The sequence below is a fragment of the Nycticebus coucang genome, chromosome 17 (genome assembly GCF_027406575.1).
Source record: "Nycticebus coucang isolate mNycCou1 chromosome 17, mNycCou1.pri, whole genome shotgun sequence".
In the NCBI taxonomy this organism is placed as follows: Eukaryota; Metazoa; Chordata; class Mammalia; order Primates; family Lorisidae; genus Nycticebus; species Nycticebus coucang.
Window position 1 is genome coordinate 50299051 of NC_069796.1, and position 143488 is coordinate 50442538.

The 143488-nt window shown below is 48.4% G+C and overlaps 2 protein-coding genes across 3 annotated transcripts; both read right to left on the reverse strand.

Moving 5' to 3' along the window:
• Positions 1–250: 250 nt before the first annotated feature.
• On the reverse strand, positions 251–66286 carry CAMK2A (calcium/calmodulin dependent protein kinase II alpha). Of its 2 annotated transcripts, XM_053566327.1 has the most exons (19): positions 66010–66286; positions 50726–50820; positions 42904–42963; positions 35990–36044; positions 35243–35308; positions 35051–35123; positions 31786–31888; positions 30491–30574; positions 30251–30345; positions 28515–28637; positions 28059–28142; positions 26258–26300; positions 23471–23511; positions 18931–18963; positions 17909–17957; positions 10207–10282; positions 7560–7654; positions 3678–3906; positions 251–3411 (listed from the first exon to the last, which is right to left on the reverse strand). In XM_053566327.1, the coding sequence occupies exons 1-19, from the start codon at positions 66069–66071 to the stop codon at positions 3408–3410; spliced, it is 1470 nt and encodes a 489-aa protein (XP_053422302.1). In that variant the 5' UTR covers positions 66072–66286; the 3' UTR covers positions 251–3407. The 2 variants fall into 2 exon arrangements, with proteins under 2 accessions (XP_053422302.1, XP_053422303.1); XM_053566328.1 differs by lacking the exon at positions 18931–18963 and having other exon boundaries at positions 66010–66237.
• A 5803-nt stretch (positions 66287–72089) lies between these two features.
• ARSI (arylsulfatase family member I) lies at positions 72090–78315 on the reverse strand. The gene is made up of 2 exons (XM_053566690.1): positions 77692–78315; positions 72090–74298 (listed from the first exon to the last, which is right to left on the reverse strand). Exons 1-2 carry the CDS (start codon positions 78000–78002, stop codon positions 72891–72893), a joined length of 1719 nt encoding a protein of 572 aa, XP_053422665.1. The 5' UTR covers positions 78003–78315; the 3' UTR covers positions 72090–72890.
• Positions 78316–143488: the final 65173 nt, after the last annotated feature.

Sequence of the window (143488 nt, forward strand, 5' to 3'; positions counted from 1 at the left end):
CCCAGCCCCTTGCTCTTCTTGAGGGTATCCCCATGTGCCTGGAGGAAGCTGATCTCATCCCTGACTCTAAGGGTGGGGCACCGTGGTCCCGGCATAATCACATTGATTGGCTTAGCTTTGAGCATATGACTTATGTTGGCCCAATCAGAACGAAGACCAGGACTTTTATTTTGCAAGGGGGCAGATCTGGATCAGGAAGCAAAAACCTCCTGGGGCAGGGACTTGACCAAGGCAGGTAGACACCACTGAATGCACAGAAGTTTGTAGCTATTTATTGCACTGAAAACACCAAGAATAAAACAGACACCCCTTCTTCCCTTCCCTCCCCCCACCCCCAATAGCAGAAAGTTTGAGCAGTGGTCATTCAAGTTCACAGCCACATATTTAAAAAAAGAAAAGAAAAAGAACTGAAACAAAACCCCAAACAAATAGTAACAAAGAAACCAGCATGGGGAGTCTGGCAAACACATCCCCCCAAAGGGTCTCCCTTTGAAGGGAGACAGGAGGCCACGGGTCAGGATTTGCACCAGGGTGGGCACAAACCCAGGAGAATACTTTCCTGTAAACATATTTGCACACTGGAGCCTAGATTTGACTTGGGTTTGAATTTTTTTGCTTCTAATGGATGTTTGGAGGAGCATGGAGTTTGGTGAGGGTGGGCTCTGGGTGGCTTTTTCTGCCAGTCTCCCCTGCCTGCTGCCTCAGGATCACCCCTGGTGCCCTGTGATTTGCACCCGGTTGTTGCCAATCCACAGGCGTGGCCTTCCTGGTGGGGGCCATCTCAACCTGGGGTAAGGATGTGCCTCCACTTCTCCAGCACTTGGAGAGGGGCACAGTGGACAGGAGGCGTGTCAGCCAATGAAAGGCAGGACCTTGGGGTCCTCCAGCTCAATTTTCTCTGGTGGGGAAACCGAGGTCCAAAGAAGAGAAAGGACTTGCCCAAGGTCATACAGCAAGCCTGGTCAGAGCTGGGAATTGAAGCCTACCAACCCCCAAACCACTGCTCTTTCTCCCCTGCAGTCTACTGCTGATAAGCAGTTGACAGGCACCAAAAAGGGGGATGAAAGGCAGGTGGGGGATGGGATGGGGACTAGCCAGGTCCTGAAGTAAATGGGAGTCCAGCCAGTGGCTAACCCAGGTATATTTGGCTTCACATCACCATATGTCTGATCCTTCATTGGCTGGATAGGAACACTTAATCCTTCTAACAGATGAGGAAACTGATTTTAAAGAAGAGCTCAGACCTTGTTTCAGTAATCATAACATCCCCTGGTGAAGGCTACACCCTCTCCTTTGGCTGGGGATGGCTGTAGGGAACTGGCTGGTTACAAGGGGGTAAGGTGGTTTTGCAGCTAGCACAATGGGATCACCGGGCCTTCCTGGGATGCCCTCTGGGTCTAGGACAGGCCAAAAGCCTACCCTTGGGCCTGGGCACTGAAGTCTCTGCCAAGGACAAAGGCCAGTGATGGACCAGCTTGGAAGCCAGGAGGCCTAGGCAGCCTGTTTCCTGGTCTGTAGCCCCTACCAAGCCTGTTTCTCCCGTATCCGGGCAGCAGGACTTAAGAAAAGAGCCCAGCAGGCAACTTCTGATTGGGAGAAACTCAGAAAGTTCTGCGTCAAACATCCTCACCAGTTCTGCTCCAACCAAAAATACCTAGGAGGGTTGGGGGTACCAGAGCCTCCTCCAAATCCCTGGGGACGCGGCTCTTCCTCCCCTAAAATCCTCCAGAGGGGACAGTATCTCATGCTGGCAAAACACGGCCACACAGAGGCCAAAAGCACAGAGAGGCAGCAACATAATTCCGAGTCGGACACTGAGAATACAACCTCTATTTTTTTTTTTTTTTGTCCAAAACATGTAGGTTGGTTTTGTTGAGTGTTTTTCTTCTTTTCATTTTTTTTTCAACTTACTTACTGCATATAAAGTCATGCAAAGAAAACAGTGCAGACAGTAGATCCTAGCAGATGTGCCAAGGTATTCCACATCAGAGTCAATCCAGGGGGTAGAGGGAAAGAGGAAAAGAAACAGAGAGAGTGCAAACCCGAGGCTGCAGGTTGAGGCGTGAAGAGTAGAAATTCCCAGTGTTCTGCTTCGGCCATCAGATGCCAAGGAGAGAGAGGCAATGAAGACACATGCTCAAGGGCCCCCAGAGGTGGGCAGGGGGCGCTAGGGGTGGCACACAGATGTGGTGAGATGAAATCCTAGGGCGTGTGGTAGTCAGGACCCCAGTAAAAATCCCAGATAGTTCCATCCTGACAACCTCCCTTCCCCTCTCTGCCCTGACTTGCTGTTTCTTAGAGCTGGCATCTGATGCTTCCACAGTCCTGAAAGGAATGCCTGTGTCAGCTTACCTTGGGACCAAAATGGCAGAGAGGCCGTTCTCCCTGGGGCTGAGTCCACCTTGACCCCAGATAACCACAGGTGACAAGGTCCACCTCAGAGATGACCAAACAAAAAAATCTAGAACAGAAAAAAACTACCCCTCACCCCTCTTCCTATCCCCCTTCCCAACCCAACCCTTCTCACGATAATTTGAGAGGTCTAGTTATTACATAAATACTCATTAACGCGAAATTCATTTACGAAATACACAGAAGTTTGGCTATAAAAAGGCATGCGGTCCAAGTAGAAGTGATACCTAAACGTTGCTTTCCTTTGCCCCCCAAAACAATTAGATTCCCTCTCTGAGATAAGATGAAGCTGGAATTCTCCAGGGATTATGGAAGGGGAAGGTGGGCAGGTTAAGCTGGAGGTAAACTTCACCAGAAGGAAGCAGGAAACAAGTGGGGGCCCCTGAGAGGGTGGCGCCCCCTCACACCGAGGGAAGGCTCTGCAGACCTTGGCCAGGTTAGCGCAGGAGGGGAGAAGAGCTAGGGAAGCAGTTTGAAGCAGGAGGCTCCTGGCATCAGCTCCTCTCTCACCCTCGTTCTCGGGAAGGGGACCTGGGAGTTTCCTCTGCCCTTCCTGAGGACCCAGGAAGAGGTGTGATGGCAGAGAGAGAGGGTAGATGCCCCCTTCCTCCCCCTCCTTCCCACCTTCTTCCCACCACTGGTGAGCACACAGCTGGGCATTCTAGCCTACAGACAAGGCAAGGCCAGGCTGCCAGCAGCCGGGGGAGGTTGGGGCCGGCATCCCAGGCGCCCAGGCCTGGGGAAGCTCCACCCTGGCAGGTGCGAGAAAGCAAGAGTGAGAGGTAGGGGGTGGGAGATTTGGCCATTTGCTTTGAAGTTGTGATGGTTTTTGTGAACAAGCAGGTTTTCCTGATGCAGGTACAGAGGTGACAGTGGTGGGGTGACATGATGGGGGGAATTCCAGCCAAATCCAAGTAGGAGAACCAGCAGCCACATTCCTTAGACAAAGGGTAGATCTCCACGGCATAGCAACGCAGGGACCCCAGCCTGGTGCTTCAACTAAAAGACACAAATGTGGGTGCTTCTGAGGGCACTGGGGTTTTGATCAGGAAGCCAAGCCACCCACCACCTAAGATAGGCTGCAAGCTGACTCCTAGGGCTCTTGCCTTGCTCCTCCCCAACTGCAGACCAGTCCCTTTCCTGAGGTCTCCCCTCACCAGCTCCCCACCCTTTCAGAAGCTGAAGGCAGCAGCCGGCTTTCCCCATATAGGTTGACACCCCCCATTCCTCTAGATTACCCTCGGGGGTAGAAAGGAGGGACTTACTGGGGCAGGACGGAGGGCGCCCCAGATCTGTGAAAGTGGACGATCTGCCATTTGCCATCCCGGCGGTGCCAGACACGGGTCTCCTCGGACTGGGCAGTGCGTGGTATGCCACCAGCATCCAGGTACTGCGTGATGCGGATATAGGCAATGCAGGCTGACTCGTCACCCATCAGGTGGATGTGGGGATTCAGGATGGTGGTGTGCACAGGCTTGCTGTTCCGGGACCACACTGGAGGCGGGGGCGGAAGGGGCAGGGGATGCAACCGAGGTCTCCTACATCACTTCCTTCACTTTCTCAGCTCCCAGCAACCCTCTCAACAGAGGCTTCCCTGCCTGCCTCACTTGCAGGAGGGGACCTCTATGACAGGGCTCAGCGACCTGAGAGTCAAGGCAGGACTTTTAGATAACAGGGACATCACGTCCCAGCTTAGACACAATGGATTCCAGACATGCCACATTCTTCAAACATGGGGAAATGGTATTTTAGAATCAGATTTCTGGCCACACTGAAGGATAGGGCTGAGATGATTATAGAACCAGATGAGCCCAGACCAGAGTCTCAAACTCAGATCCTTCCAGGTGCCAGGCAGGTACATAAACGAGGGTGCTGAGCTGGGTGTAAGATGCTGAATGACAACTGACCCTTTGCCTCCGGTTAAGGAATGAGAGGGAATGATGAGGGCGCCCTGTCCACAGTTTCCCTGGTGGTTGCTATGTGCATGAGAGGGACCCATGCTGATTTCAAGAGAATCTGGAAATCTGGATTTTTACATGAAAACTCTTCATTTTTAATGAGTGGCATTTAATTCAAATTTAGAACATAGTGCGGGCCCCATGAAAGATACCTGCGGTCCAGAGATGGCCCATGGGCCCCCCATCTGCCACTGCTACTGTTGATATATAGTACTATGGAAACTTGGAGAATATTAGAATTGCAGGATCTGAGAACCTTGCAAATGTAAGGATGGTATTGGTGGTCCTGGAGCTTTCCCGAGTTAGGGGAGAAATGCATACCCCTTACAATCATGATAAGAACTGACAGTGCACATGACGCATGCTCCAACTATATGAAACAGGAGCACCACCACTAGTATTATTGATTATTGATTCTAGAAACTCCAATTTTTTCATCAATATAGAAAACAGAATCATAAAGAGATGATGCCCCAGGGAGGGCTGTAAAACAGTGATCAGGGACTTGGGCTTGAGAGGAAGGAATCTTTCCCTTAGTGTCACCCACATGGAGGTCTGAGTCAGTAGAGAGTTGATTTAAAACACAAGTTCCTCAACCCCGCCTTTATAGAGCCCAGTTCAAGAATCAAAAGTTGTCTTCTCTATCCCCACACCCTGATTCTGAGGCCCAGCCAGGTTTATGAGCCACTTCTGTCCTGAAGACTGTAAAGTGTCTTTTCACCTCTAAAATTGCAGAAAGCAGTCAATAGCATCCACCCCTTAGTATTACAATCACACTGTACCCAGGCTTGGCTAAAGGACGTAAAATCAGCAGATCTTAGATGTGTGGAATAACAGAGAACTCTGGGCTGTCAGAGATACAGAATATAGAGTTTTAGCATCATAGACTTGGGAGTGACCTCAGAAGTCAGAGGTCACCCTACAGAGGTACACAGAAGAGGCGCACAACTACAGAATTTAAGGAGGCCTCCATAAGGGTTCCTGATGGCATCCAGGGCTACAGACACACAGGACCATTTATTTCAATGTATCCATTTATCAGATATGGAAACTGAGGTCCAGAGAAACAATCTGACTTGTCTTAAGCTGGGCAAGCTCCTGAGGAAAATGTAGTAGACGCTGAAAGAAGTCCATCTCCAGGTGAACAATCTAGAACAATCCCAAGAGGCACAAATACCTTAGCATTGTTGAGGGGACTGGGATATTCTGTTATTAGTAAAAGCTGATAACAGGTTACAGTGTTAGGACCCTCAGGGGTCCTGAGGGGAATTTTTAAAGAAATACCCACTAATGTGGTGTCTTTCAAAGAAGTGAGAGGCATCTAATATCTGTTTTTGTGGATAGAGTGGAAGCCAGGGCCAGGTCTTCAGCAGGAAAAGATAGGCATCTAGAGGGTGGGACTTAGCCAAAGGCAGGCAATTACTCTGGGCATTGCTCTTGTGAGGTCTGCCTTTGAAGTCACCAGATGTTTAAGTCTGCAGTCCAGGGGACTGGTGCTAAGATGGGGTCTGCTATACCAAGGCAAGCCATGGACTGCTTGGCCTTCTGTGTTTGTTCACCTTTGCAACCCCGGGGCATTTGGAATTGGCCTGAGCCTGCTCTCTGTTCTGTTTTGGTGGTGGTAGTGGAGGAAACCAGAGGACAGGTAATGGTGGCCACAATGATCTGTGAGAGAGCTCCAGAATGAAGAACTCTCATTCTTCATATGCAATCTTCATTGCTAGCCTTGGAAAATCAGGGCTTGGTTTATTAAAGGAAGAGGTAGCTTTCTTCTTCACAGCTTTTTGGGGGTTTGCTTGAGCCTCTATATAAAATTCAGCCAGAGAGGGTAAAGGCCAGGCGGGCAGCATCAGCCCCAGCTGGGGGTTGCTAATGTGCAGACAGAGCAAGTGGTACAGGGAAGGGACGACGGGGGAGTCAGGTCAGGTGCAGGTTCTGCTGCCAGCTTTCTGGATTCCTTGGACAAATCATTTCCTCTCTTTGGGCCTCACTTTCCTCTTCTATGATGAAAATTTGGACTAAATCTGACTTCCTTGTTATTTTTAAAGTACCGCCTTTGTTATTTTTATCATATACAAATGCCACCTGTATTCACATCATTAAAATAGTTTCCTGAATTGATTCACTTTACTGATTTATATAAATTTATTTAAAAAACTTCTCTAGCATAATTATAAACAATATCATAGAATAACATTTTAATAATAAGGCCAGTGAAAAGAAAAGACATATAATCCTTGCTCCACACTCTTGCCTATAAGACATCTGAGCCTGAAATTTGCTCACTCTTTGATAAAGAAGGAAGTTAGAAGTGGCAAAGAAGCATTAGACAGGCTACCGCCTTGCTGAGCCTTTCCTCTTGGTGGAGCCAGAGTCCTAAAAGAGAATTAAAAAGGGACCAGCTTTCTCACTGTGTAAACTAATGCTGTTCCAACTGGTGCCCATCTACACCTGAAATCACTGTGTAGCCTCAGGGGTATATACACTTCACTTTGGGGGACCCTGGATCTGTCACCTCTTAGGTCCTTCCTTTCTGCACTGAGCTGTGTGATTCTAACCTGTGTCCCCTTTGTTTCATTCCTATCTGACCCCTGGCCTAGGGAGACACAGACACAGGCAGAAAGCATTCTAGGTCAGGCCCAGCCTCAACTCCCTGACAGCCTCTGGTTGCAAAGCTGCCAAGGTCTCTCCTGCAGAGGAGAGGCCTGGGAAGGACAGACATGCAGGACAGAGACCTAGACAACAAACAGGCAGGGCACAGCAGTGTGAGCTCACTGTATGCTCCTCTTTCCCAAACTGCCTAGCCATAGGGGACATTTGCATAACAACCTAGGAGCCAGCCTGTGACCAGCTGGCCTTTGGGAAGCCACCCTTATCTATAGAATGGGAGTAAAGGCCATCCCCAGGCCTCTCCCAGGGTCATGGGCAGGAGAGGCTTGGGAGGACTTGTCATGTGTATCCCTGGTCCCCCCTCATCCCCTCCTCAACCACAGGACAGACAGCTGGCAGTTGATGGGCCAGAGTTAGGAGAGGGAACCAAGAGGGTACCAACCCCTGTCCACACGGGATCTTCCTCTTCGCTGGCTCCTGAGCTGCCCCTGGGGCCCTGCCCGTCACCCTGCTGTGCCATCTGGCAGGACACAGAATGAGAGCAGACAACAGGCACCCCAGAGAGAAGAGATTGCTCACGGTTTTCAAAATAGAATCGATGGAAGTCCAGACCCTCGACCAGGTTCCCCAGGGCCTCGGGTTCAAAGGCTGTCATGCCGGGGTCACACATCTTCCTGGGAGAAAGAAGCCAGAGGAAAGAGGGGCTGGGGCAGCTTCTCAATGGACCCTTGGAGGGGGAGCCTGTGAAATAGGAATGATCACACCCACCTCGCAGATCAATGGGGCTAGTGGAGGAGAAGGGGCTTGCAAGCTGTGAAGTGTGGGACCCACTGCCATATAGAGCCATAGAGCTGTGTTCATGTCCTGACTACCACTTAATGGTTATGAGACTTCAAGCAAGTGGCTTAACCCCTTGAAGCAAGAGTATCCGGATGGCGGGGTGGGGTTGGGGGGTGCACTAAAGGTGCCGGCAAGGATGAAATTTAGCCTCTCTCTGCTCTCCAAATTTTACTCCCTGGCTCCAGGCAGTGGATCCAGAGCTGGCTTTTTCTAATTTGTCTTCCTGGGGGTCCTTTTCCTTCACCTAGTAATGTTTCTGCTCACCAAGTCAAGTATGTACCTAAGGGGGTGTGTTTTACTAATTTGAACAAAGGTGCCCTATTGCTAGCAACAGCACTGACTGTAAGCTCAGTGTTTTTTCTGAGGAAAATAGCATTAGGTGAGGTCGTATCTGGGGGAAGGAGCTTGAGTGTGACCGAGAAGGCAGTCTCATCGGAGGCTGTGCATCCTCAACTGGTTTCTCTCTTCCAAGTCTCAGTCCTTCCAGCGGACTCTGACAGCCAGGTGGGGGACAGGAACAAACTGTGCTTCTTATCTTTTATGGCACAATATGGACCTCTGTGACAAGAGCAATGTAACCAGGGACAGGAAATGCCCTAGGACATGTTCCTAGTCAGAGGTGGAATTGGAGATAACCAGAAGCGGGTGTCAGACCCAGCACTGTCTGAGCTGGACAAAGCCCTTGCAGGGCATGCTGTTCCTGCTCTGTCCTGTTGCCTGTTGGGTGATCTCTGATAACTCACCCCTCTACTCAAAACCTTGAGTTCTCTGGCCGGATTAAGCCAGGGAGTGGGGAACTGTGTCCAGAACAAATGTGATGCTCAGACCCTTCCAGCTCCAGCACCTTCTAGGGTGGGGATCTGAGCACTGAGTGTGCAGGGGACTGAACACCCCCACTGAAGAAGCCTCCCTCCTGGAAGCAGTTGGTGTTCCTGCTTCTTAGAAGGAAAGCACTCAGTGGCCATCTCCTCTAGCTACATCATACATGTGGGGAAACCAAGACTCAGTGAGATAAACGGACTTATTCAAGGTTACACAGGGACAGGTCATGAGAAGAGATCAGAAGCCAAAACAGGCTGCCAATGTCAGAGGAAATAACATCAAAGAGGTGGAAAGGGTTCCCCAGGACCCCTAGAAATGGCAGTGATGAGCTTAGGGGCCACAAGGGCCACCTCTCTTTCCCTTACTCCCTGCCTGTGTCCTTCCAGAGCCACCAGTATGATACGTCCCAACTAACCTCTTTCTGGAATTGGCTGCAAGCCCAGCTAAACAGCCTGCTTCTATGCAATATCTGGGTACATCCATGCACACACACACCTGTGCACACTCTGTGCACATGGTCAAAAACATGCACCCGTGTGTACAAGCACACGCATATGTCTATGTACTTGACAGCCTCAGATTCATGCAAGCTCCTTCCAAGCACCCTGTGCTCCAAAGGGGAGCAGTGAATTTCTACAGGCTTTTCTCCCCACCACTATTGAAAATCCTCCTATAATTAGAAGGTGCCTGGCCTGCAAAGCCTTTGAGAGCAAACTTTAGCTCCTGGAAAACCAGGAACAGCCTGCCCAATGAGCATACTCCAGCCAGGTTATTCCCAACTCACCTTAAACCCAGCAGGCAAGGATCACTCTGCTGTAGCTGGTGATCTTTGTCCACCAAAGTAAATGTGGGGTTTCCATACCCAGGTCAAGGTATGGAAGGCCTAAGCCAAGAACACTACTTGTTTGTTCTCCCTGAGGCTAGCTAAGGGCCTCTGAGGTCTGCTCTGGGGAAGACCAGGAAAGGTGTGAATGGCCAGCATGGGGGCCTCTGACTCAGCCTGTGCACACAGCTATCCCTCCAAGGGTGGGTCCAGGCACAGGCTGCCTTATTCCACCAGAAGATTTAAGATTCTGCTCTGAGGACTTCTTATACCTGCTCACTGAAGGCACACACTTATGGCTCCTGGTCTGCTTCTGCCCATCTGAGGTCAGAGGCTTGGGGAGGTCCAGAGTGAGGACTCAGACCCACTGGGCAGGACTAAGGGGAGCCTGCCTCCCTCTCCACCCTCCCAGGTCACCTCCTGGGGGACCCACTCTGTGAGGAGGACCACCCCCTCCTTCCTTGGGGAAGCAAAGGTGTTTTATTGGAGTGTTTCCTGGGGAACAAGGTGTGAGGAGGAGGGAGCATGGGAGGAGAGGGACTGAGATACAGAGAAGTGTAGTGAACAGAACGCTCGATATAAGCATAAAGTCCAAATGCGAAACAGAAGTATGAGCTCAGTCTGACTCATAGCACATGCAAGGTGAGTGGATGAGGATCAGAGACAAGGACCCCCCAGAGTTAACCACCAGCACCCCTGAACGAGCCAGGGCGACATGCAGAACAAGCCCAGCCGACTCACGTGTAGGACTCAAAATCTCCATTGCTTATGGCTTCAATCAGCTGCTCTGTCACTTTTATAATTTCCTGTTTCCGCACTATAAGTCAGAGGGGACACAGAAATAGCAATAATAATAAAATAGTAGCAAAAATGAAGCGCCAACTACCATTGTCTGAGTCCTTATCACGTGCCAGGCCCTGTGCGAGGATCTGAGGACCTCTTGTAAGATGGTCTCGTTTATCCTTGCATCATCCCTGGGAGATGGGTACCATCAGCCCCCTTTCCTAGGAGAAGAAACTAAAGCTAGACAGGTGAAAAAGATATGAAATTTCTCTCCATTACGAAGGGTAGAGCCAGTGTCTCAGTTGGCACCCATTGCTTCCAAAAATCACATATGGTGGGCGTTTTGTCTCTAGGCTCAATCTGAACCCAGGTCTTGACTCCAAAATATGCATCACCACCACCTTTGTTTGCCACATGAATCAAAACAGGATTGACTATTGCATCATCACTAATAGCCAGGAACCAAGGGCTCCCCCATGGCCAAACCTGGGGCTCACCCCTTTAGTTTGGGTAAGCTCTTTGCCCAATTTGGGTGCCTACAGGAATCAAGCCCTGAGCTGTCCAGAACTTTCTAGGCATAATGAATCCCATTTCCTGAGACCTGGCCCTCCTCTGTCAGCCACTAAAATACCACAAGCAGTTGGTCTTTCTGGTAGAGAGTTAGACATCAGTTTTCGCTTCTGTAAAATGGGGGCATCGCCAACTCTCATTCATTCAGAGTGGAACAAGTAGTGGAAAGTATCCAGGCTTTGGTTTCAGACAAACATTCCTCTAAATTCCAGCCCAGGTCCTTTTAAGCTGTGCAGCTATGGGCCACAGGTTGTATGCTGGTCCGTCAAGTAGCGTTGACAATATCCCCCTCCCAGGGTTGTTATGTGGACGAGGTGATGTGGTGGACACAAAGCCTGGCACGTAGTAGGCACACATCTAAGTGCTGGCTTTTGCTGCAATCCCCCTTTCCCCCACTAGGAGTCTTATCAACAAACACCTGGGAGGTAGTCCGGTCCTGTTTCACACATGAGGGGACTGAGCCTCAGCGGTAGAGGAATTGGAAGCCAGGTGTCCTGGCTCCCAGTAGAGCTAACTGAAGAAGGCACTCTTATTTCTCAAGAACAGGCCCTCTCTCCCTCCTCCCCTCGGCTGAAGCTCAGCTTCAAACCCTGTCAGCTCACTGGCCAACAGGAGCAGTCTCAAGAGAAGTAGAGGAACACATTCCCCGAGACCGAGCTCGATCCTCAGCATTCTCTACCAGGGAGCCCCAGCCCACCAACGCCCTGCCCAGCCCCTTTCTCATCAGCTGCCCATGCTGCCCTCGTCCACACTGGGAGTTCACCTCAGGCCTGGAGGACACAGAAACAGAGAACATCCATGCAGAAAGAAACCCTTGGAGGCCATGGACTCAGATTCCTTATCAAACTATTAGGGAAACTGAGGCTCAATGAGGGGCTGTGATTTGCCCAAGGACACGAGCATAGCAGGTCAGAGTCAGGCTCCCAGCCCATGGCCCCCACGCAGTTGGTTGGCCGTTATGCTTGTCTATCCCCAACTCAAATATGAGTTCACTGAGGCCAGGCCAGGGCTTCGCTCACCTGCTGCATCCCAGAGTCTGGACCAGGCCTGGTACCCACAGGTCTTTACTACTGAATGAATGAATGGAGAGTGTGCTTAGCCACACAGTCCCAAAGCCTCACGGCACAACTTCCCTTGCACATCACAGATGAGCAAACTGAAGGTGAGAGAAGCCGAATAACTTGCTCCAGCTCCAACCCCAATCAGAGTTTGCAGTTCCAAAGCCCCTCATACTCTTCCCACCATGCCTGGCACTACCCTTGGAACGTGGTGGGAGGTCAGTAGATGTTGTAGTTATCAGTCAATGTCAATTACCACAGTGAACAGCTAATTCTTTCTCTCCTGGCTCCAATCAGAATCACCCAGACTGAGAGTGAGGCCATCTTTAGGCCATGAGCGCCACTAGGTCACACAGGGCTTGCCTCCTCTCTCATTCTCTGAGCCTTTCTGGGGCTGGGACAGAGGTGGCACTCAGTACACATTGAGTGAATCAATCAATGAGTGGATGGTGCCAAATCAGAGTCTGGACTTCTCTTTTTGTCCTGTCCCCTGGAATTGCCCAAGTCACCTGGTAGCCACGGTCCCTAGGAAACTCAGAACTTGGTCTGCTAGTCAACTCTGCTAACCAACTCTTCCCTCCTTCTGGGAAGCTGGAGACAGAGTATGGGAAGAAACTCAGCTCTTCCATAGCCACCTCATTCTGGCCCGTCTCACACAGAATCAGGGGGATGACCCCTCCGTGGGCCATAGCCCATGTCCTCTCTCTGCGGACATCTAGATCCCTCCAGCTTGCCATTCTACCAGCCTTTGCCTAACGTCCTGCCTCCTGTGCTGCTTCTCACCACCATCTCAGAGAATCTAGCAAAGTGGTTGAGGATGTGCATTGGGGGGCCAGGCTCCCTCAGTTTGGATTCTAGCTCTGCCACTTAATAGCTGTATGATCTTGGGAAAGGGACATCCTTGTGCCTCAGTTTCCCCATAGAGATAATGGAATTACTAACTTACCTTGTAGAGTTGTTCTGAGGATTGAGTTAAAAATATACCCATAGAAATAGCTAACACATGTATGTCCTCACAGAGAGCCAGCTGCTATTCCAAGCCCTTTATATCAACCACTTATGTAATTAATGCTGCATCATGTAAAGCAGTTAAGGCATTGCTAGGCACTCCAGAAATGAGAGCTGTGATTATTATCATCTGGAAATCTCTGAGCCAGAAGTTCCTCCTGAGGACAGCCTTGAGTCCCTGACAGGGCAGGGCTGCTTCCCAGCAGCCTAATATGTGGTGGTTTGGTCTTGGTTGGCACCTTGGGGCTCGCAGCCTGCTGAGCAGACCGCAAGCAGGCCACAAGACTGCACTGTTGGACAGCTCTCGCTCTTGGTGCCACCTCCTTCCTTCAAGTTGAAATCTATTCCTCTGAAAGCCTCCAGTTATAGTTCCAGTCTTCTTTCTGCCTTCTGGGGCCCTGAAGTGAGCACCTGCTCCCCCAGGCTGTATGCCCACCCTGAAATCAGTCTTCTTAGGGCCTCTATGATGCAGTTTCCAGTTCCTGACTCAAACTGGCCATCTACTCCTTGAGTGTCCTTGAGCTGTCTGGATACCTCTCTAGGTAAGAACAAAGAATCTCAGATGCAGCCTGAGAATAAGAATAATGCAGGTCTGGGGTACCACTCTCTGTCTCCTCCCCAATTCTAAATACTATACCTCTATTAATGCAGCCTGAGAAAATGCCTGACTTGGCTGTGTCTCTAGCCACTCAGGACACCAAGTTTGCCAACAGTTGAAGCCTAGTGTGTAGGAGTCTACCTAGTTTGCTCTCTGGGACAGAAGATTCTGAGGGCCCAGTGCTTCTTGGGTCTGGAAAAGTCTATTCTAGTCCCGGGTCCTTTCTGAGCCCTCAGTGGCCCCATTGACATTTAAGGGATTCATTCAGCAGCTTCTCAGCTTTTTTTATCTGCCAGGTATTCACCCAGACAATCTGGGAATGTTCCCTACAGATGGGAAAGCTGAGACCCCAGAGAGGTTAAGATATTCTCTCAAGACCACACAGCATGCTGAGCCTGAAATGGGAGCAGCATTTCTGACTGTCATTCCCGGAATGTCTCTGCCCAGATTCTGAGGCAGCTCTTTAGCGGGAAAGGAAATTCATTTTTTATGGAGTTAACCAGAAGGAGATAGGGGAGTGGGGAGGAAACCTGGAAGAGCCCTGTGCAGCTCAGAGGGTGAGAGGCCTCTGCACCGAGCCAGGGGTGCTCTGAAATATTAATGTCTCTTTCTCTCCTCAGGGGAAAAATGTTCCCTGGAGGATGACATTTCTAATTAACTTTAATGTTAGGTCAGAGTCCACCCTACCAGCTGCTAGTCTCACTTAGTAAGAAGATTTAACAAATTAACACTAGCAAATGGTTCTCTAGAAACTTTCTCTGAGGTCTGAGAGGCTGGGGGAGGTACATGAGCTTCTCTCTCCTGCTGAACATGGGGAGAAGCTCCTGACTAGGCCAGCACCTCCTCTATCAGACATAGCCTCTGAGGCTTTTGTACATGTGAGGAAACTGAGGCAGAGTATGGGGTTCTGCCATTAATAACCCATATGCACATGCCCTTTCTCCTCACCAGGCCTCAGCTTTCTCTCTGTAAAAGGGATGCTGGTAACCCAAAATTCAAGACTTTGCATGCTGCTCCATCCTGATCCCTCTAAAGTAAAGGATAATGATTGCAAATGTGGGACCTCAGGGAAGCAGCATAAATCCATTACTCCAGGTGCAAAATGTCTTTGCCAGCTGCTAATTTACATGAATAGTACATACAAATTTTATACTCTATTCCAAATATTTCTGTCTGTCTAACATATAAATTTATCTTAAAATATCTTTGAGTAAAATTGATGCTCCTGGTTTCCTGTCATTCAAAGAACTCTAGTTTGAAAAAAGAAATGAAGATTTATTAAACCCTGATATTATGTGCCAGACACAGCACACACTTTATATGCATCCTCTGTTTCATCTGCACAGCAGTCCTCTGAGGTCAGTGCTATTGTCATCATTTCTTTTTTTTTTTTTTTTGAGACAGAGCCTCAAGCTGTCACCCTGGGTAGAGTGCCATGGCATCATAGCTCACAGAAACCTCCAACTCCTGGACTCAAGCGAGTCTCCTGTCTCCGCCTCCTAAGTAGCTGGGACTACAGGCGCCTACCACAGCGCCCGGCTGTTTTTTGGTTGCAGCCATCATTGTTGTTTGGCGGGCCCGGGCTGGATTCGAACAGCTCAGGTGTATGTGGCTGGCACCTTAGCCGCTTGAGCCACAAGCGCCAAGCCTCATTATCATTTCTTTACCATTTTTTTCTTTTGAGACAGAGACTTGTCACCCCAGGTAGAGTTCAGTGGCATCATCATATCTCACTGCAACCTCAAATTCCTGGGTTCTTGTGATCCTCCTATCTCAGCCTCCTGCATAGCTGGGACTACAGGCACTGCAAAACCATGCCCAGCTGATTTTTTCTATTTTTAGAACAGATGGGGTTTTGCTCTTGCTTAGGCTGGACTCAAACTCCTGACCTCAAGTAATCCTTCCACTTCAACCTCCCAGAGTGGGGTTACGATTGCAGGTATAAGCAGCACTATGCCCAGTCCCATTCTTTACTGTTAAGGAAACTGAAGCTCAGAGAGTTTGAGCAACTTGTCCAAGGTCAATAGCAAATGGACTCCAGTGGAGAAGAGCAGAGGCAAATCACCTCCAGGTCTCTGTTTGCTTGAGGGCTATGAGGCCATGTCCAGTCTCCTTGGAATCCCAGAGTCCAGCTCTTACCATTGGGCAGTGAGCCTCACATATGGGGGATATCTTAGAAGCACCATTTCTTTGTCTGACATAGACCTATGGAATCAGAATCCAGAGAGGCAGGGCCAGGAATGTAATTAGAAGGTCAGCTGTGGGACTAAGCATGCTGACTTGACTAGAACAGGGAATTCTTCTTCAAGATTATATATATATATATTATTTATTTATTTATTTTTCTGAGACAGAGTCTTACTATGTTGCCCATGGTAGAGTGCTGTGGCATCACAGCTCACAACAACTTCAAACTTTTGGGCTTAAGAGATTCTCTTGCTTCAGCCTCCCAGGTAGCTGGGACTACAGGCGCCCACTACAATGCCTGGCTATTTTTATGGTTGTAGTTGTCATTGTTATTTGGCAGGCCCAGGCTGGGTTTGAACCCGCCAGCTCTGGTGTATGTGATTGGCTCCCTAGCCGCTGAGCTATAGGCAGCAAGCCAAGATAATATATTTTAATGTTGTTATTTATTTTTTTTTGTTTGCTTTTTTATTTTAGAGATGGGGTTTCTCTATGTTGCTCAGGCTGGAGTGCAGTGGCTAGTCACAGTCGCCATCATAGCACTCCTGGCCTAACTGATCTTCCTGCCTCAGCCTCCCAAATAGCTAAATATAATGTATTCTTGAAGGTTGTCCCTGATGCTATCACAGAAGATGGATTTGCTCTATCAACAGGCTGTAGTGACAGAGTGCCTATCACCCCTCAAGTTGGGAATGGTCAGAAAGGGACACACACAGGGTGGGGCCCTTCCTGCAGGTGTTGTGCAGAGCCAGGAGGTAGTCATGATGTGTGGTGTGCCCAAACTGGTCAAAAGCCTGACTTGCAATTATTCAAAAATATTTATTACGTAATAAAATGCTTGTTTCCCCATTTTTATATTCCAAACAAAATATCTAAACTCCTAAAAACAAATGTCTAAACTGGTATGGCTGAGTTTCCTCTGGGTCAACAGTCTTATGCTGTATTTCAGAGACTCCCTGGCCATCTCCGACTCACTCCCAAGTGTGAAAACCCCAGATCTCCCTGTTCTGGAGAAGGAGGAGGGCCAGTTGCTAATGCATCGGGGATTTGGTGTCCCTGAGCAGAATTCAGCACTCCTTGCTCCTTCCTCCATGCTCCAAGTATAGTTCCCACATACCTTCAGAGCGGTGGCCCCCGGGTTCAAACCCTAACTACCCTCAGGAGCTATGGGACCTCAGGCCAGTGAACTCAACCTCTCTGACCTAAGCTGTGGAATGGGGTTTGTCACAGTACCCGGTTTATGGGGCTGTTGTGAGGCTTCAGTAAGTCAGTTCAGGTGAGAGCTGGGAACCAGGCTGGCGCACAGCAAGTATTCCGTACGTGGCAGCTTTATTGCTGTTCCTGTTGTGCCCTTTCACAATCCAATCCCAGCTGTCTGGGCCTTTGCTCCCTTATCCATCTGAGAGCTTTTCAGGACTTGCTACACACTAGCCACAGTAGCCCCGGCAGGCTCAGGGAGTCTCAGGCAGCATTTCCCATGCCCTAACCAGCTGAACTTCCTGAGTTTCTGCTGTCCCTTCCTTTACTATTGCTACTTCATGTTTTTAAAATCAACTCACTTTAAAAAAAAAACTCAAAAATACTTATCTCACAAGGACAATTTTTATCACTACTTTACACTTATGATTTGAACATGTGAAACTTTTCTTTCTTTCTTTTTTTTCTTTTCTTTCTTTCTCTTTTTTTTTGAGACAGAGTCTCACTCAGTTGTTCCAAGCTAGACTGGCATGGCGTCATAGCTCACAGCAACCTCAAACTCCTTGATTCAGGCGATTCTTCTGCCTTAGCCTCCCAACCACTAAGATTACAGGCGTCGGCCACAAGGCCAAACTAATTTTCCTCTCTTTTTTTTTTTTTTTTTTAATAAGAGACAGGGTCCCACTCTTGCTCAGGATGTTCTCAAATTCCTGAGTTTAAACAGTACACCTGCCTTGGTCTCCCAAAGTGTGCTTACAGGTGTGACCCAATATATCCAACCCTGTTAAACTTTTCTGTAGTACACATTAAGCTAAATCTATAACTGCTGAAATAAGGTAATCTATGCACCAGTAATGGTTCTAGCAGCCCACAGGGTGAATAATCCACCAGTTTATGAGCAGCCAAAGCGAAGTTCTTTGTAGAAGAGCAGCCACAAGGTGGGCCTGGGGCCCCATCCGGGCTGGGGACTGTCAATGAAGGGGTTTGTCCAGATGGAACCAGGCAGTTGCGGGGTCGAGACCCTGAAGGCAAGGCCCCTCCCTACCTTTGGTGTCTTCATCCTCAATGGTGGTGTTGGTGCTCTCAGAAGATTCCTGCCAAAAAAGAACAGAGGGGATGGTGAGGCCAGCGTGGCAAGCAGAACGAGGCATAGCCAGGCAGGGCTGCCCGGCTGCCTGATGTTGCGGCCTGCTTTCTGTCAGCCTCCCAGGAGCTGCCATCCAGATGCTGTACTGAAAACCTTGCCAAACTCTGCAGCCTAAGGAGAGGGAAGGCCCAATGGAGCAGGTGGCCAGGGGCCAGGGCAGGGATGAAGGGACGGCTGCAAGGAGAACCCTGGCCTTTCCAGAAGGGTTAAGAGGAGGTTCTCATGTCCTTTCTGCTCAAGGGGGCAAAGAGGGGGTGTGGAGGAGCAGAGAGACACCATAGCGGCCGCAGAATGGGGAAGGAACCCACACTGGCAGGAGAGGAAGAGAGAGAGAAGGAGGCCCAGTGTGAGAGGGTGGGCTTTTCAGAGGGGAGGAAAAACCACACAACTGAGTGAGACAGCAATGGAATCAGACGAAGAGGGACATGGGCCACCATGCCACCACTGGAGCCCCTAGACAGAGGCAGGGCTGCTGGCCCCTCTGCCACCGGTGGGCCTGGGTAGCCTAACACAGGCTCAGGAGGGGCCTCCATGGCACTACTACTATTACTACTACCAAGCCCACCCTTGCCGCAACTGGCACAAACCAAGCCTGAGATAAATTCCAGAGCAGAGGGGCAGGGAGAAGCGAGAAGCCAAGGGCTGGACGTGGGGTGAGGTTCAAATCCACCTTCATACCTGAGGGAGGCCTCAGGTCTGCTATTGGCCTGCTGGTCCAGGCCATGGAATTGGAAATGTCAACAGAAACACGCAAACAACACACACACAACACACAAATTGTCACACAAGGCACACGTACCAAGCACGCCCTGAGCACCCTCTCCCCGCCCCGGGTTCCCAGTGCAGCCTGCAGGAGGGAGGCAGGAGCAAGGGTTCGAGGCCCAGCATTTACCGGCGTATAGGAGACGGCAGACACTCACCATTAACTGAACGCTGGAACTGGACTTTCTTTTCTGGAAAAACAAGGAGAAGAGATGGGACAGGAAAAGACACAGCGTGAAAACGGCAGGGAGCAGAGGAACGACAGGGGAGGTGTGGAAGGAGGATGGACCTCGGGGTCATCCTCTGTGGTCCTTTGTCAGCTTGGCCTTGGGACAAGGAGCCAGTGCCACCAGTAACAGCTACCCTGGCAGGCCAGTCCTCTCCGCCTGAAGGTCAAAGTCCTCATGCGCAGCTGCCTGGTTCTACCACTCTAACAACTAAGCCCAAGGCCAAGCCTCCTTGGACCAGGGCTGCCCACTCCGGCTCGCTCTGAGGGTGGAAGCCAATCATGGCTCTCAGATGCCAGCTGCCTAAGGCCCCCAGCGCCCAGTGCTCTTGAAAGACTAAAGGGTGCTCAGGCCTGGGGAGGAGGCTCTGTGTCTCCTGCTAAGCTCCTCGTGCATCTCCAAGAGGCCCCCACGCCCCATACACTGCCCTAGTTGGAAAATTTGTCAAAAATATGTAGTACCAGGTCCTCTCTGAGGAGTCTGATAACTAGGTCTGGGGTGGGCCTGGGCATGTCCATTTTCAACAATAGCCCTAAGTAATTTCCAAGGAGAGCCAGGTGTGGAAGCCAGTCGTCTAAGTGGCCTTCGAAATCCTGCTCGCTTTCACAACTCCTCACGACTGGCTTTTTTAGCTGCCCTATGCTGACGGAGAAACTAAAGTGCAGCCAGAAGTGAAGCTGAGTCTGAACTTGAGTCTTTCAGCCCCGCCATTCTCAGCAGCCCCTGTATTGGCTATGGAACCAAGAGAAGGACAGGGACAAATGCAGATTTCCTTGTCCTTCCCTCAGCTCTCCAAGCCAGGAGTCTTAAAGACTCACATTCACAGAAGGTCACAGGTTGAGACTGACACTTGCATCATAGTGAGAAACTGAGGCCCAGAGAGGCACAGTGGCCTGCCCTAGGCCTCTCAGTAAGCCTTAGCAGGGCTGCGGCTGGAGCCCAGGCCTGCGTGCAGGGCTCCTTCCTCTGTCTGGGTCTTCAAGTGCCCAGGGCCTGACCCCTCTTTAGAGGCTCAGCCTGTCCCGGATGCCCTCACATCTGTAAAGCCATAAGACCCCTCTCCCTGCTGCACAACAGCGGAGTAAAGAAAGGGCCAGTGATGCCCTTAGGGCAGGCCTTTGCCATGGGAGGCACTGGCTATTCCTTGAGGGTCTTGGGTCTAATTCTGGGCTTTTTGACTCCCAGATCTAGTGAGCTTTTGTGTGCCAAGAACCTAAGACCCTCCATCCAGAGCCTCCACAGATGTGGCAGGTGGATCACTGCGCCTTCCAGTGCTATGTGCTCTCAGGAGCATAGATACTCACACACTAGTCTCTTCCCCAGCTGGGCTGGACAGTGTGACTCCCATAGCCAGCAGCCTGCAGCCAGCCTCGCCTCTCCTGTCCTCTCTCTCTCCCCTCCTCAGCCCTCTCCTCCTCTGTCCTCTCCTCACCTCCCCTTCCCTCTCCTCTCTCCTCTTTGCTCTCCTAGTGTTGGCCTCACTCCTGTACGTGTGGGGAAGGGGACAGACCCACAGAGCTCAGCTGTCAGCAGAAACCTGAGGAGCCGCACAGGGGCCAGGAGTTTCCGGGCGGGACACGAGGAGGGAACACAGAGCAGAGACTGCATCAGATTTGGACGCACAGTGACAGGATGGGACATGGGGGAGAGAGGTCATGACGGCACGGATGGGACACCAACAGGGGCAGTGAGTGGGGCTGAGGGGTGGAAGCTTCCAGCTCCTCCTCATGGAAGTCAGGGCCTGGGGCTGGCCGGAAGGGGGACATTGCTTCTTGGAGGTAGAAAGGATCAATTTTCCTGAGTCACAAATGATGATAATCCTGCATTGACCAGCACTTTAGATTTTGATTTAGAAGGACTTTCACCAAAAGTAGAGTTGCATCTCTCTGCACCACAGGCAGAAGCGTGGTACCAAGGTTAGCAAAGATGACAGAAACTGAGAATGGTCAAAATTGGTCTTGAAAAGCCCTTGAAGGCCCACTAGGGATATCGTATGTCATGTGGCTGCTTTCCCTGCAGCACGGGAGACAGCCATGCTTCTTCAGGTAAGCCCCAGCTGAAGCAGCGGTTTGTCTCTAGGGACTGAGTTGTGCGAAGAACAGGTATTTCCCCTATAGCGGAAGGTGTGTCAGGGAAAGGAACACATGTGTGGTTCCTCTCGCCAGTCCCCTGCAAACGACTGCCATGCTGCTCTGGTATAGATGACAGAACCAAAGGTCTGGGTTGCCCAGTGCGGTAACTGCAGGGCCGACTGGAACCTGTGGCCTCCTGCCTTGAGCTCCAGTTTCACTGGTACTGAAAACACAGCTGGATGACCTCCCCCTACAAGCTGCTCTCCTTCCCTACAGGAGGGAAGGATGCTGAGGATGGTCAAAATTGGCCTTTGAGTTTGTCTTCTTCCATACCTAGGCCACCCTGAGAAGTCCCCAAGGGTCCGTCCTATGCTGCAGGAAGTGGTGGCACTTTGCTTAGCCGTGCCCACTGGAAAGCCTGCAGGGAGCACCAGAGCCCCACCAGGCTACTAGCTGTTCTTGCCCTCTGACAGCTCCTGCCTCCTGGCCTTGCCCAAGAGCCTGACCAGAGTTTCTTCCCCAGACCCAGCCTGAGGGAGGCCCCTCCTGACCTGACAACTCAGGGGCTCTGCATCGGCCTTTGCCAGGGCTATACCCAAGAGCCCAGCACCAGGGCAGTCTCTCTCTCTGCCCTCTCCTCTTTCACCAACCTGGGCCACAGCCCACCAGTGCCTGTAGCCTCTGCTCCCACATCCCCCAAATCAGAGCCATGGAGCCCACTGCCCCCTTGCTCAGTGTCTCCACTCGGGGGTCAGGGAAGGCCCCAGCTGCTCCGAACCTGGCAGCCCGGACATTGCACATCCCTTCATTACCATTTCACATGGGCGGAGTAGTATGCAAGCCAAACTCACTGCCAGATTTCGTTTAAGGTTTGGGATAGGTGCCTCTTGACTTTATAAGTTGGGTTGGCTTTAGATTCATGGTTTTCAAATATTTTCTTGAACAAACTTTGTTTTTAAGAGAAGTCATACTTGAAAGTCTAATAGCATATATGTAAAATGAAGAAAAGATGGTAACAACTGACATCTAATGGGCATGCTTCACATGCCAGAGCCGTGCTGAGCTACCAATGCACGTCATGTTAATTCTCACAAGTAGCCCCAGGAGGTGGGACCCCTTTTAACCTCATTTTATGAAGGAGGAGAAAGACAAGTTTGGGGAATCTAAATGACCACCCCGATGGCTTCTGGTACACATGACAAGCCCAGAACACCACCCCAACTGCTGCTGGAATTGCCTCTCCAGAAGCTTTGGACTCCAAAGAGCTCAGTTTGAAAATCACTGACTTTGACTAATAACCAAATAATTGTGTATTACTCAAGCACCCAAGATGAGAAGGGAGAATGATTAAAATTCTGTTGATGTTTTTGTTCGTTTATAAGCTGAAATCTTAGAAATAATCAAATCCACATCCCACCCATTGTACCTAGGGGAAAATTCAAGCTGGGACCAGGTTAAGGGCCGAGGGAAGGCCCAATGCTGGCATTGGCCATCCAGCCCTGATCCCCTCCCATTCAACTCCTTGACAAACCAAAGCCAGTGGCCAGAGACCATACATGTTGCTGTGAACCAAGCCATGAAGCCACCAGCACACCTGGGAGGCTGTATTCACACAGCATCCCACACATTCCAATGTCCTGGGCACAGCCCAGCCTTGGGGCCCCAGATAGGCAAGGCTCTGAGCCCAGAAAAAGGCAAGGTCCCAAAGAGACGAGAAGATGGAGAGGCAGGGGAGGAGCTGCAGAGAGCAAGGACCAGGCCCCAGAGAGCAGAGGGAGAAGAGAGAAGAGAGGGGAAGGAAGGGCCACAAGGCCTGGAGGGAAGTAGCTCGGGCAGGCTTAGGGTGGGACGGGGCAGGCCAACGGGGCAGGAGGGGCTTCTTGGCACTGACCAGTGGGCCTTGGTGGGAAAGTGGGCACCTCTTGATCCTAAAGCCCAAAGGAACGGCTGTATGTCCTCCATGGGCTTTCTGGGGTAGACTAAAGAAGACTGTGGAGCAGGGACCCATTCCAGCCCACTCGCTCTCAGGAAGAGGAGGTCACCAATCACAGCCATTTCTGTCTCCTCCTCACATCCTCTTGCTCACTAGTTCTTCAGCCCTGGAGAACCACAGAAATCTCCTTCTTTCCTGCCCCTTTCTTTGTTCCAAGCCCAACCCCAGGGTGTCTGCTTCTCCTCCTCATCCAAGACGCGCTCCCCCATCTGCTCCCACCAGTCAAGAGGAGAAGGTGGGCACCAAAGCCCAGTTTTGTGCCCGGGACGGCCTGGCCACAGATGTGACCTGTGTCTTCCCAGGACACCATCAGCAAGGCCTGGGTCTTGCCCCAGTCCTGAAAACCAGTCCCTGTTGGTGGAAACGCTGCCAGAGTCGCACCCTGCCGAGCAGTCGGGGAACTTACCTTCACACCATCATTCTTCTTGTTTCCTCCACTCTTCCCTCCTGTGGAGGACAGAAAGTAGAGGGTTAGCAACACCAGGCAGGGCACCAGGGCCCACAGGGCGAGGAGCAGCAGCATCCACGGGCAGCCGGAGGGCAGACTGCGCAGGGGACAGAGCTGGCCCAGCAGGCCTGGGAGGAGATGGCCTCCTCTTCCTCCTCACTCCGTGGTGGCCCAGGACTGCCAGTGGCCCACTGGGTGGGCCTGTGCTCCCTGTTCTCAGCAATCCCAAGCGTAAGCCTCCAGCTTCATGGGTTGAGGGAGTTATCCAATGCGTCCAGGGACTGTGGAGTTGCTATTTCAGCCCGGGATTCCCTCTGGATCCCGATCACCACCATGCCAGTGGTGGCCAAGCCGGAGGCCTGGCTGCCCGGCCCTGGACTGGACACTCCCTCCCCACCCTGGCCCTCTCTAATTTTAGCCCCATGCTGCTGCGGAGGTCATGTGTCAGCCCTGCCTACTCACTCCAGACAGCTGCAGGCCACATTTTGCTGGTGACAAGAAGCAGATGCCCCCGCTGTGGCCCACCCTGGCCAGAGCACCCATCCATCCCTGCTTTCTCCTCAGGCAGCACAGGCCTCCCCAGCCTCAGACCGGCTGTGTCCCTTGTGGCAGGGATAAGCAACAGCTCTCAGGGAGTCCTCCGGCTGCTGTCATTTCCCTTTCCCTCCCTCCCTGCCTCCTGGCTGGAGCCATGGAAGTGGTGATCAGCCAGGAAATGGCCTGAAGGCCCAGGCCTGCCCAGCCTGCCATCCAGCTGCTTCAGACCTTAAGCAACTGCCTTAAACAAAACAGGATATCTACAAAGGGCTTAGTACAGCATTTGACCTGTATGCAGTAGGTGCTCAGTAAATGGTAGCCAGGATAAGACCTTCTGGTGGCCTTGAGAGGTGAGCTGGGAAGGGGCATCCCAGGGCCCCTGAGGGATGGGGCACTTGTCTGGACAGCTTGGCAACCAGCCTACATTGGCACCCATTACCCACTTGAGGTTCTCATCCAAAGCCCCCTACTTGCAAACCAAGGCAGGGGCTACTTCTAACCCCAAAGCTGAGAGGAATGGCTATCTATCCGCTGCAGGGTTTGTGGGTGGGACTAGGATGGACCAGGATGGGGGGAGGGCACCCAGGGCAGGGGGAGTGCTTGTTCTTGAGCCTCAAGGAGGGCGGCCCCTCTCAGCTGCAGCCCACTATCTCAGGACTAGGGTTCAGTGAGGACACAGAGTCTGATTTTCAAGACATGACAGAAAACTGTTTTTTTTCCTATGAAATCTCCTTATTTTTTAGTGCTAGAAACCCATTCCAAGAACTTTTAAAACTTTTTAAACACCTTTGGCTCCCCACCAAGGGGTTAGATACAACTCTGGGGCCACCATTTTGTGGCTCCAGACTAGAGTTCTCTACGGCGCTTCAGTTGTTAAAAAAAGACTGACTGACTGGGTAGCTCATCTTTCCATTTAAGGAATGGCTGGATCCTTGTCTGAGGAGAGGGTGGGAGGCAGTTCAATGTGATGGGAAAAGCCCAGTGACACCTCTGGGTCTCATTCTTCCAGCTGGTTCCCTGGGCTGCGGGACGACTCAGTGAAGCCAGGGATGCCCCCTTCTCAGAGCTGACCCTTTGCCATGGGCTGACCACGTGTCTGCAGAAGCTTCCTCAGCTTGGCCGCAGCCCCAGTCAGAGGGCCCCTGGGGTAAGCTCTGCTCTATCTGCTATCTATATCTGCTCTGTGCCCGCCAGCCTCCTGCACTTCCCAGAGAGAAGCCTCTGGCGGGCGCTGGCCCCAGTGCTCTCCAACATGCCAAGAGGAGCTTCTTGCTAAGCCCGGACAGTAATCCCTTCCCCTTCCCTCTTTGAGGCCACATGCCTCAGGTAATTGGGCACTCCCTGCCTTAACCAGCCTGCTTTGGCCAAGAGCCTGGGAGGCTCCTGCCCTGGCCTCCCTGGGAACCCAGCCTGGTTAAAGCACTTGCCAGCTTTTACATATGGAAGCAAAACTCGACTGGAATTCAAGTAGGTGGGAGGGGAAAGGAGAGGATGGGTAAATTGACACCTAATGTGTACATTGCACACTTTCTGGGTGAAGGGCCCACTTACAACTTTGACTTAAAATACACGAAAGCAAGCAATGTAACCAAAATGTATGTACCCCTGTAATATTCTAAAATGGAAAAGAAAAAACAAAACAAAACAAAACAAAACAAAACAGTAGCTGCTTTGGGGTTTGTCAAGTCTGTGTTGAATTCAGTCTCTGCCTCTTCCTAGCTGTGTGACCCTGAAGTGGGAATTGGGGGAAGTTCAGAGCTCACCTTCCTGAGCTTCTGTTTCCTCATCTAGAAAATAGGGTGGCAAGGTCTCCCTGCTGTCCTGTCATGAAGGTTACCTGAGCAGAAGCTTAGGACTGCTTAGCACAGGGTTCCAATAACAGTGTTATTCCCTGGGCCTGCCTCTATCCTGCCTAGACCCACGCCCCCAACATTCCCAGACAGGCCTACCTGTCTAAGAAACCCAGCATTGCTGCAAGGTAAGGGAGCCAGACCAAATCCCTAACCAGCCCTGATGGCCCTAGGCTTGCGGACATTTGACCTCTTTCCACTTCTGGGTACAGATTTGTGGCAGTTGAGCTATACCCCCCAGTCACGGAGTCCTCGGCAGCCCCCACTCTCCTTAGGCCCCCTATCTACAGGGCAACCAAATATCCAACAGGATGATGCCCCAGCCTTGTACTGGGGACTCTGAGGTCCCACCACCTACCAGAGAAGTTCCTGGTGGCCAGCATAGTAGTGAGAATGGCTCCCTGCAAAGACAAGAGGAGGACAGGGGGGGAAGAGGCCAGAGGGGAGGAGATGCAGAAGGGATGGAGAGGGTGTAGGGAATGAGAGGCAGGTGCTGCATTAGAAACAAGCCAAAGCCTCTGCCCAACCCACCATTGTGCCCTACCTATTCCCAGCCCAGAGCTCATCCCCTGCCTCGCTGGAGACGTTGGGGTGAGGTAGGCTTTAGCTGGCACAGCTCTTGGGATAAGGCCATCTAGAAGCAGATATTAATAGGTCCTGTAGCCTGGCTCAAGCTGATGGACTGAGGACACCTAATGACAAGGGTTCCTAAAGGCCATGAACTTCCTGTCTGGGCAAAGACCTTGCATCCCTCAGCCCTTCCACCTGTCAGCCCTTTGCTTGGGCTGTGATCACCTCCCTCCAGGACTAGCTCATGCCCCCACAGCCTCTGGGCTCAGACAACCTGGAGGATTCTCAATGTGGAAAACCCTTCTTTTGTCAACAGTGAGCTAGGAGATAAGGGGCTTCTGGTTCTGACACTATCTGATTTGGACTTGGCTTGAACACTCTGAATCTAATGGTGTATGATGTTAAGAATGGCGCCTGTGGCTCAGTGAGTAGGGCGCCGGCCCCATATGCCGAGGGTGGCGGGTTCAAACCCAGCCCCGGCCAAACTGCAACCAAAAAGTAGCCGGGCGTTGTGGCAGGCACCTGTAGTCCCAGCTGCTCGGGAGGCTGAGGCAAGAGAATCGCGTAAGCCCAAGAGCTAAGAGGTTGCTGTGAGCCGTGTGATGCCACGGCACTCTACCCGAGGGCGGTACAGTGAGACTCTGTCTCTACAAAAAAAAAAAAAAAAAAAAGAATCTCTGATTCCAACATGTTGAGACCTCCTCTGTGACACAGCTCCTACTGTAGGATAGAGATGACACTCAGTTCTCCTGGCATCATGTAGGCCCATGTCCCCATTCTGAGCCTTCATTCCAGGCCTGGAAGCAACAGAGGAGATTCCAAGGGAGCTGAGACCTCCACAATTGCTCCTCATTGTGCCCAGCAGGCTGATGGCTCCTCTGTCCCAACAGGACAGGGGGCCCTTGGCACCTGGCAAGGGGTATGCCAGGAGCTGCCATGGCCCTGAGATCACAAAGGACCTTCAAGAGGCCACAGCTCAGGGCCCACCTGGCCCCCAGTGGCTTCCTTGGGGCCATGATTGCTGTCTGAGTATCTCAGCTATTCCTCCCCAGTGCTGGGAAGCTGAGACCTCTGCCCCTCTGTGGTCTGTCCAGTCACATCTTACCCACGAAAGCTCTCCCTAGCCACTATGAACCACATGTGGCCCACCTAGGGGCCATGCTCACACTTCCAGACTTCTACACAGGCTGGTCACTCTGTCTGGAACATCTTCTCATTCTGATTATACTTGGCTAATGCGTGCTTATCCATCAGAGCTCAGCTTAAGTGCCACTGTCTCCAGACCTAGCATGGACTCCAGCTTAAGTGCCACTGGCTCCAGACCTAGCACTCCCACCGTCTTGGGGCTTGTGCAGGCACAGTGCTGAGCACTGCCCCCAAACCGTGGGCACTTGTCTATCTCCTCTGCTGGGGTCCCCTTCACTGCTCATTCCCAAAGCTCCTCCCACCCTTCAGCATGCAGTAGGTATTCAATAAATGCGCGTTGAATCTACAAAGGAAAGAACTCATGAGTGGGTCTCTTGGCCTCTGTGGAGACCCAGACTGAGCTACTCCCAAGTCTGGAGGTGTGGAGGGTGAGGACCTGTTACCTTCAATTTTCTCCTGGCGTTGAACTTCTTCAGGCAGTCCACGGTCTCCTGTCTGTGCATACAGGAGGCCACGGTGGAGCGGTGCTGGAGAAAGGTGGGAATAGGCCTGTGAGTAGAAGGCAGACCTACCCAAGGATAGTCCTCAGCAGGGTGTCTTAATGGAAATGTAATTGCATCTTGGGGAGGACGAGTCTTTGTTCTAGGGGACTTGCAGGGTTATTGGCAACCTGGCACCAGACATTCAATGCTAGGAGCATCCCCAGTCATGATGTCAACCTGGAACACCACTTGTTTCCATATTACCCCTGAGAATAACGGCAGAGTCAGAGTCTCTTGGTTTAAACCCTCTCAACCCTGTGCTGGGCATGAGGGGCTTGGGCAAGGCCAAGACTCTGAGGGCCTGGACCCTGAGGTCTGGAGGGGCTCCTGGGAGGGGACCTACTGGGGAAAGCTCACCGAGATCCAGGGGTGCTTAAGGGCCTCAGCAGCTGTGATGCGTTTGGATGGGTTGATGGTCAGCATCTTATTGATCAGATCCTTGGCTTCCGGGGTGACAGTGTCCCATTCCGGCGATGGGAACTGGAAGGGGCAGAGAGGCCAGGTTTGCCCAGCCTGACCCAGGCCACCCCTGCGATCCCCCAGCCCCTGACTGGCAGGGGAGCAGGCAGGGGTCCTGCTGCCCATCCACTTAGACATCCACAACCAGGAGGAGTTGGGGCTCCTCAATGAAGGGACCTTTCTGGACCAGGGCATTTTTCTCCTGACCCTGGACAAATCAGCACACGGCCAGAGGGAGAGGAGATCTCCCTGCTATTCTGAAGCTGTGCTTTATCTAGAGAGCAGCCGGCCAGTGGTTATAGCCCAGACTTCAGAATCAGAAGGCCTGGGTTCAAGTTTTGGCTCTGCCTCCCAGGCTGCATGACTTGGGGAGTCATATGACCCCTCCAGCTATTCTTTGAGATTTTGTGAGAATTAAATATAATGTAAAACATACGAGGCTCGGTGCCTGTAACTCAGTGGCTAGGGTGTCAACTACATGCACCGGGGCTGGCAGGTTCGAATCCAACCCAGGCCTGCCAAACAACATGACTACAACAACAACAAAAAAATAGCTGGGCATTGTGGTGGGCACCTGTAGTCTCAGCTACTTAGGAGGCTGAGGCAAGAGAATCGCTTAAGCCCAAGAGTTGGAGGTTGCCATGACCTGTGATGCCACAACACTCTACCAAGGACGACATAGTGAGACTCTGTCTCAAAAAAAAAAAAAATTATATCTATATATACACACATATGTATGTATAGATATATATATGTATATATAAAACATGTGACACCATTTAATCAGTCTTGTAGAAGAGTAGTATAGCTTGGTGGCTAGAGCCACACTGCCTGGGTTCAAATACCAGCTATACCATTTCTTAGATTTGTGATCTGGGAAGTTACTTCACCTCTTATACCTCAGTTTCCCAATCTATAAAATGGGGGTTTCCCACTGGGTCATAGATTGATATGAGGAGTAAATGTAGTAATATATAAGACATTCAGAAGAGTGCTACAGAGGTGTTAGCTATTATTAATGTTTATGTATATGGGCTCGGCACCTGTAGCTCGGTGGTTAAGGTGCCAGCCACATACACCAAGGCAGGCAGGTTCTAACTCCACCCAGGCCTGCTAAACAACGATGACAAGTACAACAACAAAAAAAAGCTGGGTGTTGTGGCAGGTGCCTGTAGTCTTAGCTACTTGGGAGGCTGAGACAAGAGAATCACTTAAACCCAAGAGTTAGAGGTTCCTGTGAGCTGTAACACCACATCACTCTACAGAGGGTGACATAGTGAGACTCTGTCTCAAAAAAAAAAAAAATTGTGTATATAAAAGAAGAAAAGACATAAAAGCTGGCTGGGGGCCTGCCCCTCCCCTACTCCCCATGCCACTTTGGTGCTGCTTCTACCTGCTAGGGCCCACAGGATAAATCCCATCACTTTGAGTCCCCAGTCATCAGGCACACTGTGGTCATTGCCTGGCCCTCACACTCCTTGCTCCCCTGTCCAGTACTAGACAGTGGCAGGGGACCTGATTGGGCCAGGAAGATGGGAAGCAGGCATTCTCATATCGTTGGCCTTACTGAGCATTGGCTCTCACTGGAAGGGTGCCAGAGGATGTTGGGGCCTGGAGGGAGGAGCAACACTCACATCATAGGCACCGGCTTTGATCTGCTGGTACAAGCGGTGCTGGTCCTCATCCCAGAATGGGGGGTACCCAACCAGCAGGATATATAGGATGACCCCTAGAAAGAGAGCCAGAGAACTTTCAACCACCTGGGGGGAGATGGGGGAAAGATGGGGAAAGTCACGGGAAAGGAGAGAGGAGAGAAAAGAGTCCCCAGAGGCAAGGGCAGCCAGGGTTACAAAAGGGGCTTTGGATGGACTCACCACAGGCCCATAGGTCCACAGGCTTCCCATACGGGTCCTTTCGCAGCACTTCTGGGGAGAGGTATCCAGGTGTCCCTGCAAACCCTGTTCCCAGACACATAGACAGGCAGACACATACACATAGGTCAGTACGTACAGAACCTAGAGCAAGATTCTGCTGGAAGAGGGGATGTGAGTTGCCCTAGACCTGGGGGAAAATAGCCCCTGCCCAGTAGATGCACTTGGACTCGCATCATGAAATCCCAGTGGGCCAAGGGCATAAGCTTGGCCTGATAAGCCAGCAAACCCTCTCAACGGGGTCAATAAGCACACAGCACAGCTGTCACCACTCCCCACTCCACAGTAATAGATTCCGGAGCTCCTCAAGGTGAAATGTACTTGCTATATAAGCTCCAGGCTGAGAGCTAAACCATGCCCACTCTGTACTCTCTTGCAAGAGCTGGTCATGAAATGTTAGGAGGCCTATCCTAGCTCTTGCTTTGCCCCTAAATCCTGCAGGTCTCTTTGCCTTCTAGGCTTCTGTTTCCTCATCTGTCAAAAAGATAATAGGGATTTCTATCTCAAATGCTTCCTGATGTTGTTGAGAGGATGAACCGAAATAATGAACACCCAAAGTATTCTAATAAGTAATCACAGGAATAGTTACTAGTTACTGAGTATGTATGCTAAGCATTGGGCTGAGCCCTTTACGTGCTGGTTCATTTAATCCTCACACTGCTCTTGAGGAACACACACTATTATTATCCTCATTTACAGATGAGGAAATGAAGCCTCAGACAGGTGAAATGACTTCCCCAAAGTCACACGCTTTGTAAATAGCAGAATTAGGATTTGAGCCCTGGGCTCTGATTCTTAACTACTGACCAATATCACCCATTCCAAAGTAGCCCCAGATAACTGAAAGGGACTCAATTATGTCAAAATCCCAAAGTGTACTGGATCATCTGACCCGGTTTTTTAAAATTCCTTGACCTTTTCCAAGTTTCTTAGCCTCTGTTTTCTCTCAGGATAAAAATCTCTAGCACCCAGGCTGTTGGGAGAACCCCATGAAAGCCCCTCAAGAACAGTGCGGGCATGGGTTCATATGAAGAAGCCATGCAACCGTTTTAGTAAAAACTGTGTCCTCTGTGCCTGGCCCCAGGGAGATAGAATGAGTGCTACCCACTGGCTCAGGGGGGAGGGGGTCTGCTCTCTGAGCCCCACCTGGCCCCATAGTCATCTCCAACCTCCCCTGCTTAGGCAGAGTCTTTCTAGAAGCCAACATGTAAACTCCCCTGCCAGCCCACACAACTCACCAAACCACGCCTGCTGCTCTCCTTCTACCTCTATGGCCAGGCCAAAGTCCGCCAGCTTCACTGCAGCACCTTTGAGCTTGGAAGCCAGCAACAGATTCTCCGGCTATCCAGGAAGAGAAAAGAGGGAGAAGGGGGAGGAAAGGGCCAACAGATAGTCAGCAGATTCAGAACCTCACCTCTGGGGCCTGGGCTTACAGGAAGAACGTCTGGACACTCCGAGGCCCCGGACCCCAAATCCAGCCCCAGCCACAGAATCCTGAGCTTCAGTCCCCAGAGAGAGGGCTATTTTGTGAGAGGGCCCCCATCTGTGACAACGGAAGGATGCTTTCTCCACCATTCAGCTGGGGCTGAGGTGAGGGTAGGTGCAGGGGTGGTGCTGGTATAGCCACCATTGCAATAAGAAAGAAACAGCAATATCTGCGGCACCCCTACCATGTGCCAGCCACTGGGCTATGTGTTCCATATGCATCATCTCACTTATTGTCTCAGCAACACTTTGGGGTAGGTGTCATGACACCCATTATTCACAGCAGCCTTCCTACCAAGCCCCACTTGTTCCTACCTCGGGGCCTCTGCACTTCACCTTCCTTGCCTGATTTGCTCTCCCCATGAACTCCTTAGGGCTAGTTTCTTCTCTTTGTCTGGCTCTCATTCTCATATCACCCCTTCAAAGAAGTCCTCCATGACTATTCTATAGAGAAGGAGGCCTCAGGTATCCTCTGTCTTAGCTCCTCCTTCTAGGTTTCATTGTAATTTGTAATGTTTCCCCTGCCTGTCTGTGCACTTGTTCATTGTCTGTCAGCCCTGTGGAATGTGAGTTCCTTATCTGTCCTGTTCAGCAATAGCTAGGATGTGTGTGTGTGGGGCACATAGCAAGCATTTAATAAGTATTTGTCATATGTATAAAGATGAAGGCTAGGCATGGAGGCTCATGCCTGTAATCCTAGCATTTGGAGAGGCTGAGTCAGGAGGCTATCTTGAAGCCAAGAGTTCAAGACCAGCCTGGGCAACATAGCAAGATTTTTGTCTTCTACAAAAAAAAAAAAAAAAACTTTTAAATATATAAAGATGAGGCTTAGAGAGGTTGAGTGACTTAACCAAGATCATACAGCTTATAAATGATAGAGCCAGGATCAAGGCAAAGGCTGACTCCATCTTAACCACTTGAAGCTGAAAGATGGTGGGTATACATAGGACCAGCAGCCAACCTATGGAAGGCCTTATACCTGGCCTCTGGCCATCGAGGCTACTGACTTTCACCAGCCCCCCAATTTCCTACTCTTTCTGCTGGCCTTCCTCTAGGTTGGGAATGCAGCCTCTTGTGGGGCTCAGGACAGAGGGATGCCAAGAGTGTGCTCTCCGCACTTGGATAGTCCTGGCTTCTAATCCTAGCACTGCCACGTCTATGCTATGAAATTTTGGCAAATTATTTCACTCTCTGAGCTTTAGTTTCCTCTCAGGAAAATGCCCACCTTATGGGGTAGTGCATGTTTAATTGAGATAATCATTGTAAAGTACTTCACAGTGGCCTACAGTAAGCACTTAATAGCCTTAGTATTCATATTTTCTGCCCGGGGATGGGCTCAGCATGCTTGGGCTCTTGGTTTCCCATCCTCCTCTGACCTCCATCTCCAATGAGACTTTCAAAGAGTCCCACCTCTCACCTCTCACTGTCCAAAGCTAGGATGGACCCAAACAAGTATTGCTCCCTCTGCCTGGCTTGTTAGGCCTCCTTTGTCCTCTGGGGACTGCATTCCCAACCTGTCCTGGGTCTAGGTGGCTGTCTTGCCCTGATTTGATGAATGTGTCACTAATTAGTGTATCCAGAGTGGCCTAAATTTGGGCTGTTTCTCCTCCTTCCTCCTCCCATTCAGGAGCTGTAGCTATAATGGGAACAGGCCCTCAGGGAAAGCCGCCCTAAGGTCTGGCCAGAGACCTCTTTGAGTGTAAACCTGACTATATGTCTAGACAGAGCCACAGAGAAATCATCTGGGGCTCAGGTGAGACACCATGGACTGCCTGTGACGTTCGGAGGTGGGTAGGGGTTCCATTCAGAGCACTGTGCCTCAAAGAGGGAACTGGACTGGTTAAGGCATGTCAGGGCACCCAGGACAGGGAGGGCCTGGGAACCACATTCTGGTGGGAATGACATATACAGCCTGCAGGAGACTTAGGAGCTGTAACAACACTGCCAAGTCTCTCTAGGGCTATTCCAATCTAGAGACTTATCTCTGGGTGGTTCCAAATGGCAGAACTGCGGCTCAGCGCAAAGCTCCCATAGCAGGAAAGATGGAAGGGGTATTCCCCAGTGGGTCAAAGGGCTACCCTGTGGAAAGCAAATGCAATGTTTCTGAAGGCCATAAAACAAAAGTTTGTGGGATACCTGGTAGGGTCACCCTGGGTGTGGCTGTGCAGAAGCAGGAGCTGGATAGAATGGCTTTTTGACACCAGACCCCCAAGGTCTGGACAGGCCTTGGACAACTGAATGGCATGCCCGTGGGCAAATCCGTTGGACTCTTCAGGCCTTAGTTTCCTGCTCTACAAAACAGGGATGAGATGAGCTACCAGCCGCTGATGCCTTGAGGCCCAGCAGAGGAGAACCACTAGGTCTGTGTTGACAGGGCGGGGCCTTGCAACTAGGTAGTGCCAGACTAGACTCCACACCTCCTGAGTCCTGTCCATCTCCTTCTTCAGATGCGAAGAGGGAGGACTCCAAGGGTCCAGAGTCCTATTTCCTTCTCTTCCAGCCTGCCAGAGACCCAGGAACAAAGGTAACAATGTGTCTGTATACCAGGCACTAGGCTATCTCCCTTGACATCCTCACAGCCCCCTTTCAAGTGTTGCTATGGCAACCCCATTGCTCACAGCGGGAGGGGGGGCGGGGAGGGGGAGGTCAAGATACTCTATACTGTGTGGCTAGAAAGTGACCTTTTTGGGCCTAGGCCCCTGCCTGCCTTCTTTCCCACCCTACCATTGCTGGTCTTGGTGGTCTAATTGCATCTCACCTGGCCTGACACAAAGCCTGTGGGCTGGGAGATGAGAGATCAGGGGCCCAAACCTAGCTGCTCTACCTTTCTGAGCTGTTTCCTCATCTGAACAGTGGGGAAAACATTCCTACCTACCCTGTTTCCAGCCTAACTCATGGACATTACAGGAGTTTGCCAGCAATATTCTGCTCTACTCTTCAGGAAGGAATCACAGAAGGACAGGGGTTCCTGGGGTGGGCAGGCTCCTGGGGTGAGCCACACCCACATGGGCTGCTCACCTTCAGGTCCCGGTGCACCACCCCCATCTGGTGGCAGTGCAGCACAGCCTCCAGGATCTGCTGGATACAGTGACTATGGAGAGAGAGAGAAAGGGGTCACAGCAGTGCAAGCACGGGCCTCCCCTGGGGAGCTGACAGTGGCTGAGAGTACCTGATCCCCGGGCACCATGGCTTGCAGTATCTGGCACTCACCTGGCATCTGCCTCGCTGTAATACTCCCGGGCCACGATGTCTTCAAACAGCTCCCCACCAGTGACCCTGGAGAGACGGTCATGAAATCACCATAGAGGCAGAAGCTAAGGATGGGGTCCAAGAACCTCAGGACCTCAGCCACAAAAGGAGGGGCCCCAGGGCATCTGGGGTGACCCTGTTACACCTTTCTGCTGACTGCCCTTCCCACTCCTTCTCCCATACTGGGCCCAGGCTGGAGTCCAGAGGTGGGGGACACTCAGAACACATCACTGAGTTCATTAGGAAGCCCACAGCCTCCCCCATTATCAACATCTCAAGGCTGTTTTACCTATGAGACCAGCTCCATGGCTAATTTTCACTGCCATCCCACGAACCCCTGAGGCCTATCATTTCATTACTGCTTTTCATCCAATTGACTATCTTTAAAAAAATTAAACATATTCCAAAAAGAAATTTTATATTGCCACTGCAAATGGAAAACCAGCATCACTGGCCACAAATAGAAGAGAAACAAAAATAAATACAGGATGAAAGCTAAAAGTGTTTGTTGGCGTTTCAGGAAAACCAACAACTTGCACTGCTTGGGTGGCAGGCCTACCACATTTGGGGAAACTGTGGATGCAAAGAAGGAATTCAGCCCAGTCTAGTGGCATCCGAGACCCTTCAGGCCAAGGGGACCAGTGAGGTCATCCCTGCTCAGGTTGCCCTTGATACCCCTGGCACACCCTAGGGTGGGGCCAAACTCACAGGTCAAAGATCAGGTAGTGGTGTCCCTCTTCTGAGATGCTGTCATGGAGTCGGACTGTGGGAGGGCCAAGGCAGTCGGTTACATCAGGACATGCTGCTCCCCACACCTCCCTCCTCTCATCCCTCCTAGAGCCAACGCCCCAGTCTTCCGGATAGTCAGTGAACACAAACTAGGTTCAGGGTACACAAACTGTATACCAGGCACTATGCTATCTCACTTGACATCCTCACAGCCCCCTTGCAAGGGTTGCTATGGTAACCCCATTATAAAGAAGCTACCATTGAGGCGGGGGGGGGGGGTGTCAAGATACTCCATACTGCATGGCTAGAAAGTGGCCTGTTTGGGCCTAGGCCCCTGCCTGCCTTACTTACTGCCCAGGCAAGTAAGAGCTCAACACATCAAGTGCACACAGACCGTGGGCATTACTGAAAGAAGCCTGAGATTAAAGGCTAATGATGCCTACCTTTGTCAGAGTTTGGTCCCCTCCCTTCTCCAACACTCAGTTTTGTTGCTTGGCAGGCTGGGGTCATTAGAAAGAGCTTGTGGCCCCCATTTCTGCCACATCCTAGCTGGGTGACCAGGTCTTTTAGAGCTTCTCTTTCTTTGTCTGGACAATGAGAATGAAACTCCTGGATTTGCAGGTTTGTTGGGAGAGTTCCAAGAGGCACACAGTTGGTGCTTACTCAGTGCTGGCCCTGAGCTAATAACCCTGCTCTGCTCCCAGGTCTGAGGAGATAACAGAGTGTGGGGGCTGGAGGCAGGAGTGACAAGGTCCCTGAGTTCTGGCATGCTGAAAAGCTGTCATCTCTTCACACCTCATTTACCAAGAAGGAGGCAAAGCTCCCAGGAGTCCAAACTCCCAGCATTACCCCCTGAGCTACTGAGAGGAAAGGCCTGAGGGTTTGAGGCTGACTCTGGGGGGCTGCACCCTGTCAGCTACCAGCAAGGTTCACATCCTTCCCTGCACCACAACCTAAAAATGTCCATGGAGTGGTGCTGGCTCAGTGAATTATGATCTATCTGCACAATTGAAAATGACACAGCTGTTAGAATAATGCGGCAGTTATGTATCCAAATTATGTTGTTTGGTGGAAAAGCCAAGTGCAAAACAGTATGCGTAGTACTTTTTAAAAAGGATGTATCTAAGTTTATATATGGCATAAGTCTCTCTGCAAGAATACAGAGAAGCAGGCATGGAGGGCGGGGTGCCTTTAGGGAGGAGAAGTGAGGGAGCTGGGTTATAGGGGGAGACGCGCTTGTCACTGCAAACGCTAATGCCATCTGAATTTGCCTTGTGCATGTATTTCTGACTCAGTAGTGAGTCCGCTGAATTGTTTATGACTCTCATCTGCCTCTTGCAAATTTTGGAGAGTGGACTGAGACGGGGATGTCACATACCCCAGAATGGGTGCCCTATAGTAGCAGGGGAATGAGGACTAGAGATGGAAGATGAAGGAGACACAAATTTAATGAAATTTTAAAACATTTTAAAATGATGATACACATTTATAAATAATAACTGAAAAATATTTTAAAGTAAAATCTTAAGAACACATATAATATACTGCTGCTTTTGGCTCAGTGCCCGTAGCTGAGTGAAGAGAGCTCCGGTCACATAGACCAAGGCTGGTGGGTTCAAGCCCAGCCCTGGGCCTGCTAAACAACAATGACAACTGCAACAAAAAAATAGCCAGGTGTTGTGGTGGGCACCTGTAGTACCAGCTACTGAGGAGGCTGAGGCAAGAGAATTGCTTAAGCCCAAGAGTTTGAGGTTGCTGTGAGCTATGATGCCACAGCACTCTACCAAGGGAGACATCGTGAGACTCTGTCTCAAAAAAAAAAAATAAAATATATATATATATATATAGCTGTTTTAATTTCTTATCTAGACTCTAGATTTTCATTAATGTTTTTCTGTACTTGGTTTCCTATATTGCTAACCATTCCTCTGTTCATTAACTTATTTTATGTTATTTAAGACAGAGTCTCAAGCTGTCGCCCTGAGTAGAGTGCCAAGGCGTCATAGCTCACAGCAACCTCCAACTCCTGGGCTCAAGCGATCCTCTTGCCTCAGTTTTTCTATTTTTAGTAGAGACGGGGGTCTTGCTCAGGCTGGTTTCAAACTCATGAGCTCAAGCAATCCACCTGCCTTGGCCTTCCAGAGTGCTAAGATTACAGGCATGAGCCACCGTGCCTGGCCTCATTAATTTATTTTAACTTTTTGCTGCATTTCAGAGTAAATACAGGCTTAATTTTTAAAATGTGTATGTGTATTTATTTTTGTGCGTAAAATCTGGCAATTTTACATCCATGCCCTGCCCAGACCCTTTGGTAAGTTTGTGCATCGATTCCCCAGCTGCTAGGAGTATTGGCTGCTAACAGCACCCAAATCCCTATCTCAGGTGCTGCTCCTAGGAAAGCTGACCTAAGATGATGTGTTTAGATGTACAACACTTGAGAGGTGCTTATATAACATATGGAAGCATATATCATAAAATGTTAGCTCTAGGTGGTGAGGTTGTAGGAGATGCTTTAAAAACCTTTTGTGTCCTCATCTACAATTAACTTGCATCCTTAGTATATCAGGGTAAATTTTTTTTTTTTTTTTTTTTTTTTGTAGAGACAGAGTCTCACTGTACCGCCCTCGGGTAGAGTGCCGTGGCGTCACACGGCTCACAGCAACCTCTTAACTCTTGGGCTTACGCGATTCTCTTGCCTCAGCCTCCTGAGCAGCTGGGACTACAGGCGCCTGCCACAACGCCCGGCTATTTTTTGGTTGCAGTTTGGCCGGGGCTGGGTTTGAACCCGCCACCCTCGGCATATGGGGCCGGCGCCCTACTCACTGAGCCACAGGCACCGCCCGGTAATTTTTTTTTTTTTTTTTTTTTAATTTTTATTTTATTTTATTTTTTTGAAACTGAGTCTCACTCTGTCATCCTGGGTAGAGTGCTGTAGCACCATAGCTCACAGCAACCACAAACCCTTGGGATCAAGTGATCCTCTTGCTTCAGTCTCCCAAGTAGGTGGGACCACAGGAGCCCACCACAATGCCCAGCTAATTTTAGAGACGGGGGTCTTACTCTTGCTCAGGTCTCGAACTCCTAAACTCAAGGAATCCACCAGGCTCAGCCTCTCAGAGTGCTAGGATTACAGGCGTGAGTAATATGCTCATCTTTCCTCTCCCTGTCTTCCTCCCAGTGATCTCTTGGAGAGTAGACACTTTCTGTCTATTCTGGAGGGCAGTGGTTTTTAATTTCCCTCTCCTGCATTGAGAAACTCTGAGAAGCCAAGCTGCAGCCAGGCTCATCTCAGAAAGGGCTTTGAAAGGATCCCTAGGAAGACTGGGGTCTCAGATCCACCTCTTATCAGAGGCCTCAGGCCCCTTAGAGAAGTTCCTCAGGGCTTAGGGAGATGTTCAGAATTGAGGGGCAGGTTTTCCCCAGAGCTGACTCTCACTCGGATGTTGCCTCTGTGCTGATTATAAAAGGCTGCCCCTCTGAGCAGCCAGATAAGGGGCCAGATTTGAGCCCCAATTTAGGCAGTGCACCACCTGTGCCACAGTACTGGTGTCAGCATTAGTCCCTGAGGGGAGGCAAATCACCTCCTCACCAGGAGACAAGGACTCTTTATTTCACTACTATTTTCATTCTCCAAGCTTCCCCTCCCATCCATCAAGGCCCCCCTGTGGAACAACGCCACCCAAAAGGAAAGGCCCACCCGCTACAGTAATAATCCTGCCTCCCGGTGGGGTGATTGGCATGTCTTTGCCGCATTGAATTATGCTGTCACTTTTGACTTTTTAAAATATTTTCATAGAGCAAACAAATCTGTAACCTTGTTTTCATTTATGTTTCTGGATTTGCGAATTTCCGACATTCCTGTAGTATTTTCATCAGTCACATTTTTTTTTCTTGGAGGTGGAAGAATAGTGCTTTTTCCTTATCTGCGTGTACCCCAGAGTGGTGTCTACTTGGGAAGGTAAGCAGAATGAGAACATGGGCCCTGGAGTCAGACTTGCAGGGTTTGCCTCCAAGATCTACCTCTTAGTAGTAGCGCAACTACGGGCAAATGCCCTAAGCTCTCTGAGCTTCCATTCCTAACACTACTACTAATTCCACTGGTCTGGGTAATTGATGTGACAATTCTTGTAAAGCATTTAGCCCTAGGGAAAGCTCAATAAATGAACACATTGTCACCTTCATCGCTGACCAACCACACTTCCCTTCCCCACTCTGAAAGATCTACTAAACTCTCAAGTTGTCCCTACAACAGCCCAAGTCCGCTGCACCCTGGGGTGGCCTTCTGGGATCTGCCCATCTGTGAGTGGTGATGGTTCAGAAAGCAGGGTATTATCCTGCCCCAGGCATGATCTGGGAGGTCAATGCTTTGTGCATGGCACAGTGGGACTGACCTGAGCTGAGGCAGGGACCTCCCTGACCTGGGCCCCTGGGTACTGCACTATGGCCACACAGAGGCAGCAACCAATAATCTTGTCTGGATTCGCCAAACAAGCTGATGAGGACTCAGTCTAGTTTCTCCAGGAATAGACTCACCTCTTAGGTTCTGTACTCACAGCTACACCTCTTTGCACTTCTTTGGGACAATTATAACTTACTCTGACTTGAGATTCTTGGAAGTTCAGGTAGGGGCACTCTCCAAGGACACTTTCAGCCCTGGCAATAGCTCAAGACTCTTCTGAGAGTTCCCCTCTACTGATTGCTCCTCTCTGCTCTCCAGTGCCCTGTGTGTCAGCCTCCCCATTCCCTACCCCATCCTCATTTCTCCTGCACATTCTCAGTGCCTAACACACACCCCAGTGCTTGGTTGGTCTACCATACACTTGAAATCGGGTGACTGAATGAAGGAAGGTGATGAAGATGGTAGCTACCATTTGTGAACTTTCACACATGCTAGGCCTTGGTGCTAAGTGCTTTACTTGCACTGTCACCTTCGACCCTCCCAACAGTCCACAAAGGTGGGACTGTATCCCCACTTCACAAAAGTGGATACTGAGGTTCAGAGAGGTTCATTGCCTGCCCAAGCTCAAACACCGAGTAAACAGCAGAGCTGAGATTGAAACCTGGTGCGTCTGACTGCAAAATCCATTCTCTTAACACCATGTAACGTATATGCTTCCAGTGATGACAAAAAATCTTGATGGCTCATAGAAACAACAGCCTTAAAAAGCTTCAGGCAAGAGGATGTCTTCAGGTAGAAGACTGTTCTCTAGCAGTGGTTCTCAACCTTCCTAATGCCATGGCCCTTTAATACAGTTCCTGTAGGTTGCGAAGGCTGTTCTATAGGAAGGTGTAGATTGAGGAAAAGGGGGCCAGTTTAATGATGATAAAGCATTTGCCTTGGGACTGTCATCATGATTTGCTCCATTGTATCATCACAATCCTGTGAGGTTAAGTATCGCTTCCATTTTCCAGATAAAACTTGTCTTCAGGATGGTTAAGCAACATGCCCAGGGTCACACAGCCATTAAACAACAAACCCAGGATTTGAGCTGTAGTCGTCAGCTCCAGAGCCTATAAAGGACCGTTCCCCATTATAGCTGGAAATGAGAGGGCAAGGGAGGCACAAGCAGGAGGAGGCAGGTTGACCTGACTCAGCCAAGGCTGTGCAGTAACACACACACTCCCTGCCTCCCTCCTCTGGAGCTGAGTCTTACAGAACCGCGGAATTTTACAATCAGAGATCACTCACAAACCCCTCTACCATGCAGTTGGGAAGCTGGAGGCCCAGGGTTGGCAGAAACTGACCAAGGCCACATGCAGAGGATGTTAGCAGGTCAGGGACTGGGTTCAACCCGGCTTCCTCCCTGCTAGCGCCTTGCTGCCTCTTCTCTGATACCGGGCCCTGAGGCTCTGGCTGCTGTTTGTGCAGGGAAGGGGAGGTGCCTTCTGGGTATAAATAGCAGATGGCGATGCTTCTCTCTGGCAGGAGACTTAACCCTTGGGGCCCTGGGCAGGGAGAGATGCTTCCCTCCCAAGTGAGAAGGTGTGGTGGCTGTCAGAATTAGAATGGTCCTTAGAGAGCCCTAGACCTTCCCTTCCAAGGGTGGTCTGTGGATCATCAGCCTTGGCAGCTCCTCAGAGAGTGTTAGAACTGCAAAACCTCAGACCATGGAGTCAGAGCCTACCTCTGCACAGATGCCTGAGTAATTAAAGAAGGAGAAGCTGTGCTCCAGACAGTTGTCTCTTTGTGAAGATGGAGTAAAGTGACCCAGAGAGGGTATTGTTCCTGCCCAACGTCACACAGCTAGTCCCTGACAGAATTAGATCTAAAAGTCACACTTTCTCCCAGCATGACTCTGGACCCCAAAAGGCCCACCAGTTGCACAGGGGTGAGGGAGGGGAGATCAGCAAGATGCTGTTTCAGGGCCCATCCCTGTGGGTGCTGCTGCCCACTGTGTCCCAGCCTCTCTCTGCAGCCTGTGCTCTGCCCACTGCTGGGGGCAGGCCAGATTGGAACTTGCCTCTGTGAGACAGGTGGGCAGCAGGTCTAGAGAGGTGGGCACATGCTGACTCAGCATGGGGGTGGGTTTGGGGAGTGGGCCATACCTGCCAAGGCCAAGCTTCCCCCTCCCCCCAACCCCACCCTGGCCGGCCTATTTTCATCTATCCCACAGCTTTAGGAGTTTTCCTGAAACAGCTTTTCCGAAGGAGGCTGCTGAAGGAGGCTGCCGGCAGTGTGGGATGGGAGGAAGGGCCCTTTCTTCACCTTCCCCCGAAACAGGCTGGCTCTGAGGAATGTGGAAACCATTAAAGACGCCCCCTTTCCCATCTCCACTGCCTCCATCCTGGAGAAGAGAGCAGCTGCTCTGCACCCCACCCCCACACGCCCACAGGCCAGGACCGGCAGGGAGCAGGCCCAGTCCCACCACACCCCCACTGGCCCCAGGGCTTACCGATGTTGGGGTGCTTCAGCAGGCGACAGATGCGGGCTTCTCGCTCCAGCTTCTGATGGTCTGAAATGGAGATGTTCAGGTGAGTCCGCGGTGAGGGAGGAACCACCACCCTCCATCTCACCCTCCTCACAGCCTGGTACTATCTCTGCCCTCCCAGAGTAGCCGTGGGAGCTGGAAAAGCTCACCTTTTGGCCAGGGCCTCTGAGCTCTCCCGGAAGGCAGGGGCATGCAGCGGAAAGAGGGAGAGGCCTGAGTTGCAGTCACTCAGGTATGTCTGTCCCCCTCTCCTTCCAGGGTTCTCAAAGGAGTGGCACCCCCCAATCCCCTTCTTGTGTAAGACCCAAGCCCCACGCAGCCCAGAACTCCCCCAGGTCAGGCTCCTGCTGCCACCCCCAGCCACACCGTGCTGGCAGGGTTTTTCTCCCCCTACTTTGGGAGAAAAACAATGGCAAATGCAGTTCTCTCAGCTTGGAACATTCCTTCTACCTCCCATCTGTCCGTTCACTGGCCTTCATTCACTCTTCCCCATCCTTAGATGCTTAGATGTCCACTGGCCCCTGGTGCTAGGTGGGCAGAGGTCCCTCGTCTATGCACTCAGGGCCCCCAGACAGATGTCTCATGAACATCTAGATCTTTGAGGGCAGGGTCTTGGTCTCTGTAGTGTCACCTACCTGAATGCCTGGCACTTAAGAGGTGCTCACAAAATAACTGAATGAAAAAACAAATGATTGAATGAATGCATCTTTCTAAAGGAGTGATTATTCCCTCCAAAAGACCTGAATTAATTCCCAGGACCCACTTCCTTTTTAGAGGTCTCTGGGACTAAGAGAACAGAAAGCTCCAAAGAATCTGCAGGGTAGAACTTGTGTGTGGCAGCTTTGGGGCTGACCCAGCTGCCTTTCAGGACTTCTATCCAAATCCCCTGGACAGGCCGGGGAGCAGGGTGGGGGGCCTACGTGCCTGGGAGAGAAGCTCTACTCAGGATCTGCCTCCTGTGGCCTCCGACCCTCAGGCTGCTGGGAACAGTCAGACCCATGATCCCACTCAGTATGCCCAACACTCCCGGGCTGCGGCATCACTGTCCCCATTTTATGGATGAGGAAATTGCAGCCTGAGCAACCCAAGGCATCAGGGGGTTGCATTTCTTGATCCCCTTTTTGCCCTTTCCTCACAATTCAGTAGTTAATGCCTTAATTTAAAATAACAAACAGTAAAAAAAGAAACCAGTAACAAGTGCAAAATATTTACTCTATGCCAGGCACTGTGCAGGGTGCTTTATATGCCTTTTAAGCCTCCACGATGAACCTTTGAGGGAGGTACTATCATTTTTCTGGCTTTACAGAGGAAGAAATAGAGGTTTGGAGAGGTTAAGTACCTGCCCAAAGTCACAGCCATGGTGAGTGGTGCAGCCACGCAGTCAGACCTTGGCTATACTGTTCTTCACGCAGCAATTCACAACTTCCACCTCCACCTGCATCCAGTTTCCCAATGGGAAAATCAAGGCCCACAGAAGGGAACCTGTGCAGACACTCAGAGGCAACCCAGGACTATAAGCTGGGTATCTGAAGGGCCCTTTCAGAGCAGGGGGGTTCCAGGGAGGGTGATGGGGATGGAGAAAGTCCCAGCCCTTGCCTCCAAGCACCCACTCCACTATAGTAATCACTGGTTATCTTCCAAGGGCTGCGGAAGCCAAGATCAATACTGAAAGGTGGCTTTTCCATAAGCAAAGCAATTAAGTCCAATTCTGTTTCTATAGGCTCAACTCCCTGCCGCCTGCTGAAGACCGGCTGCAAGCAAGGGAAGGGGAGGTAGGGCTGGGTGGGGGACATTCTTTTCCTCTGGCCCAAATCCTCCACGCCAGGGTTTTAGGCTCCTGGGAGGGGGCTTGGCCAGCTGGGGCCTCGGTAAGAAAGGCTGCCCCCTCCCTCTACTCCAAACCCTGGGCCCTACCTACCCCATTTCACCCACACACAGGGAAACCAGAACTCAGGCAGGTCAAGGTCGGCCCTGTCATAGCAGACAGGGGTCTTCTGGCCTAGGCTATTCATCCTAGGACCAGGGGCCTTACTCCAAAATTTCACATTTGCTCACTATAAAGTTACCCAGGAACAGAGTAAACTGACATGATTGAAAACAGAAAACATCGATCACACTTTATGTCTGGTTACTAGAACTCACTGCCGAAAATGCTCAGAACTGATTGTTTTTATGAATCTTTTCATCTTTTCTTTTTCTTTTCTTTCTTTCTTTCTTTTTTGAGACATAGTCTCACTCTGATGCCCTGGGCAGAGTGCTGTGGCGTTATAGCTCACAGCAACCTCAAACTCCTGGGTTGGAGCAATCCTCTTGCCTTAGCCTCTCAAGTAGCTGAGACTATAGGTACCTGCCGCAATGCCCAGTTAGTTTTCTGTTTTCAGTAGAGACAGGTCTTGCTCTTACTCAGGCTGATCTCTGAACTCCTGAGCTCAGGGTATCCACCTACCCTGGCCTTCCAAAGTGCTAGGATTACAGGCGTGAGCCACTGCACCCAGCCTAAATCTTTTCATCATTTTGTGCACGATACAATTACCCTGTGTTGTAACTTTTACTGTAAAAAGTATTAATTTGCTGAATGTAAACATATTAGTATACGCATATTTCTATAACCCTGTTTGCAATGTTCCCGTTTTCTCACATATAGAGAACTTCATGACACATAGGAACCATGTTTCTTTTGATCTCTGTATCCTTGCCCTATTACACAAATGGGGAAACTGAGGCCTGATGATAAAAGTTGAGCCCCTCCATCAAAATTACTAGTCATTTTGGCTGAGCCTTATTAAAACTCAGAGCCCCCAATTCTGGGACTCTGCCCCCACTCTCCACAATTGTCCACATAGCCAAGAAGTTCTCTTTCAAATATAAATTAAATCTCATCACTCCCTGGCTTCCAACTCTCCAGCAGATTCTCAATGTACTTATAATACAATCCAGACTCCTCACTACAGCCAGCAAGACCTTGCTGGGTCCCACCTCATCTCAGTCATGAAGCTCCAGCTACACTGGCCTCTTCTCTGGCCTCAGGTGCGTGGAGCCCCTTCCCACCTCTGGGCCTCTGCACCTGCTGTGCTCTCTTCCAGGAAGGCTCTTTCCCTGGGTCTTCGCAGGGCTGCTTCCTACTCATCCGGCCAGTCCCAGCACAATGTGGCCTCCTCGGGGAGCTGCCCTGGCTGCTTTTTTTGAGAGTGTCCCTCCTGCCTCACCATTTCCCCCTTATGCTGTCTTATTTTCTTTATAACACTTGCCCACACCAAAAACTACCCAGATGATTTATGTGTTTAGTGTTCTTTGCAGTCTCACTTCCTAGAAAACAGGCATAGCAAGAGCAAGACCTCAGTTGGTCACTGCCATGTCCCTAGGACCTGGCACAGAGCTGCTAAGCAGCTTGTCCAAGGCCCCCGAGGAAACAAGCAGTAGAGCTGGGATTTCAATCCATGTGCATAATTACTATACTATATTGGTTCCCATTGTAATAATTAATTAATTGCTGAATCAATCCATCCAGCTTGGCAAAGTTGCACGTGGTGAGAGGTCTGAGGGAAACCAGGAGGCTCTAGCCTCTTGCCTGGGTCCCTGGGAGGGCTACCCTAATGCCCACAGTGACATCTTAGGAAACTTCCCCCTCCCTCCCTTCTCTGATGTTTAGGTCACCTCCAGGGTGTAGGGGTTAAGGGCACATCCCTGCCCAGGGTTCAACAGGCAGAGGTGGGTAGACACTCGAGGTGAGGTCCCTGGGACCAGACAGTCCCTACAGGACAGCGCAGGGCCCAGGCAGATTGTAGGACTCAGCCTCCAGAAGGGACTGGGCTCCAGCAGGCAGGTGGGCACAGGATTCCAGAGGAGGCACATGCACCCGGGGGAGAAAAGAGACCTCAAGGCTGGGAACAGGAAATGTCCCCTTCCTGCACAAGGGATGAGCAGATCCTGAGAGGTTAGAGAAATAATCCCAAAGACCAAGAGTGCCAGACTGGGGGCAGGGAGAAGGATGGGAGAAATGGAAACCATGTGTCTCATGTCCCCTCAGAGGCTCAGGTGCAGGCTGGATGAGCCACTCTTCCCACTCAGTGCCCTGAGACTGGCCCCTGGAGAACTGAGCAAGTGACCCTTCCATGCCTGAAATGGACATTGTGACCCAAGTCAGTCACCTCTGGCTGGATCAGACATGTGCCCTAGTGAGTTCTAAAATGTTAACTCTTTGTGTGCCCCAAGAAGAATAAGGCTAGAAGGCACTAGACAACCTGGCTGGTGGGAGTGTGAGGGCCTCTGTATTACTCTATGTTTTTTCAGATATAATGTGCACCTTTTAGTCCAAAATTTTGAGGGAAAAAAATAAGAATGAGTATTATACATGGGTCATATGGCTTGGCAGGGGGGAGCCCAGTGGCTGTCACACCCTCCCACCTGGGCCTGCTGGGCACATGTGGTTCCAGTTTGGGAGGATGTGGTACAAGCCGGCCAGGCCAAAGTGACCTCCACTGAGCACTGCAGCTGGGGGGAGGGTGGCAGTGGTGGGCTGGCAGGGCAGGCCACGGCCATGCAGGGCTACATGGAGGGGACCAGGAGCCCCATGCCAGCCCCTATCTATGTGAGGCTGAACATGCCTCAGCAGCTCCCATCATGCCACGTGTGAGGCCATCTCACCTGCAGCCCTGGATGTGGGAGGGAGGGAAGAGCTCCCTGGGGAGAGGAAAGGGGCAGCTGTGAGAGAGCAGTGCAATCTGCATTTACCAGGGAAGTGTAAGCGCCCCCCCACCCCCACCCCACCATGTGCCTCTCCCAGCTAAGAGTCAGTTACTTTTTTTTTTGGCCGGGGCTGGGTTTGAACCCGCCACCTCCGGCATATGGGACCGGCACCCTAGTCCTTGAGCCACAGGCGCCGCCCTAGTCAGCTACTTTTTTAAGGGGCATTTTCCTGAAAGTTTGGGCCAAAATCATGGGTGCGCTTTACACACAGGAGCACACTTTACCCTGCAAAAAGGTAGATAGTGTCACTGTTGACAGGATTCTAAGAATGCAGGCACTTGGGCCTCATCTACCGAATCCAACCCTCACGGGTGGAAATCGGGCAGCTGCATTTTCAACAAAGCTCCTAAGGGGATTTGTCAGGGATTGGGACAGACAAAATTTTAACTTTTCATTTAATTTCTTTATGGATTCTTTAAATTATTTATATTATGAGCATTTTTTTTAAAGACTGATTTAAAAATACATAGACAAATATCTCCTGGGTTTGGTTACCACTTGATAGAAGAGGCTGGCAGAGCGGGCAAAGGGAAGCCATTGCTCCTGGAGAGGGGTGGACAGAGGTCCCAGGTGGGCACAGTCCCTGCTGGGAGCTGCTGGAAGTCATCCAGAGTGCCAGCAGGAGACATTTAGAGCATGTTGCCAAATATTCAGCATTAACCCCCCACCCCGCCCCCAAGGCACATGAGTGGCAAACAAAGAATCCTGCTAAAAGAAGCTCTGCTCCTCCTCTCCTGCTGGGAAGAAAAGCAGCTGGCACTGGCAGATTTTCCCGTTCCCTGATAACCTCCACTCACCTAGGCCTGGGCCAGAGGTCAAAGACTCAACAAATTGCCAAAGAAAGGGAGCTTGGTGGTTACCCTCTAGCATGTCCCAGGGTCTACACTATACTCCCTGCTTTGTCATCTCCCAAGACAGAAGAAATGGCCCTTCCACTTTTCCATACACATCTGTCTGTTCTGAGTGTATGTGTGTACGTGTGTGTGCAAGTGCACATGTGTGTGTGTAGATGTGCCCTGAGGGTATGGTGACCTAGCCTGAGATCCCGGCATCCAGGGAGGACTCAATTCCTGACCTTACCTCCCCTTGAGGCAACCTCAGCCCCGTCACCCCCAAGTCATGAAGCCAGTCCTGTCCACCTGTATCTCAGGGATTAGGACATCTCCCTTGATCACTAAAGGCACAAAGCCCAGGGAGGTCACCAGATCACCACTAGTCACACAGCAAGAACAAGGTCTATCCAAGCCCTTGGGCAGGAGGCAGTGCCCCCGCCAGCCTTCCTGCCTATCCTGGCAGTGCCCCGGTTCTGGGCCTTTACACACTGATTGTGTGCCATTGGAGGGCGTTGAGCCTTCAGAGACCATAACCCTACCCGCAGCTGCCTCCTCCGTGTCTTCTCCTCATGGCTCCCGGCAACATTGAGCCTGAGATGAAAGGGGGCAAGACAGCAACACTGTTCAAAACAGGGTCTGCTGGGAGGCCTGTGGGCAACATCCTGGATGTCCTATACCAACTACTGCACAAGACCTCCACGAACCCACACCTGCCAGACCCTGGCCCAGACACAGCTGTCTATACCTGTACACGCTGCCAAGCTCTCACATAACATTCCCCATGCCACACAAGCCACGGGCTGCACCGTCCATATCTCTACCCACCACACCCAACAGACTCCCTTTACCCCAGGCAGTGCCCAGGAAGCTTATGCACTGTTTCACTTGGGGTGGGGACTGGGGGTGGGGGGTGGGTCTTTGAAGCTATCCTTCTCCCACACATTGAGCACCGTGACTGTTCTAAACACACTCTAATGACAAGAAGCACATCTCCTGGGAGGGCTTCCCAAACTTTAATGTCCATATAAATCATCCAGGCATCTTATTAAAATGCAAAATTGGAGTATTTAAGTCTGGGTAGGACTCAAGATTGCATTTCTTTTCTTTCTCTTCTTTCTCTCTCTCTTTTTTTCTTTCTTTTAGACAGAGTCTCACTCTGTCACCCTGAGCAGAGTGCTATGGCGTCATAGCTCACAGCAACCTCAAGCTCTTGGGCTCAAGTGATCCCCTTGCCTTAGCCTCCAAATAGCTGGGACTCCAAGTGCCCACTACAGTGCCTGGATTTTTTTTTTTTTTTTTTTTTTAAGAGACAGGGTTTTGCTCTTACTCAGACTGAACTCCTGAGCTCAGGCAATCCACCTGCCTTAGCCTCCCAGACAGCTAGGATTATAGGCATGAGCCACCATGCCAGGCAAGACTGCATTTCTAACAAGTTCTCATGACTCAGGTGCTGCTGGTCTAGGGCCATTTCTAAAGATCCCAGACCAGTGGTTCTCAAACATCTCCAAATTAGCACTGCCTGGATGTCTTTTCCAAACCCAGATCACACCTCAGACCAACAATTTAGGAACCAGAGAGCAGGATGGTGCGGTTGAAGCCTGCATACCTAGAGTTTAATGGCATTGTCCTGGGTGCTAGGCCAAGAGCAGCCCAGGCTTCTGAAGCTTAGTCCAAAGGGAGATGGATGTTGAACAAGTAACCTAACCATTAGACAGGAGGAGTCTGGATGAGGGAAAGCCACAGAAGAAAAAAACAGTAATGAGAGAGAGAAAATCAGACAGGCCCCTCAAATTCACAGGGTCAGGGAAACCTTTTAAAGCACGTGACTTTGAGCTGAGACCTGAAGGCTGACAAAGAGCCATTTGCGTAAGGACCCATGTGAGGGCATTCAGACAGAGGGGATGTCAAGGTCTGGAAGGGAGAGATGAAAAGGGATGGCACAAGAGCAGGGAAAGGAGGTCCCATCAGGTGCCTTAGCCTTCACTTACAGGAGTAGAGAGCTTGGCCTATCTTGGAGAGGCTGTGGCCTCCAGCCTTGATTCCCTGAGAAAGAAAAAGGGAAATTCTTCCTCATGACACCTTCAGGAAGATGAACCGTGCCATCAGCATTACCCAGGGGCACAGGGTGTTCTAAGTTCAGCAGTAGAGGAAAAGGCAATGGGAAGGAGAGCCCCAGGAGGCAGGCAGAGCAGAGGGCGGGCACCTACCTCTGGCTGAGAGCTTCTTGGTGTTGATGATCTTGGCAGCATACTCTTGGCCGGCCAGCACCTTGACACACCTGCGCACCACCGAAAAGGCTCCCCTAGGAGGACAGAGAAAGCAGAGAAAGTGAGGAAGGGTCTAAGGGATGAGTGTCTAGAAGATGCTGGGGCTCATGCGGTTGCTTCGCACCAGCAGGGAGCCCTCCACCAGAGCCTTCCACTTGAGCGCACACAGGCTGCTGTGGCCCAATTCAGGGACAGAGCAGGGCCAAGAAGACCCAGCAGATAAACCCAGAAGAGGATTATTAGAAACTTGGGGATCACAGAGAGGCTCCTAAGGGATCTGACCCTGACCATAATCACCACTATTGCCATTCTAACCACCCACTAATGGCAAGAAGAGAGTCTCCTGGGCAGGCTTCCCAAACACCAACGTCCATACCAATCACCCAGGCACCTGTGAAAAGGCAGATTCTGATTCCTCAAGTCTGCAGCTCCTGTGGAGGACTCAAGGTCATGCAGCAAGTTACAGGCAGAGCCACATCCAGATCTCAGATATTTGCACACTAGTAAGCCTCCCACCCCCAGGCACACTAGACTATGCCAGGTTCTTTTTTTTTTTTTTTTTTTTTAGAGATAGAGTCTCACTTTGTTGCCCTCAGTAGAGTGCTGTGATGTCACAGCTCACAGCAACCTCCAGCTCTTGGGCTTAGGCGATTCTTTTGCCTCAGCCTCCTGAGTAACTGGGACCACAGGCCCCCACCACAATGACCAGCTATTTGTTTTTGTTGTTGCAATTTGTCCGGGGTCGGGTTTGAACCCACCACCTTCGGTATATGGGCTGGTGCCCTACTCACTGAACTACAGGCACCGCCAATGCCCAGGTTCTTGACATGCCCTCACCTATCACATCCTACAAACTTGATCCCCTGTCCTAAGCTTATGGGAAGGTCCAAGCCACAAAGGCGAGGCTGACAGGCAAGAAGGACACGGGCAGGCACCAAGGAGCCTGCAGGCTAGCACAGATGCCTGCTCTTCACACACCCCCGAGCACGGCATCACTGGCTTCATGTCTGTGAAGAAAGATGAGGAAGAGAGAGCCAGCTTGGGGACCAGAGACCAAGAAATGTGACCTTGTAGGAAAGCTGGAGAGGGCCCGAATTCCTGGGCAACCGAAGGCCTTGTTCAGCAATGGACACTCCCTGGGGTATACCCTCTGTTTTTCACAGGAAGGAAACAGCGAGATTCCAGTCACCTCCCCTGAGACACCTCTCCCACCATGCAGTCCCTCCTCTGTGCTCCTGGAGTACCCCTGCATAGGAAAAATTCACCACTCTTTCATCATTCCCACAGCACTTCTGACCATCAAATATGAGGACGTTTTTTCATGCCAACCAGGTCTCTGAATCTTTGGACACCAGTTGAGTGTTCTACAATTCAATTATGACACCACGTAGAGTTAGTGCAGTCCTCACAGGCTAAGAGCTAAGTCTCACAAGACTGTCCCTTACTTCAGGTGTCGATCACAAGTAGTGGGTTCCCAGGTTATCCACGGTTCTGTCCAACTTGTCTAGTAATTGGGGGTTTTCACAAATCCCTCCTCACTTTCAGTTTTCTATATGGCTTATGGAGGGTGGTGCCTGTGGCTCAGTGAGTAGGGTGCCAGCCCCATATACCAAGGGTGGTGGGTTCAAACCTCACCCCGGCCAAACTGCAACAACAAAAAAAAAATAGCTGGGTGTTGTGGCGGGCGCCTGTAGTCCCAGCTACTGAGGAGGCTGAGGCAAGAGAATCGGTTAAGCCCCAGTGCTGGAGGTTGCTATGAGCTGTGACATCACAGCACTCTACCAAGGGTGACAAAGTTGAGACTCTGTCTCTAAAAAAATAAATAAATAAAATTAAAAAAATAATGGCTTATGGAACTCAGAAAAACACTGACATTTACAGCCAGATGAACAGATGCATTGGGCAAAGTCTGGAAGAGTCCTGAACACAACTTTTGTCCCTGTTGGGGTTGGGGTACGCCACCCTCCCAGTCTGGGGATATGTTGACCAACCTGGAAATTCTCCAAGCCCTATACTTTGGAGTCTTTATGGAGGCTTCATCTTATAGACACAATCAGTTATTAACTCAACTCCCAAGCCTTCAACCATCCTGGAGAATGGGGGATAAGGCTGAAAATGTCAAGTTCCTGATCACAGGCTTTCTGGTCACCAGCGCCCATATAGAAGACCACCAAAAGTTGCCTCTTTAGAACAAAAAAAATACTCCAAGGGAACTGAATTCAAAGACCAAATAATAGAACAAAAGATGCTATTAGCATCCCCATCACTTAGGAAATTATAATGGTTTTAGGAGCTCTGTGCCAAAAACCAGGGATGAAAGCCAAATATATATTTCTTTCTTTTTCTTTTATTTTCTTTCTTGTTTTTTAGGGTTTTTTGTTGTTGTTGTTTGTTTGGTTGGTTGATTGGTTTGGTTTTGAGACAGAGTCTCACTCTGTGTCCTAGGTAGAGTGCCATGGTATCACAGCTCACAGCTCAAGCGATCCTCTTCCTCAGCCTCCCAAGTAGCTGGGACTATAGGTGCCCAGCACAACCCCTAGCTAGTTTTTCTATTTTTAGTAGAGACGAGGTCTGGCTCTTGCTCAGGCTGGTTTTAAACTCCTGAGCTCAGGAGATCTACCCGCTTTGGCCTCCCAGAGTGCTAGGATTACAGGTGTGAGCAGCGGCACCAGGGCCTGAAATACATATTTCTTATTACATCATGATATCACAATCCTACACCTCCACATCTAGCCCAGGTTGGTGCTTTGTCTCTTCCACCCTGCCAGTGAGTTGCTGGGGGCCAGAACTTTTAATTTCCTCTCTATGCCCCTAGGACCCAGGCACCCAATATCTGGTATAAAGAGGGGCTCCACAAGTTTTCCTGGCAGGAACAGGAGGTAGATGTAAGCGAAAGTGAGAGGAACTGAAATGAGTCAGGTGTGTTTGTAGTGGAATAAGCATCTGGGAAAGGTAGGGGACAACTGATTTCTCAGGCAGGAGGAGGGACCCAAAGACCTTTAGTTCCTGCCCCGCTGGAGGCATGATTCTCTAAAGCCCTATAGGAGAAAACATTTTGAGTGGCCACATCCAGGAAAGGTTCTGAGAACTCCAGGGAGAGGTAGGCAAAGAAGGATGAAGGCGGTAGCCCGCAGAGTGAGGAAGCTGGGTCTTGTCTTGCTCCCCAGTATGTAGAGTACTGGGTCCAAAGCTGGAGTTCAGTTAATATTTGTTGGGTGGATGGGTGGATGAGTGGATGAAGGGACAGAGGGATGGCAGGATGGATGGACAGAGGGAAGGAAAGAGTGAAATAAAATCTCATTCTATTAGAGAAATAAAACTCCATTCTAGGTAAAGACCTTAGATCAGTGGTTCTCAAGCTGGCTGCGTCAGAATCCCCTGGGGAATCTTTTTGAAACTACAGACTGCAAAGCCCTAGCCAGACCTACTAAATCGGAACCGCTGGGTAGGGCCTAGGGAATCTAATTTCATTTAACTCTTTCCAGGTGATTCTTTCCCAGCCAGCTGGCCACTGCCCTCCCACCTTCTGGGGAAGTCCTGCTAATAGCCTCCCCTGGAAGTCAGCACCGATGGGGCTGCACATAGACTCTGTGCTGGGAGGCACGACAGGCCCAATGAACCTGGGCTCTGGCCCAAGTAACTGGGGACGTTATGGCCAAAGCCATAAAAAGAAAAAAAAAAGAGCAGCACCAAGCTTTTTTGTAAAATCAGAGGGTCCAGGCCAAGGGTGGGGCAGTGCAGGGGACCTGAACCCCCTGAAGAACATCCTGTGCTTTTATCAGGTGCTCAGAGGAAAGACTTTCTCAAAATCAGTTGGAGCCACCAATTCAGAGGCCACAGCCCCTCACAAGCCCAGAAGGCATCCTCTATTCAAGTGCACATTCACCACTGCCTTCTTCTTGACCCTACAGCAACCCCGCAAAGTTGGAATTATGATTCCCCCATTGAACAGATCAGGAAACCAGGGCCTCATGTGAGCAGGCATATTTCTGGTGATGCTGTGGAGTGAATCCAGGTCATCTGCACTTTTCTTTTGACTTTACCAAAGGCAGAAGAGTGGTTCTCAAGAGCAGAGTCTCTGGGGTCACAAAACCTGTAGTCCAATCCTAACTCACCCCTAACCGTGTGACATTGAACTTGGCACGTCTCCTCTCTGTTTCTTCCCATAGAGGGCAATAATAGCATTTACCTGCTGGGTTAGTGGGGGGATTAGGTGAGGTAACTGGTGCAAAGCACTTGGTACAGGGCCAAGTACGCAGGATGTGGTGAGGGTGATAGAAAAGGGGACAGATGGGGCAAGGAAAGAGTCCTGGCTGGGGAGCCCCTCTCTCCACCTACACAGCCTCAGGTCTCCATGCATGAGGCTCATCCCTGCCTGCCATGGTGGTAGAAGATCAGAGGAGAGTTCTAGCTGAAAGGAGAGTGAGGGATCGGCAGCCCTAACCTCCTTTTAAAATGCTTTAGTTTAAAAAAGGCATGTTCCCGTATTCTGGTCCCTTGCCAGTGAGTGGCCACAGCCCATCAGCCCACTCCCCCCATAGCCCTGAGCTGAGGAGCTGGCCAGCAGGTGGCTGGGAGGGCAGGATCTTGGAGACAAGACAGGGCAGGAGAGGCAAGGAGGAGACCAGGAGGAGGGGGATGTTAAGGGGGCCTGAGAGGAAGGGATGAGGCCCGGTTGTGAGGGCCCTGTGTGTGTGGGAGGTGCCCATGGTGGTCCTGGGAGTGCCCATAAAAGTGCTCCTGGGTGCAAAGGGGGAGAGGTGGAAGGTGGGAAATGTTTCTGGGTGCAAAGGGGTGAGGAGGAGTGTTCCTGGATTCTGGGTGTGGGGGGGTTCTGAGTGCAAGGGATGGCTGTCTAACCATAGGTGCATATTAGCCACCTGGTCTAGCCCCTGAGCACGTGATGCTATGAGGTCCTTGGTGTGATAAGGCACATGTGTGTCACCCTGGGTATGAAACATGTAGCCACAGGAAATGGTCACAGAGTGTGGGCAGAGAAGATGTGTGGGAGAGACAGACAGACACTAGAGGAACCGAATCTCAGGTCTCAGCCCTGCTAGGAGGTCTTGGGCAGGAACTAGCCCCAAGTTGGGCCTCAGTTTCTTCATCTGCAACATGGAAGCTGGGGTGGGGATGAGGCTAAATAACACAGTGGCCTTTCCAGCTTTAATGTTTTATACCAGCACTGTCCAGTAGAATTTTCTGTAATGATGGAAATAGTCTGAGTTGTCCGATGTGGCAGCCACTAGCCACATACAGCTACAGAGCACTTGAAATGTGGTTAACGGGACAGAGAACCACACTCTCAGTTTTATTTCATTTAAATAGTTATATATGGCTAGTGAGTACCATGCTGGAAAGTGCACATCTATGCAAATGATAGCAGGTACTCTTGAATCAGATCAACCATTTCACATTGTGGTTCAGCTATTTATGAGCAAGTTACTTCACCTCAGTAAGCCTGTTTCCTCCCTTGTAAAATGTGGACAATAATAATAGTGTCTGTCCTATGCAGTTGTTTCAAGGATTCACTGAGATAATAAGGCAGGCAATCCATTTGGCAGAGTCCCTGGGGTATAGTAAATGCTCAAGAAACAATGCCTTGTATAGACATCATTATCCACAGAGAGATGAGAACAGCTGGCATCCTCAAAGACAAAATGGACCTTGTTTGCCAAGCTCGAGAAAGATGCAAGCCAGGGTGGGGTGTGAGGGGCCACAGGGTGGAGGGGAAGGGGCACCTCCCAGGGCTCAGCAGCCTGCCCCACTGGTATGTGGGCAGGAGTGTGAGCAGGCAGGTGCCCCGCCCAGCACTCCGTCTACAGACAGAGAGGGTCCAGCGTAGCTGAGAATGTGGGAACATGCTAATGGGCTGTGAAAAGCAAGATTCATGCTGGGAAATTGCTTTCAGGCTGCCTGGCTTTCTGATGTCCCAGGCATAGCTGGCTGCCAGCCCACAGGGACCCACCACCCTTTCTGGCCTTGAACATCCTGAAATGTTGACATGGTGGCCAAGTGCAGACCCAGGAGCACTAGATGGGGAACCAGAAGACCTGAGTCCTCACCCAGCTTGGTTGCCAGCTTGCTTATCCTTTTCGGCCTCAATTTCCCCACTTGACAGGTAGGAATGTGGAGCCCCAGCTCTACTCTCTCCAGGGACCATTTGTGAGTGGTCTTGGCTCCCCAAGAGCGGTTGCTGCCAACTCCCTCTAAAGGAAACCTCCCTAGCCCCACACCAAGTCACCCAGAGCCCAGGCCACACCTGTGGGGCTCAGCAGACAGGAGCACTGTTTATCCATTAAGCTGCCGGGGGACACCACTCTCACCAAACTCTCCTCTAGTTGGGACTCCGGGGGTCTGATTATCTGGGCTCCTTACAGTTTTTAGGGTCTTTCCTTCATTGGCTGCTTCCTCTAACACACCTGGGTCTCCCTCATTCTGGAAAATTAAACAGCCTCCCCCAAATAAAACAAAACAACGAGAACCTTCCTCTCGACCCAAAAGCCTGGGCTGCTTGCTTTATCACTTCCTCTTTACTGCCAAATTTCCAGAACAAATGTCCGACATCCGCCACCTCCTCTTCCCACCTCCCACACTCCATGAACCCACCACAATCTGGCTGCCACCCCCGGCAACCCAAAGAAGAAAGGCCTGTGCCAGGCTCACCCACCCAATGCCTACCCCACCCTCCACGACCTCTTGCGGCCCCCTTTGGTCCTAATCTGCCTAGCAGGCCTCAGCCCAAATGGCACCTGGCCCCACTGACTGGGGCGAGCACTTGAGCTCGCTCGCCCTTTAATTGCTGGGTCACTGATGGCACTTTCACAGCTCCATCTCTCTAGCACTGCTGCTCCCTGTGTACTCCCCAACCATATTCTTATCGCTTTTCCTCCAGCTCCTCCGCCAGGGGCCATCAACTGTGACCTCTGGGGGAGCCTCTGGGCATTCATGAAACCACTTAAAATTTTACAAACATGACTCTATGTCTGTGAATTTTTCTGGGCAAAGGATGCATATCCTTCATCGGCTTCACAAAGGAGCTCTTGTCGCCACTGACCAGCGCCCAAGATTGAAATCTCCATCCCTAGCCCCCTCTTGTCTTCAGAATCTGGTCCCATATTTTTAGCTACTCATTATCTTTCTTGGATGCTACATGACAGGCGCCTTATAATCAAAGCCCAGTCTCTTCCCCCAATACCCCACTGTCAGTTAAGATACTTCAGCATTCTACCTCTCAGAGATAAGCTGGGGGTGACTTCAGAAAGTTCTTGGTCAAAAGCAGACAGACCTGTAATATTCTTGGTGAAATGCAGACAGACTTGTAACCTGTGAGAGGATTAGCATCCAAAACCTCTTAGTGATCAATAACTTATTTCCCAGGCCAGATGATCAGCTCACCCAGAACATGGGACCCAGAACATGGCAAGTTAGACTGGGGCAAAAGGTGAGAGCTGGGCTTGGCCACAGGAACAGCACTACCTGTTGAGCTGGAGACTGGGCCATATGTGGCTGCATCAGAAGCTGGAATACCCCGTAATATCTTACTTCACCCATACAATAGGTGAAGAAATTGAGGCCAAAACCTTGAACCCTGGACTATTGACTGATAGTCCATTGATTTTCCAATGCCAGATACTCTAAGATCAGAAGGGGCTCTAACTTGGGGTCCATAGTTGGGCTGTAGAGCAGGGGGCATATATGTAGGGAAGGATATACAGCATTCTGTGTGTTGGAGTGAGTGTGCATTTTGGTGGTGGAGAGTGCCTACAGCTTACATGAGCTTCTCTGAGGGTTCCTAATTCCCAAAACAATTAAAAGGCTGGGGTCAGATTCATTAAGAAACAAAATGAAAACCCTACATGAGGTGTTTCTGCAACACCCACCTCCAGATGTCTTCAGCAAGTCCCTTTACCCTTCGTGGCCTCACCATACCCATCTGTGAAATCAACTGCTGATAAGTGATTTTCAAGTCCTCTCTCATTTTTCTTTTTCTTTATCTCCCATGTAAGCAGTAGTATCCTCTCTTAATAATAAACAAACAAAACCCAGCCAGGTAAGTCCTCAGATGGCAAATAGTCCAGAGGAGACGGGCTGAGTGCTTAGGATCCACTTCTCCCTCCACCCCCTGCTTGTTCTTGGCTCTTTGAAGCAGCTCTGTGAGCAGAAACCACAGCATTCCATAGCTAGAAAATCCTAGGACCTCTAACTGAAACCACACCTCTCCCTTCCCCCTGCCTGCCGTGCTGCAGCCGCCCACTCCCAGACTCCAAAGATGCTTCAGGGACGCAGTGTCTTCGAGCTGTCCCACACTGCCCCACCCCCCCCAAACGCCAACCCAGCAGAAGTTTCATGGGGGACACAGAAGGCCTGGGAACCAGAAGATTCTATTTGCTGCAGAGAACATTGAACCAACAGAAGTTCCAACATATTCCTTGTTTTGGCTGTGCATGGGTTTTCTTGAATGGGTTACAAAAAGAAATATAGAAAAATATTCACAGTGCCTAGAGGCAGGGCCTGGGCACAGCAAAGCAGGGGAGATCCTGAGGGGTTACTTTCTCTCCAGCCTCTGACAGCCTCCTGGCCTGGCCTGTCCACAGTGCACACTGCAAAGGCTTTCAGAGGTCCCAGTGCTGGAGATAGAAGCCCTGAGGTGTAAGACAGCCAGTCACTGGAGTGAAAAAGGGCTGGAGTGCTCAACTCTCATGCATCACTGACTGTGACCATGGGCAAGGTCCTTGCCCTCTCTGGGCCTTAGCTCCCTATCGATAAAACAGTGGAGCACTCCTTACTCTGATATTCCAAATGGGACTGAGTGTACCTTGGCTCTAAACCATCTCCCACTTCCTTCTTATTGCAAAGCATCTCCCTAGAAGAGCATAAGAGAGATAAATGGCCAGATGAGTGGTGTGAATTTGCACAAGTTTGCTAGCAGAGCAGTGTCTCCTGAGGCTGTGGCCATCTGTGGGACAGAGGGCAATTCTGACCCTTAGAAAGTTCCTCTGTGTGATTCCTTCCATGATCAATAATTATAAAAAAGAAGAAAACAAAATTCCTCCTTATGTTGAGCTGAAAGCCACCTCCCTCACTCTACACGTTCAGCAGCTCTGCTTCCTGGGGTCTCTCAGTCTGGGACAAACTTGCAAACCCAGACTGAGAGACCTGAGACTGGGGGGAGAGGACACAGGCCTGAGGGCCCTCTTCTCCCTGATAATATCCCCAGTTCCTCAGTACTCTGTCACTTGATTTGGCTTCCAGACTTTCACCACCCTGCCTGGCTCTCCTCTTCCAGACGATCTACAGACTTCTCTTTCTCTTTCTAAGACCCCATATCTGAAAGTTGAGGATGGCTGAGCAGGCCAGAGAAGAGTGGGACTGACACGCTCCACACACATACCTCAGAGCCATTGTCTGAACTGTTTCTACTCTCAGGAACGCTCTTTCACCCTCTCCCCTCTGGTTAATCCTTATTCACCCTCCAGTTCCTGAATTCACCTCCTCAGGAAACCCTTCCTCACCCCAACTAGATGAGGTCTCTTTGCAGCTCATAGCTCCATGACTATGGCCATAGCCCTTATCCAGTTGCATTTAAATAATAATTTCTGAAGTGGTTTAATTAATGCTGGCTTTTCACCAGACTGGGAACCTCATGAGGACAGAGAATACATAAGTCTTGCATGTGGCACATGCCGGGCTCAGCCCAGGGCTGGAAACAGAGAATGTGCTCAGGAAATACCTGTTGAATGGATGCAAGATCACAGAAGTATCCTCCCCTTTTATGTGACTCCAAGACACCAAGGCCCTCAGCACTGTCCAGCACAGAAAGTCTCACTGGCTTTAGAGTCCTACCTGACACAGTAGAGGGCAGCTGTGCCCAGGAGACCTGGGGGGCCGGGGCTGGGTCTCAGCATATGGGGCTGCACCAGGCAGCTTGCATGCAGGAGAGGAGGGACTGTGGCAATGGGCATGAGAGAAAGATAGAGCAAGACCAGAGAGGCAGAGAAGGGCACAGAGAGACAGAGGGACAGAGGTAGACAGAGAGCAAAAGAGAGCCCAGCCAGAACCGTCTTGCTGTCCCTGCCCTCTGTCCAGGGACGTGGACCTGTGTGTGCTCTGTGCCATGTCAGAGCTAGTGTGTGTGTCCATGCACACGTATGCTGCTGTGAGCTTGTGTGAGGATGGATGTGTGTGTGTGTGTGTGTGTACACATCAGCAACAGGATGTAGGCATTGCATCCCAAGGCTCTGCCCTCGCTCTGCAAAGAGGGCCGCAGCCCCACTGCAGGGGGTGCTGGCAGCAGTGTCACCGTGTGCTTGGGGAGGGATGTTGGGAGGGAGGGAGGCTTGGTGGAGTGTCAGTGTGTCTCAGCCTGTGTGGGGGCGGCTGTGTGGGGGTGGAGGGCTGCAGCATGCACCAGAACATGTGCGTGCCTGCGGCTCTGATGGCTTGGAGGAGAGGAAGGAGAGCCTGTCCCCTTCTCTGTCCCTACCACCCACTCCTTAAGGTCTTCCTTCCCCCCGCACCCCAGTTTTTCATCATTTGACTTCTGGCCTCTGTACATCATTTGGTCCCCTATCCTGGGCCCTGCCTCTCCCTGTGGCCTTGGATAAATCACTTCTCTCTGGGTGCTAACTCCCAGAAGCTAAGGCAAGGACCAAACGAGCAGTCTGCATGATCCCTCCAATTCTGGTGTCCTGGGGGTCTGCAACCTCCCACATGTGCCTTCCAGAGAAGGAAGCCACAGAGGGTGGCAACCCTATGGGGCATTTCAGGAATCTACAGAGGTATTATGGTTCCCATTTTACAGATGGTAAAGTTAGGCATAAAGGACAAGTGATTCCCTCAGGGTGGCCCTGTAAATTAGAGGCACAAGCATGACTGAAAAATCAGCCACAGCTCAGAATTCCCCCCACGTCAGGCCACTGCTTTCTTCCCTTCTTAGAGGGCAAGAGAGAGGATGTTCCCCAGACACAGTGCCAGGAGTGATCCCTCTCTGCAACCTTCCTTCCATGTGCTGGGTGCTGGAAACCTGGACACAGACTCCTAAGCAGTTCCCTCCACGGAGCCATAGTCTCTCCCTGTGTAAGACAGATGAGTAAGCCCTGCCCCCTCCCTCAGAGATGAGCTCATGAAGGAAGAAGTGCCTTGCCTCCTCAAAGCACTGTGGATAGGAGAGGGTATTAGAGGTGGAATAAACACACTACCAGGCCTTTGGGTGGTGCATCAATGCCCAGGTGCGCTCTCTCTCTAGTATGACACTGTCCACATTCCTATCAGCTCTGCTGGAAAGGTAGGTTTGCTAATCACATTCTACAGATGCTAGAGTTTGGGGTCCAGGGGAGACTTGAGCACCCTGGACCTAGGCCCCAAGCTGCACCCATGGATCAGCCCAGCCCCACCAGGTTCGTGGTGCAAAGCCATAGTGGGGAGAAGGAGCTCCACACTTGGGAGCCAGCCTCTGCTCCCTGTCAACCCTGCTGGCCAAGTGCAGCCCCTGCAACTCCTCCCCCAACTCTAACACTGCCTTGAGTCAATTTCAGATTCCTGTTTCTAGAGAGAAAAGTGTGGGTTGAGCTCTCCAATCTCTCTCTCTCCCTCCCTCTCTCTCAAGTAAAATCTCCTTTGGAGGCTCTTTCTGTACAGCCCAGTGATTACACAGGCTGCAGGGCAATTCTCTGCCTTTCTAACCTCTCCTGGGGGTAGGATCAATGCCAAGCGCTAGAAAATCTTCTCCACATCCTCGAACCTGCTTTCCAGGGTCTGCTGGTCCTTCCATACCCCGGCCCCCCACCACTACCAACATTCCTGTCTTTCTCAGAGACTCCGGTCTTGAGAAAAAACTGGGTATACTAGGAGCCCTGGCCTGGCCACCCCAGCCCACCCTGATCTCTGCAGCTAGTGTCACTGCCTCCTTCAAGCTTCTGGGCCACTGGGGTCTGGGCTTTCATTTACCTCCCTGAAAGAGAGGAGGACTGGGGTCAGAGGAGAAAGGAGTGAACTCAGATCTGGGTCCCAAGAGACCGCCCCACCCCAACCTTACTCTAGGAGACCTGAATCAAGTTTTTGCCTCATCTGAATCCATATGGGGAACCTTTAGCCCAGTAGCACTGAGTAACTCTAGAAGCTCCTGCCCAGGGCCCTGAGTCCAGCCACAGCCTCCCAGCTGGCTATCCCCAGGGCCAGAGAGGAGCAGCTCCTCCACAACCATAGCCAGCCCCACCCTGCCTTCTGCAAGGCCTGCCCAGACAGACCTGCCAGAATGCCCTTGGGAAGTTCCCCTGTTTCCTTTAGGGCCAACCAGCTGTCTCTTCCACTCACCCTGCTAATAATTGAAGAGGGTTCTGGCATTGGGGGGCTAGGCTTTTGGGTGGTGACTGCAGTGTCCCACCTTGCAGGGACCATGGGTCCTCAAATGAAGAATGGGCCCTGCAGGCATCTTTCTTTCTTCCTCACAGAGGAATCCTTTCATCCCTGCTAGCCCAGGGGAGTCAAGTCTTGGTCATCCCCCTCCCCACACTGGGCAAACTCCAGGCAAAAGGTAAACATCAAGGAGGCCTCCATTCCTTCCTTCAGCCCTGCAAGGCTTGGAGTACAACCATCACCCTAGCGGCCAGCCGTGTGAGAGGCCCACCCTGCGACAGGCCCGAGGCTGTCTGCATAATTACCACCTCACTGAATCCTCACAGCCCACCTTTACTCCAGATCACAGGTTGGGGTGGGGGGGGAGGCATCATAGCCTGCCCAATGTCACAGGGCTGTGAGTGGTGAGGTATAGAGTCTGTGCCCCCCCCAACCCCACCCTGTTGGCAGCTCAGACTGGAGCTGTAGTGCAGAGCGGGATCCCCAGGCTTCCTTGGTGAAGTGCCCTGGCCTTTCTACACAGACATCTGAGGTGTGGAGCCAGGCTATCTCGTCCCCTTTGCTGCGACACGAGCATCCTTAACCTGAGACCCAGACACAGACTTCCTGGCATCCTGTGAGCTCCTGATAGCGTGTGCAGTGTCTCGTAGGTTCGTGCATTTTTCTGGGGAACGTAGATTTAGACTTTCATCAGATTCCTGAAGGAATATGTGACCTAAAAAAAGGTTAAGAGCACTGATGGTTCAGGAAAGAAGAGGTCTGAAATTGATTAGACAAGCCCTGGCCTTGTCTTCCACTTTCGGTTTTCCTGCCACAGCCACACGCCGGGCTCCCTTTCCTCTGAAATTCCTTGTGAAGGTTCACAAAAGGGCTGTCTCTCAAGTTACCCCCACAAAACCCAATCTTAATGACATCCATCTCCTCTTGGAGCAAAATATCACTTTTATTTCCACTTTGAGCACTTGAGTCACACATCTCAACTCCATTTCGCTGTACTCTGTGACGCAGTCCTGCCAGAGCCCAGCTGTGGTCGCTCCTTGCAAAGCAGCTCTTGGCAAATCAAGGAATTCTTAGGGTCCAGGTGGGCACTGGAAACCAGCGGGAAGGGGCCCCTCAACAAGTTTGGATGGCAGCCTCAGTCCTCCAAAGCAATCCTAACTATTTTTTTCCTATCCCTACCCTTAGCACAAAAACACACTCAGAAATCTAGGAAGTCTACAGACAAGAGTGAACACACATCTGCACATGGGTGTGTGTGCACAAGGAGCAGCAGGGTGCCTGTCAGTGTTGATAGTCCGGGTGTGCCAGTGTCTGTGTGTGCTGGCCACCTACTTGTGCACAGCACAGACCACCTCCCACACATATACAGACACCAGCAAGAGCTCACACATGCCTACAACACCCATACTCCCACACAAGTCTGTGAGCCCAGACCTCACATATGCACACACACATATATCCTCCGTGTATATGACCCTGGTTGTCACACAGATGTTCACATCCAGACCTCACAGGAACACCGCTGCATCCACGTCTCACATGTGCATCCTTATACACCCCCAGACCTCACACACAACTGCTTCCTGATGTGCATACAGCTCTGACCTGCCACACATGTGCACACACAGTGACACATGTCCACACCCTGGCTCCCATGCAACCCAGCCAACAGCACTCCCTGTGACACACACATGCACCCTTTCAGGGCACACTTGCATCTCTTCCTGGTGCACACGCACGAATACTTGAACACCCTCTCAGTGCACACAACCGTACCCCAGAACCAGTCCTCATACAACACAGTCAATTCCCCTCCGAAGTCCTGATGCACAGTAACATAGCGCACTCTGGTGCACGCACATTCAGAACTCACTGAGCCCCTTTTCCCTGCATTCTTCCTGCTATAGCAGGAATCCACCAGGGCATTGTCATTCCTTTGCCCTCAGGGAAAACTCTGCCACCAAACTGTACCCAACCCTTGATCCACCTCAGGATCCTCCACGAATCTAGCCAGGGGCATCCAGGACCCTTTGCTGACACTCCATAGCCTACTGAGCTACCCCAAGGCACTCCTGTCACTCCTCATCCTCCCACCCTTCTCTCCATAGCAGTCATCAGAGACAGAACATGAGCTCTGAGCTGGGCAACTTTGCCACAGGACCAGAGCTGCTGCAACCTTCATACCACCAGCTCCTGATATGCGGTGCTCTCCCCTACCCCAGCTTGCCTGATTGCCCCTCCCTGCCACCCAACACTCAGGAAACTCCACCAGCTGCTCAGATGTTAACCCCTACTGTACTGTTGCCCTCACTCCTAGCAGGAGCTAGAAAGAGGGAGGTGGGGAGGGGATGTGCTTATAGGGAGAAGTTGGCCACTCTGCACAGTTGCTGCAGGTATGTAAAGTCAGGAAGGGTTACATGGGAGCTGGTGAATTCTCTGTTATGGAGTCATCCAAGTGGAGGCCAGATGGCCACCTCAAGTGAAACTACAGAAGGAATTCCATCTTTGGATCCAGCTGACTGGAAAGATCCCTTTTAACCCTGGTTTCTAAGAATCTATGTGTGCCCAGGGTGTGTGTGTTTGTGTGTATGTGTGTGTGCATGCACGGTCATACACTGTTAACCTTTCGACTCTTCACACACACCGCACACATACACACATACTTGCCTGGTTGGCTTGGCACATCTGTACACCCACATACATGCCCACACCCAACTCTGGGCACTCTGTGCACATCCCAGTGCCCCAGACCCAGGCAGCTTGCCCTCATCTGTGTGCACAGGCATACCCTCAAGCACTGCAGGCACGTGCCCACGGCCTGAGACAGAGACCCCTGTGCCCCCAGAACTCCCCGAGACACAACTCACTTTCCTAGTTCCTCGAAGAGCTGGTACTCTTCTGTGAAGCGGGTGCAGGTGATGGTGGCCATCCTGGTGCTGGGTGGGCAGGCGAGGCTTGGAGCTGTGGGACCAGGACTGAAGCACTGCCGCTCTGCTCCTGGAACTAGGGGCCACTCGCCTGCCCGTGCTGCCGAGCACAAACAGAGAACTGGCTTGACTGACGAGCCCCGGGCTTCTGAGCAGGGCACTGTGGCTGCTCACAGCCTCGGGAGCCTTCGTCAGCATCCAGGTCCCCATGGCAACCACCTCCGAAACGCCCTGTTCCCGTTGCCCCGGTAACTGCCTCCCCAACACCTGCCTGCCTTCCACTGCAAAACCTGCTCCCGGACTCCTGGCCCTGCCAAACACAATACTGCAGGCCCGTGTGGGCCAGGGGCGGGTGGACCCAGCGCCCCCAGGATGATGGGCCAAGGGAGGGGTTGGGGGAGGGGGAAGACAACAAACTTAGTCCGCAAGTGATCTTCTCTCTTCCCACCTCCCCCACCTCCAAGTGCAGGGCCCTCGTAGCAGACGGGATGGGATTAAGTGGGGCAAAAAGGCAGTTGCCATGGTAACTGCCAGTGGGTGCCGCATTCCGGGATGGTCCCTAGGAAAGACAGGATACAGTTACCCTGGCAACTTCATCTTCTCTGGAGAGACAGGTATTGCCCCGTTGCCCTGGCAACAGCTGGGTTCTAAGGTTTACAGGAAAACGATGGCTAATTCATTGGGATGACTCTCTCTGCATCACTGTAGTCTCTGTAACTATCTCTTAGTTCCCCTATTTTTTTTTTTTGTCTCTGCTTCTGTCTTTCTTATTTGCTCTTGTTCTGTCTGTTCTTCTACTACCTTGCCCACCACAGTAGTATAATGTAACTTGGGGGAGAAATGCAGAGGATACCCTGAGATTCTAAAGGGAATGGCCCTGGCTGCCTGCTTACCCCTGCCTCTCGCAGCTGTGATGGTTGCTCCCCTCCTGAGCCCTCTTCTGCAACCTCTTCTCCACCCTGTGGCCCCAGAGGGACCATGGAGATCTGGTCTCCTGGGGCTCCTGTCCCAGTTTCTGCTTGTGCTTCAAGTCAAAGTAAAAGAAGCGAGAAGAGGCTGTGGGGAGGCAAGCACAGCCTGGCTTACCGGGGCGAGGCCAGTGACCATGCACCTGCCCTGAAATCTGCATTCCCAAATTTTGTGGGCACTTTTCCTGACAACTTTAACTCTTCAGGGCATCAACCTACACCCATAAGATCTCATCCCAAAGCGTGGGGGCTAAAAAGGAAAATGATTGGAGTTTCAGACTAAGGATCTTAATTTGAGTTCCAATTACATTTATTAGCTGTGTGATCCTAGGCAAACCACTAACCCTCTCTGAGCCTCCAGCTTCCTTTCTAAATAGCAGCAGAACAAAACTGCCCCTGCAGAGGAAGACTGTGAAGATGGAGTAGACTAAGATACATGAAATATGTAAACATGAGCCCTCTTTTTAGTTTCTAGAAGAAGAAAAGTAAGCTTTAAAGCAGAACCGTGACCACCCCTATCACTCTAGCTTAGATGTGGAACGTCTGACCCTGCGTATCCCTGCCCCTCTCCGCTCAGGAAAAAATGTGCCTTAGCTCATCTCACAGAGTGCAGGGCTGAGGCCTTATGCTAGCACCTGCTCCTAATAAGCACAGGCAGGATACAGGGTCCAGGCAGCCAAACACTCTGGGACTCTAGCTCACTCCTTCTGAACCTCCAAATCAGCTTACTGGTCCCCTCACTCACTGGACATGTTGTTTCCTGTCCTCCAACTTCAACAAGTCCCTGGTGCACTACCCTACCCCCAGGAGCCCCCTAGAGACATCTGAGTATCCCCCACTTCTGCCTGTCTTCCTGGGAGTTGGGTGGAGGTGGGGGAGAATGATGGGAAGCTCTCCCATTCAGCCACTTTTCCCAGGAGGGGAAGAGAGGGAGGCAGAGGGGAAGGAGGGGAAGTGAGCAGGGAGGAGCCGGGTAATGGCTTAGCCACTAATTGCACCATTACCACCTTCAGAAAAAGGAAAAACCACTTGGTTTTGTTTCTGTGCACAATTTGCTTCCCGCTTGTGCCGCCAACAGTGTAATTCAAAGGCAAAGAGGAGAGGCCTGCGCTTGGGCCACGCAGCCGGTGGGCAGCAGCAGGACACAGAACACTAGAGGCATCTGTGGGCAGGTGGGAGGAGCGCCGCATTGCCACCCTCCTGCCCTAGACTCTCCAGCCTGTCCCCAGGAGGAGTGGCTTCTACAAACGAAAGTGCTGGAATAGCCCTGAGGCCATTGCCCAGGAGAGGGAAGAGGCAGTGCTTTTTAGTAGTTAGAGGCCAATTCCTGGCCCTGCCGAACACAATACTGTAGGCCTGTGTGGGCCATGACCTACAGGCTGTGTGATTTTGGATGAGTGTCCTAACTTCTTTGTGCCTAACTTTCTTTCTTTTCATCTGCGAAATTGGGTGGATAATATTTCCTACCTCCAGGCTGGTCTATGAGCACAGTGGTGACACACTATAAATGCTCAATAAATAGGAAACTATTATGAGGGAACTTGAAAGTCCTTTCCCCTCATAATAGTCCTTTCCCCCCTCTCTCCCTGAATCATGGAAACACACATCACCTACACAAGTTCCTACACTTTGGGGCGCTGCCCTCTGCATCCCCTCTGGATTTTAGCTCATGATTTGGACATCACTTTGTCCAGGACTAGTTTGCAGCAATTTCTGTAGCACAAAGGACTGGGGCTAGAAGGAGAGGACACAAGGACCTCCAGTTCATCACATGCCAATAGCATGATAACCTGGCTTTAAAAATTAACCAATGAGACAAAAAGCAAATGTGCTGTGAGGCTGTATTAATGGAAACCTAATGTTCTGAACAAAGGAGGGGGTACCCTGCTTGGCTTGGTGCTGACCTCTCCGCCAGTTTCTCTCCCTGTCCCTGGTAGGGACCAGGGTCAGTGGCTTATGTGGCTGCAGGGGGCAGGGCCAACCCAGCCTCGCTCCACTCCTGTCACCTGTCAGCTCTTTCCCACTTTCATCTCTCCTTTCAACCCTGCTTTCTTTTCTCTTGTATTTCTTGCAGCCTTCCCTCCCTTGCATCCTCCCTTCTCAGTGCTTACCTTTCCCATTCTACTTTCCTTCTTGTTTCTATCCCTCTTCGCTCTATCACTCTTCTCTCCCTCCCTGGTGACTCAGACCATGCTTATGGGACTAGGGGATGGGCAGGTCCTAGGCTGCAGGACCCTGATGGTGGAGAGATGGCAAGAGAGGTGGGGAGAAAGAGAAGAGAGAAAGGTCTCCTTAGCAAGTTTCTCGTACACATGTTCCCACACCCCTCTGAACCTTCCAGAGCCTAGCTCGGAGGTGTGGGCACTGCCTCACATGGGCACTTCCATCCTGAGTGTAACTGCCACTCTGCTGAGAAGGCACAACTGCTAATTCACTGCCTCACCTGTGCCTGCGAGGCTGGCAGCTGTACCTGGTGGTGGCGGGCAGAGAGGAGCCAGCCGTGCCTCTGTGGTGCTGAGAGAATGAGCCGATGATTGCATCAGGGTGATTGTTCCTGCCAAACTCCCCACTCCCCAGGGCCATGGCAGGCATGAAAGCCAGCACGTGTGTCCCCATCTGCAACATGCATGTGGTGCTGTGGGCTGGTAGCCAGGGGTGGGAGCTCTGGAGGTTGCTGAACATGGCCCTGACACGCCAGAATAGGGCTCAGCACATGCAGCACCCTATAGAGACGGGAAGGACAAAAGGAGACCAGGGCCAGGTTCCCGGGTGGGTGATTGCAGCTCCAATGGCATTGTGACAGCTTACTCAAATCCCACCTTCTGCAGCCCACACATGTGCTCACATGCACATGCCCAATTCCTCAGGGTCTTGTAGGCCCTGGGCAGGCACCAGAGAAGCGTGCCAGCCAAAGGGTCCCCATGGGACCTGTTCCACTAAGGGCAGTGAGTGTGGGGGGCAGAACAAGTGGAAAGTGGGCCGAGAGAGACAATCCTGTAGAGGGGCTGGGTGGAGGGCAAGCGGGTTAATTCATTGCAGTAATGCCGGGCCTGTTACAGACGGACTGAAGTCAGGGCAGGAGCAACACTGCCCTAAGGTGTCCCACGGGAGGCATACCTTGCAGGGGAGAGTGCAGAGAGAGCCATGGGACACAGAACAAGGGCTGCTGGGCCATGGGCTGCATAGCACAACTTACAGTTTGAGGACTCGAGTTTGAGTCCCAGGAAATTTGTGATAGGTCCACTTTCTCCTGAGAAAGAGGGGGCCCAGAGCTCTGCCCCTTGAGCCAAGGGTGGGGCTCTGTCCTGGCCCTTGGGAGAAGACTTTCAGAGCCCAGGACTCCCTGGGCAGGGCCCAGCTTGGACAGGATGCCCCTGGCTCTTCCCCCTATAGCTGGCAGATCTGCTGCTATCTGGTCCAGCTAAGGGACCCTCACCAGGCATCTCTGGGCTCCAGCTCTCCAGACCTATGCCCCAAGGGGCCAAGATGGCCTCTGGTCTGCCCTCCCTGTCCTCTTCTTACCACAGGGTATCAAGTGGCATAAGTACCTGCCCAGAAGTGCCAGTCAGTGACCTGGCAAAAAGTCCACACCGGGGTGCCATGGCTGGAGGGAACCCAAGTCATAGGAGACAGGAGTTGGGCTGGTGAGAGCCATGCTGATTGCTGGGAAGAACAGAAGCCAATGAGTGCTAAGCTTCTCATAGCAGTGCCTCGGTTGCTCTGCCAATCTCAAGCCCAGGCCAGCTGCCAGCTCCCCCTGGACCAGGTTGCAGGCTGAAGTTTACAGGGGCTCCTGGGCTGTTTGCTGGGTACTGACTGAGTGGGGCAGGACTCTGAGCAAGGAAAACTCTTGAGCTGGAAATGAGACTAGACAAAGACCTGGGCCAAGCATCCTTCTCAGAGCACCAATAGCAGTGCCAGTCCCCTCCCCAGCTGGTGTCTCTTGGTTTGGGGCCAGGTTGGCCATGGAGAGTAGGGCTTGGGGCCTAGGGGATAGCAGAAAGAGCCATCTATGGTCCTGCACTTTTGGCCACAAAGGGCAGGGGCCCCAGGCAGAGAAGCAAGGGCTGGAGCTGATGGTGGACCTCAGCAGGGCTGACTCAGCAGGCACAGGAAAGGCCTCCACATGACATGTGCGAGCCTGTATCCCTGGGGAAGCCTGGCCCCATGCCACATGGGAAAGGCCCAGCCCACACAGCTGGAACAAGCACCCTGCAGAGCTGGAGTATCCCAAGTAATGAGCAGGCTATGGACAACTTGCCCCTAATGGTAACTTCTTCAGAGCCTCCCTCCTGACAGGCACAGGTGCTGAAGGTTACTGGAATCCAGAGGCCTCTGCTCATCCTGTCCCCTGCCCCACCACAGTCAGGCACCACTATCACAGAGGCAGAAGGGGCCAGCAGGGGATGGGATATGAGGTAGAAACAGCCGGGCAGGGAGGACAGGGCCTGGGATATGGATGGTCACCTTCACCCAGCAGCCCCAGGCTAGACCCCCATTGCTGGACTCAACCCCTCTACAATGGGGATGAAGTTCTGTAACCAATGCCCAAACCCCCCACCCACCCCACCCCACCCATCCTGCTCATCCACAAGCTGACGAGTCCTAACAGGGCTCCTTTGCCAGAGACAAAAATAACTATTTTCAAAATTCACAGCAGGGCTTTCGCCTACACACACTGCGCCGACTGGAACCTGAAGGGAGACATGCAGAACGCAGCGTGCGGAGGGATGCACACTCTGCAACCCCGTGCCCCTCCACCCCATCGCTAGGCTGTACCCCACCACACACGCACAGAGCGGCACAGATGGGAAGGGCTCTTGGACCATCACTATGCACAGGTGGACATGGAGGTGCAGAAAGACTCAGCGATTTGCCTGGAGTCACACAGTGGGTCTGCTGCAGGAGTCCCACGTGTTCTGCCTCCTGCCCAGGCTGTCCACCTCCTCTCCTGTCCACTCGACAACCATGGGCTCACACCCGCCCCCAGGACACACATGCATACACCCACATACGCTCAGACAGCGCTGCAACTCTCACTTCCGTATTATGGCACTTTAATCAAGTTCACAGGCAGGAGCCACTGCCTTGGCCAATCTTCCACAGCCCTGTGTAGGAAGCAGAGCCAGGGCTAGTAGCCCCATATGCAGGTGGGGAAATCAAGGCCCAGAGGGGAAGGACTATGCCCAAGCTCAAAGGAGAACCCAGGTGTCCTGAGTATATCATCAGGGGCCCTTTTCACAGCAGTTTCCACCACCCTTGATACTGCAGCAACTAAGGGCCAAGCAGATTGCTCCGGGTGCTAGAGGCAGGAAGAAAACCTTTGCACCACTGCCCCAGTCTAACCCTGAGCCAGGAAGGTGAACCCAACCCCTGCACCTCTACCCTCAGCACTCAAGGGATCCCTTCCTAGAGCAGCCAGACTGGTTCACTGGGGTCCAGGCCTTGAGTTATCTACATGTGGTCCCCTCACCCTTACAGCACCACAGAGATCCAGAGTTAAGGGTAAGGTCTTAAATGAGCTGTAAATGGCAAGGTCGGCCAAGAACGCTCGCCATAGCCCCAGGTTATAAGTGCACACCAGAGTTATCAAGTCATTGGAGCTCATTTTACAGACGAGGAAACTGAGGCTGAAAGCTCATGAAGGTCACCTGAGGTCATAGAGGAAGTCAGTGAAGAGGCAAGACCCAGGCCTCCCAGTCTTGTTTATTCCCACCCTGTGCAACCGAGGGGCTCTGTGCCCTCATGTCCCTGCAGATGGAGGCTGGACCCCAGGCTTCTCCCTGAGAAGGGGCAGGGCTTCAGTGGGGAAAAACATGTAGGGGACAGAGATTCCCTACCCCCTCTCCCACATCAGATCCGGTGGGACATCAGCCTAGTGTTGAGTTTACGGAAAAAGGATCGAAGCTTGCAAATCTTGCATTTTTTCTTACGGCGACCCCGGGAGAAGCTTCGAGCCCTGCCTTCCTCTTCCTCCTCTTCCCCTTCTTCCTCGTCGCTGGCCCAGGGCCCCCAAGCACCCCCATTAAAGTCAGGATGGGCCCGGGGATTCTCAGCCGGGTAGCGCACAGGGATGGCTGTGCGGTTATAGTCAGCCAGGCGGGCTAACAGGGTACGGACCACATCAGGCCTCTGGCCGGCCAGATCCTCCCGTTCATAAGGGTCAGCACTGATGTTGAAGAGCCATACAGCCTGGCGCACACTGGCCATTCGCTCCAGGTTCCACCAGCTGCCAGGGAAGGCGGCCAGAGTCTGTGGTGGTATCCAGTCTCCATAGCCGGGGTCTCCTGTCAGGAGCTTCCACTCGCCCACACGGATGGCAGCCTGCACAGCAGTGTTCCAGATACCAAAGCCACCCTCCAGGGATCCATGTTGGGCATGGTTGTAGAGTGGGTCAATGTTATGCAGGATCTCCGTGCGTGGCGAGGCCCGGCCCTCACTGATGGCCGGCCACACATTATAGCCATCTAGCCCATCAGCTGCTGAGGCGGTGCCTCCTGCCAGACCCACCAGGGTTGGGTACCAGTCAGTGATGTGCACCAGTGCCCGGCTTGTCCGTCGCTTTCGCTTGAGCAGGGGGCTGTGGACAAAGCCCAGGCCCCGCACGCCACCTTCCCAGTAAGTGCCTTTGCGTCCTCGGAGAGGCCAATTACTGCCCCCTGAGAAAGTCTGGCCACCATTATCACTGGAGAAGATGATGACACTATTGTTGTAGAAACCATAGCGCTTGAGGGCCCAGGTGATGTTGCGCACAGCCTCATCCATGCAGGTCACCATGGCTGCGTACTTCCGCCGGGCCACATTGCCCATAGTGCGGTAGCGGTACAGGTACTCCCGAGGGGACTGAAGGGGTGTGTGTACTGCCTGGAAGGCCACATAGAGGAAGAGGGGCTGCTGGGGGCTATGGCTGGCCAGTATGTGGCTGGCGCGCTGGGCATACAGCATAGTAGAATACTGGCCGCTGAGCCCCCAGGCCACACTCTCGCCCTCGTGCAGGTCAAAGCCACACACCCCCGGGCCATCGCAGTTGTCATAGGTGTAGTAGTCCACGTTGCCTGTGAGCGAGCCCAGGAAGGTGTCAAAGCCTCGCCGGGTGGGTAAACATTCCTTCCGGTAAAAGCCCAGATGCCACTTGCCCACCATGTGGGTGGAGTAACCTGCCTCCTGCAGCTTCTGGGGCAGTGTCACCTGGTCCAGGGGCAAGCAGTTGGGCTGCCGTGGGCGGATGATGGAATGCTGGAGTCCTGTGTGGATCTGGTACCTGGTGGGAGATGGGGCATAGAAGGCACAGGTGAGTTACAGACCACTGCTTTGGTCACCTAACCCCCAATACCACTCTGAGGTGGGCCCTGGCCCCAGCACTACCAGCAACAATAGTACCAATACTACCAGGCATTATCTAATGTGCTGACCACCTCAAATGCATCATTTCATTGACTTCTCAAAATGAGCTGAAGTAGATATTACTGTCATTTTAAAGCTCAGAATGGTTAAGCCACTTGCCCAAGATCTCACAGCTAAGACGTTAGAGAGTTTATGAATTGAAGCCAAGTTAATAATAACAATAATCACTAACTAAGCATGCAACTGTGTGCTTGGCATTGTGCTAAGCCCCTCACTAAAAACCACCAACTAGGAGATACATATTATTCCCATTTCCCAAATAAGGAAACTGAGGCTTGGCAAATTAAATTACTTGCCCTGTGATTCATACAGCTAGCAGCTGGAGTGGGATGTATATCTCAAGTAGTCTGGCTCCATACTTCAGAGACCCTAAACTCTAAGACACTCACTTGCTATGGGGCCTGGAGCAAGTCCTACTCTCCCAGGCAAACTCCTACTCATTCTTCAAAGCCTGGTCTAAATGTTACCCCACTGTTAAAGTCCCTTACAACTCTCCCAGAGAATGAATCACTTTTGCTTCTGGGTTCCCCCAGCATTTAGTACATACCATCATCATCCTACTTGGCCATGGGCTTATACTCAATTGTACATGCTCTTGGGCCCAGTGACATTATAACTCAACCTTGTGTACCTAGCACCTAAGTGATGTTTTAAAAGACATTCAATTACTCATGGAATGAATGAATGAATGAAGAATGACATTCAGAGGGATTTAGAACCAGAAAGGACCCAACTCATCTTCTAGTTTATTTACCTCTTCTTAAATAGAAACTAAAGTGTTTTTAAGGGGAGGGGAAGGGCATTGCCCAAGGTCACTCAGTAGTCAGGAACATAACCAGGACTTCAACATAGATTCAAGTGGAGTCCAAGCAGGGCCTCTTTCTCAGCAAACTAGGCTGTTTCTCCCCAGATGGAGGCCTTAGTTTGCTCATGTGTAGAAGTGACTTGGTTAAAATAGGAAATCTCTAAAACTCATCCAATTACCAAATTTTTGGAGACCAGTTCCCATGAGCCTGCCCTGAGGCAGGAGTAGTCAGCAGAATCCTGAATTCCTCACTTATTCATTCATATCCCATATTCCCGCTTCTGTGGTCAAGGCTCCCATGTGATCTGCCTATGGTGTCTTACCCTTACTCAAATCTTAAAAATCCCAGAGTAAATAAGAAGCCTGGAACTTCACAAGTGTGTTGGAATTCCACACCTTTTTCTCACCCCCCAGGCATCCAAGCTAAAACTTGAAAACTTGACACCTTTAACTGGAGAATGCTGGAATAGGTTTTCTCTGTTTTGGTTTCCTTAAAGTCACTATTATTGTTAGCTATATTAGCTACTATGGCCCTTTTTAATACTGTGTGTCACACACACAAATTTTATATCTCATTTAACCCTCATTTAAAAGACCTATGGGGATACTACTATTATCCCCATTCTACAGATGATAAAACTGAGGGTCCCCAAAGTGTAGCAACTGGCCCAAGGTCAGACAGCAGATACGCAGCTGAGCAGAGCTTTGAACACAGCCTACTCAACTCATGCACAAAATTTTTCAGTGACATGGCCTCTCCAGGCCTTAGTCAAGCTCATAAATGTCTGGACTTGACAGGAGAAGCACCCCAGGGCCTTGAGTCCCAGTTGAGCCTCTCTTCTTAGGGGTGGGGCACAGAGGAGCCCTGGTTTATAAAGTAGGTGGGCCAGATAAGAGTCACAGGAACCCGTCTGCAAGGGAAAAACATGAGAAACTCTGGCTTTCTCCAGTCTCACCAAATATCACTGGGTGTGTTAACAAACACTAATGAGAGCAGTAACCATAGGTCAGACAAGCCCCCTGCAGGGGTAGAGGGCACATTCTGGCCATCTATATAGTCTACACTGTAACTTTGCAGATCAGAGAGCTGCAACTCTGCCCTGCTGTCTGCTCATCCCTCTCCTTAAACTAAAAATCACCTCTCAGGAGAAAAATGCAAACTTGTGCACAACTCTGAGGAATGCAGATGCCTCCTCCCTCTTCTGCAGGTCCAAGTTTAGTCTTATCACCCTATCTCCACCCCCCACCACCCTGCAATACAAACACACCCCACCCCCTCCAGCTTTCTCCTGTTCTTCTAGTTCCTGGATCTAAAGGTTGAGTGCCAGATCATTGCATGCCAGACTGAATGAAGAAAGGGCACCCACCATTTGACTCCCAGCTTCAGGACCCCTGCCAAGTACCTGGCCTCTCAGCCGCCTCTCCTACAAGACCCTGAAGTTGAGCACAGGCATTGAGTCGAATCCTCCCTGAGTCCATGCCTCAGTTTCTCCCATCCAGGAAACAGGGAGACTAAGGTTCTGGTTCCTGAGATCACACAGCAGCTATTGGGTGGAACTTGGAAGAAAGTATGCCTTGGACCCCATCCAAGGAGGATTAGCTTCAGCCCTGCCAAAAGGATTTCTCCTAAGTGGCCAGAGTTTGCCTTCCACACCCCCACCTCCTGTTTCCCTGCTCTTTTAATCCCGTAATCCTGGGGCCTCGCCTGTGGACAACTCCTTACAGAGAAAGCAGCTCGTCTCCTCAGGGCTCCCAGCCAACTTGGGAGGATTCTGCAGGTGAAAAAGCAGAGGCACAGAAAAATGAAGTAACCAGCCTAAGCCTACACAGGTCACGACCTCCTATGTGTGTCTTTCTTCACCTATCAATTCCTTGGTTTCTTCCCAATGTAATCATCAAACAGTGTGGGGACCCGAATCCCTTCTGTGACACAGAGGCTGCCATTTATTGACAGCCAAGCAGTTACACACATCTCAGTCCACCTTTACCACTCTTTTTTCAAAATAAAAACTGTTCTTTGCCTGTTTATTGCTTCTTTTATGGAAGCAATAAAACTTTAGAGACGTTAAATAACTTCTCAGCAAATGGTGCCCATTGCTCAGGGTCTGTAAATAGAGGTAGCATTCAAAATTCGTGTCAGAGATAGCCATGTTCTTCTAAACAAAGAGATGGCCAGGTGTCTCCTCCACACTGTGTGGAATGTGAGTGTCCAGGAACATCACAGTGAGAAGACCTCAAAGATGATGGAACCCATTCACCATTGGGTGGGGAAATTGAGGCCAGACAGTGGAAGAGGCTAATGATCATACAGTCAACTGATGGCAAAATTAGCCCTGAGCCCTGGTCTCCCAGGTCCCAGCCGAGGTTGCACTGGCAGGGAAAAACTACCACTGGCTTTATTTGGGGCTTGGATGCCCAGCCCCAGGGACCTGGGGCCTTGCCTACCTGCCAGTGAGGAGCTGGCTCCGTGAAGGTGTGCAGATGGGCTGGATATAATAATTTTCCAACTTGACCCCCTCGGCCGCCAGCTGGTCCAGCGTAGGGGTCTCAATATCTGAACCATGGTAGCCCACGTCGTGGTAGCCCTGGTCGTCGGTGAGGATGAAGATGATGTGCGGAGGCTGGGGTGGAGCAGCTGAGGGCTGCTCGCCGACCTCTCCAGGCCCGTCGGCCACGAGGTTCGGCTTGGCCCAGTCCCAGGACAGGTAGCCGAAGCTGAGCAGGCTGACCAAAGAGAAGCCGGTGAGGGCGTGCATAGCCAAGCCTGCTGCGCTTCCCGGCGCGCAGGGTTCCTGGGGCCTCACCACCTCGCGCGCCCAGGGCGCACGGCCCGCACGCCGGCCTGGATGCTGCGAGAGTGATCAGCGCCCCCGGGGGCGGCACAGTGTCTTGTCCTGGGCTGGCGGCCTCCTGCTCCTTAAGTGCCTGCCCTGCGCTGCCCACGTTCCCTCTCCCCTAGCTCAGCCCGGCCAGCCGGAGACGCGGCGTGGTGGCTTCCAAAAGGGGCTTCCCACCATCCTCTGATTCTCTTCTAGCCCTGGATTTCTCCCGCCTCCTAATTTCTCTCGCCTCTGCTTTCCCTTTCTCCTCCCCCCACACCTCCAGCCCCCAACCCCCAGCCCGGCCTCTCGCCCCGCCTGGAGTCCTCAGAACAGTCGGGCTCCCCACGGGGAGGTGGGCAGAAACCCAGAGAGGAAGAGGAGAGAGGCACGGGTTGGGCGGGTCTGGGGAGACACCGCGGGAGAGAATTCGAAAAAGTTGTAACATCTGCCGGGGCCCAAACCCAGGTGGAGGGGCGGGACGCTGAGCACCGGCTCCGCCCCCGGGCGGGAAGCCCAGGCCCTCTCGGCCCTCTGGCTCCAGCTCCCTCCTCTGGCCGGGACTGGGGAAAGGAGGGAGGGGGGCTGCTTGGAATTCGATGGAACAGCTCCGGAATGGCCGGGTCAGACATTCCTAGATCATAGAGTCTTAGCATCTATACGTGCCAGCCCTGGAAGCTACGCCCATAATTTTCCAGTCCAACCAGGTCATTCCACAGATGAAGAAACTGAGGCCCTGGGATAGGCAAGAACTCAGATCTAACTCACACAGCAATTTAGTGGCTTCTTCCCTGGGATCACAGACGCTGTTTCAGTGGAAGCTCTCTTCTGTGAGCTAGCAGAGACAGCGATGGAGAATGGCAAGCACTTTGGCACCAGTTTGGAAACCAGGCTCTGGGACTTTCCAGCTCCCCTCTCCTCAACCCCTCCCTCTTTCTCATTCTGCAGTTCTCAGCTGGAATCTCAGAATGCCAGCGCTGGAATCCAGAGGGGAAGGACTGTTTTGTTCATCTTGTATACACAGGGTCCACACACAGTCTGAGCTCAATATCTGCTGCATGAATGCATGGATGAATGGGCCTGGAGGGTCATCCAGGCTGACTCCCACCCGAGGAAACCTCCACACCAGAGCAGGCAAGCTTGGGGGACTACCAGGCTAGGCAAGCATCATAAATGAGTAAAACAGGGTGCAGCTGTATGGCTCCAAGGGAGCTCCGGGACTCTGGTGAGTGGAAGACCACAGCCTTGTTCTAGGTGACAATAATAGTCATGCCAGAATATGGATCAGTGTTTCTAGAACTTCTGATTTTTCAAGAGGAACACTCAAATCAAACCTATCTGAGGACTATATTGGGCCATTGGTGCTGGCTGGCAACCTCCACTCTGTACCATTGTTTTCTAAAATTTTACTAGGCTACATTTTAAAATGGAAAAAACTAGGCTAAACAAAACTCATTAGACTTGGTTACTGCTAAGACTTTCCATGTTTAACATGCACACTGCTGATCTCCAGGAAGGGGGCAGTTAAGATGCATTTCCCAACATTATGTGACCAAGCTTTTTCCCAGAGCTTCTTGAAGAGCCAGTGTTTGGTAACTTTAGGAAACAAAGACTGCCCAGGTGTACTTTCTCTTCTGGCATCATTCCCCTGCCAAGGTTCTGTCATGACCCTTTCCCTCTTGCTTTAAAACCACTATGTGTGGGGAAAGAAACCAGACCTCTAAAATAGCAGCCGGTGTGAATCTGCATTTCGAAATGAGGGCTGCATGGGGCCAGCTGCTCCTGTTTGCTCAAAGCCCCATGTTTAGGGTGACCCGATTTATCAGAAGGGAAAACTGAGCCTGTTGTTCTGGCAGAAGAAATGTTGAGGACAGATAGGAAAAATACAGCCTCCTGAGGGGAAGGCTGCTAAAATGGTGCTTCCAGAGGCTTCTGCAGAGGCAGTCCTGGGGGCCAAAGTAAGATAAGTCACTGGAGGTCAGAGGGACTTGGGCTTTGCATTTTTTCCATTGTCCGGGACCTGGTCAGGAGGAATTGGGCAGGGCTGCCTTTCCCCCACTCCCTGTGCAAAGATAAATGGCAGGAAGATGAAGTGCAGTTTATGCATGTACCAAAAAAGGCCCACGGAGGGAAGATCGCAGGCAGCAGATCTCTCTGGGGCTGTCACAGGGACAGTGACAGAGTATTTCAGAGTTCAAGACTGTGGGCTCTGACATCAGACTACTGGAGTTAAAATCTTGCCACTTATTTGGGGAAAGTTATTTTACCTCCTTCAGCCTCAATTTCTTCATCTGTAAAATGGGATATTTATATAAATGAGATGTAGCACAATGCTCAATAAAGTGCCCAGCACATTGTAAGCACTCAATGAATGTAAATAGTTATGATGATTGTTCTCTGTGCTTTTGAGAAGAAGGACTAAGTCCTGTGGGTGGAAGTTGCAGGGAGACAGATTTCAGGCCAATTTAAGGGATTAATTTTGTAGGAAATCTGGCAGCTTGCTTAATAAAAGGATAGCAGTGATCAGTAAATCACTATCTAGAGAAGAGTAGGTGGATCTCTCGGGCCCAATTTTTCTTTCCCAACATTCATATTTCTTTTAAGAGTTTCTTGTAATCACCGAAACCCACAGTGTTTCAGAGAGCACCATTCCCCCTCTAACATTCCTGGGAAACAAACACTGACCCTCAGCAATTCCTTTAATGATATTACACAGCTGGACTAGGCTGGAACACTTAAACTAGACAGTTTTAAAGGGTCAGGATAGGAGAATGTGAATCCAGGTCTTACGGCTTCCAAGATCGGTTCACTTACATACTGTACAAGGTGCTTGCCTGCCTTCTTCCCTGGGACAATGTCCATCAGCTCTATTTCCACCCAAGCAGACTCTCAAAACTCCAAGATGTCTCAAGCTCGGACCCTACAAATAATGCTGAGAGAAACAGACATCCCCTCTCCAGCCAGGATAAACTAGCCTTTTCAGTTTCTGTCTCAGGACCCCGCTATTTCCAAAATGATTGACAGCAGTAATGTCCACCCCATACAGGAAAATCTGTCTCTTCCATTCACACAGGTGTGCTCTTCTCCCAAAGGACATCCACACTGAGACAAGAAACCTAATCTCTGCAGACAAAATTCAGATCCAATGTGGCAAGAGTGTAGTTTTGTTACTTCCTGTCAGAGCTTTCCATTCATGAAATCAGACTTCAAAAAGCTCTGAGCTCTCATTACTGACTCTGTACAAGAAGGGGAGAAAGAGCCCATCTGTCCAGGAGGTAGCAGAAGAGATTCCTGAAATAAAATGGGGAGTGCAACTAAAGGAGCTTGAAAGTTCTTTCCCATTTGAAAGTGTCATGATTCTAATTATTTGTTCCTAGAAAACTTTTTAGAATATGGAGATATAAAAGTGAAAAACTGGGTTTGTCTGTTTTGTGGCTTCATTTTCATCACTATGCTCATGTGCTCGCATGGGTGTGTGTGTGCACGCACATGAGTGGGTAGGTATGTATGTGTGCTTGGCCATCTTTGAACTAAAATTATCTTAGTACGGATATCATTTCCTTCTGACTTATTACCCTTGGCAATAAGGACTTTATGCACAGATTTGCATTCTGTCATCCTCTTTCTGAAGGTCAATTCACCTGAGCTAGAGCAAATCAAAGACCACCAGAATACATTTAAGGCTTCTGAACAGTCAAACATATCACAGAGTTCAATCCCTTAGCTCCTCGGGCCTTCCTCACTCTAAGCCTACTGACTCTTATGTCATACACAATTCTTACAATCATTTCATTTCCCAGTCCGAGAATATTAGAAGCAGTTCAGATGGAATATATAAGAAGGTGGCTTGAGGTAATTGCCTATTTTGTAGTAAAATATGTTTATATGTTTCACAATGAAAACATTAGGGAGAAATAAAAGAATAAACATAAAAATCAGACTGATGAATTCCAAAAGCCTGGGAGTTTAGGGACATTTGGTGCAGGAGCAAAGAGTTGTTTTATGTCCACCTGAACAGACCCAAGGGCACCACCAAATCACAGCCCCGCTCAGAAGTGAATGGTGGGTCACCCTCCAGAGTTTAAATCCTGTTCAGTTTCCTCTTTTTTAAGAAAGCCAAGAAAGACATCATCTATTTTTTTAAGGTTTTCATCCAGAATGGTAACTATGAAAAGTTCACAGTGTAAGCTATGCTTTAGTTACAGAACATTCTCAGCCAGATGCGGACTCTGAAAGGCAGTAATGTTCCCAGCACATTCCACGGGGACAGGGACTGTGACGCCAGGCGTCATTCTCAGCAATCCAACAAGAGCACACTCTCTCCCGGGAGGCAGGCCCAACTCATCCACCTTCTGCCTCCTCTTGGCAGCCCACAGATGCCCACACATCAAGCTCCATGAGCTTCTGTCCCTTGAAAAGGCATGTGACACTCGGTGTGGGAGCACAGAACCCGCCGTGGTGCCCTTTCTGGCAGGGAGGCCATATCCTCTTAATGAGCAGCTCCTCCATTTGCAGGAGAACTCTGAGAGAAAATTGCTGAGGATCACCTGGTCACCTAGTTCAGTGACCACTGGTTCTTCCTGTAACTCCTACATTCCCTATTAGAGCATCATTAATTCTAATTAATTAATGATTAATAGAAAGGCCAAAGGTGTCCAAGAAAGGCACACTGGCCGCATTACAGAGAATGATTGCAGGGGCCCCTGTTAAAGGAGTCACTCTCCTCTGTAGGCTGAGTTCTCTCCTCCTCTAAGAACTGGGCACTGGAAGCCCAGTTCTTGCTGGACATCACTTGGGCAAAATGGTTCTGGGGCGATAGAAATTTACCTCTTTGAGGCTGGGGCATCCCTTTTGTCATGTCTTAGAGAGACACACATCCCCCTCTGACTCTTGCTTGCGGCCCTCTGGGTGGTCTCACTGAGTGTCCCTTGTCTTAATGGTCAGGTTCCCATATCAGGCAAAACTCTGAGCCACAAATGGCAAGATCCAGGGCACACATAGCCCCTTGCCTTTAACCCTTCATGGGGCCCAGCCCTGGGCATTTCAATGGCTCCTTTCTCTGGCGCTCAATGAAACATTCTTCCGAGTAGATTATTGAAAGCAGAGCTCGGGGTACACAATGGGCGCTCTGTGCTCACTGCCGCTGCCCAATCTGTTTGCCCAGCCTGACTGCGGCCTCACCTCTCCACACCCTCCCCACCTTCCACCCAACCGACCCCGGCCCCACCCTGAGGCCAGCTCAAAGGGAAGTGGCATGAAAGGACTTGTTCTCCATGTTCTCAGAAGTTCCCACCAGGGCCTCTGCCAGCCCTGGGAGGAATCAGCCTAATGGGACCCAGGCCTGCCTGCAGCCCATCCATCCGGGGCTCTGCCCACTTTGATGTCCTGAGACTTCTGTCACCTAAGTTTCTCTTGTATGCTCACACACATATACATGCACACCCACTTTCAAAGAAAAAGGTAAAGTCCCAGAGAATCAGACAGAGAGTAGGGGTGCTAAATGCAGACAAATAGAAGGGCTCCCCAAAGTGAGGAAGGCAGGCTGCTCCTTAAGGCCCTTGGAAGGTTTGGAGAAGGAAAAAGTGTGTCCTAATTAAACGTGAGACCCTTGGAACTAAGATTGCCTGTGTTCCGGTCTAGCTTTGCCATTTGCCAGCTGTGTGACTTAGCTACCTGAGTTAACCTCTCTGTTTATTTATAAAACAGGGAATAATAATATTTAATCCCATAAGGTTGTTATGAGGATTACAACAGACAAGGCATGTGAAGCTCTTAGCACAGTGTCTGGTATATAATAAGCTCTCTCAGAAATGACAGCTATTGTTATTATTGTTACCATAGTTAGATTCTATTGTTATTAAACTCAGATTCTATTTCTCCAAGTGTATAGCCTCAGGACAAAAATCTACATTTCCCTGATCAAATTATACTTCTCCTCCAAAATTTTCAAGGGCTACTGGCTGCCTGCAATAACAAGCTTAATCTCCTTAGTCTGGCTGTCAGCCGCAAGACTTTGCCTTCCTTCTTCCTGATAATTGTCACTGGATACATGGAAAGTATCCGGGTCCCATCACTCCTATCACTATTGTTGTTATTATCATCTACTGCACCCAGAGAAACTGGCATTTAACACTAATGATACAAAAACCCTTCCTGAGGAAAACAAAAACAAACCCTGAACTGGTATCAAATTGAAATTCAAAACCAATAACAATGAAAATGCAATAGCTTGCATTTATTGAACATCTACTATGCCAGATATCAAGCACAACTATTTTTATATCCTTAACTCATGTGATTTTCTCACAGTCTTACGAGACAGGTAAAATTATTATCTTCTACATCTCACAGATGAAGAAACTGAGAAGCACAGAAAAGATCAATAATTTGCCCAAGGCACACAGCCAGAAAGTGTCAAAGCCATGATTTGAACCTGGGTCTCAGACCTAATGCCTGCTGTATTGAAGATCCCACCCTCTGCTCTCTTGTTGCCCAGCCTGTCCCCTCTGTCCTTGAGTGGTTAGATGCCAACACTCCCAGTGCTCTGGAATGACCAGAGGCCCTGGGAGGTGTGGTGGGCCTGAAAATGACATGGATGATCATGGATGCACTGGGACACCCACCATCCCCACCCTCACATGCTCACATCCTGGATGGAGCCGCCTGCAGCAGTGCTCCCCTCCTCAGGGACAGAATCGGAATGGGTCTGTCTTGGAAGCTGCTCTCAGGCCTGTCCTCTGCCCTTCCCATTCCCTCCCTGAGGCCCCACTGCCTGCTCTAATAGCTTCAGGATGTCCCAAAGCCCTTTAAGGCACTGGCCTCCTCAAGCTGTCTATCTTCTCAGACTCAGGTGTCACCTGTTGGCTCTGCCTCCTTGTGAAGCAAGGACAGTTTCCTAGAGCAGCAATCTTTCTGGGTTTTTCTTCTAAGGGACAGTGCAACCCAGCTCCCGTTGCTTCCTGGCCTTAGCTAGACTGCTTGAAGCCAGGGATGCTCACTAATAACAGGGATGAAGCTTGCCTCTGTTCCCATGGCAACTGTTGTGCTCTACTTAGTCAATTACTTTTGAAGTTCCTGCTAGTGTGGAAGTTATTTTGCATGGAAGTGCTGAGTCCTTATCCAAGAACTCTGCTCTGGGTCTTTAGATTCTTCCAAGTCCCTTAAAAGTTTATTTTCTCTCCCTCAACCCTTTGTTGAAATACTTTAATTTCTAAAACCCCATTCAAATCCCACCTCTTCCAAGAGAACTTTCCAGACCCCTTCCTTCTTCCCTCCCACAAGGAGTCAATCTCTTGCTCTCCACGCTCCCAGGGGACATGTTTATGGCTCTATTAGATCACAGTCTGCCTGTTTCACGGTTATTTATGTGTCTCCTTCTGAGCCCCTGGTGACTGATCAGCCCATAGTAGGTACTAAACAAACATTTGTTTGAATTTATTTGAATTTCCCTTTCAGGGATTTTAAAAATTACTATTATTAACAGCACAGACCATTACTAATAATCCCTTGTGCTTGTAAAATTATTTACAGTTTATATATAGCTTCATGCTTGAGGGCACTGCTTTAAACCTCAGCTCCACCCTTCCTACCCGTGTGACAGTGTACAAGCCTTGTAACCTCTCCCAACCTGCTTCCCATCAGGAAGATGGATTGTTGTAAAGATTAAAATAAATGTGTAAAGTGTTTACTTAGCACATAGCCAGAGGCCTAGTGATGCCTCAATAAATGTTAGCTTTTATTGTAACTGATGATCTCATTTGGACCTCACAAATGCTCTAGGACAGTGGTTCTCAGCCTTCCTAATGCCGCCACCCTTTAACACAGTTCCTCATGTTGTGCTGACCCCCAACCATAAAATTATTTTCATTGCTACTTCATAACTATAATTTTGCTGCTGTTATGAATTATAATGTAAATATCTGATGTGCAGGATGGTCTTAGGCAACTCCTGTGAAAGGGTCGTTTGACCCCCAAAGGGGTCACGACCCACAGGTTGAGAACCGTTGCTCTAGATGTGAGAAAGGTAGGGATTTTGTTAGTGTCACCACTGTCATCAGTGACATCTGCAGAGACTAGGACTCAGAGAGGTTAAAATTTGCCTAAATGTTCAGACTTTAGTCAAACACTGTGGTGGGTTCCTGCTACCTGCTGCGTAGTCATTTCCTCTTTCCTGGTGACAGAACCCAGGTTTTTCTCCATGAACTCCTTCTCCCCGCTGGTGGGTGACTGCAGGAACAGGCTTGGCAGGCATTGTGTGTTTCTGGTCACAGTGATTAAGTCAGTAATGGACAGTGACCCAAGACTGCCTGGTGAGACTCAATTCTGAGATCTTTAGATGAATTCTGGAGAAAAAGATTGTCTCTTTTTCTGTTGGACTTTGAGAAAGAAGATGAGAGGCCTGAACCTGTCTGCAGCTAATTGTAACAGAGAGGAAAGCAAAGTGAGAGGGTGGAGACAGATTCCTAAGAGCATCATTTGAGCACCAGAATCCTTTTCAGTCATACTTGAAGCTAGAACCATTCATGGACTCCAATGAGTCCTTCTCTTGTAGGCCAGTTTGTGCTGGTGTCTGTCACTTGCTCCTGCGTGAGCATGAGCTACTGCAGGTGTGCTGTCTCCTCCACACAGCATGCGAGTCAGGGATAAGCACGCATTGAACAACTGTTTAGTGCCTTTCACCCCCCTGGGCTGAGACTACAGGGGTGGACAAGACAAACCACCTGGCCCTCTTGGAGTGGATAGCCCATTGTCATCCCTCTTACCATAGGAAGATACTAAGGCTCAGAGAAGAGAATGCCCCCAAATATGAGTCCTTCACATGAGTAAGAGTGCTGTGGCCCCAAATGAGCCTGGGCTGGGAGCTGGGGCAGGCAGCTGGAATCAGTTGGTCACTGGCAAAAAAGGCTAATGTAGGGGTTAGTGAGTTTCTGCTCAGCAGGAAGGTTCCAGGCCAAAGCTAGAGGTTGGACCTGGAGGTTGAGGCTTTAGTCCTTTGGGTTCAGGACTCCAAGCAGGGGATAGTTTCCTGGGAGCAGCATGGCTCCTGGCTCTCATTTGAGGGTTGCAGTTCCCATGCTCCCGGCTTAATGGATGCACTTTCCCTTTAGTCAGGAACTCTAATTGTTAAAGGGCACTGCAGCTACAAGATTCTTCTTCTACAAGAAGAAGCAAGGAAGCTTCTTCTCATGGGAGCTTTCGATACACTTATCAAAGGGAAAGCCCCCATTTTATAGCCTGATCTGAGGCTAGTTTTTTCCTTTATCTGGTGAGCCATCCTTAGGAGAACCCAGCCTGTCCGGGCGATTGTGACGTCTAGAAGTTGGATTTGCACTCAGCTTGCTGTATTTGTCTCTGCCTCACCAGCTCCTAGCACAGGGCCTGGCATATGGTGGATGAGTAAGTCTTTCTCTGATGAACCCCTGTAGGATTTTTTAAGATAAGGGGAGGCACTCATTCTGAGGCAGACTGACCGTGAAACTAGTAAACTTAAGCATCCAGACCTCTCCCCGGCACAGGCCCCTCTCTAAATCCTGTGAGGGACCCTAGTATATGTGTTTGTGTGATCATATACTTATGTGAAATGTGAGCAAGTCACTAACTGCAATCAGCTGTGATCAATGACTCCTTTCACTCTGACCACTATCATTTTTGCTGTCATTTTCCCTCATGTCACATGACTTTAAAAAGGCCATAGCATTTCGGGGGTCTGGCTTGGGGGATGTTGAATTGCAGGTAGAGATACAGTTAAGTTGTCTGTCTCAGTATAAACATGACTTCCAGAAATTTCTTGCTGTCTACCAAGCTGACTTACTTGGCATAAAGATACAAAGGTGCAGGCTCAGAGGTTGGATGGAAATGTGAATGTGTCTTCCAATACCTGGCAACAGAAGTATGAGTGTTGGAGAAGAGAGACAATTTGAAATCTAGGGAGCCAGGAGCTAGCTAGGCTGCTGAAAATTCTTCTAATTATCAGACATAAAATTGTAAAAAGAGGACTCAGTGTTCAGAGATGCTTAAACAAAATGGGAATTATTTCCTGTGAAGAATATTCTCTATAATACAGTGCATACCATTATAAATACAGTATAACCTTTTTTCCCCTTTTTGATGAGCATCGCGTTGTTATGGGAACCTCCCCACCCCACCCCCTAAAAGATATGTTGAAGCTTTGACCTCAAGTACCTCAGAATGTGACCTTGCTTAAAAATCGGGTCTTTCCAGAGATAATGAGGTTAAAATGAAGTCATTAGGGTACACCTTTAATCCAATATGAATGGTTTCTCTATTAAAAAGGAAATTTGGACACAGAGACAGATCCACAAAGGGAGCACACCTAGTGAAGATGAAAGCAGAGACTGGGGTGACACAGCTATGAGCCCAGGAACCCCAAAGATTGCCAGCACATCACCAGAAGCCAGGAGAGAGTCATGAACAGATTCTCCCTCACAGAGCTCAGAGGAACCCACCCTGAGACACCTTGATCTTGGACTTCAAGCCTTTAGAAATGGGAGGCAATAAATTTCGATTGTTTCAGCCACCCAGTCTGTGGTACTTTGTTGTGCAGCCCTGGCAAACTAATATACCTATGAAATAGAATGAATCAGAAGACCTGTGTCTATAGGCCACAAACTTGTAGCAGTAATGCTGAATATATGCATATGTGAAGTCTCATGGTTTATGCATTCCAGCCATCAAAAAATTAAGAGAAAAATTCAATTAACCATGCAAGAGGAAATGGCCTTTCCTCTGAATTATCTTTTCAGTCATTTTGGTAGAAAATGACTACCAAACTTTATTTTGTCAAGAGTACACCTGAGACGGCACTCAGAGACTGTCCTTATCCTCCAAACCTCACCCTGCTCCTGAGTCTGGGCCTTTCTTCTGTCCTCTGCTGCTAGGACTTCCCTACCCTGGGACTGCGTGTGCTCCCCAGATTCTATTTAGAAAAACAACCAGCTGGGCTCTGCTCCTGTGAACCTAGGCTAGGATCTGAGATTCAAAAGAATTAAGGAAGCAGAGTACCTGGACTCTACCTCCAAAATTGCCCTTCATCACCGCTTCCTGTTCTTCCCCTAATCCAGAAAGTGGATTGGAGTTATTTCCACTCAGAACCTACAAGGATGCTGCCTTCATATTTGGCCATGAACAGATGAACCACCTAATTACCCTGTGAAAGGCCATCTAAACATTGGCAATTCCACTTGGTTTTTCTTTCCACCTTTTCCTCCTCCTCCCCCCAGCCCAGCCTCCAGCATCCCTTTCGTTGCCTTGCTCCACAGTGTCCTCAGAGGAACCCCAGCTCTCTTCTCTGCCTGCTGCCCACCTTCCCATTGCCTTTCTGCCTTTACCACCAGCCTCCTTGGCTGACTTTCTAATCAAGTGACCACCAAGCGTCAAATTTTGCTTAAGATTCTGTCTGGACTCTTGGCTCAGGGCCTGGAAAGGAGCAGAGGAACCCAAAAAGTGACTCGATCACAGGATTCAGGCTGGGATGAGGTAGCTGATGTTGTGAAGGGTTCTACTTAGTAGAGCACCTTCAAATGCAACTTGAGCCATTGAGATTTTGAATCCAGCACTTATATAGGAGCCTTTGGGTGACAGAAAGGGCAGATTGGGCAAGAAGGAGGAATCCCTGACTTATGTAATAACAAGGAAAAAGGATAGAGCAAAACTTCAGAGATGAGCTAAACCCTTTCCATCCTTTACCTTTACCCCTCTTTGGATGTTGTTGTTATCTTCCAGACAAGTATACCTCAGGATGACCAGGAAGGAACTAAAAGCCACTGTCTGGGCCAAGCTAAAATGTACCAGAGAACTCATACCCTGATGATGGGGATGTAAAATGGTACAGCCACTGTGAAGAACAGTTTGATGGTTCCTCACAAAGTTAGTCATAGAATTACCACATGACCCAGCAATTTCCCTCCTGGGTATTACCTAAAAGAGTTGACAACAGGGACTCAGATACTGGTACACGAATGTCCATAGTAGCATTATTCAAGATAGGCAAAAAGTGGAAACAGCCCAAATGTCCTTTCAATGGATGAATGAATGAACAAATTGTGAAAAATAGACACAATGGAATATTAGTCAAACTTCATAAAAATAAATGAAGTCCTGACACATGCTCCCCAGATAAACTTCAAAAACATTATACTAAGTAAAAGAAACTACACCTAAGTTCATATAGTGTTTCTATTTTGGTGAAATATCCAGAGTAGGTAAATCCATAGGGAGAGAATGTGGATTGGTGATTTCAGGGTCTCTGGCAAAGGGAGAATAGTGTGGTATTCCTTTGGAGGTGATTTTGGAACCAGGTAGAAGTGGTGGCTGTGCAACATTGTGAATGCACTAAATTCTATTGAATTGTTGGCTTTAAATGGTTAATTTTAGGTTATGTGAATTCTACCAAAATAAAATTTCAAAGTTCCGGAGAGAAACTCTATTGGATAATCTTGGGTCAGACACTCAACCTGACCAATCAACAGGGTTTAGGGGTGGTATCTGCAAAAGAAAGGGCAGCCCCCATTGTAGTCCTAGGATTGCAGTTGGCGGAAGTCACATTCCTGAAGAATGGGAAACAGTGTTCTCTACTGGAAAAAAATAAAGCTTTAGTTTTCATAAATAAGAGGTAGCCCATTCAAACATCAGAGCTAGGAGATAATTTAGAACTACTCTTGAATATGGTGGCCAATAGGTGGCTATTGAAATTTAAATTAATTTGGTCCCTAGATAGCAATAACTATCTTTCGAGAACTAGTTAAAAGTACCAAATTGGAAGGCAAAGATATAGAACTTTTCCATCACTTTAGGGAGTTCTATTGGTGAGCATAAACTTGGAGATTTGCAGAGGATGACCACTTCATTTTATCAGTGAGAGAAATGAGGCCTAGAGATAAGAAGGGAATTACATAAATATACGCAATTTAGGGCCCCAGCCAGAACCAACACTGCAGCCTTAGATTAGAAGTAGAGAAGCTCGAGAGGCGGAGCAAGATGGCAGCCGAGTAACAGCTTCCTTGCATCTGGGCACCGTGAGTCTGGGGATATAGGATCCCACTCTCTGGCTGGTGGGATCTGCCTATCATCACCTCTGAGAGGATACAGGGAGTCAGCAAGAGACTTCTGGACCCCAAGAGGAGGACTAAAACAGCGGAAAACTGGCAAGTGGTCACGTGTGTTCAATCCGTCTAAACCCGCCCGCAACTGTAAGTTCAGTAGCAGCAAGACTGCAAACCAGAAAGGCCTTACCTGTGAACTGTTTCGGTGTCTTTGGACTTGGCACTCAGCTGAACTGCCTTGGGGAGAGCCTGAGCGGGAGTGCGGAGAACTTTGGCCTTTGTCTAGGGCCCCAGTCTGAGCCGTTGAGCCAGACGGAGCTAATAGTGTTTGGCTCTGGGTCACAGGCAGACATTGTGAGCGATCTGCCCCAGCAAGCTCTGCCCTCAGGGTCGCAGAGCTGGAATTGGGTGGGAGCTGGTAACCCAGCGACCAAGTAGCCTAAGGGTGGGGTCTGAGCCGCCTTTCGGCCCTAACCCTGGGGGCAGAGGGAGACCAGTTTTGACACACAGGGTAAGTGGATAGCCATTTCAGCAGTGATTCCAGCGACAAGCACTTCCCTGAGAAAGCTTCTGCTCAGTAAGTGAACAAGTTCAAAGTGCCTTTTAAGTGGGCTGAAGAGAGATTTAGGGTGTCTACCTGCTGGGGTTTGAGAAACTAGCAGCCTCCAGTCGTATCAGAACTGTGATTAACATCTCATACCCCAGAAGACCACGTGTTGCCCAGACAATATAACATATACATACTGCTTTGTTTTTGGTTGTGTTTTTTTTGTTTTGTTTTGTTTTTTTTTTTTTTTGGTTTGGTTGTTTTTTTTTTGTTTTTGTTTATTTTGATGTTGTGGATTGTTGTTTTGCTTTTTAAGTTCAACCTTTTCCATACAGGTCCTTTTTCTTTCTCAATTTTTCTAGTTTAATTATAATTTCCCATTGCTGCCTATTTCAATAATTAGAACTTCATTTTTGTTAGTGTTTCTACCACTATTATTTGGTTTTTCCAGCCAATTTTATCCTGTAAAGTTTTCTGTTTGCTTGTTTTGGTTTGATTTATAGCATTTTTGTCTTTCCTCTCTACTTGGTGGAGGTGGGGTATTGTGTCTGATCAGGTTAGCAAAGAGCTGCTGACCTCAAGGGAACCACCCCACTGGACACCCCCAGAAGGTGGCTTTTTTTTTAAGGTTGTATCAAAATACCCTACTGTACACCTATATTGCTCTGTCTCCCTCTTTCTGTGCCTCTCTTCTTTTTGTCAATATTCCTTTTACCCACCCCCTCTCCTTTCTCTATTTTTCTTTTTTTTTTTCTTATCACTCGGTCCTCCTTTCTTTTATCCCTTTTTTGCTCTTAAACCTTCTCACCCTTCTGGTCCTGTAACCCTTAGTCCACAGGCACGAGAACTTAAAGAGCAAGAGGAAGTGAAAGGAAAATTAGGGCAATGAAACAGATAAAACAAATCACCCATGAGGAAGAATCAGCAGAAAACTCCAGGCAACATGAAGAACCAGTCCAGAACAACCCCGCCAAGGGACCGTGAGGTAGCTACTGCAGAGGATTCCACCTATACAGAAACGTTAGGAATGACAGAAAGGGAATTTAGAATACACATGTTGAAAACAATGAAAGAAATGATGGAAACAATGAAGGAAACTGCTAATAAAGTGGAAAATAACCAAAAGGAAATCCAAAAACAGAATCAAATAAGAGATGAACGATATGAAGAATATAAAAAGGATATAGCAGAGCTGAAAGAAATGAAACAGTCAATCAGGGAACTTAAAGATGCAATGGAAAGTATCAGCAACAGGTTAGACCATGCAGAAGAAAGAATTTCAGAGGTAGAAGATAAAGTTTTTGAGATAACTCAGATAGTAAAAGAGGCAGAAAAGAAGAGAGAGAAAGCAGAACGTTCACTGTCAGAATTATGGGACTTTATGAAGCGTTCCAACATACGAGTTATAGGAATTCCAGAAGGGGAAGAAGAATGCCCCAGAGGAATGGAAGCCATACTAGAGAATATTATAAAAGAAAATTTCCCAAATATCACCAAAGATTCTGACACACTGCTTTCAGAGAGCTATCGGACCCCAGGTCGCCTCAACTCTAACCGAGCTTCTCCAAGACACATTGTGATGAACCTGTCCAAAGTCAAGACAAAAGAAAAGATTCTGCAAGCTGCCAGGAGTAAGCGCCAGTTGACCTACAGGGACAAATCCATCAGAGTGACTGCAGACTTCTCTAATGAAACTTTCCAAGCAAGAAGACAATGGTCATGTACCTTTAATCTACTTAAACAGAACAATTTCCAGCCCAGAATTCTGTACCCTGCTAAGCTAAGCTTCAAAATTGACGGAGAAATCAAATCATTTACAGATATACGAACATTGAGGAAATTCGCCACAACAAGACCAGCTCTACAGGAAATACTTCAACCTGTTCTGCACACTGACCACCACAATGGATCAGCAGCAAAGTAAGAACTCAGAAATTAAAGGACAGAACCAAACCTCCACACTGATGCAAAAGATAAAACTAAGCAATGGACTCTCACAAAATAAGACGAATAGAATACTACCACACTTATCAATTATCTCAATAAATGTTAATGGCTTGAATTCCCCACTGAAGAGACATAGATTGGTTGACTGGATTAAAAAACACAAGCCATCCATTTGCTGTCTGCAAGAAACACACCTGGTTTCAAAAGACAAATTAAAGCTCCGAGTCAAGGGTTGGAAGACAATTTTTCAGGCAAATGGAATTCAGAAGAAAAGAGGAGTTGCAATCTTATTTTCAGATACATGTGGATTTAAAGCAACTAAAGTCAAAAAAGACAAAGATGGTCACTTTATATTGGTCAAGGGAAAAATACAACAAGAAGACATTTCAATTCTAAATATCTATGCACCCAATTTAAATGCTCCCAGATTCTTGAAACAGACCTTACTCAGTCTGAGCAATATGATATCTGATAATACCATAACAACAGGGGACCTTAATACTCCTCTTACAGAGCTGGACAGATCCTCTAAACAGAAATTAAACAAGGATATAAGAGATTTAAATGAGACCCTAGAACAACTGTGCTTGATAGACGCATATAGAACACTCCATCCCAAAGATAAAGAATATACATTCTTCTCATCACACCATGGAACATTCTCCAAAATTGATCATATCCTGGGACACAAAACAAATATCAACAGAATCAAAAGAATTGAAATTTTACCTTGTATCTTCTCAGACCGTAAGGCACTAAAGGTGGAACTCAACTCTAACAAAAATGCTCAACCCCACCCAAAGGCATGGAAATTAAACAATCTTCTGTCAAATAACAGATGGGTGCAGGAAGAAATAAAACAGGAAATCATTAACTTCCTTGAGCATAACAACAATGAAGACACAAGCTACCAAAACCTGTGGGATACTGCAAAAGCAGTTTTGAGAGGAAAATTCATCGCTTTAGATGCCTACATTCGAAAAACAGAAAGAGAGCACATCAACAATCTCACAAGAGACCTTATGGAATTGGAAAAAGAAGAACAATCTAAGCCTAAACTCAGTAGAAGAAAATAAATCTCCAAAATCAAATCAGAGATCAATGAAATTGAAAACAAAAGAATCATTCAGAAAATTAATGAAACAAGGAGTTGGTTTTTTGAAAAAATAAATAAAATAGATAAACCATTGGCCAGACTAACGAGGAATAGACAAGTAAAATCTCTAGTAACCTCAATCAGAAATGATAAAGGGGAAATAACAACTGACCCCACAGAGATTCAAGAGATCATCTCTGAATACTACCAGAAACTCTATGCCCAGAAATTTGACAATGTGAAAGAAATGGATCAATATTTGGAATCACACCCTCTCCCTAGACTCAGCCAGGAAGAAATAGAGCTCCTGAACAGACCAATTTCAAGCACTGAGATCAAAGAAACAATAAAAAATCTTCCAACCAAATAATGCCCTGGTCCAGATGACTTCACTCCAGAATTCTATCAAACCTTCAAGGAAGAGCTTATTCCTGTACTGCAGAAATTATTCCAAAAAATTGAGGAAGAAGGAATCTTCCCCAACACATTCTATGAAGCAAACATCACCCTGATACAAAAACCAGGAAAAGACCCAAACAAAAAGGAGAATTTCAGACCAATCTCACTCATGAACATAGAAGCAAAAATTCTCAACAAAATCCTAGCCAATAGATTACAGCTTATCATCAAAAAAGTCATTCATCTTGATCAAGTAGGCTTCATCTCAGGGATGCAAGGCTGGTTTAACATATGCAAGTCTATAAATATTATCCACCATATTAACAGAGGCAAAAATAAAGATCACAGGATCCTCTCAATAGATGCAGAAAAAGCATTTGATAAAATCCAGCATCCTTTTCTAATTAGAACACTGAAGAGTATAGGCATAGGTGGCACATTTCTAAAACTGATTGAAGCTATCTATGACAAACCCACAGCCAATATTTTACTGAATGGAGTAAAACTGAAAGCTTTTCCTCTTAGAACTGGAACCAGACAAGGTTGTCCTCTGTCACCTTTACTATTCAACGTAGTGCTGGAAGTTCTAGCCAATACAATTAGGCAAGACAAGGAAATAAAGGGAATCCAAATGGGAGCAGAGGAGGTCAAACTCTCCCTCTTTGCTGACGACATGATCTTATACTTAGAGAACCCCAAAGACTCAACCACAAGACTCCTAGAAGTCATCAAAAAATACAGTAATGTTTCAGGATATAAAATCAATGTCCATAAGTCAGTAGCCTTTGTGTACAACAATAACAGTCAAGATGAGAAGCTAATTAAGGACACAACTCCCTTCACCATAGTCTCAAAGAAAATGAAATACCTAGGAATATACCTAACGAAGGAGGTGAAGGACCTCTATAAAGAAAACTATGAAATCCTCAGAAAGGAAATAGCAGAGGATATTAACAAATGGAAGAACATACCATGCTCATGGATGGGAAGAATCAACATTGTTAAAATGTCTATACTTCCCAAAGCAATCTACCTATTCAATGCCATTCCTATCAAAATACCAACATCGTACTTTCAAGATTTGGAAAAAATGATTCTGCGTTTTGTATGGAACCGGAAAAAAACCCGTATAGCTAAGGCAGTTCTCTGTAACAAAAATAAAGCTGGGGGCATCAGCATACCAGATTTTAGTCTGTACTACAAAGCCATAGTGGTCAAGACAGCATGGTACTGGCACAAAAACAGAGACATAGACACTTGGAATCGAATTGAAAACCAAGAAATGAAACTAAGATTTTACAACCACCTAATCTTTGATAAACCAAACAAGACCATACCTTGGGGGAAAGACTCCCTATTCAATAAATGGTGTTGGGAGAACTGGATATCTACATGTAAAAGACTGAAACTGGATCCACACCTTTCCCCACTCACAAAAATTGATTCAAGATGGATAAAGGACTTAAACTTAAGGCATGAAACAATAAAAATCCTCCAAGAAAGCATAGGAAAAACACTGGAAGATATTGGCCTGGGGAAAGACTTCATGAAGAAGACTGCCATGGCAATTGCAACAACAACAAAAATAAACAAATGGGACTTCATCAAACTGAAAAGCTTCTGTACAGCTAAGGAGACAATAACCAAAGCAAAGAGACAACCTACACAATGGGAAAGGATATTTGCATATTTTCAATCAGACAAAAGCTTGATAACCAGGATCTATAGAGAACTCAAATTAATCCACATGAAAAAAGCCAACAATCCCTTATATCAATGGGCAAGGGACATGAATAGAACTTTCTCTAAAGACGACAGACGAATGGCTAACAAACACATGAAAAAATGTTCATCATCTCTATATATTAGAGAAATGCAAATCAAAACAACCCTGAGATATCATCTAACCCCATTGAGAATGGCCCACATCACAAAATCTCAAAACTGCAGATGCTGGCATGGATGTGGAGAGAAGGGAACACTTTTACACTGCTGGTGGGACTGCAAACTAGTACAACCTTTCTGGAAGGAAGTATGGAGAAACCTCAAAGCACTCAAGCTAGACCTCCCATTTGATCCTGTAATCCCATTACTAGGCATCTACCCAGAAGGAAAAAAATCCTTTTATCATAAGGACACTTGTACTAGACTGTTTATTGCAGCTCAATTTACAATCGCCAAAATGTGGAAACAGCCTAAATGCCCACCAACCCAGGAATGGATTAACAAGCTGTGGTATATGTATACCATGGAATACTATTCAGCCATTAAAAAAAATGGAGACTTTACATCCTTTGTATTAACCTGGATGGACGTGGAAGACATTATTCTTAGTAAAGCATCACAAGAATGGAGAAGCGTGAATCCTATGTACTCAATTTTGATATGAGGACAATTAATGACAATTATGGTTATGGGGGGGAAACAGAAAGAGGGAAGGAGGGAGGTGGGTGGGGCCTTGGTGTGTGTCACACTTTATAGGGGCAAGACATGATTGCAAGAGGGACTTTACTTAATAATTGCAATCAGTGTAACCCGGCTTATTGTACCCTCAATGAATCCCCAACAATAAAAAAAAAAAAAGAAGTAGAGAAGCTCTTTTGTCTTGCTGGTTATAAAAACAACATGCCTGTTGCATGCAATTTAGAAAATCTCTAAAAATATTAAGAAAAAATAAAGATCAACATTATCTACATGACTCAGAGATTCTCATAGTTAACATTTATATATATCCTACTAGGATCTTTTTCCTAGGCATTTCCACTTATAGACACACATATATGGATAAAAACACATTTTATGCATTTTATTATGTCTCCTGCTTTTTTTTTTAAACTTAATATATCTTGGACATTTTTTATGTCATCAAATGTAGATTCATGCCATCATTTTAATATCTGTGAGAGATTAATTTTGAATGGAAGATTCCAAAAGGCTTCTTTGATGAAGAGGCGGCTAAACAGGCCTTTGAAATAAGGAGTCAAGTTGGTGACAGGATATTGTGCCCATCAGAGGCTGGCTTTGATAAATGCAGGAATGGGGCCTCAGAGAGCCAAGGAAAAGTTACCAAGGTCATATGATGAGCCAGTGTGAAGGGCAGGACTTGAATTCGGGACTCCCAACTCTCCCAAGGCCAGTCTTGATTCTGCATTAGAGGCCCTGCATCACCTGGCTCTCACTCACTTTCATTATCTTAATCACAGTGACAACCCATCATGGACCATCCTCTGCATCTGCTCTGTGCACGGACAGAGAGACCAAAATTGAGGGGAAGGGCTGTCTAAGTCATTGAGCAAGGTAACAACAACCACTAGTGGGGAGAAAGCCGTGAGCTGGGGCCTGGCCTGCATGCCACCAGGAGACCCTCTCGCTGGCTCCCCCTTTCCTGAGGAGCTGTGCTCCTATGACCCCTGAGTCACCTCAGCCTGCCTGCTGCTGTGAGTCAGCAGCATTCTTTGTGGCTGAGAGAAACACAGTTCAGCCTCAGGGCCCTTCCCATGTACCTTGGTGAGCCCGGCACTTCCTCCAGCTAGGCTAGACTGAAGAGAGGCAACTGATGAGTGGCCTCAGATCATGACCTGACAGCCTGGGAGCTGACCTGTGGGCCACAGGGATTCTGGTGACTCAAAGAAACCACAGCTTGCCTCTGAGCTGTCTGGAAGCTAGATGCTGACCCTGAGTGCTCTCTGCACAAAGTAGAAGGTGCTAGCCACTGTCTGGGCTAGGAGAGCCCAGAGTGAGGCAGCAAGAAGGCTCTCTGACACTCCCCTCACCCACTTTTGAGCAAGTCCCTCCCCACCTCTGAGACAAACCTGAGTTAAGGTTGGAGTCCCAACTCTGTTACTGAGTAACCTTTGCAAGTTGCTTAACCTCTCTGGTCTCTGAAAATGTGAAAATAAGAAAGTCAATACCTGCTGCGGCAGAACTAAATGAGATAACATACGTGCTGTACTTAGTACAGGACAGGACACAGAAAGCTCTCAGGAATTGGAGGTTGTTATTTAGATCATAGTAAATATTATCCACAATCTCTTCTCACAATATCCTTTATTTGTTTATCTACTTGCTCACTCATTTTTCCATTTAATGAATGTTTATTGAGCATTTATGGGGTGGGGCAGGGGAAATGAACTCAGGAGTTTCTGCAGACTGGGGCTCACCCAGTTGCTGATATTCATAGGTAAGGCTTTTGCTGAGCAGAGAAAATACAGACAGTGGCTGTCATAGTTTCTACCATCATGGAGAAAGTGAGACAATAAATAGACAAATGGGTAACAAGCCAGAAAATGACAGACATGATGGAGGGTGACAGGAGAGGCCACTGAAGATGGCATGGCCGGGCAGCCTCTCTGAGGAGGTGATGTTTCCTGAGACAGGGCTGAACTATGAGGCAATGCTAGCCTGGTGAGGAAGCAGTAGGGGTGTTCTGAGCATGGCATGGGCAAGGGCAAGGGCAAGGCAGGTGCCAGGGCCAGGAGAAGGCAGGACTACAGGGGGAGGGGAGCAGCAGGAGATGAGGGCAAGAAGCAGCAGGACCTTTGAGGCCATGTTAAAGTGTGTTCATTTCTTTCCAAATACAAGTTCATGCCTCTGTACACTGGGGCTCCAGAATCAGGCTCCAAATCAAGACCCCAAATGCCTAAATCAGAACTAAGCAGGGAAGAACTTGACCATTTTTCCAAGGGGGCATGCCATGCTCTGTCCAGACTGCTATGACCCTCACTTCTCAAGGCACCAGCAGGGCCCTAGAAAGTTAGCCCCTCCCTGGAGCAAGAGGGGAGAGCATGGCAAAGCAGCCCCACACCATACTATTTCTGGCTGGGGGCCCCAGGTCCTTCAGCTGCATTCCAGGAGCAAATCTGCCCAAGTGGTTGGGTCTGAGGAATGCAGAGCCCACCCTACCCCAGACACAAGGAGCCTTTTCTCGCCCAGGCCCCTGGAGTGAGGCTTTCCAGGGGCAGGAGGTCACCTGATTTCTGCTGTTTATGGTTAAGGCCTTTGCCAAGCAGAGAAAACACAGCTGTCAGCCAGAGGTTCAGCACAGGCACCTGCAGGGAGGGGCTGAGCAGGGAAGGGGAGGGGGCTGCCCCAGCTTGCTGGGGTTCTCTCCCTGCCAACAAGGTCATGCTGCATTCAAGGACGTGTGGGGATAACAGCCTGCCATAGAGCCTCCCCCAAAGCCAGAGAGGATAATAGTAATAACTAGATAATAACTGCTAACATTGAGAACTTTCTATGGGTCAGGCAGTGTGGTAAGAGCTTGACCAACATTTCACAACAATCCTGTGGTATGGTTACTCATGTCACTGCCATTTTATAGATGAGGAAACTGAGAGGTTCAATTACATGTCCAAGGTCAAGCAACTACTAAATAGAGGAATTAGGGTTTGAACCCAGGCCTTCTGACTCTACAGCTCATTATGTTCTTTGTAGTGTTTTATTTACTTACATTAATTTTTTTTCCTCAAAGGAAACTTCTTATTACTACTATTAATGAAAAATCCATTAGACAAGGTAAAAACAAAAGCAATGAAAACCAAATAACGTTAGTAAATTCTATCTAGATGCTGTTGCTGTTCAAAGACTTAATTCTGTTCTCCACTGATGAAAAAAGTGATTAACAAATGTTAGAAAGGTGTCAGTGATCCAGGAGTACTGAACTGAGGCTTTCTCCTTGAAACAAGCTAAAAGCTAAAATGGGATCGGAAAGGTAATCAGTTTTTCACTGTGTGCTTCACCGTTAGTTAATGCAGCTTAGCTATATGGTCTTCATTAGTGCTGCTCAGCAAACATTTCTGGCTTTTGCCTGGCCATGTGGAAGGTTGACACTTCCTGATCCCTTTGCAATTGGGGGGACCACATGACCAGTTCTGCCCTTTCTAAATGGCAAATTACTTCTGGGCTATAACATTTAATTCCTGGCATGAGGCCGGCCAGCACTCTCTTTTCCAGAGCCTGGGTCCGAGTGAGGACAGTGCAGAGGAAAGAGAGCCCCGCGGCTGAGCCACAATGATTATATAACACGAGCAAGAAAGCTTTGATGTTCTAAGCTGTTAAGACTTTCAAATTGTTGCTTTATTACAGTATAACCTAAGCTATTCTAACTCAAACAGTAGGTCATTTAGAATCATTTTAAAGACCCAGCTCCTATTTTCAGAGCCCATGAGTCTAATTACTATGCTGTGCTAGACATCCGCCACGCCAAGACTATAGCAAAGGCTTGACAGTCCTCGTAGAATATGCTTACCTTTACTGTGTCTCCTTCCCTAAGTCAACTACCTTGGAAAAGTACCCATTTCCCCAAAATGCCATTGACTGTCCCCATCTCAGTGCTTTGCTTATACTTTCTTCTTTGCCAGGAGTGGTACATGCCTAGAATCATGACCAGAGTCATGATAAAGAGACAGACTGGCTGAGTTTGGATCTGGGTTCTGCTATTTTCCAGATTTGCGGCTGGTCACTTAACTTCTCTGGGCCAGTTTCCTAATGTATAAAATGGAGGTAGTTATAACTCTCCTATTCATAGAGCTATTGTGAGGATTCAGAGTGTTCGTGTATGGAAAGCACATAAAACAATGTGTGGCACATAGTAAAACGTTTATAAACATAAAATTATATGTATTATCCCTGTTTATTGAAATCTTGCCTACCTTTTGGGGCCCAACTCACATATCATCATTTCCGTGAAGCCTTCTACAGTCCCCCAAATGGAATCACTCTCAGGACAAGTTGCATGGTGCCTCCACACTCCCAGGCTATAAGCAGAGTTGTGTCTTTCTCATCTGGATCTCCTGGCCTCCCTGCACAGTGCCAGCATGCAACCTTGCAGACAGTGAGACCATGGAATGCTGGTTACATTGAACTAACTCAGGCCAGGGCAGGAGGGACGCCTTGGGCATCAGTGAGGTCATGCAGGGATACAAAGGCTCTGTGTTTTGGTCTTGCCTCTGGGGGGCCTTAGCAAGCCAGTGTGTGTTTGTGCCTTCACATGGTGCTCTCTCTCTGTGTCTCCTCTCTTCTTACAAGGACATCAATCATACTGGATTGGTCTTCCCCCACCAATACAGTACAATTCATCTTAATTCAATCTCATCTATAAGACTCGTTCTCCAAGTCATGTATCAATCTATAACTAGGGTCATTTTGAGAAATGTGTCATTAGGTGATTTCATCGTGTGTGACTATTATACAGTGAACTTACCCAAACCTAGATGGTGTAGCCTACTTCACACCTAGGCTATACGGTACAGGCTATTACTCTTGGGCTACAAACTCATATGGCATGCTACTATACTGAATACCACATTGTATAGGCAGTTATAACACAATGGGCAATATTTGTGTATCTAAGCATAGAAAGGACACAGTGAAAATATGGTATAAAAGATAAAGGATGGTACACCTATATAGGGAACTTACCATGAATGGAGCTTGCAGGGATACTGCTCTGGGTGAACCTGTGAGTCAGTGGTGAGTGAATGTGAAGCCCTAGAGCATTACGGCATGCTACTGTTGACTTTATAAACACCATACACTTAGGCTACATTAGATTTATTTTTCATATTTTCTTTTTCCAATAATAAATTAACATCAGCTTAATGTAACTTTTTAACTTTACAAACTTTTAAACTATTTTTAACTTTTGAGCCTTTCTTTTTTTTTTTGTGTGTGGAGACAGAGTTTCACTTTATGGCCCTCAGTAGAGTGCCGTGGCATCACACAGCTCACAGCAACCTCCAACTCCTGGGCTTAAGCGATTCTCTTGCTTCAGCCTCCTGAGTAGCCAGGACTACAGGCGCCTGCCACAGCACCCAGCTATTTTTTTGTTGTAGTTCAGCCAGGGCCGGGTTTGAACCTGCCACCCTCCGTATATGGGACCAGCGCCTTACTGACTGAGCCACAGGTGCTGCCCTAACTTTTGAGCCTTTTTATAGTAACACTGAAATTAAAACAAAAACACATTGTCCAACTGTACAAAAATATTTTCTTTCTTTATATCCTTATCCTGTAAGATTTTTTTTTTTTTTTTGAGACAGAGTCTCACTATGTCACCCTTGGTAGAATGCTGTGGCATCACAGCTCACAGCAACCTCAAACTCTTGAGCTTAAGCGATTCTCTTGCCTCAGCTTCCCAAGTAGCTGGGACTACAGGCACCCGCCACAATGCCTGGCTACTATTTTTGTTATTGTTGTCATTGTTGTTTAGCAGGCCCAGGCCAGGTTCAACCCCAGCAGCCCTGGTGTATGTAGCCAGCACCCTAACCACTGAGCTACGGGAACCGAGCCAAGATTTTCTTCTGTTTAAGGTTTTTAAAGTTTTTTGTCAAAACTAAGACACAGCGTACATATTAGCCTAGGCTTATGCAGGATCAGGAGTCTCAATATAACTGTCTTCCACCTCCACATCTTGTCGCACTAGAGGGTCATCAGAGACCATAGCCCACATGGAGCTGTCATCTCCTATGATAAGAATGCCTTCTCCTGAAATGCCTGCTGAAGGACCTGCCTGAGGCTGGTTTACAGTTCAGTTTTTTTATTAAGTAAAGGGAGAAAAGTCTAAAATAACAATAGAAGCGTAGTATAATAAATACATAAACCAGTTGCACAGTCATTTATCAGCATCAAGTATTATGGACAGTGCATAATCGTATGCACTACACTTGACAGACAGCGTGGGTTAGTTTACGCCAGCGTCACCACAAACACATGAGTGACACATTGCACTGCAATGCTAGGGTGGCTACAGCATCACTAGGTGATAAAAATTTTTGGTGCCATCATAACCTACAGAACCACTGTTGTATGTGTTAACTAAAACATCATTATGTGCCACGCGACGGTAATGTCACATTCACAGGTACTGGGGTTAGGACTGCAACATGTCTTTTGGGGGGCAATGCAACCCATAACACCAGAGTCAGGAGACAAGGACCCTTGACCTCTGGCTTCCCCCATGGGAAGCACAGAAAGTGGAGGAGGGGGGCTGGAGCAAGGGAGCTCTAGGACCAGGACACCTGGACTCTTTTTTAGCTCCTAGCATGACCTTGGCCATTCCCCTTTTTCTGGGCCTGAATCTTCTTCATGATGAGGAAAAATGCTCCCCCAGCCAGGTTCTTGTGAAACCCAAATAAGGCAGGGAACATGAAGGGGCTCTGCAGTTTGAACACCAGGGCACTGAGAAGACTTTCTACTATGCCCTCGGTGCTCTCTTGTGCCTCTTCTGGGAGTTTGGCAGAGAATTACTGCCAAGGGTAATTTTTCTACCTGATCTAATTAGACACCCCGAGGCCATTCCCGAAGCTGTCCCCCACCCTCCCCATTCCTGGGGTTCTGTCTGTGACCTCCTCCCTTCTCCTACTTTTCCTTAGTTTTGTCACTTGGCTCCCTAAGTCTCACCTACATTCTCTTTTTTTTTTTGCAGTTTTCGCCAGGGCCAGGCTTGAACCTGGCAACCCCCCATATACGGGGCTGGCGCCCTACTCCTTGAGCCACAGGCGCCACCCCATTCTTTTTTTTTTTTTTTTAAGAGACAGGGTCTTGCTCTGTCACCCAGGCCAGAGTGCAGTAGCATGATCTTAGCTCATTGCAACCTTGAACTCCTGGGCTCAAGCGATTTTCCCACATCAGCCTCCCAAGTAGCTGGGACTACAAACATGCACCACCATGCCCAGCTAATTTTTAACAACTCTTTTAGAAATGGGATCTCTGTGTTTCCCAGACTGGTCTCAAACTCAAGTGAGTCACTGGGATTACAGGTGTTAGCCATCATGCCCAGCTTCAATTCCCTTCACTGTAAAGTGGAAAGAACAGCCACTCCATACAGTTATCACAAGGATTAAACTAGAGGCAATGCAACTAATTTAGTGCATAGCTGACACATAGTAAACTTGAAAAAATATTCATAAATATAGGTTTAATATGAAAGCAAGTGTCAGCAGCATAGGCACAACCCACATAGGCAGGCATTCTATGGCCACCGCAAGTCTCCCTAGCCCCTGGACCTTCAATCTGCATCCGTTGGGCAAACTTTGATTGAGTCCCCTACTCAGCGCCTTGCTGGGCTTCACAGATGATGGGGCCTGTTTGTTTGGAAACCCTACTGGTAGGGCTTGCTATGTGACACAAATAATGGCCTCTCCCTGGCCCTTAGTCTTCTGGTCTGCAGCCTACACAAAAGGGCTCTAAGTTAGACAGTCTCTTGAGAGGCCCTGGGCTGCTGGCTTTCTTGCTGCATGATTTTAGCCTGGGGTAGTCCTTCAGGACACGTGTGGCTCCTGACCTGAGGATAGGCTCCGTTTGGGAGTTCAGACAAAGGCCTGGACTCCTGGTTCTGTCTCCTGCTCTGCCACTGACATGCTTGGGTAATTCCTTCCCTTCCATGGGGCGCTTACCTCCTTCATCACCAAAGAGCCCGGCCTGGATGAAAGCCCTCCCAGTGTGCTTCTCTGTAGTTCTTTGGAACATGCCAAGTTTCCCCTCACCAGTCGGCTTTAATACCTGCTGAGCTCTCCACCAGGAACATCCTTCCCTCTGCAGCTACATGGTGTATCTCTTTGTTTCATTCATGCCTTCAACACTCAACAAAGCCTTCCCTTTCCATGCAACCTAAAATCACACATATATACACAGCCCTGGTCCTATTTTTTCCTAAAATGTTTATTATTCCCTGATATCTAGCTTATCTTTTTGTCATGCTCCCCCACTAGAATATAAGCCCCATATAGCTGAGTGGTTCTCTGTCTTGTTCAACATGGCACCCCGGGAATGAACATAGGGCTGGGTGCCTAGAAACTACTAGATACATTTTGGAAGGAAGAAAAGGAAGGAGGGAAGGCGGCAAAGTTTATTTATATGCATGAATTTGGCCTAAGATCACCGAAAATGCCTTTTCTTTCTCACCCTTGCTGTTGCTAAACTATGTTTTTGGTTTATACTTATCTATTCAACATTATGTACTACTGGCAGGGTGTGGTGCTGAGCTCAGGCAGCCTGCTATACCTGAGGGCCCAGCCTTCTCCTCCTGGATCTCGCATCTTCTGAGGACCACACAAGTTAACACACATAATAAACCAGGACTGCAGTCAGTGAATTAAGGGGAACTGGGTACTACTGTGTGACTAGGAGACAGAGGACAAGCTGGAGGGTGGGGGGTAGGGGCAGAGCTTCTCAGAGGAAGTGACATGAGCCCTGCATGGTCATTTCATGGGTGGGGAGACAGGCTAGTGGAACCAATGAGACTGGCTCTGGGTGTGAACTGTGTCCTCTAGGCCTGGGCCTTTGCTACCAGTTTCTCTGAGAACCCTTTCTCCCCAGTTGCCCCCTAGCAAGGCCCTGTCTCCACCCTTTGTCCACCAAGGTAGCCAGATCCTTTTTCTCTGAGCTGCCTCTGTCATCCTATGGACCCCGTGCTGCCTGTCCCTCCTCTGAATAGCCCCCAACCTCTAACGCACAGTAGGACAAGGCTCTGAAGACCCTCCCTGACCTCTGCTCCACAGGACAGCATCTCCCTGACTCCTTTCACTCCTTTCTTAACTCCTGGCCTCAGTCTACCACCTCAGTTTCCCAAAGTGCTAGGATTTTTTTTTTTTTTTTGAGACAGAGTCTCACTATGTCACCCTTAGTAGAGTACCATGGCATCACAGCTCACAGCAACCACAAAATCTTGGGCTTAAGCGATTCTCTTGCCTCAGCCTCCCAAGTAACTGGGACTACAGGTACCTGCCACAATGCTCAGCTATTTTTTTGTTGTAGTTGCCATTGTTGTTTGGTAGGCCCAGGACAGGTTCGAACCCACCAACCTCGGTGTATGTGGCTGGTGCCCTAGCTACTGAGCTACAGGTGCTGCACCCAAAGTGCTAGGATTATAGGCATGAACCCTCATGCCTGGCCTCCTTTCAATCCTGTCTCTCCTTACCTTTTCCCTTCCCTGAGGCTCAGGCACAGCCCCACATTTCTTCCCTGAGCCGGGACCTGTCCAAAGCCAGGTGACATTGCAAGACATCCATGGTGGCCGTTTTCAGGCAGGCTCCACCTAGTCATAAGAGTAAGGGCTTCCTTGTGCCACACATCAGCTCATTGCACCCTCACGAGGACTCTCTCATTAGTCCCATTTCATAGATTAAGTCCAGTGATCCTCACCAAAGTGCTGTTACTGAAAGCTCAGCACTTGTCCCCAAGGCCTCATCAGAAAAACAAGGACAAGTGGTTTGAGGAGAAAGAAAGAGACGTTTATTATTTTGCTGGAAAATGAGAGGGCTGGCAGACTCCGGTCTCAAAGTACCAGCTTCTGAGCAGAAGCGCATGGCTTTTAAAGGTTCTAATCAATCCATCTTCATCTAAGACAATCTCGTGACCTTTGCCCAAACAATTCCCTTGAGGCATATCCTATGGCACAAAGAACAAAGAGGACCCCCTGCCCCTCCTGACTACTGCTTGAGGCAGGGATGGATGTAGGTTTTAGTTCTTAAAATGGGCAAAAGGGTTTTGAAGAGACAGAAAACATATTTACCCCTTTTTTCAGGCCATTTTCTCTGTTGCAGTAAGTAGTTGAGCAGGGGCTCCCACCCTGGGCAGTGCATACTGAAACCTGCTGTGCAAACTCTCCACACCACACCTCGCAACAAGAACAGAGTCTGCAAAGACCATCTACTCCACAGCCCGGGAGAGGGGGCTCACCCATGGCCTCTGAGAGAGCCAAGGGGCTGCTTCTTTTCCAGAGAATACAGCTGTTTCCTCTAATGAGGGGGTGGGATAGGATGGGCAGGAGATTAGAATCATAGAACTTTTCATGCTTGGGCAAGACCCTTGGACAAGGGAATTAAATAGGGATCCTGTCCTCTGGATGTTCTCATAAATATTAATAATTACAAGGGCTGACATTTATCTGGTGCTTACTATGTACCAAGCACTGTTCTAAGCAATTACACATACATTAACTAGCCTCATCCTCACAAAACTATCATCACCACCTTACAGATAGGGAAACTGAAGCATGAAGGACTTACGTTCACACGGCTACTAAGTGACAGAGCTGTAATTGAGCACAGCAGGCCTCAGAGTCGAGTTCTAAAGCACTGGTGAAGCATTCCTCACTCACTATCATAGCTTTTTGCGTACAGAATTGCCCGGGCTTACCCCCACCCTAACCTTGGAATACACAAGGACAAAGGACCGGTCATCACATTCCACATACACCCCAAGCCCTTGTTGTCCTCAACTTTCTGAATGTTTGTCCTCCAGACTAAAGGCCATTTATACAGGGACAAGTCTGGAACTCTTTTAGAAGAAAAATACAATTTTCTTTTCCACTCAACGAGCCTGTGTTTCTCTCCCCTCCCGCCAGCCCCGGTGTTTATTTCAGCCAGAAAATGGCCTTTGAAGTCCTCATGTCTTGAAAGCTGAGAGGGAGGGGGAGGCACTGCAAACATTCAAAAGCATGTTCACGTTTTGGTTGGAACATGAACATTTTGAGGATTAATAACAGTTTTTGGAACTCATGGACCCTGCTGCTCTTTCAAGGTGAAAAAAATAACCCCTTGAACATCACAGCTGTTGGGGTCTGAGAGAAAAACCCATCGGGAGCTACGGGGAGGGTCTCCTCAAGCAGAGACTTCTGAGGAACAGCCCAAATGCTGGCCCACAGGGGTTTTTTCATACTCTGTGGAAAAGAGACAATAAGAACAAAATAGATGTTCTCGAAGCTTCATTCTCTCTGTCGAAATGATTGTCTTTTCTCAGGGATTATGCCCTTCCTATTTTGATGTCCAAAGTCCTTCCTTTAAGGAGACTTTTGCTGTATTAAACAATATGTAAGTACTCATATTAAAAGTACTCATTTTACTTTAGCAAAAGAAAATGTTGGCAATCTTATCCCAGTCTCCTTGTTCTTACTTTTTTGAAATGTTTCTGATTGTGGAAATCTCAGTTCTGAGAGTACAGTCAAGGAGAAAGAAAGAGATAGACACACATTATCACAACCCCAAGTAAAAACAGGGGCCTTGTAAGACACTGCCACAGAGCAGACGAGGGTTCGGGGGGTTGCTGCAGCTGCAGACCCTTGGCCATGAAAGGCAGGCTCCATGTCATACCCAGAGCCAAGGACAGCTCCAAGGGGAGGGGAGGAAATGAACAAAGCTGTACAGGAATGAGCACAACCTTGTTCAGAGGACACCTGCTTGCCAGGGCTCCCCCAGAAGCCAACTTCCTCTACTTCACCCCAGTACACTGCAAGAACTCCTATTACCCCCATCTGATACCCAAGGAAACTGAGGCACAGCAAGGTTAAAGTCATGCACAAGATCACACAGCAAGCAGGGGCAGAGCTGGGATTCTCATTCAGACTACCTGGCAAAACTGACTACATAATCTACAGGCCCAGTACAAAATGAAAATGGGGACCCCCATATTCCTAAGTCAAAGTCATTAAGAATTTTTAAATGGGCCGGGTATGGTAGCTCACGCCTGTAATCCTAGCATTCTGGGGGGCTGAGGCAGATGGATTGCCCTGAGCTCACAGGTTCGAGACCAGCCTGAGCCAGAGCGAGACCTCGTCTCTAAAAGCAGCCAAGCATTGTGGCAGGTGCCTGTAGTCCCAACTACTTGGGAGGCTGAGGCAAGAGAATAGCTTGAGCCCAAGAGTTTGAGGTTGTTGTGAGCTATGATGCCACAGCACTCTACCAAGGGCAACAAAATGAAATTCTGTCTCAAATAATAATAATAATAATAATAATAATAATAATAATAATAATATTAAAATGGTGACAGCAGACTATTCAACCAAGCAGTGACTTGGGTCCCACACTCATTACACTGGCCCTGTTTGTCTGAGCCTGAGAGTCCAGCGCTTTTCTTTACACCCCCCTGCTTTACATTACATGGCAGAGTTAAGTTAAACAGAGAAAACAGAACCTAAAATTATTCAGTAAAATCTACAGTCAGGTATAACGTATAATATACCAAATTATTCATCAATGGGCATATTTGGGGGTGAATTTTTCCTACTTTTCTGTGTAACTACTTTTTAACATTAAGTATGAATTTTTTTAATAGGAAAAAAATGAGTATTTGTTGTGTTTTAGTAGCTTTACCTGTAGGATGAGGAAGAATTATGGGGTTTCCTGACCACTCTCCTGGCTTACCTTCCAGGGCCACTTGGTTCCTCTTTGCCTGTCATCCCTTCTGAACCTGAACCTCTACCCTCCCCACTTTAAAGCCTGACTCCATTCGCCTATGGCTAATTGTCAGGACTAGAGTATGTTGTAATCAACCAAAGCTTGTGGGCCAATGGAGAGACCACAGGACTGGGTGAGAAACTGGGTTTAGTCCACCAGAAACTGAGTCATGCTCTGCCATGTATGTGCTGTGTGGCTTTGGGCAAGTCCTTTTCCCTCTCTGAGCCTGATGTTGCAGTAGGGTCCTTTTATACAGTGTAGTCTACAGCTCAGTTACTGCAACAGTCAAGGAAGTAATTGCACCCACAGAGACCCTTTCTTGAGTTTCCTCCTTTTCTACAAAGAAAAGAAAAGGAGTGAAGCAGAATGGTCTGGAGAGATGCAATGTGAGTATAGTGGAAAGAGAAACTGTTGAGTGGGAGATACTCCAGTGAGCAGTATCTGCTCCTGTTGGGACATGTGTCATTTCTGCTCCAGACTCTCCATGGCTTCTAACCGCCCCTAGAATAAACCCCCAGCTCCTTACCATGGCCATCCATGGTGCATCCTGCTAACTTTATCTGCATCCCTTCCTGAGACTTGCTGTATGCATCCCCCACTCTCTAGCCCCATTGTCCTGCCAGTGGGGACCTTCTGTCTGGTTTCCCATTGTTTCCTCAGTGCTTAAACAGTCACTAAATATTTGATGAATGGGCCTCAATTTGCCTATCAATACAATGATAGTATACTAAAGTATATATATATTAAGGATAATTCAGTAGTTTGGGTCACAAATTCCTTTTTAATATATAATGAAATTTAGGGATCCTCTGCCAAAGAAAGCACAGACAACATTTTGCATTCAATTTGGATATGAGGTCCCAAGACCCTTTGAAGCCTACCCCAGAATCCCTGATCTTGCTGTAATGTTTTCAGTGTGGGGAACAGAAAACAATGAAGATCAAATAGCTGTTCCTTTGATTGTGAAAAGTGCTCAGGGTTTGGTGATCTCTCTTTGTAGAGTTTATATTTCCTCACTTGGAGCCAAAAGTGCCCTTTAGTGTCCCCTCCTGCAGTCCTGTCCCTAACTCAGCAGACCCCTCGGCTGGGGAGACCAGGCTCCATTATTCTTGCTCACTGGTTGGCTTCTGGCTTTCCTTCTGGCCCTCTCCTCTCCACTCTTCTTCCTGCCTCGAGGCTCTGAAGACAGTGGAATCAGGTCTCTGGAGAAATGATCTCCCTTAACACCTACACGGTCCCCCATCTATAAAACCTTTCAACTTCATAAACCCGTAACTGCAGAAATCTGCCCAAACATTCTGAGGCGGTTGTAACTATTGGTGTTGGCTTGCAGACATGAAGTGAGCTGCCAGAACTTTAATGAGGAAATACTTAACAGGCCCAGCCCAAGGTGATGGCCAGGGAGGGCGGGAGCCTGCAAATGGGTGCCAAGGAGCCGTGAGCTGGTCTCCGCTGGGCACAGCGGACAAGACAGGCTATTGATCATTTTCTCAGAAAAGCAAAATTGACTCAATCCTTTTACGCATTGGGAATGTAGGCAGAAGAGGGTGAGATGGGTCAGAGATGGTAGGACAGCTGTCAGGAGTGAGAGCTTAGCCGGGGCTGAACTTCATGTTGAGACCCATGCAGCCAGACAGATGAAAAAGGCGCTTTCTCCCTCCCAGGCTGGAGAGCGCTGTCTTTTCCATGATTAATGTGGAGAGAATGGCTTAGAGGCTTTTGAGAGCCTGCGAGGAGAAGTGGCCCTTTTTTTCCTCCTCCCCAGGCGCCTGTCTGGAGGATAGTGGGCAGGGAAGAATGACTTGAGTTGGTGGGGGCCGCTGAAGGGCCACCTGGAACTTGCACAGGAATCTACATCACTAAACACTCAGGGACCCTGGCACCCGGGAGTTGTCTGTGGGCTGCCTCAGGAAGAGGGGACGGCTGCCATCCCAGTCAGGGAGCTACAGAGAAGTAACTACCCATGGCATTTCCCCTCCTAACAGCCACATGAAACAGTTCTTGGGGGACAGGGAGAGAGAACACACTTCAGAAGTGGGTGTAAAAATTTGGGCCTGGCCGACAAGGTGCCATCCACAAGAAGGGGGCAACTCCATTGCCTTGGACCACCTGGAGACCTTGTTGAAGGAGTTCCCTTCAGTCTGGTTGTCAGGAGAAAGGGTCCCTTGACAGTGAGCTTGGGAAAATTATTGCCCTCCCATCTCTTCACAGGGTACGATGAAGGTCTTGGCCCTGGATACGCCTACAATTGGTTCCTGTGGCTAGGTAGGCACTTCTAAAAGCTGGGTACCAAGTTAGAACAGCATCTCTGACCTAACCACATAGTCCAACCATACCTCAGAGCCCAAATTCTCAGAGCAGTGTACCCCAGGTCAAGGCCATAAATTCCAGGTACATGCAGAAATTAAGTTCAGGCTTGCAAAAGCTGAGAGATACAACTCTTTCCCAATAGGCGATGGATTTCTTTTCCCTTCATCATATCCACAGCTCTCAAGAGCTTGCCTGCTTAAGCTCCTAGTCCCCACAGAGACTCCCCAAGACTCCCATGGAATGAAGCCCTACTCTTTTATGGAAAAGACCCCAGAAATCCTCTTGCAGCCCTGAGGGACGGGAAAAGAGTGCTTTGGTGCCTATTAGACTGAGGCCCCAGGAAAAAAGCTGAGTTCAAGTTATAGAACAGATTTTCTCTTGGAGGCCATTTGGCAACAAGCTGTTTTTTTAAGTGGGAACTCTACAGCTCAGAGAAGACTGAATCCCCTGCACACAGTATTACACTATGCCCTTTGCCCTGGACCCCAGAATATGATCTCCTCTTCCTTTGCTCCTATCTTGGAGGGTGCCCAGCAGGCTGTCCCTCCACAGATTTGCACCCAGCTCCAGGAGAGGTTAGGCCTGAGCCACAAAAGCCTCCAGAACTTCGTCATAATCAAGCAGGCCCTGGAAAGTAACAGATGGAAAAACAGGAGTCAGGAAAGCTGATTTCAGTTCCAGATCTCTGCTGCAAAGCCTGAGACTTTGGGGGCCACTTCACAAATATCCCTAATATTTGAGGAGCATATTATTTTTTAAAGGGCTCTTTCACATATGTTATTTCATTCTATCTTTAATCTCTTATGGCCTCAGTTTCCTCACATCGAAATGAGGGAGTTGAATTGACAGATGGCTTCAAGGCTTTCTCTCCCACATGCTAATATTTTGTGAGAGACTATGTTTTATGGTATCTCATATATTGTATTGTTCGTTTTAGGATCTACAGTGCTAAGATTCTATGTTCTAGGATCCTAAAATCCTGGGCTTCTAAAATTTAATGGTCTTTGATACTCAGAATATATGACCTTTTTGTTCCTTGATTGTATATGTCAGTCTTTCCCAAACTACAGTCATTCCTGTACCACCTTTATCACATAGGCTATGTCTGCATACCACCTGTATTATTATTCACTTAGTAGTTTTCTTTAAATAGACACTTTTTGGTCTTAAATAAATGTCTTTAAAATGGAAACTTTATATCACTATTGCAAATGGAAAACCGGTCTCACCTGCCATAAATAGGAGCTAAAAGTAAAAATAAATTACAGTAAAAACAATGCTATTAAATTCTAACTAGATACTGCTGCTTGCCAAAGCCTCCAAGCCCAAGGCTTGCTCTTTAAAAACATTTAAAAAAAAAAAAAAAAAATATATATATATATATACACATTAGCAAGGTTTAGAGAGGTATTAGAGACATGTTAGCATCAAATTGAAACCATATAATGAGAAAGTCTGAAAATATAACTAGACTTTCCATCTTTTTCTCATTAAGTGGCTCTGTGTTGTTCAGTGTTACAGCTGGACATCACTTATGTTCACGGCGGGGGTGTGTCCCTTCACTAGATCAAGTACCTCACTCTGCTATGTGGGTGAAGGAACCGGACTCTCACCTCCAGGCCACACACACATTGTCCAGAGGAGTCCACTTGGTTTCTTCTCTTCTGAGCTTTGAAAAGCTCTGCATTATTGTAAAAGCAGTCCCTCAGATTTAGGCCTGGGCCTTCCTTCTGCTGGGCTCCCTATGGATAAGAAGAGGCAGACTACAAACTCTCCAGGATTATCAGTTGGAGACTTGAGTGACTCAGCTGGGAGAATTGTGCTTGCTTTAGTGCAAGTCTAGTGACAGACAGCTGGGCCTGCAGGTGATATCTTTGCCTGAGGCAGAGAGAGCAGGCACACGCCCCGTGGTGCCTGCCCCCAGAGTCAGGGGTGGGGGCTGCAGGAAGAGGTTATTGTAGCTGCTCTCATCCTCTCTGTGGCTATGTGTAGAGCCAGGGTAGTATCAGGACAGGCTCTGATCTGTGGGCAAGAGGACCCAAGTTCTAATCTCACACACTGCTGGCCCACTACATGACCTTCAGTAAGTCCCTCCTCCTCTGGGATGCAACTTCCTCACTGTAAAATCAGGGTGCACACAGGCTAGCTCTGGGAGGAGCGGTTGTGTCCGATCACTTGCTAGCTCACAACTCTATCTTCAGCACATGTTCACATGCAAATAAATGGCCACTGCTATTACTATAACAATAATAATTATTATTTAATCATCATAGTACTTTGCAGAGGGTGGGGTGGGCAACAACTCTCTCATTATCAGGGGCAATATACATAAATATTTTGATACAAAGAAGTCCTCCATAAGCTTGAAAACAATACTTTTTCCTTCTTGCAGGATCAGTCCTTGGTCTGGGCTCAATTTCTAAAGCTGTCCTGGTGACAACTTCTCCATGATAGTCAGAAACAGCACTCTGATTACTTTGGATAAGTTCTCTGGCTGCTCTGGGCCTCAGTTTCCCCATATGAAATAAAACCATTAAACTGCCTGACTTCCAAATTCCTCCCAGTCCTGGCATTGGGAATGGCAGATGCAAGGGTGCTCACCACAAAAAGGAAATGATCTGGCTGCTTGGACTCTCTTGGCTCAATAAAGACACCATCAGAATAGCCGGGCATTGTGGCGGGCGCCTGTAGTCCCAGCTACTGGGGAGGCTGAGGCAAGACAATCGCTTAAGCCCAGGAGATAGAGGTTGCTGTGAGCAGTGTGACACCATGGCACTCTACCGAAGGTGACAAAGTGAGACTCTGTCTCTACCAAAAAAAAAAAAAAAAAAGACACCATCAGACTTGCAATAAGCAGGATGGGGACAATTTGTCCTGTGGCCTTGAAGATGGGGCACAACGTTTATCCACAGCCTGCAGGCAACCAAAGTATGGGGGCCACACCTGCATTTACTAGCCCTCACACCCTTAGCCTCACAGAGGGCCCAGCACTTAAAAGTTGCTCAATAGACATTACTTATCAAATGAATATATGTGTGCTTCAGCCATTGTTCAATGATAAGCAGTATTATCAGAAAACTGAGGCTAGAGTCGAGTGCGATCAAGTTAATGCTCCTTGGCCTTCAGCTCCAAAGAGAGAAGCCTCTTTCTTTCTCTTCCTTTAGGTTCAAACTGTAGCATTAGCCCAGTCTAGGGAATATGTTAGCTATCTAGAGAAAACTTCACATCTATGGACATGCCTAGGCTTTTTAACAGTTGCTTAGCTTAGCCAATAGTTATTCATTGATTTCATAAACACTTCTCGAGAATGTCTTTGTAGCTGGGGCTACAGAGAGGATATGAAGGATAGGCATGAAATTTGGGGAGCCTAGTTCTGACAGTAACCTTTAGTGTTCTCATTTGTAAAATGGGGTGTTGGACTTGTTAATATCTAAGGATGTTTCCTTATTATCTATGTTGAAAGTCTTAAATTATAAAGTGCAGATTCCTAGAGGGGGGTAACCAGAAAATTTTAAAGATATCTAGGCAGTAATTAATTCATTCAGCACACATTATCTGTTAATAATACATAAAATTATAACTCTTTTCATGTATGTTAGAGTGGGAAGGCTAATGCACTTTGCAAAAGAATCTCATACTCCAAAGGGTAGATTCCCTGGGGTGAATAGCATTAACTATCATCCTAACACAGAGTTTACAGTCTAGCCAGGAAAATATGGTCCAAATAATTTGGCTGGGCACAGTGGCTCACACCTGTAATCCCAGCACTCTGGGAGGCCGAGGAGAGAGGATCCCTTAAGCTCAGGATTTCAAGACCAGCCTGAACAAGAGCAAGCCCCTATCTCTATTAAAAATAGAAAAATTAGCTGGGCTTGGTGGTGGGCGCCTATAGCCCCAGCTACTTGGGAGGCTAGGGGAGGAAGATCACTTGAGCCCAGGAATCTGAGGTGGTTGTGAGCTAGGCTGACTCCACAGCACTCTAGCTTGGGGGACAGAATTAGACTCCATCTCAAAAAAAAAATCCAAACAGCTTGAGTACAATGAGAGAAATAGATTTGGGTCCTAAAAGTTTAGAGGCAAGCAAGATGAGTAAAAAGCCAAAAAAAGTACTTTTGAGGGTCACAGACCCCACTGAGAACCTAAGAGAATTACTGATCCTCCCCCATAGCTCCCCCATACAAAATATAACAAGTTATATATATATATTTTCTGGGTGATCATAGGCATCCAAGTTTATCTCACAGGCCTCATCAAAGTTCCTAGTCAAGGTTAAGAACTTTAAATTTTTTTAATATATTTTTTCTTTACACATACATATTCTGCTTATGTAAAGAACGATTGACTCAGATAAACCCAAAAGCAGAAGTCAGATCAGTCTGGAGCAAATCCCTAACTAGAATTCTTTCAAAGAGCCCCACACAAGTCATCAGGACAGGCTAGAGACACACGGGGTCAATGGCCTGGGGACCTTGGAAGATCAGAGAGGGTAGGGGGAAGGGAAGTGTTGGTGAAATAGACCATGAGCCATCTTCCCTGTTTCTTCTGCTAGACAAAGCAATTTTTTACGTTGATTTGGAAAACCAAATCCATAAGCTTCAAATATAAAAAGCAGAGCCTCTTAAATCATTGGGGAATTGTTTATGGACATAATTATTGAATTAAATCATCTGTTCATAATAAACAGAGACAGGCTGAGAATCCACAACCTCCATGATTGAATGTATAACAGCAAAGAATTGAGAAGGAGCCCTGCGGGGGCTCCATCCAAGATGGTCCTGTTCAGAGGCAAGGCCACCAGCTAGAAAACTCTGCCTCCATTCTCACGAATGTGTTCTTTGCTGTGGTAGAAACCTGAGGGATATACTAGATTTAAAAGGTGAAAATATGCTTTTGGATCCTTCAGTGGCAATAATTTTAAAGGTCATGGCCAAAGCTGTCAGTGCTATAATTATGCTCAGCAGTCCCATTGCAGAGGACAAAGGACCCAATGGCAAACCATGGTTTGATTGAGGCTGCTTGGCAGCCAAGAATGGAGACCCCCTGAGTGACTGTGAGGGTGGAATGACTGGAGGGGCTGGTGCTTCTCACACTTTAATGCATAACTGAATCACCAGGCATCTTGTTACAGTGTGTATTCTGATTCAATAGGTCTAGAATGCAGGAGAGAGTCTGCATTTCCAACATGCTCCCAGGTGGTGTCATGATGCTGGTTCACAGGTCACACTCTGATAGCAAGGTCCAAGAAATGGCAGTGACAGCAGAGCATAGCTAAGCCCATGAGTTTTGAACTCAAGTAGGCCTGAGTTCAAATCCTTCCACCCGTCTCCTTCCCGCTACCTGAATAATCATAGTGACTTAGCCTATTTAAGACTCAGCTCCTTATCTGCAAAACTGGGATAACAGGCAGGCTTGTTTGTTTATTCAGTAAATATCTATTAAGTATCTACTATGTATCAGGCCTGTGCTAAGCACCGGGGAGGCAACGGTGAGACAAAACAGACCCATTCCTGCTTTCGTGGACCTGACAGTTCTTGAGATGATGAATTAAAGTATTTAGCACAGTGCCTGGTGCATGGTAAGAGATCAACAAATGATATCTGGTTTTAGTAGTAGTTGTACAGTATCATCAATTTCAAGCACCCAGAGGAGAAGAACCCTTCTGTTAAGCACTGACTGGCTGGAAGAATCTGAACTTCATTCTGCAGTACAGCAGATACGGATATGGCGCTACACAGTCCTTCCCCATGCGGAGCTCCTGGTCCAGTGGGGAAATGTGTATTCGGCCCAAGCATAGCACAAGGCAGAGCAGCCTTCTCCCTGTCCACACACTTGAGAGCAGCCTTCTCCCTGTCCACTCCCTGACCCACTGGCCTCCACTCACTTCTCAAAGCTGGCCCTGGTTCTTGATTGCCCTGCCATTAACTGTAGTTCTCTTACTCTGCCTCCCATTTCTACCCTTTCTCACCACATTGATTTGAAAAACGCTGTCCCCCCCTCCGTAGAGATTATGACTCCACTGTTGCTGGCCAAACAGGGCACGTAGACCTCCTACTCGATGCTATGCACCACCCCCTAGGCATTCCTACCTTCCTGCCTACCAGGGCCACAGAATGGCCAATCTAGGCACCCACGATGCTATGGGGCTCTGGAAAAAAATCACAAAGACTTGTAGGGCCTGCATTCCAATGCAGAGCTCAATAGGTTTAGATCAAGAGGCAGGGGTTCACAGTGTTGATGAGGAAATGACAGTGTGCCTCTGGTGGTCTCGGCTTAGGTGCTTGAACCTGGGCCTCCTTCTCCCCCCTTCCTGGTAGAGGCTTCACTGCTGCCAGGTTATGAGCCAAGTCCAGTGAGAAGATGAGACAGAGCAGGGAGCAGCTTTAAGGAACAGCCAATGGAAGGAGACCCAGAGGCAGCCTCAACCTTAAAAGTAACTAGAAGTAAGCCACAGAGACTTATTAGGAAACTATCGCGAGACTTATTAGGACCTGGAGATGCAGTGAGGCTCAAGACACAGTCCTGGCCCTCATGGAGTTTACAGTCTAGCTCAGAAAACCAACCAGCTGGTGGAGCATTATGGTATAGTGTAGCAGGCACGTACCAGAACTGGCGCCACCCATCAGCAAGGCTCCCCTGGAGGAAAGGCTGCAGCTGACATCTGATGGAGAAGAAAGCTTAGACAGGGACCAGAAAAGGGAAAGAGCATTCCAAGTCAAATAAAACAGCATTCACAAAGGCTGGATTGAGCACAGTCCATGCGATTAAGGTGACAAGTGTGAAGATCGGGCATGGTGAGCAGCCAAGCGCAGGCCATGAAATCCAGCCATTCTAAGGAGTTTGGGAACTCTCCTTCAATGGGGTAGCCATTGAAGGGTTCTGCAGTACAATTCCATAGTACAGTTATTAGCCTGCCTTTACAAAAGGGGAAACTGAAGCACTGGGGAGTGGTTAGGTAACTGGACTGAGGTCATACTACCAGATAGTGCTGGGGCCAGGGTTCCCTGCACTCTGATCAGAGTACACACCCTCCAGCTCACTGTAAGGTACATACTCAGATACAAATCCACATACATTAAAAAACACACACACAGCCAGGGCACAGGGCTCAGCCAGAGGCCTTACAGGCAAACTCTATTTAAATTCATTGAACAAGGAGCCTCTTAATGATCTCATTAGCCTAGACAGGGCCCTTAGGAAACTTGAGGTGAGGCCCTGCTTTAAATGGGGTTTCTTTGAAGTGGCCACCACCTGAAGCAGCCACCTGAGAGGATAGTAACAACGCAAGCCTGTGAGCCCCACGCCTGCTTGGGCAGCAGCCCCAAGGCCTCCAGCGCAGCAGACTTGGCCTCAGTGGGGCCAGGATGTCCATCCGGCTTCTGTTAGCTTACTGCCAACTGCCCCCTCTGCTGGCTCATTCAGGTGGGAGATCTGGCTAACCACAGTGAGGTCATGCCTTATGATGGCAATGGCCAGAAGGAGCCCGTGGCCTTTCCTGGGTCTCAGCCTAGTCTGGCTCATGACCAGGGATGCCCCATGGTTCTCCCTAACCTCAGGCTCTATCTCTACTCTCTCTAACTTCACTTCCTTTCATCAGTTTCTCTGGTCTGTAGACTGAATGCCTTCCCTGAACTCTGTTGTCTTCATGGGTGCCTGATCTTCCATAGGAACAGCCTTGAAAACCCCACCTGCACATCCCACCACCATCCATCCAGGATGCCTACTTCTCTGGCCAGCTGAGTCCTTTGGGCACCCTCTCCTTCTGCCTGGGTCCAGCATAAACGGAGAGAGTCAGCATACCAGCAGAGCCAGGCCAGATAGCTCCTACCTGCCCCTCTCCCCCTAAAAAAATGCTTAGGGATGACAACCTTCTGAGCAATAGCACCAGGCCAATTGTCCCACCACGGGATACAAAACCCAGACAGTCAGAAGGAACCGATTCACCTTTTCAGAACTGCATGCTGAGGCCCTCCCAGCAGGCTGCGGCTGAGGCCCCTGCCTATTAATAGTCAAGCAGCTGTTTGCCTCCCTGAATGAGAGTCTTTATTGCAAGCTGCGTTGACAAAACAGATCCCGCTTCTTCCTGTTCGGAATATTTGGGAATGGAGGGGCCACACTGCAATGTTCCTTCTTTCCAGGGACATTGAGAAGGTCAGCACTGGGAGAGACCTTAACAGTGACCCTCTCAAAATCAGGGAGGACAAAGCCAAGCTCATTATCATCATCTTCTCTGCCCCTTCCTCTCTCCTACCCATGTTCCCAGCTTTATTCAGCCAACAGCCCCTGCTGTTCTTCAGTATGTTCTCAATGTTCTCATCCCTCCTTTGTTCCACCCCAATCTAGAAATCTCAAAGCTGAGGCCTTGAGTACTTCCTCACCCCCGTGTCCCACTCCTCAATCAACTGTGTGCATGACCTTGAATGTTTTCCCTCTGCTCCCAGCCTTCCCATGTATCATTTTCTCTGAGTGCTGCTCCTTTCCCCGGTTCTATATGTAGGTCAGTGGTCTCTTAAGTCTTGGCTTGGAAGAGGCTGCTCTAGGCAAACTTGTCTCCCCAAACCCACCTCAGTGCGCCTCCACACTCTGCAGAACTTTCCACCTTACCTGAAGTTCTCTCTAGGAGGGTAGGGATGAGGCCTTTCTCTTCATTATTTTCCTCCACCAGCTGCCAGGACACTGTCTGACACTGAGCTGAGTCAGAAAGAGTGATTGCTTCTACCTCCTTCCCCAAGCCCCCCCAATCTGATCAGTCAAGCCCTATTCATTCATCATGGCTAAGAACAAGAGATCTGGAAATGGGCTGCCTGGGTTTGAATCACGGCTCTGCCACTTACCAGCTGAGGGAACTTCCTTAGTCATTTCACTTTGCAAAACCTGTTCCCTCATCTGTAAAATGGAGCCAGTACCTGCCTCATAAGGTTGTTGTAAGAAGTCAATGGATAATCCTTATAAAATTCCTAGCCCAGTACCTGACACATTCAGCAAATATTAGCTGCCTAAATAATTTAACTCAAATGTTTCAGTCTGACCACAGAAACTTCCCCTCTGCCCCCACACCCCACCATTTAACCACCATCCATGGTAGTTAGTGTCCCATAGCATGAGCTTTGAGAAATGCCTCTGTAGGCTAACACTTTCCTGCCACTAAACAGGTAAGGGTATGAGGACCCTAGGAACAGAGGTAGGAGTGGCAAAGCTAAGGATTAGGCACTATGGTTTGGCCCCATCTCTGTACCTTGGCCTTGGCAGCTAATGGGGCAGGTGTCCTTCAGGCCCAGCAAGCTGCAGTGGCAGGCCTCCTGGAGAAGGATGGGGCACCATGGGGCCATCTTTACATTAGAGCACTCTGGCACAAGTTTTGGTTCCCAAAGACCCTCAGGGTGGCCTAAAGCATCTTATGCCAGGAGTTAATGGAGCGTGTTCCTTCTCTGCCTGATAGGTGCCTGGGGGTGGGGGTGGGGAAAGAAGGAGATGCTCTTTAGAGCCTGGAGCTGATGCTTTCTGCTTACAGGAGGATGGCTTGCTATCTCTGCTCCCCTGGGCTCCACAGCCTTCTTAAGTTGTCTTCAAAGAGGGAACACTAATCTCTGCCTAGTGCAGGACTTTTCAGGACCCAAAGTACTTTGATTTCCATCATCTCACTTGATATCCTAGCTGCTCTCCATGTGGGCAGACTAAGGCTCTCCCAACTTGGCCAGTGGTAAAATAGAAGCTCAGAAAAGGTAAGCGCCTTGCCTAAGGTCACAGAATAAGGGTGTGGCCATACTAAGGCCGGAACACAGGTCTCCTAGCTCCATGCCCAGTGCTCTGACTGTTCAACCTGGCTGCTATCCAAGGCATGCAGCATATGGGATGTTCTCTGTGGTACAAGGGAACCAGTTCTTTTTTTTCCATATTCAATTCAATATTATTGAGCACTTGCTGTTAACCGTTGTATTAGAGATAAAATGACAGGTCTTTGCTTTGGTTTTTTGTATTTTAATAGCTTTATTATTGAGGTATAACTGAAACACAAAAAAACTACACCTATTTAATATGTAAAGAGACCAGGTCTTTTAAGCAAAGAACTCTTTGCCCATTAACATATGAAAAGATGCTCAACCTTTATTAGAATTCAGGGAAATGCAAATTAAGACCATTATGAGATATCTTTTTATACCCACTAAATTGGCAAGAAATTAGGGAGCCTGACAATACCAAGTGTTGGCAAGGATGAGGATCAACCGGATGCTTATACGCTGTTGAATGGAATGTCTATGGATATAAGTGATTCAGAAAACAATCCAGTATCATCTTGTAAAGTGGATCATTCACTTTGCCTGCAACCTAGCAATTCCTCTCCTAGGCAGCATATATTCCCAGGCATGCTGTTACCAGTTCCTACCATTTTGGCCACAATGGTCGTTAGAATCTTGAAATAATTCCATGCCAGCAAGTAAATTGCTACTAATCCAAGTCTCCCACATCCTCTTACCATGTGACCCCCTGTGTCTGGCTCCCTCGGTCCCTCCCCTGGAGACCCTCCCAACTTCCTCTTGATCCAGCAACTAAAAGGTTAACCCCTGGCTCACAGAATACCCATAGCATTCATTCTGATTGCTTAGCACCCTTACCATTCTGGTTGTTCCTTGTTATTACATACACCCTAGAGAAATCTTTGCTCACAAGCACCAAGACAAATGCAAGAGGTTATTCATGGCCTCAGTGTTCTTAATAGAAACAACCACTACTACCACACCAACCACAATAACAGCTATAAATAATCATCTGTGGAGGGGAGGTGTCCATCTAAGTTGCTTCCTTCTGTCAGCTCGGAGAAACTCCTGAGGGGTTCAGAGCAGATAGAAAAGTCGGGCTTATCTTCTGGCAGGGACCAGGCCCCATCAGATCATCATGCTGGATAACATGTACTAAGCACTCACTCTGTGCCAGGTGCTATGTGTATTAGGGTTGTATCTTATTTACCAGGCAAGGGGCAGTTACTATTCTCTATCCCATTTGACAGGTAAGGAAACTGAACTGTAGAGAGGTAACTTGCCTAAGGTCACACACCATGGATCTGGGGTTTGAGCTCATGCCCATCAGCTCTTCTTCACCACTATGGGTGCATTACCGTAGACTGGGAGTTTGGGGGGTGCAGGACATTTTTGGCTTGGGATCTCCAGCATCTAGCACAAAGCCTGACTCATGGAAGATGGTCAACAAACAGAGACTTTGAAACAACCAAGTGGTCAATCACTGTGTTGGGACTGACCCCAGCCTCTGGACTAGGCCTCACATCCTGTTTATCTCCCTGATCCCTGAAATCCAGACCAGAAGATGACTGCTGCCCTGAGTTCCCTTGTTTCCTGACCACCTAATTTTGAACCTGGACTTGTGTCAGACATTTTCTCTGAGACCACACCAAATCTTTAGACACAAAGACTGTGGCTCTAGTCATTCATTCATTTATTCCTCTTTTCTTTAAATGTTATCTGAGCATTTACATGTGCAAGGCACTGAGCTGATCTTGGAAGAAACAGCTGTAATCAGACATGGCCCCTGCTTCCTGGAGCTCAGCCTGTCATGGGCAACCCCAACCCTGAAACACATTCCCCAAAACAACCTGGTGTTTCTCAGTGCCCCTTCATTCCAGCAAAATGCCAAATCCAGGTGCCTGGCACTGAAGGACTTTAGTGTTTTATCCTCACATGCCTCTTGTATGACCTCTTGCCCGAGGAAGAATTTGGTTTTGCTCCAGGAAGAAAGATATAGCTGTGGGAAATTCAATGGGCTTATTTATTTGTTTGGCTTCCTTAATTTAATCTCTTTAAAAAAATAAAAATAAAGATAGTATGTTTGCCCAAATAGTGACAGGCTACACCTGAGCTGTTATTATTATACTTTCCAGAATTAGAATCACACCATTACTGCCCATGTCCTGTATGCCTGGGGCCATTGGAGGGTTAGGAACTCAAGTTCCCAGCCCAGTTCTGCCACTAACGGGTGATGTTATAAAGGTCCTTTCACCCCTTCAAGTCTTGCTTCCCTTCTTTATAAAATAAAAGGGTTGAGCACATTTATAAAGTCAGAAGTTTCACATTCACTATTTCATTTTGCATTCATTAATATCCTGTGAAGAAAGCATTTTGATCCCTATTTTATTGATGGAAAAATTAAAGCAGAAGAGAAAGAAGAATCCAGGGGACTCAACCAATAATAGGAGCTGAATCCAGGCTCTCCACCCTTGCCTGGGTCCTTTGTCTTCACCAGGGTTTCTCATACTTAAGCATCACACAAATACCTTAAAGAAAATTCTCACTGAGCCTAAGAATATGTCCAGTGATCTTAGGGGTCTACAAACCCAAATGTAATAATCTTCTCAGTTTGATCTATAGCAAAATCTTGGTTTATTCAGGAGGCTAGGAGTCATTGATTATTCCAGTGCCAATGTGATCATAAATACAAACACCAACACAGCACCAAAGTCATGTGGCATACGATGTTACATCACTGATCCAAAAATATAATTTTAATAGTTTTGGAATATCACTGAAATGAAAAATAAAAATTAAACTCTTAACTTGTGTGAACCTTCCCTCTCCCCACTCCCCATTCTGAGATTCTATCACACTGCCTCCACATTGCCCGAAAACCCCTCCCAGTTCTAACATTCTTTGAGTTTCCCTGGTAACCATCTGCTGATGGAACTGACAATTAAGCTATTCAGCTGCCTGGTTCACTTAGTTCCCCATTGTGGCTCTGTGCCAGGGTCAGGAGGGCCCGAGTTTACCCACCTGCAGCGATGTGCCAAAGGAGAGGGAACAAAGGTCAGGGATGAGTCTCAAAATACAGAGTAGAAAAAGCCTAACCCTGGATGGGCATTGTTCATCCACCAACCACCCCAGCCACTAATCCATCCACTCTTCATTTACTCGTGCCTGTTATATTTTAGGTCCTAAATTTGGGGGAGAGAAGGTAGAGTGGAAAAAAACAAGCAAGATTTACCACAGTGTGTATAGCGTGCTACGTCAATATTTCATACTATATCTATGTATTCATTTCTAAGCTCTGGTGACATTGCTTCCTCCTGGGACAAGGACTGTGGGGACACAGAAGGTGGGAGATTTACTATTCTTGGTGCCCATCGTGTACCTTTGTATTTTTGCATCATGTGTTTGTATCATCTACTCCAGAAATAAGTTTCCATTTTAAACAACATTCCTCAGAGCCCTGGCCACCTGAGCAAGCTGACCCCTCAGAGGCGGTAATGGGGGGTGATTTGGAGTCAGTAAGTGGAATGAAGAAGAGGCATCTTTCAGCCCTATTGGCCATGGGCTCTGCGACCTTGTCCTAGAGGCTGCTGGCCCCAGGGGCCTCTACCCACTCTCTCCTGCCCCCAGCTTGTTTCTGTGTGTACCCTGCCCAGGATGAACTGCTCAGAGGTGACTGGGTACCCTCCTTCCAAGGCCTCAAGAAACCTATCTGTGTGGGCTGGCATGCGGTCATATGAGTGAAAGTGACCAGGCATGGATGTCCTTTTCTTTCCCCAGACAAATATTTTCCTTGGAGTCGTAAGATGCTCCCCCAGGCCTATGGCCTGGGGTGGCTGGGCAGCTGTGAGTAGCTGTGGAGGATCGAGGGTGTGGGACACATCCTCCATCCTCTCCTGGCTTTCCCAAGAGATCTTGAATGCCACTCCACACACGTTCCTGCCTCCAGAGTCATAGGCTTGGGAACTGCTCAGGATTCAGGACCAAGAGGAGGGGAGGCCCACATTCCACATGTCCCAGCAACTTCTGAGGCCCAGTCCCACTCTGAGACGCAGTTAGGAGATTTGAAGAGATTGTGTCGAGCCCTTGGAGTCAGGCAAGACTAGGACACGCACACTGAAGGATGGCTCTCAGGTAGCAGCTTCTCTGGAGACTTTTCTCAGTAAATCTCCCTGTCCGTGGGGACTTCCCCTACTACATCAGCCTTCTCTTTCCAGCCTCATTGCATGCCTGAAGCTCAGGGTTATTCCTACCCCACTTTGCAAGTAAAGATGCTAAAACCCAGAGGTAAAATAACTTACCCTCAAGTTCACTAGCCTATTAAACTGCTCAGCTTGAATTTCAATCCAAGTCAGCTTGCTCCAGAGCCCACTCTCCTAACACTCCACCTGAGGGTCACAACAGTGCAATATAGCCTCAGCTTGCTGTGAACTGTAGAACCCCAAACCGTAGAGGAGTACCTCGACACTGTTGGTTATATACAAATCTCAAACCCTTGTGCATCAAAAGACTGCATAAATAAAGGGAAAAGATAAGACCACAGGATTAGAGTCCCTGCAAATCAATAAGGAAGACACAAACAAGCCCATGGAAACACGGGCAGAGGATTCAAAGGCAATTCACAGGAGAGGAAATCCAAACAACCAGTACAATTATGAAAACGTTTCATCCCCACCGATCAGAGAAAAACAAATTAAAAACAAGAATGGAAGACATTTGGCCCCTATTACAGTGGCAAACATTCCAAGTTCTTCCATTGCTGGTGCAGCTCTAGATGTGGAGGGATGGTAACTTGCCCCTGCAAATGCAGTCAGGCAATGGCAGAGACCTCAACACGCTCACACACCCAGCAATGTCCCCTGGGGCACAGGCTAGATGCATGCAAGGTGGTCACAGCCCTGCAGTTTTTATTATGGAAAATTGGAAATCGGTCAAATGCCCATCAGCAGGAGAATGGATAATGATTTTGGTACATAATTTACAAAGCAATGGATTGAATCGCAGAAATGTATGTGCCAGTGTACATCAGTGCACATAAATTTCAAACACAATGTTGAATGAAAACAAGCAAGTTGCAGAAAGCTACGTACAAGTCATTTACAAAGAGTTTGGAGCTACAAAGAAACACTTTGCATGTTTTATGAAGGATATACTGTGTGTAGCACAGGCATACACATGTACATACATATGAAAACACAGAACAACTCGTGCCAATGGGCTGGTAACTGTCTGGACAGGGTGGAGGGGAATGAGCTGAGAGGCTGTTTATTTGAAATGCCCACTTTCACAATCTACGTCATGGGAACATGGGAGCTGTATGTTAGTGTCCCTACATTTTCCATATGTCAAATATCTTAAATGATTAAAAAAAAAACAAAAAGCAGGGAGCCCTAAGGTCAATGGTCTCCCAGGTCACTGATCACTGTTTGAAAGTTTCATCTGGAATTAACTTCCCCATCATTGGCCCTAACTCTGCTCTGTACATTGGTGGTATACATCCAAATTGGCTCCCGCCCTCGGTGGGCTGACTGTGTGGACTGGCAGGAGCAGAGAGCAGGCAGCATCCCCTGACCACCCCCTCCACCCTCTTCCACTACCATCTCTCACCACCCCTTCTGGCCTTCTTAGCAGATGGTGGCTCATAAAACATGTTCTCTTCTATAGAAATCCCTTGAAAAGGAGACTCAAAGAAACCCTACCATGTTTGGAAGTGGGGTTTTCTTTCCTAGCCATGGACTAGGCTCAACTGGGGATGCTCAGTTGGAAGGACTGAGCTGGGAGTCAGGACTATTGCTGTTGACTTGTTGGGTGACTTTGAGTAAGTGACACAACCTCTCTGATCCACCACAGGTACACTGAGAGAAGGGCAGTCTACCTTGGTGGTTTCAAATTTAGAAGCATCAGAATCAACTAGGGAGATGCAAGGGCCCCTAAATTAGAATTGCCTGAGGCGGGGCCTTGGCACTGTAGCTCCATTGCACAGCCAGGCGATCCCAGGGCACAGCCAAGCTGGGGAATCATTAGCCGGTGATTCTAGGTTGGACATTCTCATATGTGGGAAAACTGTCCACGTTGCCTATTTTCTCTCCCCACCCCCAGAGTCTTTCTGCATCCTTGTTAATCAGCACCCTGAATAGTTTATGCTGAGCAGGGTGCTGGGTGAGAATGAGGGAGCAGATGAGCTTCCAGAATGCTGCCCCTCTCAGCCTCCCACTCCTTAGTAACCGCAAAGAAGCTGAGAAAGAGGGCGGGAGGGGGAGCCTGCGCTCCTACCCCTCCACAGGTGGAGGAGGGTCTGGGGTGGGGGAAACATGGCCCACCTGCTGAATTCTTGCCCCTCTCTCAAGGCCCAGCACACCAGCTCCTGGGGCAGCTCCTTCTCCCTGCCTTCACCTCACCAAAAGCAGGAGTCCCTGCAAATCACAGTATTCTAGAACACCAAAGGCAAACCAATGTTTTCACGATTGCAGCCATTCACTGCTGTCTTACCACCTGTATATTATTTAATTGGTACTTTCTTTTACGTTGACTCACCGTTTTTCACTTGAATGCCTACTTTAGTCCCATTCTAAGCAATAATATCTGCAAAATAGCAGGTTTGATGTGCTAGCTATTTTTTGTCTAATACACATTAAAATAAATACTGCACATAATGATTTCCATTTTAAAATGTCCATCTATTTATCTCTTGGAGTCACTTTGGCATCACCACGCTTTCAGAAACACTCAACTAGCCAAACCCTGATGTTTCACAGGGATGCAGACTGAGGCCAAGGGAGGGGCAGAGCTTGCCAAAGGTCACACCACTGGAACTGAACCCAGTCTTTCCACACTGCAGGCCCCAGGCACCCTGGTGACCTTGACCTTTTGGGAGACCTTTCTTTGGTTGTGTACTGCCCCCTCCTGGCTGGTTCTCCAGCAACACGTGTCCTCCTGGAAAGAGCAGCCAGAAAAGGGACCTTGTTGCAAAACATAGATGACTCTGCCCAAGGTAGGAAGCCTGGGCAGCCAAGGAAGGCACCATTGAAGAGGTGGCATTTGCACTCGGCTTTGAAAGGTGGACAGGAAACAAACTTCAAAGAAGAAAATGGCAATTCTACCCAAATGGTGTGAAGGGAGTGAGATGTTCCAAGGACAAAGTGTACTCAAGATTTAGTTGTTGGTTTAGCTGATAGTAGACACACAAGGGAACAGACTGGGATGTGCTTCAAATGCCTATTAAGAAGATGTGTCTTGAGCCTGTGGTCAGTGTTTTGGCTGGGAGAGGTTTGATAAGCGAGTGGACAATGTGATGCCAAATACAGGAGTGTGGAGAGTGGATGGGGAAAAGATTGGGGGCAGGGAGAGCCTGCAGGGAAGAGGATGTAGCAATGGCCCAAGCAAAAGGGCACAAGAGCCCACCTTTGCTTGTAACCTGATGGAGACCTTTTCAAGCCACTTCCTGTCCCTGGGCCTGTTCCCTTATAATTAAGAAGAGAAAGCTGGACTAGATGCTCTCCAAGGACCCTTCCAGCTCTGAGATACAAAACCACAAAAATAAGAAATTATGCTGATGAGGCTATAAATTGCTACCACCCTTTTGGTGGTTAATCAGAGACTTAACTATTAAAATAAAACACATGGCTCGGACCCACAGCACAGTGGTTACAGCGCCAGCTACATACACTGAGGGTGACAGGTTCAAACCCAGCCCAGGCCAGCTAAACAACAATGACAACTGCAACAAAAAATAGCCAGGCGGTGGGGGGAGAGAGAGCAAGATGGCGGCCAAATAACAGCTTCCTTGCATCTGGGCACCGTGAGTCTGGGGAGATAAGACTCCAGGCATCTCTGGCTGGTGGGATCTGCCTATAATCATCCCTTTGAGGATACAGGGAGTCAGCGAGAGACTTCTGGACCCCAAGAGGAGGACAAAAACAGTGGAAAACTGGCAAGTGGTCGCGTGTATTCAATTGGCCTAATCCCGCCAACAGCTGTAAGTACAGCAGCAGTGAGACTGCAAACTGGAAAGGCCTTACCTGTGAACTGTTTTGGTGTTTTTGGACTTGACACTCAGTTGAACTGCCTTGAGCAGGAGTGCGGAGAACTTTGGGCGTTATCTAGGGCCCCAGACTACGTCGCTGAGCCAGATGGAGTGAATAGTGTTTGGCTGTGGACCTCAGGGAGCCATTGGGAGAGAACTGCCCCAGCAAGGTCCGCCCTCAGGGTTGCAGAGCAAGGATCAGGCGGGAGCTAGTAACCTAGTGACTGACCAGCCTAAAGGTGGGGACTGAGCTGCCTTACAGCCCTAACCCTCAGGGGCAAAGTGAGACCAGTTTTGGCACACTGGGTAAGTGGATAGCCACTTCAGCAGTGATTCCAGCGACAAGCACTTTCCTGGGAAAGCTTCTGCTTAGCAAGTTTAGAAGTTTAAAGTGCCTTTTAAGAGGGCTGAAGAGAGATTTAGGGTGTCTACCCTGTGGGGTTTGAGAAATCAGCAGAGGCCTCTGGTCGTATCAGCATTGTGATTAACATTTCATACCCCAGAAGACCACCTATTCCCCAGACAATATTCAACAACACATATATACTGCTTTGTTTTTGGTTGGTTTTTTCTTTTTATTTGTTTGTTTTTTGTTTATTTTGATGTTGTTGTTGTTTTGTTTTTTAATTTCAACCTTTTCTGTACAGATTTTTTTTCTTTCTCAATTTTTCTAGTTTAAACACAATTTCCCATTGCTGCCTTTCTCAATAACTAGAACTTCATTTTTGCTAGTGTTTCTACCCGTATTATTTGTTTTTTCACCCAATTTTATCCTGTAAAGTTTTCTGTTTGCTTGTTTTGGTTTGATTTATAGCATTTTTGTCTTTCCTCTCTACTTGGTGGAGGTGGGGTACTGTGTCTGATCAGGTTAGCAAAGAGCTGCTGACCTCAAGGGAACCACCAAACTGGGCACCTCCAGAGGCTGGGTTTTTTTTTAAGGTTGTGTCAAAGTACCCTACTGTACACCTATATTGCTCTGTCTCCCTCTTTCTGTGCCTCTCTTCTTTTTGTCAATGTTCCTTTTAACCACCCCCTCTCCTTTCTCTATTTTCTGTTCGTTCTTTCCTTCTTTCTTTCGTCCCTTTTTGCTCTTCAACCTTCTCATCCTTCTGGTCCTGTACCAAAAGGACTCATCAAAACCTTAGTCCACAGGCACGGGAACTAAAAGAGCAAGAAGAAGCAAAAGGAAAATTAGGGCAAGGATAAAAGAAATCACTCATGAGGGAGAATCAGCAGAAAACTCCAGGCAACATGAAGAACCAGTCCAGAACAAACCCTCCAAGGGACCATGAGGTAGCTACTACAGAGGACTCCACCTATAAAGAAATGTTAGGAATGACAGAAAGGGAATTTAGAATACACAGGATGAAAACAATGAAGGAAATGATGGAAACAATGAAGAAAACTGCTAATAAAGTGGAAAATAACCAAAAGGAAATCCAAAAACAGAATCAAATAAGAGATGAACAATATGAAGAATATAAAAAGGATATAGCAGAGCTGAAAGAAATGAAACAGTCAATTAGGGAACTTAAAGATGCAATGGAAAGTATCAGCAACAGGTTAGACCATGCAGAAGAAAGAATTTCAGAGGTAGAAGACAAAGTTCTTGAGATAACTCAGATAGTAAAAGAGGCAGAAAAGAACAGAGAGAAAGCAGAACGTTCACTGTCAGAATTATGGGACTTTATGAAGCGTTCCAACATACAAGTTATAGGAATTCCAGAAGGGGAAGAAGAATGCCCCAGGGGAATGGAAGCCATACTAGAGAATATTATAAATGAAAATTTCCCAAATATCACCAAAGATTCTGACACACTGCTTTCAGAGGGATATCGGACCCCAGGTCACCTCAACTCTAACCGAGCTTCTCCAAGATACTTTGTGACGAACCTGTCCAAAGTCAGGACAAAAGAAAAGATTCTGCAAGCTGCCAGGAGTAAGCGCCAGTTGACCTACAGGGGCAAATCCATCAGAGTGACCGCAGACTTCTCTAATGAAACTTTCCAAGCAAGAAGAAAATGGTCATCTACCTTTAATCTACTTAAACAGAACAATTGCCAGCCCAGAATTCTGTACCCTGCTAAGCTAAGCTTCAAAATTGACGGAGAAATCAAATCATTTATGGATATACAAACATTGAGGAAATTCACCACAACAAGACCAGCTCTACAGGAAATACTTCAACCTGTTCTACACACTTACCACCACAATAGATCAGCAGCAAAGTAAGAACTCAGAAATTAAAGGACAGAACCTAACCTCCACACTGATGCAAAAGATAAAACTAAGCAATGGACTCTCACAAAATAAGATGAATAGAATACTACCACACTTATCAATTATCTCAATAAATGTTAATGGCTTGAATTCCCCACTGAAGAGACATAGATTGGCTGACTGGATTAAAAAACACAATCCATCTATTTGCAAGAAACGCATCTGGCTTCAAAAGACAAATTAAAGCTCTGAGTCAAGGGTTGGAAGACAATTTTTCAGGCAAATGGAATTCAGAAGAAAAGAGGAGTTGCAATCTTATTTTTAGAGACATGTGGATTTAAAGCAACTGAAGTCAAAAAAAGACAAAGATGGTCACTTTATATTGGTCAAGGGAAAAATACAACAAGAATACGTTTCAAATCTAAATATTTATGCACCCAATTTAAATGCTCCCAGATTCTTGAAACAGACCTTACTCAGTCTAAGCAATATGATATCCGATAATAAGATAACAGGGGACCTTAACACTCCTCTTACAGAGCTGGACAGATCCTCTTAACAGAAATTAAACAAATATGTAAGAGACTTAAATGAGACCCTAGAACAACTGTGCTTGATAGACGCATATAGAACACTCCATCCCAAAGATAAAGAATACACAATCTTCTCATCACCCCATGGAACATTCTCCAAAATTGATCATATCCTGGGACACAAAACAATTATCAACAGAATGAAAAGTATTGAAATTTTGGGCGGCACCTGTGGCTCAGTCGGTAAGGCACCGGCCCCATATACCAAGGGTGGCGAGTTCAAACCCGGCCCCGGCCAAACTGCAACCAGAAAATAGCCGGGCGTTGTGGTGGGCGCCTGTAGTCCCAGCTGCTCGGGAGGCTGAGGCAAGAGAATCGCTTAAGCCCAGGAGTTGGAGGTTGCTGTGAGCTGTGTGAGGCCACGGCACTCTACCGAGGGCCATAAAGTGAGACTCTGTCCCTACAAAAAAAAAAAAAAAAAAAAAAATTGAAATATTACCTTGTATCTTCTCAGACCATAAGGCACTAAAGGTGGAACTCAACTCTAACAAAAACCTTCTACCCCACACAAAGGCATGGAAATTAAACAATCTTCTGTCAAATAACAGATGGGTGCAGGAAGAAATAAAACAGGAAATCATTAACTTCCTTGAGCATAACAACAATGAAGACACAAGCTACCAAAACCTGTGGGATACTGCAAAAGCAGTTTTGAGAGGAAAATTCATCACTTTTGATGCCTACATTCGAAAAACAGAAAGAGAGCACATCAACAAACTCACAAGCCATCTTATGGAGTTGGAAAAAGAAGAACAATCTAAGCCTAATGTCAGTAGAAGAAAAGAAATATCCAAAATCAAATCAGAGATCAATGAAATTGAAAACAAAAGAATCATTTAGAAAATTAATGAAACAAGGAGTTGGTTTTTTGAAAAAATAAATAAAATAGATAAACCATTGGCCAGACTAACGAGAAATAGAAAAGTAAAATCTCTGGTAACCTCAATCAGAAATGATAAAGGGGAAATAACAACTGATCCCACAGAGATACAAGAGATCATCTCTGAATACTACCAGAAACTCTATGCCCAGAAATTTGACAATATGAAGGAAATGGATCAATATTTGGAATCACACTCTCTCCCTGGTCTTAGCCAGGAAGAAATAGAGCTCCTGAACAGACCAATTTCAAGCACCAAGATCAAAGAAACAATAAAAAAGCTTCCAACCAAAAAAATGCCCTGGTCCAGATGGCTTCACACCAGAATTCTATCAAACCTTCAAGGAAGAGCTTATTCCTGTACTGCAGAAATTATTCCAAAAAATCAAGGAAGAAGGAATCTTCCCCAACACATTCTATGAAGCAAACATCACCCTGATACCAAAACCAGGAAAAGACCCAAACAAAAAGGAGAATTTCAGACCAATCTCACTCATGAATATAGATGCAAAAATTCTCAGCAAAATCCTAGCCAATAGATTACAGCTTATCATCAAAAAAAGTCATACATCATGGTCAAGTAGGCTTCATCCCAGGGATGCAAGGCTGGTTTAACATGCCCAAGTCCATAAACGTTATCCACCATATTAACAGAGGCAAAAATAAAGATCACATGATCCTCTCAGTAGATGCAGAAAAAGCATTTGATAAAATCCAGCATCCTTTTCTAATTAGAACACTGAAGAATATAGGCATAGGTGGCACATTTCTAAAACTGATTGAAGCTGTCTATGACAAACCCACAGCTAATATTTTACTGACTGGAGTAAAACTGAAAGCTTTTCCTCTTAGAACTGGAACCAGACAAGGTTGTCCTCTGTCACCTTTACTATTCGACATAGTGCTGGATGTTCTAGCCAATACAATTAGGCAAGACAAGGAAATAAAGGGAATCCAAATGGGAGCAGAGGAGGTCAAACTCTCCCTCTTTGCTGACGACATGATCTTATACTTAGAGAACCCCAAAGACTCAACCACAAGACTCCCAGAAGCCATCAAAAAATATAGTAATGTTTCAGGATATAAAATCAATGTCCACAAGTCAGTAGCCTTTGTATACGCCAATAACAGTCAAGATGAGAAGCTAATTAAGGACACAACTCCCTTCACAATAGTTTCAAAGAAAATGAAATATCTAGTAATATACCTCATGAAGGAGGTAAAGGACCTCTATAAAGAAAATTATGAAATCCTCAGAAAGGAAATAGCAGAGGATTTTAACAAATGGAAAAACACACCATGCTCATGGATGGGAAGAATCAACATTGTTAAAATGTCTATACTTCCCAAAGCAATCTACCTATTTAATGCCATTCCTATCAAAATACCAACATCGTACTTTCAAGATTTGGAAAAAATAATTCTGCGTTTTGTATGGAACCAGAAAAAAACCCGTATAGCTAAGCAGTTCTTAGTAATAAAAATAAAGCTGGGGGCATCAGCATACCAGATTTTAGTCTGTACTACAAAGCCATAGTGGTCAAGACAGCATGGTAGTGGCACAAAAATAGAGACATAGACACTTGAAATCGAATAGAAAACCAAGAAATGAAACTAACATCTTACAACCACCTAATCTTCGATAAACCAAACAAGAACATACCTTGGGGGAAAGACTCCCTTTTCAATAAATGGTGTTGGGAGAACTGGATATCTACATGTAAAAGACTGAAACTGTACCCACACCTTTCCCCACTCACAAAAATTGATTCAAAGTGGATAAAGGACTTAAATTTAAGGCAAGAAACAATAAAAATCCTCCAAGAAAGCATAGGAAAAACACTGGAAGATATTGGCCTGGGGAAAGACTTCATGGAGAAGACTTCCGTGGCAATTGCAACAACAACAAAAATAAACAAATGGGATTTCATTAAACTGAAAAGTTTCTGTACAGCTAAGGAGACAATAACCAAAGCAAAGTGACAACCTACACAATGGGAAAGGATATTTGCATATTTTCAATCAGACAAAAGCTTTATAACTAGGATCTATTGAGAACTCAAATTAATCCACATGAAAAAAGCCAACAATCCCATATATCGATAGGCAAGAGACATGAATAGAACCTTCTCTAAAGAAGAGAGATGAATGGCTAACAAACATATGAAAAAATGTTCATCATCCCTATATATTAGAGAAATGCAAATCAAAACAACCCTGAGATACCATCTAACCCCAGTGAGAATGGCCCACATCACAAAATCTCAAAACTGCAGATGCTGGCGTGGATGTGGAGAGAAGGGAACACTTTTACACTGCTGGTGGGACTGCAAACTAGTACAACCTTTCTGGAAGGAAGTATAGAGAAACCTCAAAGCACTCAAGCTAGACCTCCCATTTGATCCTGCAATCCCATTACTGGGCATCTACCCAGAAGGAAAAAAATCCTTTTATCATAAGGACACTTGTACTAGACCATTTATTGCAGCTCAATTTACAATTGCCAAAATGTGGAAACAGCCTAAATGCCCACCAACCCAGGAATGGATTAACAAGCTGTGGTATATGTATACCATAGAATACTATTCAGCTATTAAAAAAAATGGAGACTTTACATCCTTCGTATTAACCTGGATGGAAGTGGAAGACATTATTCTTAGTAAAGCATCACAAGAATGGAGAAGCATGAATCCTATGTACTCAATTTTGATATGAGGACAATTAATGACAAGGTTATGGGCGGGGAGGAAAAGCAGAGAGAGGGAAGGAGGGAGAGGGGTGGGGCCTTGGTGTGTGCCACACCTTCTGGGGGCAAGACATGATTGCAAGAGGGACTTTACCTAACAAATGCAATCAGTGTAACCTGGCTTATTGTACCCTCAATGAATCCCCAACAATAAAAAAAAAAAAAAATAGCCGGGCGTTGTGGCAGGCGCCTGTAGTCCCAGCTACTTGGGAGGCTGAGGCAAGACAATCGCTTGAGCCCAAGAGTTTAAGGTTGCTGTGAGCTTTGATGCCACAGTACTCTACCAAGGGCGACATAGTGAGACACTGTCTCAAAAATAAAATACAATACGATACAATACATGCATCCCCTCTGGCACTGTTGATTGTAGCCTACGGAAATGAAAGCTCCAGTCGATAAGGATATATTTACTAGGATTTTTAAGCAATGCTGTTGTATTCACCAAAAAAACTAGAAGCGAGGAAACTATACCATGCTGTCTCCTCTCTCTGCCTGTCAACCAATTCCCAACCAGGGATGGGTCACAAGCCTCTGGCAGCTGGAGCCTGTGCTGCATGGCCCAGTCCTTAACCTCAGTTTCCTTACCTACAAACAGGGCCAATAACCATTTTACATGCTCCATAGGATGTTGTGGGGGGTAAGTCAGCAGTATTGTGAGCCTAGAAGCTCAACTCACTGTACCCACTCTACAAATGTGAGCTGCTATTATTACTCAAAAATGTGTGGTGGATCCAGTGTCTGATATGAAATAGCTCTGATATGCTGTCAGTAAGTGAAAAAGAGAGTTGTAGGGTTGAGGGGTTAGTATGACCCCCTGTTGTAAGGGAGGAAGGACTAACACCGTATGAAGAATGTCTGTGTCTATCTGGGCAGAGAAGGAGTGTAAAGGCATCAAACACCAGGCCCCTAAGACTGATTGGGGCAGAAAGGGGTTATGGTGCAGGAAAGAGGGCCAAGAATGGAGAAAAAGGAGGGAAAGAAGTTTGACTTTGCCTTAACACATCTGTGAATTGTTTGACTTGTTATTTCAGTAACAACTTGTAAACCTTTAAAAACACCTTTAAGGGGTGGCGCCTGTAGCTCAGTGGGTAGGGCGCCTGTCCCATATACCGAGGGTGGCAGGTTCAAACTCAGCCCTGGCCAAACGGCAACAAAAAAATAGCCGATGTTGTGGCAGGCGCCTATAGTCCCAGCTACTCTGGAGGTTGAGTCAATAGAATCACCTAAGCCCAGGAGTTGGAGGTTGCTGTGAGTTGTGTGATGCCATGGCACTCTACTGAGAGTGATAAAGTAAGACTCTGTCTCTACAAAAAGAAACACCTTTAAGATAAAAGAAAAAGGAAAGAAAATTCCATAAGAGGGAAGGAAATCATGGGAAATCTACTGGCCAAAGTGACTTGTTACAGTGAAAGAAGGAGGCTGGGGGCAAGGGTAGCCTTCCCAGACCAGCTTTCTCTTGACAGGTTCAGTGCTGGAAGGGCCTTTGTCCAACAGCTTCATTTAGAGAAGGTAGTGCTAAGGACCAGAGAAGGCAAAAAACTGGCCCACGGTCACACAGGTAAGTCAGGTCAAAAAGGTAAGTTTCCTGACTCCTGGCCCAGTAGCCTCTCCCCTGTACCATGCTCCCTTCCCGCTCTGTGCCAGAGCCATTGCTGCTGAGAAGAGAAAGGTATAGTGCCCACCTGCTGAGCTTCCTTCTGCTCTTCATTCTTCCTTCACTCATTTCCTGAGTGCCCTCACTGTGACCTGCATGGCAATCCAAGGTGACTAAGGCTGCTCACCCAACAGGCGCTCATAGTTGAGTGGTCTGAAAGCTTCTGGCTTCTACCACTAACAAAGGCATCTTTTTTCCTAACTGGTAGAGAAATGCTCTGAGGCTAATTTTTTTTAATGCACTGTTTTGTTTGCTGCTGTCTTAATTGTTGCCATGTTATATTTTATCAGTTTAATGTTCTAATTTTGTGCTTGGGCCCTAAGGCAATTCAGTGAAGGGTATGATTTGGAAAATCAAGGAAATAAAGAAATTGTCCACAGAAGAGCCAGCCTCCCAGGAGCCGAGGACAAAGCATAAGTGCCAACAATGAATTTTATTAGGCACAAAACAAAAACAAACAACCTGTTGCCAGACAGAAGGTATATTAGACCATCCTGGTTTTGTTTTCTTTTTGTTCTTTAATTTAATACCAGTTCTCCATTTCTTCCAGGGTCAGCCAAGGATGCACAAGTTGGTTCTTCTCCACTGCCTTCGAGAAGCCTTCTACATTTCCACCTCCCTGCCCGCTCTGCCCTTCCCTCTTCTTCAGGACATGATCTATAATCATCCATGCATCTACCAATATTTATTAAGTGCCTGCTGTGTACAGGCACAGTGATAAAGGTGGGAGATAATGCAACCAAGATCTCCATTTGTCCGCTCTCAGGGAGTCTACATTCTACTTACCCAGGCATTCTCAAATGGGGCCGTAATGCCCCCCAAGGAATGAAAATTGGTTGGGGGGGATGTTGGTGAAAAAAAATCCTTACATCTTACAATGGTTTGTATGCTCATCACCCATCCAGCCCCCTAAGCAGAAACCTGGGTGCCATCACCAATCAGAGCTGCCAGCCCTCTCTAATTCCCGACCTCACAGTGGCCCAGTCCATGAAGGCTTCTGATATCCCTGTGAAAGCTGATCCCATTTGCCTGGCTTCTCTATGAAAGCTGATCCCATTTGCCTGGCTTCTCTCCCTGCCCAGGCTAGACCCCAGAGCCCAGAGATTCAGCTTCTCCTTTGGCAACACTTTAGACCCCTGTGCCCTTTTCCCACCCATCTGGCAAAGCCCTACGTAAACCTGGATAAACCTCACTGGGTACATTTCCCTTCCTGCAGCTGAGTAGGTAAACCCTGATGGAGGAAATCACTCAGCAAGACAGGACAGGATTCACACACACTAATTACCACCAATCTCAACTGGGTTGCCAAGACTATCAAGTGACTGGGGATTTTGTGGCCAAATTGCTTCTCAGCCCTCTGAATGATCACTCTCCTTCCTTCAAACTCCTTGCCACCTCTTCTTCACTCTCAGCAGAAGACCTTGCTTCCCACTTTGCAGAAAAAAAAATAGAAGTTCAAGATGAAATCTCCTTTAACATCCCACTGTAAACCTATATCTACATCTGCACCATCCTCTTTGTTCCCACTTTCGGGTTCTACTCAAGTCATCCCTCCTCCCCGCCAAGGCCAACCCCTCCACCCACAGGCCTGATCCCATCCCCTTGCACAAGCTTGCAAACATTACTCGCTGATTATCTCCCCTATTTCCTACACCCTTGATTAATCTCTCTCCCCTAGATCTACCATCAGTTTCTAAATAATCTCAGGTCCCTTTCACCTTCAAACACATTTCCTCCAACAAACACATTGACCCTATCACTTCGTCTCTCTCCTTCTCTTCACACTAAAACTTCTCAAAAGACCCAGGCGTCCCCCATGCCTCCTGCACATCAGACCACTGCCATCTGACTCTCTCCACCATGCCACATGAATAGCCTTCCCCAAGGTTTCCACCAATCTCCATTCCTGTTGTTAAGCTAAAGCCCAGGGCTGCATCCTCATTATCCATCAACTCTTCCTACCTTCTTGAACTGCTTCCCTTGGCCTCCTTCCATAAGCCCACACTCCTGGGCTCCCTCCCACCTCTGCAGCCACTGCTGTTTAGCTGTGCAGGCATATTCTTCTTCACACAGCCCTAACCTGTGGGTGTGCCTCAATGCTTCATCCTGGGTCATCTCTATTCTCTAAGTTCTTCTCCCTGGGCAAGCTTGTCCTCATCCACAGCCACAATTAGCATCTCTCTGTTGACAATTTCCCATCTTCATCTGCAGCCCAGACCTCTATGCTGTGTCCAAACCCAGGTTGCCAAGCACCTACTCAACATCTGCACTTGGATTCTCTAAGGCACTTCAAGCTCAATGTGTTTAAAGTAGAACTTACACTCTCCCCTCCCCCTCCACACCTTCCACACTCAAATCACCTGCTATCCCAGTCCTCTTCCAGTTCTTCCTACCTCACCTAAAGGTGCTGCCTACCTGTTTGCACAGAATCCTTAGAGTCCATCCTGACACTACCTCGCCCTTCCCCTCCCATCCCAACACATTGCTGGGACAACTTTCTTCCTGATTAACTCTAGGAAACTTCCACTGCTCTCTAACCCCACTGCCACCAGCATACCATGCCCCATCTTCTCCCTGGATACCTGCCTACGCTCCTAACCCTAACCTGTCTTTCTACATCTACTCATAGCCCCCACTCCACTCTCCACTGGGCATTCATATACATCACAATAAAATTCAAATTTCCTCTATCCCTCTTTTTTTTTTTTCAAGAGACAGTCTTTACTCTGTTGCCCAGGCTAGAGTGCCATGGCATCAGCCTATCTCACAGCAACCTCAAACTCTGGAATTCAAGCAGTCATCCTGCTTCAGCCTTCCAAGTAGCTGGGACTACAGGTGCCTGACACAGCACCCAGCTAATTTTTCCATTTTTAGTAGAGACAAGACTCCAATCTTGCTCATGCTGGTTTCAAACTCCTGAGATAAGTGATTCTTCCACCACAACCTCCCAGAGTGCTAGAATCACAGGCATGAGCCACTGTGTCTGGCTTCATCTATCCCTCTTGGGCTTACACTGCCAGTGGCTTTCAGTCGCTCTTAGGATGAAGAGAAAGACCCCTGATGTGGCAGATCCTTAATGTGAACTGTGCCCTCTGCTCACCTTTTACACTGCCCCATCCTCCTGTTCTCCTTCTGGGCCCTGCAACATAGGCTTTCCCTTGCCTCTTCTTTCAGCTATACCTTCTGCCTCAGGCTTTTGCACAGGCTCTTATTCTCCCCCTTCAGGTTTCCTCACAAACATCACTTCTCCAGGGAATCCTTCCTTAACCCAAAAGAAAAAATAGATACCCCCTTTTTATTTAATGCATTCACAATAACACACACAGGGAATCCTGTTGTTAGGAGCCTTTCTAAGCATTTCTGCTTAGAACTCTATTCACTCCTCATAACAACCCTACCTGGTGGAAATTATAATTATCTCCATTTTACAGATAAGAAACTGGGTCACAGAGGAATTATATAACTTGCCCGAGGTCACCTAGTTGATGAGGCAAAGCCAGAATTTGAACTCGGGTGGTGTAATTTCAGCATAGCTTTTATAATAAATACTACCTTATTTCATAAAAAAAAAGCACTACTCTGGCCAGGTGCAATGACTCACACCTGTAATGCTAGGACTCTGGCAGGCCAAGGCGGGTGTCTTGCCTGAGCCCAGTGGTTCGAGACCAGCCTGAGCAAGACTCCCATCTCTAAAAACAGCCAGGCATTGTGGCAAGTGCCTGTAGTCCCAGCTACTTAAGAGGCCGAGGCAAGAGAATCACTTGAGCCCAAGAGTTTGAAGTTGCTGTGAGCTATGATGCCATAGCACTCTACTAAGGGTGACAAAGTGAGACTCTGTCTCAAATAAATAAATAAATAAATAAATAAGAAAACACTATTCTTTTACTTCCTGCACTTCCCCACCGTTTGTAACAGTGTGTGAGTATTTGTTTAGCCTGTGTCTCCCCCATTAGACTGTAAGCTCTATAGGAGGACAAATTGTTTCATTCCCAAGAGTAGGTACTCAGTAAATAATTGCTAAACAGCTGACTATAGCTTAGTCTCCCTCTTCTTCACCCTCCACATTCAGTTAGTCACTTGGTCCTATTCATGATTCTCCCTAACCTTATGAGGTCCAGTTATGTGCTTAACTGTGTCCTGAACTTGAGAGGAAGATGTTATGTGTCTGTACACATTCAACATTTTCTTGAGCACAAGGGCTGAGGGGTTTGCACTATCATCAGATTCTCAATGAGTCCATGAAGTTAAGAACAGCTGACTCAAATATTCTCCAGCCTAGCCCACCCTCTCCTTGCCAACTTTCCCTCAGCAACAACAGCCTCACATCCAGTTTTGTTCTTCACGAATTCATCTTCTATGCTTAATAATGCTTTCATAGCAATCCTTTAAAAACACAAACCCAAGTCACCCCCCTTCATAAAGCCAGTCAGACACTACCTAATGCCCTCAGAGCAAAGTCCAAACTCACGGAATTAGGGGAGGGCGTGTTGTCGGCCCTGTCTCCTTCTCCATCCTCAGGTGGCCTCATCTGTTTCCTCTTTCTCCGAACTCTACAGCTCAGCAGCACAGGACAGACTGTGTGTTAGGGGTTCCCAGTCTACACCAGGGACCAGGGTAGTATCTCATGTCTCTTGCAATGCCCTCTTCCTGGTGTAGCAGTTTTCTCCTTCCCACCTAGAAATTCCTACTCAGTTTTTTTTTTTTTCTTTTTCTTGTAGAGACAGAGTCTCACTTTATTGTCCTCGGTAGAGTGCTATGGCGTCACAGCTCACAGCAACCTCCAACTCCTGGGCTTAGGTGATTCTCTTGCCTCAGCCTCCTGAATAGCTGGGACTACAGGCGCCCGCCACAATGCTCTGCTATTTTCTCATTGCAGTTTGGCTGGGGCTGGGTTTGAACCCACCACGCTGGGTATTTGGGGCTGGCGTCCTACTCACTGAGCCACAGGCACCACCCTCCTACTCAGTCTTTATGCCTCAGTTTAGATGTCACTTTAGAGTTAGGTGCTACCATAGGCTGTGCCTGTCC

Excerpts from the sequence above, each read along its gene's own strand:
- CAMK2A (XM_053566327.1), bottom strand. The coding sequence starts at position 66,071 with ATGGCCACCATCACCTGCACCCGCTTCACAGAAGAGTACCAGCTCTTC. Across the intron at positions 35,309-35,989 it reads CACTACCTGATCTTTGACCT|GGTCACTGGTGGGGAGCTGT; the intron begins GTGAGTTTGGCC and ends CCGTCTCTCCAG. Across the intron at positions 17,958-18,930 it reads GTTCCAGCGTTCAGTTAATG|GAATCTTCTGAGAGCACCAA; the intron begins GTGAGTGTCTGC and ends CTTTTTTGGCAG.
- ARSI (XM_053566690.1), bottom strand. The coding sequence starts at position 78,002 with ATGCACGCCCTCACCGGCTTCTCTTTGGTCAGCCTGCTCAGCTTCGGC. Across the intron at positions 74,299-77,691 it reads AGCCAGCTCCTCACTGGCAG|GTACCAGATCCACACAGGAC; the intron begins GTAGGCAAGGCC and ends ATCTCCCACCAG.